Genomic DNA, 111,374 nt, shown 5'->3' with positions numbered 1-111,374 from the left:
GGTGCATGTATGCACTCCAAGCTGTGAATCTGTGGCTTAGAGTACACACATGGATACCCTCCCTTCTTCCCCAAAACGTTTAAAGAGATCCTTTAGATCAGGGGTCCCCAACCACTGGGCCATGGACTGGTACCAGGCCGTGGCCTGCTAGCAATCGGGCCATGGAGCGAGACAGAGCAGCCCCGGATTAAAGAGGTTGCAGGGCAGGCAGCCTTGGAGTGAGGCCACACTGCCTCGTTCAACCATCTGGGTCCTGGACCGGCAGAAGGGGCAGCACAGCTGTGACCTTAGCCTACCCCTCATTTATAGACTTCCACCTATCTACTGATTGGCAGCGGTCTTTAAATGGGAGGAGGCAGAAACAGCCCCAGTCTCCCTCCACTTAAAGACCCCCATGGGGGACAGGGATGTGGCGTGGATGGGGGGGCAGCCTGGGGTGGCAAAACCCCCAGTGTCGCCTCCCCCACCAGTCCGTGGAAAGATTGTCTTCCATAAAACCGGTCCCTGATGCCAAAAAGGTTTGGGGCTACTGCTTTAGATGCTTTGGGGAAGAAGTGAGGGGGCAGGCAGCGCGCACCTGCAATTCAAGCTGTGAATTAGTGGCTTGGAGCACAGGTGCCAGTCCCCAATGTGATGACATCACTTCTGAAATCATCACATTGGGGTGTCCCTGCCCCCTCCTGTAATGCCCCCCCCCCCCCAAGTCCCTGCTGGGGACTTGGAACAACCTGGCAGCCCTAGCACAAATCCACAGAGGACTAGAAACTGCCAAGAACTTGAGAACTTATTCAAACATACAATTATAATGTAGCAAATTCCCAAATAGAAACTTGTTCCTCTGTTTTGCAGGGCAGTTTGCTGCTAAACAGCTACTGCTTACACAGAGGATGTATTGAAAGTGCAAGAGCAAGAGCATGAATAATATGTTTCTGCATGGCAAAGATGTCTATTTTTCCTGATCCACAAGGAGACAGGCATACAGAATGGGGAGGGGGAATGGAATGAAGTCTGCTGACAACTCTAGCCAACTGATTTTTTAGTAAGAACCTTGATATTTTAAAAATGAGAAATGGCTATCATTTAAATAATGAAGTTTCTCTTCATCATTTCGGGAACAAATACTAAATAATAACAATGATAATAATAATGTTTCTGAAGCAGAGATTGTTGAGATATGGGGAATGTACTGCAGTCAGGTAGTTTCAGAATCCATTCAAAGGTAGCCTAATGCTGTTCTCAGAAAAACTGTAATATGCATCAGCCATGCAAATTAGTTCAGTTAATGCTTCTTCTGTTTGTATGCAGGAGGGGTAAGAAGCACTGAAGCTTTATTAGGGATATAGCCTCACTCCAGTTCAGGTCTTCAGTTTTCTAAACAGGTGCCCTGCCCTAACTTGGCTGGCCCAGGCTAACCTGATCTCATTATAAGAAAGCCAGAACTCCAGAAACCCTCCCACTGTTGCCACACCCCAAGCACCAAGAATACAGAGCATCACTGCCCCAGACAGAGAGTTCCCATCTGTACCTAATACCAACTGATCAACCTCTGCTTCATACGTTTATCCAATCCCCTCTTGAAGCTGTCCTGCAGCAGTGAATTCCATGTGTTAATTACTTTTTGGGTGAAGAAGTACTTCCTATTATCTGTTCTAAGCCTATTGTTCATTAATTTAGTTGAGCATCCATGAGCTCTTGTATTGTGAGAAAGAAAAGTACTTCTTTTTCTATCTTCTCTATCCCATCCATAATTTTTAAAATATCTGTCTTGTTATCCCTCAATAATCATTTCTCCAAGCTAAAGAGCCCTAACCTTTTTAACCTTTCTTCGTAGGAAAGGTGTTCCATCCCCTTAATTGTTTTAGTTGCCTTTTTTCTGCACCTTTTCCAAATCTTTTTTGACCTGCGTTGACTAGAACTGAACACAGTATTTCAAATAATCAGATCTTGGAAGCCTAAGCAGGGTCAGTCTTGGTTAGTATTTGGATGGAAGGCCACCAAGAAGGTCGAGGGTCGCTATGCAAGGGCAGGCAATGGCAAACCATCTCTGAATATCTCTTGCCTTACATCTCTTGGCACTTTCCACCTACTAAACAGATGCCCGGCTAAGGCATGCCAGATTATCTTCACAGCCAAATGGGCTATGGAAAGGCTCCTGTGAAACCACCAGTCATATCAGACTCTGGGGTGACGTTGCTTTCACAATGTTTTCGTGGCAGACTTTTTATAGGGTGGTTTGCCATTGCCTTCCCCAATCATCTACACTTTCCCCTCAGCAAGCTGGGTACTCATTTTACCGACCTCGGAAGGATGGAAGGCTGAGTCAACCTCGAGCTAGCTACCTGAAAACCCACCTTCCGCCGTGGATCGAACTCAGGTCGTGAGCAGAGCTTAGGACTGCAGAACTGCAGCTTTAACACTCTGCGCCATGGGGCTCTTTAAATGGTCTATACTCGTATTAAAAAACAAAAACATGAAAGCTGAGATCCTCAGGATGTTAATATCTGCATTAGTGTGAGGCAACAGTGCACTTGGGAAATTCAAAGAGCCTTGAATGCAGCGGATTCTTTCTGCTCCTTATACAGTAACTCTAATCACTACAAGCAGCATACACATTTAACACATTACAGTTTTTCTATGACTGGTTCCATACTAGTCCCATTGCCATAATTTGTTTACTCAGTTTTTATGGACTATCCAGTCAATCCCTTTGTTTTCCTGTACTTATTTTCTATATTCTCTTCCTGCCTCTTCAGATTGAATTGTGGTTTTAGAAACATAAAACATGCTTGCAACACTAGGGTGTCCTATATGAACAGTCAGGACAACTGAAACTTCCCAGAGCTATAGTGTTTTCAGATTTTCAGTCCTTCTTTCTACTTCTGCCTTGGTTTTTTTGTATTCATGAAGGAACTGTAAATTATCTGTTCTTGATCCCTTGCAGAGGAACTTGTGTACACTTTTGTAGTTTGTCACAGCCATGGCCCTGGGTCTTCTAAAATTTCATGAATTGCACATTTATAATAATTAACAATCAAATTTAAAAAGCATGAGCAGGGTCTTGCACTGGCTATAAAGAAACAGAGGCTATACTTAATTTCCCCATATTCGCAAGGGAAGGACACCTGATAATTAACCTTTGTTTCATGAGTGGTGGGAGAGGACTAGCAAGCCCAAGAAGTATGATTAATTAGCATGAAAACAAGGGAATAAAAGGGAAATTTCAAGGGGAAATGGGACTTTTGCTGAAGTACATTAAATAGCAACGTTTTTACTTATTAAAACATTTATATACCACCTTTCCTCACTGTTCAAGATGGCTTGTCTGAGGGAATGGATTTTAATTATATAATGCTTTATTGAGTGCTATGTGAAATCCTTGTTTCAATTCTGCTTGCATCTGAATGTAAAAAAGGAACATTGAAGAAGTGCAAAAAAGTTGGGAGTGTGGGACCACCTTAAAATAAGACACACTGCTGAAACAAAAAATTCAAGTAGCCTTCTCAACACCCACCCAGCCCCCAAATCCAGTCAATTTTCTTTCCACCATACCTGCCAAGGATACCAAAGACACAAGCTATCGTCTGTCAACCAAACACTGATGTGTGAAAGAAGTCGTAACCAGTCCCCCTAAACCATCCAGAGGGAAAAAATAAATCTGTTTCCTCCAAGTATTTTCCCAGACAGGAATGGTCAAACATCAGTCAAATTCGCCTCTACTGGCAGCAAAAGTACGTCAAGTTTAAAGAATTTTCCTGGCCTTGGCATCAGTCTAACTGACTGAAGGTAGCTTTCTGAAGACCCATCAGAACCCGAAGAAAATGTGAGATATTTAAAAATTCCATTTTAGGTGTAGGGGGAATTGATCCAGTTGTTGTTCAGTTACTGGGATTTTCAGAGGTTCTGTTTACTGGCATTCTCAGTAGCTGAGTCTATATTAGTTCAGAGGGAAGGTTGTTGTATCATGGTTGTATCCTGTTTCTATCATATAATATGAATAGCTCATAAAGGTTTATATCCTATACCTCCATCTTCCACAATGCTATTGCAGACCATCCAGAAGAGCTCTTTCCTGGACCGAATTACCTGTTTTCACGGAAATATCAAGATACTGTGATCCAGGCTAGGTGCACAACTTATGTTTGGGCTATAGCTGTCGAACCACCATTGTGGGAAGATTAGCAGTAGGGGTGAAGGCAGGCTTGAATGAATTGTAAGTCTCTAGACTCTTAAGTGAGCTTCTTTCAAAGCCACCAGGATATTGTAAACAAATCTCAAAAGAGCTTCCACTCTAAATGTAGTCACAGTAGGCAAAGAGATGTAGAAACTCCAGGTGCTTCCCTACTCTTCCAACAGCTCGAAGGAGGTTCTGTATCTTCTCTTCCTCAAGGCTTGTTGATTATACTGACTTAACCACAGATGGTGGACCTTTCCTTCAGTGTACAGCACATTCCTTGGCATTACCAGTTTCCTCTCCCATCACATCAGGATTTAAGCTCCTTTTCTGCTCTATTTCCACCTGATGAGAAAGAAAGAGTTAAACAACAAAAACTTACATAATTTTTGCTTCCTGGCATCCTCTGCCCACAGAAACTTGCTCTAAAGCAAGTATAGCCAACTTCTGAAGTCTTACAAGCTATATTATTTTCAGGCAGTCACTGATAAGTGGAAGTATATGTTGGGTCGTATCTCTCCAAAAAATGGAACACTATAGAAGGAACAGGGTTTTTTTATATATATATTGTTGTTGTGGTCCCCCCTCCCATCTTATGGAAAACAGAATGCTTGCTTCCTAAACTACCACGATCCTAAACCTTGGAAGCTGGCCCTTCCCTGAGAAGGTTCAGGATGGAGGACAGAGACTGGATTCTTCCCAGTCATGATAGTAGTGCCAGACTAAGAGTAAAATCAGTTTCAGCAGATGGAACTGCCTGTTCTTTAATTGCATGCATCAATAACCTGTGGGTCTCCCTGCAGATGAGATCTATTTTATTTATTTATTTATTTATTTATCTAAGATTTATATCCCGCCCTTCCCACCAGGTGGCTCAGGGCGGCTTACAACATATAAAACTAACATGGAATCTAAAATTAAACATTAAAATTAACATTTCATAATTTACAGTTAAAAATCTAAACAATTGTTATATACATACACATTAAACTCAGACGGTGGTCCTACAGCTACACTCATCGGTTACAAGTTCAGTATTTGATGTTCAGTCTTCGATATTCAGTACTCAGTGCTGATTAGTTGTGGGCCAGCCGGAAGAGGGATGTCTTACAGGCCCTGCGGAATTGAGTAAGATCCCGCAGGGCCCTTACCTCTTCCGGCAGCTGGTTCCACCAAGATGGAGCCATTCCGGAGAAGGCCCGGTCTCTTGTAACTTTCAAGCGGGCTTCCTTTGGCCCGGGGACAACCAGGAGGTTTTGGGTTCCAGATCTTAGTGCTCGCTGGGGAACGTATGGGAAGAGACGGTCCCTCAGGTAGGCAGGTCCTAGGCCATATAGGGCTTTAAAGGTAATGACCAGCACCTTGTATCGAACTCGGTAAGAAATTGGCAGCCAGTGCAGAGCCCGAAGTCCCGGCTGAATGTGCTCCCACCTAGAGCCTTATTTGGGCCACTCATCATTAAACTAGCTCTCCAGCATGAATCTGGAGAGGGCTAAGTTTACTTTACTTGCATGAACACTAAATTGAAATTATGTCGAAAAAAGGGGGGGCCTGCAAAGGGAAGGGGAAATCGATCTCATGCCCTGATTATAGATCTTCCCCAGTAGTCCCTTCCCTGACCCATGAAAGCTGATTCCCAGGGCCACATGGAGTAATAGCCATGTGGGTCAGTCTGCTGCAGTGAGAAAGGGGATGAATTTCCCCCCTCTTCCCTCAATGTAGTTCTGCAGTTGTGGAAGAGACAGGAAGGGCAATATGCCCCCTTCCTCATTATAGCCTGCTGACCCAAATAACTATTAATCAGTCGTGCAACCTGGGAATCAACTTTCCCATGGGGATGGGGCTGTTGAAAAAAAAGGGAAGTGGAAAAGATCCATGACTGTGGGTGACTACCATTCATAGTTGCTAGATCCAACCTATTTTCTAATTTCCTGCCATACCCCATGTTTTGTTGGGAGTATCTGGAGAAGAATATGTGCTTTCAGATCCATCACTCTATTGCCAGCCAGCTGATTGGGTGGCTTGGAGCAGAAAATGTGTATCATGTGCTTTCAGGTTCAAACTTCCATCCTTCAGTGCCATCCAGTTGAAGGGCAGGGTCCTAAAATAGTGAAGCTCCAGCTTCTGATAAGCCAGCAATAGGTGGAGGTGGGCTTAAGAGTTGAAAGTATATAATGTGGACTGTCTTCCTGGCTGGTCTTCCAAGCCTCCTTTCTAGCTGGTCAGCTAATGGAGAGGCTTGCAGCTCAGCTCTTTGCCCCTTCCATCAGCTGGCCAGTGATGTTACCTGGGGCTGCTTAGCAACCCAAAAGTGGTAGCTGAGATCTCAAGTTGCAGTGTTTCATTGCCCTGGCTGGCATTTTGGTCACTGTGACTTGCAATGTTTCTCCAGTTTTGGGGAGTTTGAATGTTCCCAATTTTTTACTTTATCAGTTTACTCTTTTTTTGCAGATCTTGTTCTAAAAATGTAATATTTCCATCCTGCTTAGCTTCTCAACCATACCTTGTAACTGTAGTGTGCTGAATAGTTGACCCACTTCCTGACATCAGTCTTGCCTTCCACAGAGATGGAACGAATGGCGGCCTTGGATGCTGAAGCAGTTGGCATGTCAAACTCCACATCCGCATAGCGTACAAAACTGGAAGGCACTTCCCGGTCAGAACCAAGCTCCAGGTGACAGAAGAAGCAGTGCGGATGACTAGAACCTGTGAACAACCAGAGCAAGACTATGGGAATCAAAACCTTGCTGATATTTAAAAATGAAATTGTTTAGAAACAATGTCTTAAATCAGAATGAAGCAAGACAAGGTCAGAAAGGCACGATATAAATTTTGTAGTTAGCAAAGACAATCCAGTTATCATAACTCAGAGTGCTGTTTCCAGTAGACACAGTCAGTTGTATGCAACATTCAGGATTGTAGTGACAGAACATATTGTTTGCATGACACATTCCATTGTTGACTTTTGGATTGACTTCTGTTGATGTAAACATGACATCTGAATGGCTTTTTTATTTTTTAGCCTTGTGGCCAATAAATTGCCCCAAACTGAACCTAAACTTTTAGACAATAAGGGAACATCTGGACAGAGGCTGTTTATGTTCATTGGCTTAATGAGTGCAAGGAGCTCAAGAAAAATATTTTTTTATAAGCAGGAAAATAAACAAAAACATGTATTGATGAAACTGTGGGCTGTAGCACGTGTGTGGTGGGGATGGGATTCAGCCTTCCATCCTGCAACTTTTCCCCACCCCAAACAGCGCCAGGTGCATTATTTGCCCCACTGGAGCTTTGCATATGAAACCCATTGTTGCCTATACAATGTCCCCTCCAAATTTCTAAACCGTGGCTACAGGGCTGTTGAAATTAATTCTCTCATGTTGTTCTTCTGAACCAAATCTGGCCCTTGCGGCATTTGGGAACTTACGGTAGTTCCCTGAACTGGGCAACTGACTGGCTGAGACAGCTTCTCCTGCAGTCCAGTTTAAACTGAGCTGCAGGAGCCAGACCCAGGATCTGCTTCCTCTGGGGAGATCACTCCCCAAGGCACACAGATCATGACTGGGACAGCTTCTCCTGCATCGTAGTTTAAATTGTACTGCAGAAGGAGTCAGATCCAGGATTTAATTTAATTTAATTTTTAGATTTATATCCCACCCTATCCCGCATGCGGGCTCAGGGTGGCTTACAACAATAAAACAACAGAGTTAAAATAATATCATAAAAACAGACATTACGAAACAGGAGCAACACAGCAAACAATCATACAGACATAGGTGGTAAACAGCATGAGGCTGACAGCTAACAGCATAACATAACACCATAATGGTGTTAATCATGTTAATATTGCTCCCCGAAGCACACAGATCCTGGCTGGGATGGTTTCTCTTGCAGAACTGCAAAAGTAGCCAGACCCAAGGTCTGCGTGCTATGGAAAGATCACTCCACGAAGCACGGAGATCCTGGCTGCGACAGCTTTTCCTACAGCCTGGTTTAAACTGGGCTGCATGAGAAGCCAGCCCCAAGCTGGGCTGGCAGGAACAGTCTGCCAGTCCTCATCCTCGGGCTATAACTTTAAAGGGACTGCAGTAGAAGCCCAACAAACCTCTGTTTTCAGATCTACCAGTAATCCCCAAATATACCTGGAATTTTTGGAGGGTTCCCTCCCCCTTGGTTTCCCAAAACCCGGATCTATTTGGGAAACTGAAATATAACTGAAAAATAACAATAAAGTGTTTTGGGGGTATATTTTTGGTTTGGGTATACCCAAACACACACTCCACTGCTCAAGATTGATGTATCTTAGAGCTTTTATTGGATAAAAGGAAAAGGGGGAAATGTAATGTCTACTTTGGTCCTAAGTCTGCTTTCTAGGAAATAGGCCCTGTTGAACTCAGCACAGTAGTTAGGAGAATTACTTTAATCTGAGAGGGCAGCAGATCAAATTCCATTTAGTGAGGCTCTTTCAGTCTCAGTCCCTGTCTGTAGATTTTTAAAATTTAAACTTGGTAAGTTTAAATAAAAACCTGGTCAGCAGCTTCAATAAGATATCTAAGGAGACCTGCTTCAAGATTTGTTAGAAGACCTGCTTCAAGATTTGTTAGAAGACTTGCTTGAAAACTGCACCATGTTTTAGATTCACAAAATCTTTGTAATGTGTTTATGAAAAAGGGGCATCCACTATTGGTAGGAGTTGATCAGATGCCAATTGCCCATGAGATTCAGCATCAAAGTGGTATTATAAATCCTATTACCCTTCAATCTGTGTTGGGTGTCTCAGAACAAAAAGTAGCAATGAACTGTGTTTGCTGATGTTTTCTTCACACTCTGTTTTGCTCGCCTACAAACAGATCCTCACATTGAAGCATCGAATGATGCCCAGTTGAGACTGAGACTCCTCACAACCTGTAAACAAGGCTCCTTTCATCAGCCAAAATCAACATGTTGCTTTTGAGTCAGCGGAACGCAATACAAGTTACCAAAATGTTCTTGGAACAGACACAGCAGTGCTTTTTTTGTGGACTCCAGTTTTGCTACGTTAATCTTACAGCTCCAAACTGGCCCAGCGCGGGATTTTTCACTACCAGTTTTGTGCCATCAGAAAACAGCTGCCCCTTGATGCAACAAAGGACAGCTGTACAATTCACACACTTGCCTTATGTTTTGCAAGGGGAACTGGTGCTTTCATGCATCACAAAAATCAATCCAGCAAGACCTGAGTTGGGCCAATTCCAGAATAAGCCCAAAGTACACATTAGTCAGGCTACATCAGTGGATTCAACACCTCCAAACTTTCTAAAGCATCTGCCCACATTTATGCATTCATCAGGGCTGCCAAGCTCCAGGTGGGGACTAGAGGTCTCTCAGAATTACAATGGATCTCCAGACTGCACAGATCAGTTCCTCTGAAGAAAAGGGCAGCTTTGGAGGGTGGACTCTAAGGCATTATACCCAGTTGAGGTCCCTCTCCTACTAACACCCCCGCTCCCCTGGGTCCACCCCAAAATCTCTAGGAATCTCTCAACCCAAAGTTGGCAACCCTAATAAGTAGTAACTTATGTAGATTTAGGCCTTATTCTCCTTGATATGGTAAATCTGGAATCTAGATGCCATTATTGAATGCTGCATTGTGCAAAATAAAATAAAAAATTCATGTTAAAAACTACAAGTGAAGGGGAAGGGTTCTAGCTTGCCCTTCCTCCTAACATCTAATTTTCCACACATGGCAATTTTCTTTTGTATGTAGATGCTTTAATCATCTGAGCCCCACCTGCAGTCTTAAATTCTGTTTTTATCACCTCAGTGTGGACTAAGCCTCTATGGTTCATGCCACTTGTTAAATAATTTTGAATATTTTTGATAAGGTCTGTCATTATGCCAGAGAAAAAAAGAAGGCAAATGTGGTTTATTTTGCAAATCTGCAAAAAGACAAGAAATCTATCTGCTCTACTTTTATCCTGCCCTTCTTCTAAGGAGTTAAAGGATGGTATACATGGTTTCCCATGCCCACTTATGCTTATAATACTTGGTGAATTAAATTAGGCTGAGAGAAAGTCACTGGCTAGACAGCATCCAGAAAGCCTCAAGGCAGAAGAGAGGTTCAAATTCACATTTCACCAGTTCTGACAATCCATACTGGGGAAGTTTGTGCAGGACAGTTCAGGCCTGTCTCCTAGTTTCTGAGACTGTAACTAAGCACTGCTTATGCCTGAGCTCAATTTGGGAAAGGGAGGAATAAAAATCCACAGAAATAAATACAAATAAATAAACATTTCATAGAAAAGCTCCACAAAGTGCATTTCTTCTGTGAAGATGTTCCTATAGTGCTGGTTGCCATTGTGTAGTACCCTAATCTCATTGTAGTATTGTAGTACCTTAGTCTCATCTTGCCAGCAGCTCCACTGGTATGTGACACCTACTCCATTCTCACTATTTATTTGCTTTTTGCCAACCTGTTGTCTTGATGTAAGCTGTAATGTATGGGCACTTCTACATAAAAAAATAATTTGTGCTTTTTTTCTTCTTTTCAACCTTATTGTTTGAAGCCATGCTGCAGTAGATTGCCCATTCAATGTTAACTTTTTCATAAGATGCACATGGACCTCAGAATTCTGAGAACTTTGATGTTTCCCTCATCTGCTAGAATCTAGGCAGGTCCTCTCTGCTATGACTTCAGAGCAGCTGGACCAATGACAGCCAGCAGTAAAGGGGCTATGACTTTTCTGTCAACAGAGGCCTACCTGTGATATCTGAGCAGACCAGACAATGGCTCAAGAGAAGCAGAGAGGACAGACGCAAGAGAGGAGGATCCTGTAAAAGCAGGATGGATGGCTTAAGCAGCAAGTTAGGGTATATCGTTCCAATATTAGGACTGTTGCAATTTTTGAAAGACATTCAGAAAATGTAGTTGCCTCAATTTGTGCAGCTGCACTTTTTGAACTTTCCAACTAAACATATTTTAACAACTTTTAATCTGCTGGCTAAATGTTATTCCAATGTTCCCCCCAGTACACTGTATGAAATACAACTTTCTGCACAATCCTCCGGTTCAAGCAGTATTACCCACCAGAGTTTTTGTCAGGCAGTCGATTTATCCTCCATACAATGGAATTAAAGGCATGCTCATATTTGGCAGTTCCTAGTGTTACTCTCATTACTGGCTCTGAGCCAGAAACACTGGTGGATCCAAAGCTGGCACATTTATTTACTTTTGCTTTCAAAGACTTCTCGCCAAGGACACTTTCTCTACGGAAATTTTTCACCCATTCCTGGGGCACTGGGTAGCGGATCATCACATTTTCACAGGGAACCTGAGTTAGAGAGTCTCGGTTGGAGGAGAATCCTGGAGACATCATCAGCCAACTCTGGAGTTCCACCTCAGCCCCATTGATACTGGCTGCAATCCTCAAGGTGAAAGGCAGTGTCTTCTCAGAAAATGTACTCCTAAAGCGCATTAGTTCAAACCGGCAGGCATCCAAGGGGTTAAACAGAATTACCCGGTTGCTGGTGAACATCTCCTCATCCACACAGGCGTGGAAGTGGCAGTCATACAACTTAATCCACTTGGTGGTGGTGGTAGGCATGATATCATGCCGTGAGACAATTTCATTTCCTTTGACTAGGATATCATTGAGGCCTAGCCGACATTCTGCCAAGCCAGAAAGGAATGTGAGAACTTGCACCCTCGTCAACACATTGTGCTGCAGAATCCTGTTGTCCCCTTTGGCCAAAATGCCATAGAACTCATCCTTAACATCCACAGTGATTTCCTCTTCTTGGTAGTTTAGTCCCACTGTGCTCAGGTCTGTTGATGAGGTGGGCAAATCCATTAGTGTATCCTGGATGGCCCTGATGAAGCTGAGGAAGTCTTCGTAACTAGTGGTACCAAGCTTTATAACCTGTTCCCTTTCTGCTGTGTGAGTGACAGCTGGCTTTGGTTGGTACCTCTTTTTCTCCTTATAGATGGTACGGTCTATCCTCACACTGTGAATCCTGCCATTCTCATCATAGTTCTGGAGCTTGGGCTCTGAAATCTCATGGTTGATGTCAAGCTTGAACTCCCTAAAGGGCTTCTCCAGCCCTTTCTCATAAAAAAGCTGCAAATACCCACTCTCAGTCAGCTTCACGTAAATTGGCCCCCAGTGTCTAGAGGACATGATGTTCTTCTTCTCTGGTATCCTCAGCATCATTGGCCAACCATCCTTCCTTCCAGGTGGCCCCAAGCTGAATAGAGTGCCATCCAGCTCAGATGGCAATGTGGGGTCATCATCAGGCAGAGGAGAACTGCTTTGCTCATCTGGATCCCCAATCTGGAGTTGCTTGAGTTGTTCAACAGCATCTCTATGCTTTACATGTTTACTTGACTCATTGAAACTGATGGTGTCAGGCTGCTGATGGAGGACAATGAGAGAATCTCTCTGATTTTTAGCGGGGGCACCAGGCATAGAGCTGGACTGGGAGCGCCTCTCTTGTTCCTCAAAGAAAGAGCTGAATGGGTTGATAGGGGAAGGTTGAACATCCCTCAGAGATTCATCGAGGAAAGGGTTAGTAGCACTCCAGGAGGGTGCACCACCAACCAAAGGTAACCTGGTTATAGAGGAAAGGTCAAGTTTCTGAACTTTGGAAAGGTCACCTAGTGTGCTCCTGGGACGTTCCCTCTTTTTAAAAGATGAGGAGAGGAGCTTGGAGTTTGCATCTGGGACCTCTGCTGCTGTTGTTGTTGCTGCTGTTGCAACTGGTGGAGTCATTATGGGTGGTATGTCTGCTTTCACAGGGGATAAAGTCTGTGGAGAAATACAGTTGACTTCATTGTCATCAAAAGTCACCCAGCTGGGGAAATGAGCTGGGGTCAGGTTTTCACTGTGGCCATTAAAGGACTGTGTGCCATTCAGCTGCCAGCTAGGAGCCTCCATTCCTAGCTCTTCATCTTCTGGAAGAGATGAGGAATTGTCTAAAGGAGAAGGATAAAAGAGAGCTGTTACTATAACATAAATTCTAAATATTGCAATATATATCTTTGTTGCTATACATGTACAGACTACAATGCAATCTATGTACGAAAGTGTGCTAGAATATTCTACAGTTGAGACATTGCTCCTGTAGAGCAGGGGTGGCCAATGGTAGCTCTCCAGATGTTTTTTGCCAACAACTCCCATCAGCCCCATCTGGAGAGCTACCGTTGGCCACCCCTGCTGTAGAGGAAAAGCATGATAACTGGAAATCTAATCTCCATTATAAAACTGCTGATGCAATCATGGCACGGTACATACTTCTGGGTCCACAAGATTCTCCTGAATAGACATTTTAAAAAAATACAACTGTGCTCCACTGAATTCTCTAGTAATTCTGTCAACCACACCAATTTGCCTGCAGTGAGTGCACACTCTTTGACAGTTTGTAAGATTCAGAAGCAAAAAACCAAAAAAGCATCAACTCACAAAACAGATTTGTGAAGGTTTAGCAGCTCTTTAAGGTCTCTTGTCCAGAGAAATACATCTCAAACAAAAATGATGCTGGGGGAAAAAAAATAACAGCTAGGAGGAAAAATGAAATTATGTATGCTGTTTTTTCCTTCTCATGGCTACCCACAGCTCTAGGAGTCATACCTCACATACCAAACAGATATTCCCTAAGAAAGGTGTGATTGATAGGTGGCTGTACTGCCCTTTCCCAAGTCATGTACTAATCCCTTGGTACCAAGGTTTGAGTGTTCAGAGCCACAGCAATATCCAATCAGGAAGGAGAGAATGTTGGAAAGCTGAGTGGGCTGGGAAAAATGGACAGTGAACTGATTTCAATAGTTGACAAAGAACATGACTGCTTACAGTATCAGTGGCTTTGGAAGACTGGCTCAGATAGAACAGACTGATTATTTGATTAAGGTTACTGAGGAAAAATTATCTTAATCAATAGTGAACCTTCTCAGGGTAGTAGACTCGGCATACCTATACTGATGGGACTGCAGGGTCTGGCTGATATGAAGAACTCCTGAAACTGGAGTTGGCCTATGTTGGTTGACTGAAACAGTTGTCAGTCATGGATGATAGTGCATTTAAGCTCTGAAAAGTTTTGGGTTATCTTGTACTTAAGCCCACATAATTTTTCCAGTAATTATTTGGAAAAGAAAAGATTGGCCTCAGCCAAAAACTACAAAGCTATTTTGCTGCGATAATGTTCAAACAGCAGCTGTTTTCAAACACAAGTGTCAAACCCTGCTAAGAAACTAAATACTTATTCTTTTGTAATCCTGCTTCCTGTGCCTCAGTAATGTTTACAAATAACTCATCATTTCTCACAATAGTGAACTCACATTACTACAGCCATCAAAATAAAAATTGGGCCAGGTTACCTTAAAAACCATCTAGGGGGATTTATGTCACAACCCCCCACCCCATGGTAAAGTGCAATGACAAAAGGTAATATTTCGTTTAGCTCTGTTTAGAGGACTGTTTCACAGCTGAGAATCTGTCATTATGATGAATGAGGGCATAGGGGAAGAGAGGTCTCCTGGGTATTGCTAGGGTTGCCATAGAGGGGGAGACAGAAGAAGAGTTCACAGATGTGTACTGCACTTCTTCATGGGGTCTTTTTGAGTAGTGGCTAGTGTGGCTCTTCCCAGGACCAGGGGTAGGTAGATGTGGTACCACTGCAGGTACATTTACAAGTACAATTTATTTTTCCTCAGGAGCAAATGGTCAGAGCAGTGTAGTTATTAGAGTGGCAGGCTTGGACCAGAAAGATATGGATTTAAATCCCTACCCAGGTATGAAATTCCTTCCACCTGGCCCACCTGATATGATTTTTATGAAGATAACATGAACACTGCTCTGGAGGAAGAATGAGATTAAGAAGTGCTTGGTACCTGGGACAAATAAAAGAATGTACCAGAGGAAACACCTGGGGTGGAGTCTTTACCTGGCTTTGTATTTATTTATTTGACTACTAGCTGACTACTTGGATAAAGAGGAAGTTATGCATGCCATGGGTCTAGGAGCTTCACTGATATCCCTCTCCCCAACAGCCTTGCAAATGGCAGATTTCAAATTTGCACCACTGTGAATCCAGTCTGTAATTTTTCAGGTCTATTTATTTATGTATTACACATAGCTGGGTGAAGTTTCCCATTTATGGTTTTAGTAGTATGTACTTTATGGATAAATTGAATCGCTAATTGAAATAGAAAGCCCCTTGTCTATTGAATTTTATCATGCCCTAAATTATTCGTACAAAAGTCAAAACACGCACTAGACACTTCATATGAATACTTCAGCTCCTACACGAGGCTCTCACATAGCCCCATCCTTGAAGGAAGTCAAATGGGTTTTTTTGTGAATCTCAATTCATCCACAAGCCAGTTTCAGCAAGATAAAGAACATAAGAACATAAGAGAAGCCATGTTGGATCAGGCCAACGGCCCATCAAGTCCAACACTCTGTGTCACACAGTGGCAAAAATTTTTACATACACACATACATTGTGGCTAATAGCCACTGATGGACCTTTGCTCCATATTTTTATCTAAACCCTTCTTGAAGGTGGCTATACTTGTGGCCGCCACCACCTCCTGTGGCAGTGAATTCCACATGTTAATCACCCTTTGGGTGAAGAAGTACTTCCTTTTATCCGTTTTAACCTGTCTGCTCAGCAATTTCATCGAATGCCCACGAGTTCTTGTATTGTGAGAAAGGGAGAAAAGTACTTCTTTCTCTACTTTCTCCATCCCATGCATTATCTTGTAAACCTCTATCATGTCACCCCGCAGTCGACGTTTCTCCAAGCTAAAGAGTCCCAAGCGTTTCAACCTTTCTTCATAGGGAAAGTGCTCCAGCCCTTTAATCATTCTAGTTGCCCTTCTCTGGACTTTCTCCAATGCTATAATATCCTTTTTGAGGTGCGGCGACCAGAACTGCACACAGTACTCCAAATGAGACCGCACCATCGATTTATACAGGGGCATTATGATACTGGCTGATTTGTTTTCAATTCCCTTCCTAATAATTCCCAGCATGGCGTTGGCCTTTTTTATTGCAAACGCACACTGTCTTAACATTTTCAGTGAGTTATTTACCACGACCCCAAGATCTCTCTCTTGGTCAGTCTCTGCCAGTTCACACCCCATCAACTTGTATTTGTAGCTGGGATTCTTGGCCCCAATGTGCATTACTTTGCACTTGGCCACATTGAACCGCATCTGCCACGTTGACGCCCACTCACCCAGCCTCAACAGATCCCTTTGGAGTTTCTCACAATCCTCTCTGGTTCTCACCACCCTGAACAATTTAGTGTCATCCGCAAACTTGGCCACTTCACTGCTCACTCCCAACTCTAAATCATTTATGAACAAGTTAAAGAGCATGGGACCCAGTACCGAGCCCTGCGGCACCCCACTGCTTACCGTCCTCCACTGCGAAGACTGCCCATTTATACTCACTCTCTGCTTCCTATTACTCAGCCAGTTTTTGATCCACAAGAGGACCTGTCCTTTTACTCCATGACTCTCAAGCTTTCTAAGGAGCCTTTGATGAGGAACTTTATCAAAAGCTTTCTGGAAGTCAAGGTAAACAACATCTATTGGGTCTCCTTTGTCCACATGTTTGTTCACCCCCTCAAAGAAATGTAACAGGTTAGTGAAGCAAGATCTTCCCTTGCAGAACCCATGCTGAGTCTTCCTCAATAACCTGTGTTCATCAATGTGCCTACTCATTCTGTCCTTGATAATGGTTTCTACCAACTTTCCCGGTATTGAAGTCAGACTGACTGGCCTGTAATTTCCCGGGTCTCCTCTGGAACCTTTTTTAAAGATGGGGGTGACATTTGCTACCTTCCAGTCCTCAGGAACGGAGGCAGATTTCAATGAAAGATTACAGATTTTTGTTAGAAGATCCACAAGTTCAACTTTGAGTTCTTTCAGAACTCTCGGATGCATGCCATCCGGACCCGGTGACTTATTAGTTTTTAATTTGTCTATCAGTTGTAGGACCTCCTCTTTTGTCACCTCAATCTGACTCAGGTCTTTCAATACCCCTTCCAAAATTAGTGGTTCTGGGGCCGGCAAAAAGTTCTCATCTTCCACAGTGAAGACGGAGGCAAAAAATTCATTTAGCTTCTCAGCCATTTCCCTATCCTCTTTCAGTAATCCTTTTACCCCATGGTCATCCAAGGGCCCCACTGCCTCCCTGGCTGGTTTCCTACTTCTAATATATTTGAAGAAAGTTTTATTGTTGGTCTTTATGTTTTTTGCAATATGCTCCTCATAGTCCCTTTCTGCCTGCCTGATCACAGTCTTGCATTTGATTTGCCACAGCCTGTGTTCCCTTTTACTAATCTCACTTGGACTGGTTTTCCACCGCTTAAAGGAGTCCTTCTTACCTTTTACAGCTTCCATTACTTTGTTTGTTAACCACGCAGGCCTTTTCTTATGCCTGTTTGTGCCTTTCCTAACTTGTGGTATGTATTTTATTTGAGCTTCTAGGATTATAGTTTTAAATAGCATCCAAGCTTCCCCAAGGGTTTTGACCGTATGTACCTTTCCTTTCAGTTTCCTCCTCACATGCCTCCTCATCTCAGTGTATTTACCCCTTTTAAAGTTAAACGTGGTTGTGGCGGTCTTTTTGGACAACTCCCTATTTATACAAACGGTGAAATCAATAACATTATGGTCACTGCTCCCAAGTGGCGCAATCACTTTTACATCTCTCACCAAGTCTTGGGCATTACTTAGGACCAAATCCAGGATCGCCCCACCCCTGGTAGGTTCTGAGACCATCTGCTCCATAGCACAGTCATTGAGAGCATCAAGAAACTCAATCTCTTTCTCTCGACCAGAACACATATTGACCCAATCAATCTGCGGGTAGTTAAAATCACCTATTACGACACAGTTTTTACGTTTAGCTGCTATCTTTAAGCCTTCCATCATATTATAATCGTCCTCTCTCTTTTGATTTGGTGGGCGATAACAAACTCCCATAGTTAAATTTCCTTTTGGGCCCTCTATTTCAACCCAAAGCATTTCTAAAAGTGAATCTAATTCTCTGATCTCAGTCTTACTGGACCGTATATCCTCTCTGACATACAGAGCCACCCCACCTCCAACCCTTCCCTCCCTATCCTTCCGATATAGCTTATATCCAGGAATCACCGTGTCCCACTGATTCTCCTCATTCCACCAAGTTTCTGAAATTCCCACAATGTCTATGTTTTCTCCCAACACTAAACATTCCAATTCACCAATTTTACTTTGAACACTTCTAGCATTTGCATACAAACAAGCATTTGCATACAAACATTTGCATAATTTCCCAGGCGAACTAGGCCCGCCACCTTCCTCCTGCTGCCTCGAGACTCTGGCAGACAGTCCATATTGTTTGTCACCTTCACAGTGGACAACTCTGGTCCGTTACCTGGTAGAAAAATAGCAGCTAACCCTTCATCTCTTTGAGATGAGTCCTCCCGAACCAGAGACATTTCATCTCCTGTCGGCTTTCCCCCAAGATTTAGTTTAAAAACTGCTCTGCCACCTTTTTGATTTTAAGTATTCCCTTTATAAAGGCTTTTGGATTAATACGAGCCCAGCTTCAGACAATTTCATTTGCATTCATTCAGTAGAGAGCTTTAAAAGTACTCACATTTCACCGTAAAATAAAAAAGCTTAGCCTAGAACTGAGGAAGGCTTCATATCATAAGCAAGAGATATATGGCCATCATTTTGCATTATGTTATAAAGATGTCTGACTTAGAGGTGTATTTAGACCAATTTCTTTAATTTTGAAGTCTCAGAGCCGCCTTTTATTGGTTGCCACATCAATGTGGACGCTGCTAAAGAAAACAGCTTTCATCCCATTCGTCAGTGATGCACAGTGCAATGATAGCATATACAAAAAGTTAATCATGTAGGTTTTCTAGGTAATGTTGTTAGTAGTCCCCACCCCACTATGAATGGAACAAGATGGAGAAGCGAGCTGGTGGAGATACAATGCAGGTCAGCCACATCATGTAGGGTTTCCAACCTCCAGAAGGTACCTGGAGATCTCCCATGATTATAACTGATCTCCAGGTGATGGAGGTCAGTTCACCTGGAGAACAAAGCTGCTTTAGAAGGTAGTTTCTATTGCATAGATCCCTCCTCTCCCCAAACCGCACCCTCCTCAGACTCCGTCTCCAAAATCACCAGGTATTTCCCAATCCAGAGCTGGCAACCCTAGCCATTGCATGAACATGTTACAGATGGAAGCTGAAATCACATGGAAGTGGCATCCATACTGGCAGGTGAGGTATGAATTAGGGCAGTTGCCTTCAATCATTCCAGCTCCTGATCCAAAAACTCATGGGTCAGATCTCATATAAAAGATACCCAGGTATGTGTGTGTGGGAAATTTTCTCTGATTCTTTTACCTGTCCCCGCACAAAGTGCTATAAGAAAAGTCAACTTCAAAAGGGGATTGGATAAATATAAGGAGCGGAGGTTGATCAGTGCTATTAGACACAAGGTATAGATGAAACACTATGTCTGGGACAGTGATGCTCTGTATTCTTGGTGTTTGGAGGGCAATAGTGGGAGGGCTTCTAGTGTCCTGGCCCCAGTGATGGACCTTCTGATGCCACCTGGGTTTTGGCCACTGTGTGACAGTGTGTTGGACTGGATGGGCCATTGGCCTGATCCAACATGGCTTCTCTTAGAAGCAGCACTTAGTGGGGCATTTCAAGTTGAAGTAGAAGGGAAGCAGAGAAGTAGCACTTCCATGCATGGGACCCATAGCTTTGTTATGTAATTTAATAATATGACCAGAAGGTGGAGCAATAAAGCCAGATTAAACTTCAGGCACTGCAGATTATTAATTTAATACAATGTAACATTTTATTTCCCAAAGTGGTAACACAGGGGGGGGGAGTTTCCCTCACTGCAGCATATGCAGTGAAATACTAAACACTGCCATCACTATCCAAAAAATGCACAGTTTGTAAATGCAATTCTAAGAACCTAACTTGTTAGATTTAGGTTCAGCTCATCCATAATATGAAACCATGATTTATTTCAACTATGGCTAGTTGGTGAAATCGTAATTTGGTTTGCACACAATTGTTCAAATCCTAGTTTGCCTTGGTAAATGCTGCACTGGCAAGGCATATCTATGGCCGGGAAGACTCTGGGAACAAGCCAAGATTACAACAGGGTGTCCATCCATTTTTATACATTACATGCCTAAAGGACTGCCTCCCCCTATGCCAGCTGCACTCCTTGTGCCAGCTTTTGCTGACCTTCCTAGTCTAGTTGAGTTTTTACTTATTTCTCCAGAACTGTGAAAAAGGCTTCCAGTGAAGGTTTGAGCAGCATCCTTTTTCCTTCACAGCCATAGCAAAACGGGTCTATTTGAGAGATTGATATTGGACAGTTGGCTTAAATTTAGGTAGATACAAATAGCTGAGGAAAGAAGGAAAGTGAAAGTCAAAGGTGAAAAGGAAAGATTCACCTAACTGAATGCAGATTTCCAGAGAACAGCAAGGAGAGATAAGGAGGCGTTCCTGAAGGAACAATGCAAAGCAATAGAGGAAAATAATAGAATGGGAAGGACAAGAGATCTATTCAAGAAAAATGAAGAAATCAAGGGAACGTCTCGTGCAAAGATGGCCATGATAAACGACAAAAATGGTAGGGACCTAACAGAAGCAGAAGAGATCAGGAAGAGGTGGCAAGAATACACAGAAGAATTATATAAGAAGGATCTCAATGTCCCGGACAACCATGACAGTGAAATCGATGATCTGTCCTGGGAGCTGTTTTGTTCAACATCTTTATCAATTATTTGGATGAAAGAATAGAGGGAATGCTTATTAAATTTGCAGATGATACTAAATTGGGAGGGGTTGCAAACACAGAAGAAGACAGAAACAGGATACAGGATGACCTTGACAGGATGAAAAACTGTGCTAAAACCAATAAAATGAATTTTAGCAGGGATAAATGTAAAGTTCTGCATTTAGGTATGAAATATCCAATGCATGGTTATAGAATGGGGGAGACTTGTCTTAGCAGTACTATGTGCAAAAAGGATCTAGGGGTCTTAGTGGATCATATGCTTAACATAAGGGTGACTTGTCTTAGCAGTAGTATGTGCGAAAAGGATCTAGGGGTCTTAGTGGATCATATGCTGAACATGAGTCAACAGCGTGATGCGGTGGCTAAAAAGGCAAATGCAATTTTGGGATGTATCAACAGAAGTATAGTGTCCAGATCACGTGATGTGATGGTATTGCTTTACTCTGCTCTGGTAAGACCTCATCTGGAGTACTGTGTTCAGTTTTGGGCACCACATTTTAAAAAGGATATAGACAAGCTGGAACGGATCCAGAGGAGGGCGACAAAGATGGTGAGGGGTCTGGAGAACAAGTCCTATGAGAAAAGGTTGAAGGAGCTGGGGATGTTTAGCCTGGAGAGGAGGTGGTGATATGGTCATCATCTTCAAGTACTTGAAGGGGTGTCATATAGAGGATGGCATGGAATTGTTTTCTATGGCCCCGGAAGGTAGGACCAGAACCAATAGGTTGAAATTAAATCCAAAGAGTTTCCGGCTCAACATTAGGAAGAACTTCCTGACCATTAGAGCGATTCCTCAGTGGAACAGGCTTTTTCAGGAGGTGGTGGACTCTCCTTCCATGGAGGTTTTTAAACAGAGGTTAGATGGCCAACTGACAGCAATGAAGATCCTGTGAATTTAAGGGAAGGTGTTTGTGAGTTTCCTGCATTGTGCAGGGGGCTGGACTAGATGACCCTAGAGGTTCCTTCCAACTCTATGATTCCATGACCCTGAGCCAGACATCCTGGAGAGTGAAGTCAAATGGGCTTTAGAAAGCATTACAAACAACAAAGCGAGCGGAGATGATGGTATCCCAGTTGAGCTAGTCAAAATCCTAAAAGATGATGCTGTTAAAGTGATGCACACATTATGTCAACAAATTTGGAAAACACAACAGTGGCCACAGGATTGAAAAAGATCAGTTTATATTCCAATCCCAAAGAAGGGTAATGCCAAGGAATGTTCAAACTATAACACTATTGCACTCATTTCACATGCCAGCAAGGTCATGTTAAAGATCCTACAAGCTAGACTTCAGCAGTATGTAGATCGGGAACTGCCAGAAGTTCAAGCTGGGTTTCAGAGAGGTAAAGGAACTAGAGATCAAATTGCCAACATTCGATGTATTATGGAGAAAGCACGGGAGTATTAGAAAAACGTCTATTTCTGCTTCATTGACTATGCTAAAGCCTTTGATTGTGTGGATCACAACAAACTGTGGCAAGTCCTTAAAGAGATGGGAGTACCAGACCACCTCACATGTCTTCTGAGAAACCTGTATAAGGATCAAGAAGCAACTGTCAAAACGGAATATGAAACAACTGATTGGTTTAGAATAGGAAAAGGAGTTCGACAAAGATGTATATTGTCATCCTGGTTATTTAATTTATATGCAGAGTACATCATGTGGAATGCTGGCCTGGATGAAGCACAGGCCGGAATTAAGATTGCTGGGAAAAACATCAACAACCTCAGATATGCAGATGACACTACTCTAATGGCAGAAAGTGAGGAGGACCTAAAGAACCTCTTGTTGAGGGTGAAAGAGGAGAGCACAAAAGTAGGCTTGAAACTCAAAATCAAAAAACCTAAGATCACGGCATCTGGCCCCATCACACCTCAGCAAATAGAAGGGGAAGACATGGAAGTAGTGACAGACTTCACATTTCTGGGATCCAAGATCACTGCAGATGGTGACTGTAGCCATGAAATTAAAAGATATTTGCTCCTTGGGAGGACAGCTATGGCGAACCTGGGCAGTCCAATAAAAAGTAGAGACATAACCCTGCCAACAAAAGTCCGTATAGTTAAAGCGATGGTATTTCCAGCAGTAATGTATGGCTGTGAGAGCTGGACCATAAGGAAGGCCGAGCGCAGAAGAATAGATGTGGTGCTGGAGAAGACTCTTGAGAGTCCCTTGGACTGCAAGAAGATCAAATCAGTCAGTCCTAAGGGAAATCAACCCAGACTGTTCCCTGGAAGGTCAGATGCTGAAGCTGAAGCTCAAATACTTTGGCCACCAAATGAGAAGGGAGCACTCCCTGGAGAAGATCCTGATGCTAGGAAAGACAGAAGGCAAAAGAAGAAGGGGACAGCAGAAGATGAGATGACTGGACAGTGCTACTGATGTAACAAATATGAATTTGAGCAGACTTTGGAGGATGGTGGAAGACAGGAGGGCCTGGCATGACTTTGTCGCAAAGAGTCGGACTCAACTGTGCAACTGAACAACAAAAGGGGTCATTTTGTAGGGGAAAAGGTGGCTGAGCTCATCCAGGGATTGTTATTCAGCTGCACCTACAATTCAATGGGCAAGATGGGAAGGAAGAGGTGGAACTGTCAGAAAGGTTCAGGAGCTGTGCTCCTGTGAGCTCCTGCTGAATCCAAGGCCTGGGTAGACATTTCATCTAGGTGACTTTTCTGCATTCTCTGTTTTGTAAGTTCATTTATACCTGGCCTTCCTCTCAATGTAAGAGCTATCTTGGTTTTGCTTGAAGATAGGGTTTTCTTGACCACAAAAGGCTATGCTAGTGATCATGAAACTGCGTGGACAAAAGCCATATGCAAAGGGTGTTGTCATAAAGAAGGTAATGTGGTGGTTTGATTGGGAGAAACTGGGTCAAAAAGCTGACAGGATTCAATTCAACATCTGAAAACAAAGGATCCTAACAGAGCTCAAATTAGCAAACCATCTGGTGCCTCTCCTCAAAACACCCATCAAGTTTCAAAAAGATTGGACTAGGGGGTCCAATTCTATGAGCCCCAAAAAGTGCCCCTATCCGTCATTATTTCCAAATGGAGAAAAGGCATTTAAGGAATCACATTTAAAGGGAGCGTGGTCCCTTTAAATGTGATGGCCAGAACTCCCTTTGGAGTTCAATCGTATTTGTCACACCCTTGCTCCTGACTCCACCCCCAAGGTCTCCATCCCCAGATATTTCTTGAGTCGGACCTGGTAACCCTATCTATTGGCTCAGTAAAGGAAGCCCCAGCCCCCAGTTTGCAAGACCTGAGCAAGGCTGTTAATGACAGGATGTTTTGGAGTCATTAATTCATAGGCTCATCTTAAGTCCAAAGCAACTTGATAGCACTTCATCACATACACAGAGACAATTTGATTGGGCAAAGTTGGAGTCCAATGGCACCTTTAAGATCAACAAAGTTTAATTTTGAGTATAAGCTTTCATGTGCAGGCACACTTCATAAGATTTGATGAATATTTGATTGTTTTCCCACTGTGGTGTCTGTTTTTCTAAATTCTATTGTATTGGGCAGATAACTTGCAATTTAACAACACTGGATAGAAAACACGGTAATTAATTTTTGTTAGTTAGCAGGGCACCTTACATCTAAGGCCTGCCAAAATCAAAATAATCAAGAAATACCAACAAAGCTGACATTCACAAGTTGAGTTTTTAAAAACACTGCACATTCAAAATGATCAGAAACCAGAACATCATTTATTCACTTGGATTCCGAAATGGTACACATTTTTCTTCTTCTCCATAACACTCCAGCTACAATATTCATCATAAATGGAATCTTGGTTAGTGGAGTCTCACTAACCCTTTTAGAGTTCTTTTTTAGAGTACTTTGAGGGGGTGAACAAGCATGTGAACAAGGGTGACCTAATAGATGTTTATCAAAAACTTTCTGGAAGTCTAGGTAAAGTTCCTCATCAAAAGCTCCTAAGTAAACTCAGCAGTCATGGGACAAGAGGCCAAGTCCTCTTGTGGGTTAAAAAATGGTTCATTAACAGGAAGCAAAAAGTGAGTATGGGGAGGTTTACACAGTGGAAGGTGGTAAGCAGTGGGTTACCACAGGGCTTGGTAATAGGTCCAGTGCTTTTTAACTTGTTCATTAATGATTTGGAGTTGAGAGTAAGGAGTGAAGTGGCTAAATTTGCAAATAACACTAAGTTGTACAGGGTGGTGAAAACCAAGGAGGACTGTGAAGTACTCCTGAGGGATCTGTCAAGGCTGGACAAGTGGGCATCAACATGGCAAATGAGGTTCAGTCTGGTCAAGTGCAAAGTAATGCACATTGGAACAAAAAAAATCTCAACTATAAATATGTTGATGGGATCCAAACTGGTAGTAACTGACCAGGACATAGATCTTGAAGCTAATTCACTGAAAATGTTGACTCAGTGTGCAACTGCAATAAAAAAGGGAAATGCAATGCTGGGGATTAGGAAGGGAACTGAAATAAATCAGCAAGTATCATAATGCCCCTGTATAAATCTATGGTGTGGCCTCTTTTGGAATACCATGTATAGTTCTGGTCACTGTACCTTAAAAGATATTATAGCACTGGAAAAGATGCAAAAAAAAAGGCAACTAAAATGATTAAGGGGATGGAACACTCTTCCTGTAAAGAAAGGTTAAAGAGATTAGGCTCTTTAGCTTGGAGGAATGACAACTGAGGGGTGACATGATAGAGGTTTACAAAATTATGCATGGGATAGAGAAGGCTGAAAAAGAAGCACTTTTCTCTCTTTCTAACAATACAAGAACTCATGCGCACTCAATGGAATTGAAGCGCAGTACATTTAGAACAGATAAAAGGAAGTACTTCTTCACTCAAAGAGCGATTAACATGTGAAATTCACTGTCAAAGGAAGTGGTGGCGGCTACAACCATAGACAGCTTCAAGAGGAGACTGGATAAACATATGAAACAGCAGTTCATCAGTGGCTATTAGCCACAAGCTATAGAAGGCACACTATGTTTGGGACAGTGATGTATTCTTGGCTTTCAGGGGCCAAGGTGGGAGAGCTTCTGGAGTTCTGGCCCCACTCGTGGACCTCCTGATGACACTTTGGTTTTTGGTCTCTGTGTGAGACAGAATGTTGGACTGGATTGGCCACTGGCCTGATCCAACATGGCTTTTCTTATGTTCTTATGAATTCTATAGCTCAACAGCATTTTTTTAAAAAATATGTCCATACAAGGCAGGCCCAGCAACAGTTGCTATGGCCTTGAATGCACCGTAGAAAAGGACAACACCCCTTGCTGGGAAAGAATCCAGCCTCTAGCCACGCAAGGACTTTAACAAATGCATGTTCTGCACCTTATCATAAAGCAGAAGTGACTTCATAGATATTGTAAACTGCGTGGGTAGGAAACTGTTTTCTTTGGGGGTGGGGATTTAACTCCAGCAGAATTCATAGGCAAATTAGGAAAGCAAATTAAAGACACTAGATATCATACCCTGTTTATCTACACTGACTAGCAAATGGATTTCTTTGGTGTTTGAATGATCTATTACTCTGTAGCCACAAAACTGGAGGGGGAATGAAACTTTCAGTCATTCAAATAAAAAAAAAGGACAAGAGGGAAACAGGGCTGCTGACAGATGCCCAAATGCTGTTAGATTACAGGGTTGCCAATACCTAGGTGGGGGCAGGGGATTCCCTGGATTAGAGGCTCTCCCCCCACTTCAGGGTCATCAGAAAGCGGGGGAGAGGAGGGAAATGTCTGCTGGGCACTCGATTATTCCCTATGGAGACTGATTCCCATAGGGTATAATGGAGAATTGATCTGTGGGTATATGGGGCTCTGAAGGGGGCTGTTTTTTGAGGTAGATACACCAATTTTTTCAGCATAGCATCCAGTGCCTCTCCCCAAAATACCCTCCAGTTTTAAAAGGATTGGACCAGGGGGTCGAATTCTATGAGCCCCAAACGAAGGTGCCCCTATCCTTCATTATTCCCAATGGAGAGAAGGCATTTAAAAGGTGTGCGGTCCCTTTAAATGTGATGGCCAGAACTCCTTTTGGAGTTCAATCATGCTTGTCACAACCTTGGTCCTGGCTCTCCCTCCCCCAAAGTCTCCTGGCTCCACCCCAAAGTACTCAGATATTTCTCGAATTGGACTTGGCAACCCTATCTTAGAAATAGTTCACATGTTGGTAAACTCACACAAGTGCCTGAGGCACAGGCATGGCCATTGCCTCCATGCGGGGCTGTCTATGAAGCCATCATTGTGATGCTTTTTGGAGTCAGTTGGTACCATCCTGGGGCATTTGCTTGGGGTTGCACAGAGGGCCACAAATGTTTGCACTGGTATCTTGGTAAAATGGCTTCTTCCTGTATTGTGGTATCAGTGTGTGAACATTAAATATTCCCCCAATTGGTTTTCCTGTTTATCAATGATTTTATTCCAAGTTTCTACATAGAATAACATAAAATTCACAAAACCAAACTTAAACAATATAACGTAAGAAAACAAAGATGAGGTAAGCAGTTCCTCCTTACACCCTTAAAATTTATACAACCTTAAATACGTTCTAATATGACTTTATATTCCTATCTCATTCTTTATTTACTGCAAAAGTATTGATATTGATTTTATTCTTTTTTTTAATTGGTTTTTCTGATAGATACTGGCCTCTTAGGGTTGCCAGCTCTGGGTTGGGAAATTCCTGGAGATTTGGGTGCAGAGCCTGGAGAGGTCAAGGATCTCATTGGGGCATAATACCATAGCATCATTATACCATTCTTTCTCCAAAGGAACTGATGTGTGGAGATCAGCTGTAATTCTAGGAAACCTCCATGCCCCACCTGAAGGCTGGCAACTCTACCTCCCTAGGAGCTCTTTGCCCCAAGGGAAAAACATACAACTGACCTTAGCTCCGTTTATAGTTCAGGACTGAAAAGAACTAAATACCAGGAAAATATTTTAATTGAAACTGTGAAACTTTGATCCTGAAACAAAAGAAAACCGTGGTATCTCTACCAGCCGGCCATCCAGTATTCTGGTTTCAAAGAAGGAACAGGCTTTGAAGGAGACTACAAAACATATTCAAAAGCCAAATTGGGAGTGATTCATTCATCCACATTATTTTGATATGCCCTCAGATAGTTTAGCCTTTCCCCGCTCCTTTCTACCCCTTTGGTCATTAATCTTGCCAGCAGAGTATTTCTGGAATCTTGGACTTGTGTTCTAATGTGGTACAGGTAAACTGTTTTATTATCGCATGTGTCCTGTCTGTCATCACTAGAAAGCCTTTTGTTTTCACATTCTCCCTACGTGGGAGGTAAATGAGGTGAAGAGATAGTGAAGTTGCACAAAGCCACCCAGGAAGCGTCACACAGCAGAGAAGGGTTTGAACTTAAGTCTCCCATGTTCAGGCCCAATGCCCTAGTCCTTAAGCCACACAGATGACTATCACATGATGATGCTAATTCCCAAAGGCTCAGTAAGACACTTTCCTGGGAATGAGCTTCACTGAATAAAATGAGACTTACGTTTGAGTATACTTGCTTGGGATTGCTCCCAAAAGAGCGCAGGAGAGAAGGAGCTATTGGATGCTGCCCTTGGAAGAACAAAAATGAGAATGGCTAGGTCCTATCCAAAAGTCTTATCTCATGCATGCCCTGGAGAGATACGCTGTCTGCCTGCTAGGACTTTGGACTTTATTCAGACCAGCAAATGGCTTAATATCCGCCTCCCCTCTGGCTTTGATCGCAGATTGATTCTTAGGTGTTTTCCTGCTGACAGACGGCTGTTATCAGGTTGTTAATATCAGACACCTGAGAAGGACAGAGATAGGGCAGGCCTGCCTCTCCAGGGAACACTGGATTCTTAAGGAGGAATAATTATTACTAATGCTACTTATTTCTCCAAGCTTATCCTTCCCAGTAGTAGGATGATGGCAAAGTTTCAAAGAAAGCCACATAGGGAAGAGCTCAACAATGCATTAAAGGATCAAAACAACAGCGTGTCTGGACAAGCTCACTTTTTTCTGTTTCTAACAGAGTAACTGATTTGCATAAAAATCTTGCCAAGAAAAATGCAATCAACCCAAAATGGAGGCTTAACCCCCCCCATCAGTATTTCAGATCTGTACCCAACACAGAGACTAATTTGTTACTTTGATATTCTAGTGGCTGATATAATGGAAAGAACTTCTGACAGTTCAAGTCTTAGCAAGACGGTTTCTGCAAGACTACTGCAGGAAGATCAGGGACTACATGCGTTTTTTTGGGAAGAGGGGGCTCCTACAGGTATGTTACTGGGAAAAAAAACATTACAAAGCAGCTTTCTACATCCTTGTTTCAGTTTTTTTGCTAGTAGTAAGGTTTGGTCTGGTAGAACTGCTAATATCTGTCTAAGAAACAGCTTTGCAGCAGAGTTTTGGGAGTTTGGTCATGAGCGATGAATGATGTTCAAAGCCAGGATTTATCCCTGTCTAAGAACACAGTTTGTGTGAATAGATTTATTGCCTGACTTCCAGAATTTCACATGGAGGAGAAGTTGGAATACGGCAGTCATTTCTATTTTTGAATGTGAAGCTTCCACAACACTGTCTTGGACTAGTTCTCATTGGAGTTCTTACTGGACTCAAAAATAGAAACATTGCCTTCCTGCTTCTTATGCTCAAGGTATTTCTCAAGGATCAAATGTTACTTTGGGCTGCAGTATATCCTCTGTCTTCTGAATATGATAAACAAGATGAGAAAGAGAAGGGTGGAAGGAGGGCCATACTGTGTCAGTTGTTGAATATCTGCTGCTTACAAATGGGTGTACAAGGACCGTAGTGTCATTAGCAGCATGGAACAATCATAAGGGGCTAATGTGGTATAGGGGTTAGAGTGTCTGATTAGGATCTGGAATTCTGGGTTCAAATCCCCACTCTGCCATAAAACTCACAGGATGAATTCGGGCCGCTCTCTCAACCCAACCTAGCTCACAGGATTTTATGTGAGGATAAAACGGAGGATGGGGAGAAGCATTTTATCTTGAGGAATGGCAAGATAAAAGTAATTATATATAATTAGGGCATCTGGCTAATAGGAACCTGTCCCATTACCAGTGGTAACATTGTCTTTAGACAGCCAGAGAAGTTTTAGAAAACACATGAACTGTTCTTTTCCCCCCAAGCCAACGAAGTGCCACAAATTATTAACATGGATATGTAAGAAGGCTAGTAAAAATCTTTATGAGTTATTAACTTTTGTGGATCTATTCACAAGGCTGTATTGAGAGATGTTTCCCTGGGCAAACTTCAGATCTTTAGAACTTTCCAGTGAATATGTTAGTATATTCTTTCTACAATACTGCCACTCAGTTTGAAGTTTTAAGAAGGACAGGGTTGTAAGGGAGAGGAGAGCTGCATTATCATCACTGAGGGAAAATATTTGTATCTGTTAGGTTTTCTCCAAAACCAATAAAAGCAGCTTGGGAATGCAATTTTCTGAGAATTCAGAAAGGGTTAAATAGCCTTTACTATCCTCATCAGATTCTCTTTTAGAACTGTAACTGCACTATAAAAACTTTTTTAAAAAACAAAAAGCATCATTGAAAAGCATCATAGAATTACATGTAAAATATATTTCTTTAAAAGGTTTCCCCCAATCCATTCGTTCATAAGTGTGGGACAGCTGTCACAGATGGTCCCTCCACCCATTTTATCCTTACAACAGGTCTATGAGATTTAGGTGGGTGGCAAGGTTAGCTGGTGAGCTCTGTGTCAACAAAGAAATTAAAACCTAACTCAAGTCTAACACGAACTATTGTGTCTCACTCAGTGACTCAATCTGATGCCTATGAGAAATCATGCCACACGAAGGTCCCCAACATACTCCTATCCACATTTATTGAAAGGTGCTTATTTACTTCCTTCCTTCATACCCCACCTTTCTCCCCAAGTAGCTTTCATCATTCTCCTTTCCTTCATTTATCTTCTCCACAACCTTGTTAGATTGAGAGAACATGAACAGTCCTGACTTGGCTGGCCCAGGCTAGGCTGATATCATCAGATCTCAGAAGCTAAGCAAGGTTGGTCCTGGTTATTACTTGGATGGGAGACTGTTAGGATTTCATTAGCAGAGTTATGCAGATTAAACCACAAAACAGCCAGGCACATGCATTTAGCTTTAACAAAGTAATCTTTACTTGTCTAGGAGTTCTACAAAACAAGAAAAGGATTTAACATCCTATCTGTCTTCTCTAACTACAAGTTGACTCTCTCAGGTCTGACGAGGAAGGCTAGAGATTTAGACAAAGGACCATAAACTGAAACCCAATGCTTTCTTCCTAGTCCATCTCCAATATATTGATAACCCAATTAGAGTTTACCAACACAAGTTAATATACATATTGACACCTAGCCGCTGTGGGAAGTGCGTGCAGACTAGCTCATTGGCCCTACCACTGACTAGCTAAGCATCAGCATGCATAAACAAACAATTAATTAAATCATGACTCCAGGAAGTGAAGTTGCCAAAACCCAACAGAGACCACCAAGGAAGTCCAGGATCTCTACGCAGAGGAAGGCAATGGCAAACCACCTCTGAAGTCTGCTGCCTCGAAAACCCTACTCAGGATCACTGTATGTCAGCTGTGACTAGATGGCACTTTCTACCCCCATATGACTGGCCCAGTTGTTGCCCAGCAAACTTCCATGGCAGAATGGGGACATTGGCTCTCATTGTTCCCTTAACATTCTCCCGAATAACTGTACACAGAACTGTAGCTATGTATTCCTAAATGCATTTACTCAGAAATATGTCAGAAAAGTAACAAAAGCTGCAATAGTTGTCATCTATTTGTAGGGGAATTAGCACTGCCATCCTAAGCAGAGGTACGGTATATCCATTTACTTAAAACCACTCAGAAAGGTTTAACCCTGTTTAGGACAGCATTGTGGGTGCCCTCTGCACATTCTAAGCTGATACTGTGTCAAGAGCAGAATATTACCTAATATAATACTTCATCAGTAAAATGATCATATCGTGCAAGCAGTACTTATATCACAATGTATTCTAACAATATAAATACCAGCAGATTGCTTTTAAAATCATAACTGACAGGGGCACCACAAAGCACATATACATACCGTCCCATTAAAAAGAAGAAAAAGTCTTTCAAGAAATCCACATACCGTGTTAGAAGTGCATCATCATTCTAGACAACATATCAAAATGTGCGTATTCAACACAGCTTTGTAAAACAAACAGTTTTGTTCACTACAGTTTGAGGCATTGTCACGAATTAAATGCGGTTTTAAAGTTGATATACTGTGTGGAATCAGAGTAGCTGCTCTCCCTCTCCACTTTTTATGACATAGACTACATATATATGGCTGTATTTTCTGCCTGGTAAACATCCCAGATCATCCAGTATATTTTTTTGCTAAATAATTTATTATTAGACTTCCCAGCTTTTTACTGCTTTGGATTGGGTTTCCTCCTATCAGATGATTGCATGGAAATTCTTATGCCTTCTAACAATCAACGTAGGAGTCAGTTCATTAGTGTTGGTGTTGGACTCAGCTGTATTTATATAGAAAATATATGTGCAGCCTCTCCAGAGATCTGCTCAAAGTAGCTCATAAGTAAAACAGTGCAACATACCTGGGTCTATGATTGCCAGCCCAATGAATGAAGACCTGTTTATTTCATCTGTCTTTTAAAATTTAAATTACATTGTTTACATTGGGCTCCATCTGGGGAGAAATACAGCACAGAAATGCTCTAAATAAAAAGCAAGACATTTCCTACAAAGTGAAAACTAATGTGTCAGCTGTCTCCCTGATATGCCAGCTTTCTATGAGCAAGGAACTGCTTAATTTTGAGCCTTAATCTGCAGTCTGAAGTACATATTAAGCCCACAATCAGGCTTGCTGGCTGAGTGATTCGAGACACCAAATCCAAATGTTAAAGAAGACATTAGTTTCCTAGATGACATTAACAGTTCATGGAAATAGTGGTTCATTTTTTTCTTTGATGAATATAGGACTGAAGACAGTTGAACACCTGCTCATGATAAGGCTTCAGTGTAAACAAAAACATTTATCCCTCATTTTCAAAAGCACCACGTACAGTCCTTGAAACATGCAGCCCATAAAAGCATGTGATGACTATGTAACTGAAAGGTGATAATTCCGTTTCAAGGAACTCTTGCCTTAGCCTCAAGAAACTATTTGGAGTTTGGTGGAAATTGCAGGTGGAAAGCCACAGCAATAATGTTACATACAACTGCATTGTACCCTCTAGTCTACCATGAATTGCCATTTCCCAGCCACCTTGTAGTGATGGATGTAAATAGAGATTGGGCCAGCCATACACTTTCATGGTCCAACATACGTTTATTGGCCATCCTGTCTTCGAAGGGGTCAAAGCACAAGCCAGCTTTCATGTTTATAAATCCAGGATTTTGGAACAGAGATAGGCCTGTAGCCTAAATATATTTTGTGTGGTACAAATAGACTCTGCCATGCAAATGACTGAAGAAGGAAAGCCAGCTCATCAAGGAAGTTAAGTCTCCTTCTGACTTCTCTGTGGAGGCTTCTCAGAAGTAGAAGAGCTGGTTTTATACCTAGGGTTGCCAGGTCCGACTCAGGAAATATCTGGGAACTCTGAGGGTGGAGCCAGGAGCCAGGTTGTGACAAGAATGATTGAAGAGAGTTCTGGCCATCATGCTTAAAGGGACCACACTCCTTTCAAATTCCTTCCTTCCACTGGAAATAATGGCGGATAGGGGCGCTTTCTTTTTGGAGTTCATAGAATTGGACCCCCTGGTCCAATCTTTTTGAAACTTGGGGGGTGGGGTTAAGGAGAGGCACCAGATGCTATGCTGAGAATTTGGTGCTTCTGCCTCAAAAAAGAGCCCCTCCAGGGAGCCCCAGATAACCACGGATCAATTTTCTATTATATCCTATGGAGACCAATTTCCATAGGGAATTACTGAGTGACCAGTGGACATTCCTTTTCCCCACCACACTTTTTGATAACCCTGAAGTGGGCAGGGCCTCTAAACTGGGGGATCCTCTGTCCCCAACTGGAGATTGGCAATCCTGTTTATAACCTGCCCTTCACTATCCAAAGGAGTCTTGGAGCAGCTTACAATCGCCTTCCCTTCCCCTGCCCACAACAGATATCCTTTGAGGCTGGTGGGGCTTGGAGAGGGCTGTGACAGACCCAAGGTCACTCAGCTGGCTTTATGTGGAGGGATGGAAAATCCAAACCTGGTTCTCCAGATTAGAGTCTGCTGCTCGTAGCTACTACACCACACTGGCTCTCGCCATGCCATGTAGATTTTCATTATAGCCACCAGTGCAATCTGTTGCTTATGACATTAATATAGATAACTGGAGGAAATATTTTTTTCATCATTTCTCACTCATCAAGTTACCGTTAGGGCCAGCAACAAGCCAAGCTGGGTACTGGTGACATAAATACAGGTGGTGTAAATATGAACAATAATTTCCAAATGACAGGCAGAAGAAGAGCCTGGAGAAGAGTTTATGGCTCAGCAGGCAGCTATAAACAGAAAAGCTATTACCATGGAAATCTGGGTCTGATAGAGAGATAATTTAGTTTGTTTTTGCATCGTCCATAAATTATGAGTCAGTTGAACAGAAGACTTTTCATTATAGCAAAACAGAGTCCGACAAACATAACAGATTGATTCCATAATGTTCAGAGGATAATTGGAACAGCGATGCCCCAAGCACAAACGGCAAGGATATTACTTTGGGTTTGATGGGATCTGGGAAGCAGAGTATGGTGCACAAGCCAAAGAAGAAAGAGCTGAGAAGTGCCACAAACAGTGCTGGGGATTAGTGATCTGAGACGTTTGATGTCTTGCATGAAGCTCTTATTTCTACGGCTCTCATATAATCTCCCAAGATATGTCATTTTCTGTTTGCCTTTTATTTACACTACCACATCTCTGTAGTAGCCTTACATCTAGAAGAGCACGTCATGTGACAGCATGATGAGAGCATGTCATATGATGCGCAGGTCTGCCAAAAAGAAAACAGAAAGAAAATAATGACTTCTGTGTACCAGTGGGAGCTGGTACACAGTTGGACTGGTGGCCAATGGTAGGCAGAGCCAATGAATTCTGGATTTTGTCCCCCTCTGCCTCCCTCACAACACTGTAGAAGATGACAACTGCACTTAGAAGAAATTCTGGAAGCATTTATCTAGTTGTACACAAATGTAACACTGAAGCTTATATGCACAGGCCAACGTAATGTAACCTCTCCTTTTGCAATTGTGTTTACAATAACAGTAGGGATACTCAATGCAGAACAGAAATGTTGTCACATGCTCCCCTTTCCTAATATATGCTGCTTATAGTAGCATTAAGCCAGTTACGCACTCTCAGCCTTATTCATTTCATAGGGTTGTTGTAAAGACAAAATGGAAGTAGAGTTTCTGACTTCAGTTTGAAAAATTCCCATAGATTTGGGAATTTGCAAGGCTTATCCTTGACAGAGGCAGAAGTGTCTCAGCTGCAGTAGGAGAAGGTGCTTGGATCTAGAACACAGCTGCTGGTAAAGTGAGTGAGACTTGATTTGCTTTTCTAAAACTGCTGGGGAGCATTACCTAGGGTTGCTGCGGGAGGTAACTGTGTGTGTGCTTGGTGCCTGTGGAGAGGGGTTTCTGATTGCTTTTGTGTGTCTTTTGTGTAGCTGTTGCTGAGTGAGGAGAGCTTATTTGCCTGGGGGTAATTGCTGGCCCCACCCTCTGCTGTTGTTCTGGCTGTTGAGTCAGAGGTGGGTGGGGGCCTGAGCCTTTTATTTGCAAGGCTCATCCTTGCCAGAGGCTTTGGCCTGTGGCTCTTAGCCTGGGGGTCTAGTTTGGGGGTTCTGTAGATAGGTGGGTAGTTACCCACAAGTAGTTTCAAGTGGCAGTTCGTAGTGGGATGTAAAGATAAGAGAAGATAAAGAAAATTTTGAAATGGATTGCAGCAGTATGGCTGGTGAGGGAGCAGAGGCAGTGACATGTAAAGACTGTGGGATGTTTGTATTTCTACCTGAGAGTAGCACGAATTACACTTGCAGCAAGTGTAAGTTAGTGGCCCTGCTGGAGGAGAAGTTACAGGGACTGGAGGCACGATTGCCCACACTGCAGTGTATAAAGGAAGGTGAGGATTTTCTTAACAAAACGCATGAGGCGCTCTTGAAAGGACAAAAGGAGGGAGAGGAAATGGTATCTCAGTAATTAGATGAGAACCCAACACAGGAGGAGGGTTCCTGGAAAAATGTAACCTGAAGAAGAAAGAAAATCAGGAGATGTTCTGAGCCCCTGCTGCTCAGCAATAGGTTCCAGGATCTCCCCACAGTAACTGATTTTGAACCATTGGAACAAGGCCTACTTCCCCAGCCTCCATGAAGCCTGAACAAAGTTTCTCAGAATCCTGTGGATAAGAAGCCTGGAGCTTCTACTCCCCAATATAGGAAGAAGGTGGTGGTGATTGGAGACTCCTTGCTCAGAGGGGTGGAGCCCAAAGTGTGCCAACTGGACTTGTCATCCCGAGAGGCCTGCTGTCTGCCGGGTGCACACATCCAGCATCTGACAGAAAGGATTGGAAGACTTATCAAGCCCACGGATTACTATCCTTTCGTGCTGATCCATGTGGGAACGAATGATACTGCCTGTCATAGCCCTGAACATATTAGAAAAGACTATGTGGCTCTGGGTCAGAAGGTGAAGGAGCTGGGTGTACTAATTGTGTTCTCATCAGTGCTTCCTGTTGAAGGCTGTGGCTTAGGACAAGAAAGAAGAATACTTCAAACAAACGACAGGCTACGTCGATGGTGTCATCAGAAAAGATTCGGATTTCTGGACCATGGCTTACGCTTTTGAGATGGTGGTCTTCTATCGGGAGATGGTTTGCACCTTACGGCAGTAGGGAAAAAGGTGTTTGGTAACAGTCTTGCTAACCTAATAAGGAGGGCTTTAAACTAAATTGTATGGGGGGAGCGAGACAATAATTCAAAGCCTTGTACGATACCAGAAACTGTGGATAAGGACATTAAAGATTTGCAGAGAGTGGTGCATACGCTACGTAATGTTAACTTGCAGGCTTGTACAGAAACCAAACCCTTGGGATGCATAAAATGTGGATTCCAATGTCTCTACACTAATGCACAGAGTATGGGAAACAAACAGGAGGAACTGGAAGTCCTAATAAAGGAAGCAGACTGACATAATAGGCCTTACTGAAACGTGATGGGATGACACTCACAACTGGAATATTAGGATTCAAGGGTACAACTTATTTAAAAGGGGCAGGCAAATGAGAAAGGGTGGAGGCGTAGCAGTATATGTGAAGGAGGTATATACTTGTGAGGAAATATGTGAATTGGAGCATGGCAGCTCAGTTGAGAGTCTCTGGGTAAAAATAAAAGGAGTAAGAAACAATGGTAATATTATTGTGGGGGTCTGCTATAGACCACCAAGTCTACAGCAGATTGCAAAATTCTCCAAGAGAAGGAATACAGTGATCATGGGAGATTTCAATTACCTGGACATCTGTTGGAAGTCCAACTCTGCTAAAAATGAAAAGTCAAATAGATTCCTGACTTGTCTTGCTGACAACTTCCTTTTCCAGAAAGTGAAGAAGGAAACAAGGGGATATGCTATCTTGGATTTGATTCTAACCAACAAGGAATAATTGATTGAAGAAGTGGAAATAGTGGGCACCCTGGGCAGTAGTGACCATGTGATTTTGGAATTCACAGTCTTAGGGAAGGGGAAAGCTATACATAGTCAGACTTATAGGTTGGACTTCAGAAAGGCAAACTTTGATAAACTTAGAACTATGCTGGGTAAAATCCCATGGTCAGAAATACTCAGGGGGGTCAGCAGGGAAGGGAGTTTCTTAAAAGCAAAATACTGAAAGCACAATCACAGATGATTCCTATGAGAAGAAAAAATGGAAAAAAGCCTAAAGAAGCTGAAGTGGCTCCATAAATGGTTCTCTAAAGACTTGAGAAATAAAAAAGACTCCTTTAGGAATTGGGCCTTATAACCAAGGATGAATATAAACAAATCACCAATGCTTGTAGAGAAAACATTAGGAAAGCTAAAGCTCAGTATGAGTTTAGGCTGGCCAAAGATGCTAAAACAACAAAAAAGGGTTCTTTTCTTATGTTGAGAGTAAGAAAAAGAGCAAGGACATGGTAGGCCCATTGCGAGGGCAAGAAAGTGAAATTGTAACAGGTAATGAAGAGAGGGCGGAACTACTTTCCCTCAGTCTTCTCTTCTGAGGGGAACGATGGTCAACATGGCAAAAACAGAACACATAAGGAGGGTATGAAGTTCCAAGCTAGGATCAGTGTAGGGGTAGCACATAAACACCTAGTTTCTTTAAATGAAACTAAGTCCTCAGGTCCAGATGAATTGCATCCAAGGGTTCTAAAAGAGCTTGCGGATGTAATTTCTGAGCCTCTGGCTATTATTTTTGAAAATTCTTGGAGAACAGGAGAGGTGCCGAAAGATTGGAGGCGGGGGAATGTTGTCCCCATCTTCAATAAGGGGAAAAAAGAGGATCCAGGTAGCTACTGACTCGTCAGCTTGACGTCCATACCTGGAAAAGTTTTAGAGTAAATCATCAAACAGTCGGTCCTGGAACATTTAGAAAGAATGGATGTGATTATTAAGAGCCAGCATGGTTTTCTCAAGAACAAGTCATGTCAGACTAACCAGATCTCTTTTTTTGAGAAAGTGATTACTTTGCTGGATCAGGGGAATGCTGTCGACATCGTTTATCTTGATTTCAATAAGGCTTTTGATAAGGCTTTCCACATACTATCCTTGTTGACAAGTTGGTAAAATGTGGTTTGGATCCTGTTACCATTAGGTGGATCTGTAACTGGTTGACAGATCGCACCCAAAGAGTGCTTGTGAATGGTTCCTCATCCTCTTGGAGAGGAGTGACAAGTGTAGTGCCTCAAGGATCTGTCCTGGGACCTGTTTTGTTCAACATCTTTATCAATGATTTGGATGAAGGGATAGAGGGAATGCTTATTAAATTTGCAGATGATACTAAATTGGGAGGGGTTGCAAACACAGAAGAAGACAGATACGGGATACAGGATGGCCTTGACAGGCTGGAAAACTGGGCTAAAACCAATAAAATGAATTTTAACAGGGATAAATGTAAAGTTCTGCATTTAGTTTTGAAAAATCCAATGCATGGTTATAGGATAAGGGAGACTTGTGTTAGCAGTAGTATGTGCGAAAAGGATCTAGGGGTCTTAGTGGATCATATGCTGAACATGAGTCAACAGTGATGCAGTGGCTAAAAAGGCAAATGCAATTTTGGGCTGTATCAACAGAAGTATAGTGTCCAGATCATGTGATGTGATGGTATCGCTTTACTCTGCTCTGGTAAGACCTCATCTGGAGTATTGTGTTCAGTTTTGGGCACCACATTTTAAGAAGGATATAGACAAGCTGAAACGGGTTCAGAGGAGGGCGACGAAGATGGTGAGGGGTCTGGAGACCAAGTCCTATGAGGAAAGGTTGAAGGAGCTGGGGATGTTTAGCCTGGAGAGGAGGCGACTGAGAGATGATATGATCACCATCTTCAAGTACTTGAAGGGGTGTCATATAGAGGATGATGTGGAATTATTTTCTGTGGCCCCGGAAGGTAGGACCAGAACCAATGGGTTGAAATTAAATCAAAAGAGTTTCCGGCTCAACATTAGGAAGCACTTCCTGACCATTAGAGCGATTCCTCAGTGGAATAGGCTTTCTTGGGAGGTGGTGGGCTCTCCTTCCTTGGAGGTTTTTAAACAGAGGCTAGATGGCCATCTGACAGCAATGCAGATCCTGTGAATTTAGGGGGAGGTGTTTGTGCAGGGGGTTGGACTAGATGACCCTAGAGGTCCCTTCCAACTCTATTATTCTATGATTAGATCCTGAGGGTGGGGTCTAGAAAGGGGATGGAATATAATTCCATACAGTCCACTCTCCAAAGCAGCTACTTTCTCCAGTCTGGAGATCAGTTATAATCTGGAGATCAGCTATAATTCCAAGAGATCGCCAGGCCCAGCCAGAAGGTTAGAAATCTTAAATGAGAAAAGGCAAATAATGTAAACTGCTTTATATCCCCATTGGGGAGTAAAATGGGGTATAAATGAAGTAAATGCATGTGCATGATGACAATTATGATAAACTATATGTATACAAAAGAAAATTTGATTCCAGTGGCACCTTTAAGACCAACAAAGTTTTATTCTGTGTATAAGCTTTCATGTGCAGACACACGGAAGCTTATATCCAGAAAATAAAACTTTGTTGGTCTTAAAGGTGCCACTGGACTCAAACTTTGTACTGCTGCCTCAGACCAGCACAGCTACCCACCTGAATCTATATGTTTACATAGAGAACTACAGGGGATAAACTGAGGATAACAAGAACACAATTAAAAGTATTTTTCTTGACAGCAGGAACAATAGCGTTAGGGACTGGGATTCTTCCAAATATTGTGGATCAATTCATCCTGTATGACAAAAGGTATAGTAATGCGTCTTAACAATTGTAGATATCTCCTCAGTGGGCCTTAAATGTCAGAAAATGGCTTCAACCAAGAGCCTATCAGGGTTTGGAAGAGGTGAGTCCTTCTCCTAGATGAAAGGAAGAGGCAGATAATTATACGTGCAGAAAGAAAACACTGTTTGTATTCTGGATGAGGCAGACACAAGCAGACAAGAGCTTCTGTGAGCTGGCTGAAGCACCTTGGAGGTGCATCTTTCCGGTGATGTTGTGACTGGCAGATCTGCTGCCCTACAGCAGCACCTCTGAGCCTCCAATTATGCTGTACCTGTGTATGTGTAAATAAAACAAAAACTTTATAAAGAGCCACAAGTCTCCACTGCTGTCTACTCATAAGGGAACCAATCTAAGTAAATGCTGGGCATGTAACATGGGATTGTTTCCTTAAAGAGAAACTGTTAGCCAGTGTAATTAAGTCACAGAATGAAATTTGAGATATTTGTGGAGTCAACATGGCAGAAAACTGAAGACTTAGTTGAGGCTGGGGAATTAATCTACTTCATTTCCCACCCCACTTAAATGACTGACAACCAAGAGGCTCATGCTCTGGCTTCGCTAGGTGATTCTGCAAAATAAAACCTCAGAAACAGACTTGTGGCAAGATCTAGATACAGTTTGGACCAGGGGCGGCCAGACTGCAGCTTGGGAGCCACATGTAGCTCTTTCACACATATTGTGTGGTTCTCGAAGCCCCCACTGCCCCGTTGGCTGGCTTGAAGAAGGCATTTAAAATGGAAGCTTTGGAGGATGGACTCTATAGCATTATGCTCCACTGAGGTCCCTGTCCTCCTCAGGCTCCATCCCGAAATCTCCAGGAGTTTCCCAGCCTGGACCTGCAGCCCTACCCCGCCCTGCATCCGCCACCAGTGGCCAGAGGGGATCTGGCAATCCTATTTACAGAAAGATGTCCAAATATATTTCTATGAAGAGTAGGCAGAATTTCCAGTCAAAATGTCTCTCTGCGGCTGCTCCTGAAATGGTTCCCAGGCCAGCTCAACTCTAGCCATAGTCCAAACCAGGGGTGGGCAAACTTGCTTAACATAAGAGGCACATAGAATAAACATCAGATGTTTGAGAGCTGCAAGACATGAATGTTAGATGATTGAGAGCAGGCAGGCAGGCAGGAAGGAAAGCAAATAGATGGGAGGGAAGAGAGGTGGAAAGAAAGCAACTTTAATTTTCTCCCAGGGAACTGATCCCAGTAGCAGTAGCATCCCAGAATCACCCCAGACATGGAATTTTACTCAGACACAGATTAAAAAGAAGAACAGCCCATCATGGAATATGTATGCTTTGGAGGTTAAGTATACATTTAGAATTAAGTGCTTTCCTAAACTCCCCTGCAGCTAGGAGGACTGGAGATTTGGGAGAAACAGAAATCAGTGGTTTTGCACAGAATTGTAATTGATAAGGAATTTTGTGTATTTATATTTGCAATGGAAAGCAAACTGTTGCTTGAATGTGCATAGTATATTGCAAAGCAATTGAAGAGATTGGGATGGTGCAGAATGAGGTTAAAAATCAATGGATAGTCAGTGTTTTGCTTACTGGTATGGAGATGCAAGTGGTACCAAGAGGAACTTTTTAGTCTGACCTTTGAAACGTCTATTTCTGTTTCATTGATTACGCTAAAGCTTTTGATTGTATGGATCACAACAAACTGTGGCAAGTCCTTAAAGAGATGGGACTACCAGACCACCTCACATGTCTCCTGAGAAACCTGTATAAGGGTCAAGAAGCAACGATCAGAACGGGATATGGAACAAATGATTGGTTTAGAATAGGAAAAGGAGTTCGACAAGGATGTATATTGTCACCCTGCTTATTTAATTTATATGCCGAGTACATAATTGGCGAGGAGGGCGGGATACAAATGGAATAAAATAAATAAATCATGCGGAATGCTGGCCTAGATGAAGCACAAACTGGAATTAAGATTGCCAGGAAAAACATCAACAACCTGAGATATGCAGATGACACTACTCTAATGGCAGAAAGTGAGGAGGACCTAAAGAACCTCTTGTTGAGGGTGAAAGAGGAGAGCACAAAAGGAGACTTGAAACTCAAAATCAAAAAACCTAAGATCATGGCACCTGGCCCCATCACACCTCAGCAAATAGAAGGGGAAGACATGGAGGTAGTGACAGACTTCACATTTCTGGGATCCAAGATCACTGCAGATGGTGACTGTAGCCATGAAATTAAAAGACGTCTGCTCCTTGGGAGGACAGCTATGATGAACCTGGGCAGTATAATAAAAAGTAGAGACATCCCCCTGCCAACAAAAGTCTGTATAGTCAAAGCGATGGTATTCCCAGTGGCAATGTATGGCTGTGAGAGCTGGACCATAAGGAAGGCCGAGCGCAGAAGAATAGATGCTTTTGAGTTGTGGTGCTGGAGAAGAATGTTGAGAGTCCCTTGGACTGCAAGAAGATCAAATCAGTCAGTCCTAAGAGAAATCAACCCAGACTGTTCCCTGGAAGGTCAGATGCTGAAGCTGAAGCTCAAATACTTTGGCCACCAAATGAGAAGGGAGCACTCCCTGGAGAAGATCCTGATGCTAGGAAAGACAGAAGGCAAAAGAAGAAGGGGACAGCAGAAGATGAGATGACTGGACAGTGCTACTGATGTAACAAATACAAATTTGAGCAGACTTTGGAGGATGGTGGAAGACAGGAGGGCCTGGCGTGACTTTGTCCATGGGGTTGCAAATAGTTGGACTCAACTGTGTGACTGAACAACAACAACTGAATGTGTCAAAAATTTACTATTAGAGTTTTTGCTAAATGTACAGACTTTTTTTAAAGCAAACTTTAAATGATTCTAATGTTGGGTAATGAATAGCAAGAAAGAAGCTGGAATCCTGGATCAATTACCTCCAAGAATGTGTCTTGAGGGTGGGACAATGTCTTTTTGTCAATGAATGATCTTTTTTTTAAATTTAAATTGCAAATGAGAATAATTCTAAGTCAGAGAGAATCATGAATGCTGGTGGGGAAACATCATGGCAATATGTGAATGGGTACTATGTAAAGAGACAGTGTGGTTTAGTAGTTAGAGTGTCAGTCTAAAATTTGGGAGGCCCAGGTTTGAAACCCCGCTCTGCCATGGAAGCTTCCTGCGTGACCTTGGGCCAGTCACTCACTCTCCACCTAGTCTACCTCACAGGATTGTTGTGAGGATAAAATGGATGAGAGGAGAACCATGTACACTGTTTTGGGTCCCCACTGGGGAGAAAGTCAGTATATAAATAAAGTAAATATAATGATCATATTTACTATTTGAATTGGTGATGTGAGCAGTTTCCTTAATGAGGCGTGTTTCTGTTTGATCCGGAGATCAGTAAAATTCCATGTCTAGGGTAATGGAGTGTGTTGTTATTACTTATTAACTTGTCAATTTTTTTTGCTTGGAAACAGTCTGCATAACTAGTCAAGAGGCTAGAGCACTGCTAGGTAGTGTTACAGACCTGGATTCTGATTACAATGGAAGAAGTGTACTATTCTGAAGAAGTGGGCATGCACACAAAAGCTTATGCCTTGAATAAAACCTTTTGGTCTTAAAGACCCCACTGGACTCAAACTTTGTTCTGCTGCTTCAGACTAACACTGCTACTCACCTGAATCTACTATTACAAAAGGAATGGTAATCTGTTTTAACAACTGCAGGTATCTCCTTGATGAACCTTAAGGGTCAGGAAATGCCTCTCTAGCCAAGGACCCATCAAGACTTGGAAAAGGCAAGCCTGCCCTCCTAGCTAAATGAAGCAGGAAAAAAAAGCAGCTCAGAATCTGGAAGAGAGAGAGAGAGAGAGAAAAACAGGCAGTCATTGGTGTGAGATGGTTCAATCAGATTGGGGGTGCATAAGAACATAAGAGAAGCCATGCTGGATCAGGCCAATGGCCCATCCAGTCCAACACTCTGTGTCACACAGTGGCCAAAAAACAAACAAACTCCAAGTGCCATCAGAAGGTTCACAAGTAGGTCTAGAAGCCCTTCCACCTTGCCTCCCCCCAAGCACTAAGAATACTGCCCCAGACAGTTCCAATAATATACTGTGGCTAATAGCCAGGATCTCTCTCTCTCTCTGGGTATGTGACATAGCAGATCTTCCACCCTATAGTTGTGGCCTTTTGCCTCACACTGTGCTCTACCTGTATATTTGTAAATAAAGCAAAAGCTAGAAAAATGCCTTAAGTTTCCATGTTAAAAGGGAACCAGTCTAAACAAACAATACAATGTAACTTAATGCTCACAGAACTGGCAGTACATACCCTCCCACACCTCATAACCCAGACTCATACCAGAAGATTTCAGCCAAGTACTTTTGATACATAACGATCTAATCCATTTGTTTTGACTAGCTAACTATACCTAGTTAGCACTGACCTGGACAGCTCAGCTAGACTGATTTCTTTAGATCTCGAAAACTAAGCAAGGTCAGTCTTGGGAGACCACAAAGAAGGTCCAGGGATGGCTATGCAGTAGCAGGTAATGGCAAACCACCTCTAAGTGTCTCTTGCCCTATTTATTTAATTGAATTTTTGACTGCTCTTCCCGGTAGCTGGGCTCAGGGCAGCTCACAAGAAGTTATGATTCCAGACAAGATAAAACCAAATTAAATAAACAGTAAAAACATTACCGTTCCCTAAAAGCAAGATGGCCTCAAGTCTCTGTTGGCGTCGCTATCTCACAGGGGGGAGTGGAAGTGGAAGGGGGAGTGCCAGATGAAAACCATAGCTGTCCTCAGCCAAATACCTGGCAGAACATCTCTGTCTTACAGGCCCTGCAGAATGGTAGTAATTCCTGCAGGGTCTGGATGGAATTTGGCAGCGAGTTCCACTAAGTTGGGGCCAGGGCAGAGAAGGCCCTGGCCCTGGTTGAGGACAGCTGGGGACCACCAGCACATATCGATCAGCAGAGCGCAAGGCTCTCTTGGGGATATATCAGGAGAGGCAATCCCAGAGGTACATCAGTCCTTGGCCATTAATGATCTTAAAAGGACCATGAAAACCCTATGGGTTGCCATAAGTCAGCTGTGACTTAACTGCATTTTCCACCATGACTATATTGGAGGGCAGGGGGTATAATATATTCCAGTCTGCTGGGTAAATGGCAGGGAAGAAGACATGTAAACCCTTGCCCTAACCTTCCATTTTCCTATTACAAATTGCCTCCAATCAAGAGCCCCCTCCCCAAATGAAGTGTTAGAGGCCATTATGAGCAGCAGGTACTGAAAGGGTTGTATGTCTTCCCCCCCTGCTGCTTCTGGACCCTTAGTCACACCCCTGCAAAGTGGCTGTTATTCTTTTAAAAAAAAATTTTCAGGGCTCCTATACATTCATACCATTTAGTCAGCCAGGGCTATGTGAAGATTTGATCCTCATCCAAACTTAGCTCTTTAGCCACTAAACCACATTAGTTATCAATGTGATTTAGTTCTATGTCATAGTTGCCTTTCTCTCCATTGGCCATGAAGATTTCCAGTAAGCTTTGTGTTATGTACTCTTTATTTACGAGGAGACAGATAAAAAAAGCAACCTCCACACAAAGCATACCTCCAGCAGTATTACTAGCAGCAGTGCAGCATAGACAACACTTTGGTACTCAAGGCTTAGAAGTATTTATTGTAGACAAAACAATGGAACAATCTGTTTCCCCCTCTGATATTTGTGTGTGTTGGTGTATTCTCATGATGCTGAGTCCCTGCTCAATTACTTCTGCTTGTTAGTTAAAACTAGGGTTGCCAATCCCCAGTTGCAGACAGGGGATGCCCCAGTTTGGAGACCCTCCCTCTGCTTCAGGATTATCAGAAAGTGGGGGGGGGGGGATGTCTGCTGGACACTCCGTTATACCCTATGGAAACAGACTCCCATAGGGTATAATGGAGAATTGATCTGTGGATATCTGGGGCTGGGGGCCCTTGTTTTTTTCAGCTAGAGGTACCAAAATTTCAGCATAGCATCTGGAACAGGTGTCCTGCATTTCCCCATGGCAGCATTCCAAGGGGCATTTGGGGCTGCAGCAGGAGTTGGGGAGAGGGGAAGTCACACTTCTGCAGACAGAAATCCTTCTGTATGCAGAAGTTTTAGGCAGAATCCAAACTATGGTCACAAAGGCCTATGGCTGAGACGACAGGAAACCTAACTGCATTGGCCACCCCCTGCCCTGCTCTGCTCCATCAACAGTAGTCTACTGGTATTAATTGAGATACTGACTTTTAAATTGTTTATTATGCCTTAACTGGTTTTATTGTGCTGTTTGTATGATGATGTAACCCGCCCTGAGCCTGCTTGCAGGGGAGGGTGGACTAGAAGCCTAATAAAATAAATAAAGCAAGCTGCCCTTATTTGTGGTCAACAGTTCTCCTTCTGGGGAGCTTTTAACACTTGGGATTCTGACAGCAGTGTATTTTACTGGCAGTTTCTATTCTCTTTTCATTTCAGACCTCAAGGCTCCAAGAGCAAGCCAGAAACATTTAGATTCACAGTGCATCACTCATAATAAAAAATGGCAATCACGCATTGAGTTTTCATCACTGGAGCAAAGGGGACATCCTTGCATTACACTGGGACCCTTCTATTACAGATATTCACATCAACCAGATATACAGATTTTCATCATAAGGCCTCAGCTGCTAACCCAACTGCTCACAATGACAGGAAATCAACAGAAGCCAATACTGGGCTGTTATCTTTTAGCTGTCTCTTGGATTTCATTTGGTATCCTAGGCTTGCAAAGAACACAGAGCCACTGAAGTACAGGAGGTTACCAGGGGTCACTTCACAGAAACTCACAAAACGGAATTAGCCAAGAGGTCAGTTTCCTCTACAACATTTCACACTCATCTTCTCCTATAGGGCAGTCAGTTGGAAGGAAGTGGGGTGGCTGGATGTTTACTGATTCTTTTTTTAAAAGAAAGGTAGGCACTAAGCCTACAGTTGCCAAACAAAAGCTGGCCTGGGAGAGAATCACCCGATCAACAATAAGCAATTTATGATGTGACAACATTTGATAATTTTCCTGGGACTGCATGGTGGGAAAAGGACAGGAAAATCATGCTTCCTTCCCTCTTTTACACCACAAACAACAAAGTGTCATTTCCTTTTCAGCATTGGAGGCAAGATGCTTCTTGAGTTGCAATCCTACCTTTAGGTTATAAACCCATGATGTTATTTTTCTAAAAAGACCTTAGCTATCATGTTTTTGTACAGTTTAGTTTCAAATGATTTCTGATTAGTTTTTAGCGGCAAGAATCTTCAGGCACTTAAGTTTTATTCTACCGTACTACTAATGGAACTGGAGTCCCTACAGTCCTAGCGCAACACACTAACCACTGAACTACCTCCACATTATAATGTATAACATAATCTCCAAAAAGAGTTGCACTGTTGTAGCTGAAACAGTTAGGACTCCATGGGATGCATGCTTTGGAACTGCCTGCTACAGGGGGCACAAATAAATTGGGCCTTAAAGGGGAAGTCTGCAATTGAGCCCCATACAGCTAAATAACCCAGCCAATTAAATCGTTATCATATTTTGTAATCTGTCTTCAGTGAGAAGAGTGGACTTAAAGGCATACATTAGGGAAGCTCTTCCATCCCCTTTTCTTGGAATCCCCCCTCCCTGTTCTCTTTCAAGCCTCTCTTTTGCATTAGCTCTTTTATCTGGAGGATGACAATGCATAATTGACCCCACGCACACACATACACTAAACTGCAGACAACAGAGCTGTCTGCAAAGCAGGCTCTTCTGAACAAATTGGGGTGGGGGGGTTCACCCTCAACCTGTTGCTATAGCAGCCGAGCAAAACTTGATTCCGTGGCAGAATGGCTGCATGTTCCGCAAACCCATCAATTCCGCAAACCCATTACTAGAGCCAGGCTCTAGTAATGAAGCAGCACCGAGCTGTTAGCACTTTCATGAACTGGAGGGGGAAAAGAACAGAGAAGCAAAGACACAGATATACAACACTAGGAAAAGATGATAAAATATCTGCTTGTGGGGTCCCCTGAAACACCACTAAAAATCCAGGAGGAACATGTCACGTTCAAAGGGTGCTCTTGTGGTCTTAGTGCCAGCCTGCTTCAGTGTAATTCTGACAAAAGGAAGCCAAGCTGTGGTTGCTGTCCTGCTTCAAGCTGTATTCCTCAACAACTGCCTGCCAGCCAACCAGATTCCCACAGGCGTCACCACTTTTTTCCCCCTCTCCTAGCTGGCTGCCACATAAATTTTTATTTTTCTTCCTGTCATGTGATGGAGGTAATAGAAGAGAGTCTGGGTTTTAACGCACAAAAATTTCGTTGTGCTGTGCCTGTGAAGCCTGTAGGACCTTTGCAGTTCTAGGCTTCCAGGCAATTTTAATATTTATTTTCAGCCCGAGTTCAAAAGCAGCTTCTCTAAACGCTGCAGCTGTCTTTGTCAAGGAGAAGCTGAAAAGGCAACCAGAAAGAGGGGGAGGGAGGGAGAAAGGGCTGAGCCCCTTGGCTGAATTAGTATTTTCTGTCGGCTCTACCCTTCGACCTCTTCATACTGTTCCTGAACACGGGGCTCCATCCTTTGACACCCCCCCCCCCCAAAACTGGCCCCACTATTTAACAGATTTGTGCCTTTCTGGGTGTTGGCAATCCTACCCACAACTCCTGAGAAGAAGTTGGTGTGAGGCTGTTGCACCTCCTCCTTTTTGCTTCTGGAGAATGCATGAAGTAGTAAGCCTGTCAGGTGCTGAAGCATCTCCTGCCTCGACAGCTGTTCGCACTGCAGATGGGACACACACACACACACCTCCAGTCGTTCCTGAGAATTCTGAACAAGGAGAGGAGGACATTAGTCTACTTAGCAAAAAGAGAATAAAATTCAGGTCTGAGACCTTGTCCGCACCTGTCACAACAATGAGTTAGCTGCGGGAGAACTGACTTTATCATTTCAGATTGCAACTGGAGAATCACATTTTTTCAATTCTCCAACATGGAAAAATCTCCCAGCAAGAACAAAACAACCACAGGATAGAATCTCTCCTTTGGTGTATTAGGGTGTGTTTTTTTAAAAAAAACATTTGCACAAAGCCTTTACATTCGATAGTATTCAAGAGTGGTATTTCTCTCCTACTCTGGTTCATTCTGCTCTATCACCTCAGGATTTGACCATCTCATTCTGCTGCAATGTGTACGTCAGGAAAAAAAAGACTCTTACGTGGATTTTGATTTTCCACATAGTCTCCACATTTTGATCCTGGTAAGGTTAAACAAAAACAACAAAATCTGAAACAAAATGAATTGGCAGCTATCTGCCATCACTAAATACACCTTAAATTTAAGACCTATATAGCACCTGATACTGTTTTATGTTTTTATATATTCTTGTATTTTTATATGTTATGTTTGCAGTTTATATCGACTACTGTTTTTTATGTAATTTTTTTAATGAAAATGTAAGCCACCCTGAGCCTGCTTCAGCGGGGAGGGGAGGGCAGAATATAAGCCGAATAAATAAATTTAAAAAACTGAATTAAGAGGGATTCTTGAGATAGAAGTGCACCCTTACAGCACACCCTTTTACCACATATAAGCCCCACCGTGGTTCAGTGGACTTGCAAATCAATGTACATGGGATTTTCGCCTTCGTTATGACTGTTTTTTGAAGGATTATGCCTGAGATGTTCTGTTTCTATTTTACTTCAGACTAAATCCAGTTTAAATGTTTGCAAAAGGGGCTACACAGCTGTAATATATGCATTATTTAAAAGGCATTCTGTACTGAAGCTTTTTGACTTCAGCTGACATTCTTGCAAGGGGGGCTACAGCTGTAATCTACACATTATTTAAAAGGCACTCTCTATGAAGCTTTTTGACTTCAGCTGACATTCTTGAGGCTAAACCAGGTAGCCGAAGGGATTTTACTTTCCCCATAATTAATGCTTAGAACACGTTCCAGTCTGGAATGTGTCATTTCTAAATGCTGTTACAGTATAATAGATCACAAATGTATTCTGCTTTGTATAATCCTTTTCATTCAGTTTGCAGATTCTGAAGTTTTGGAAGCCTGGACAAGCCTTTGTTGTAAAAGTTCCAACTTTTCAAGTCAAGACAGAAAAGTTGTTAGATCAGCATTCCTGAGAATATTTGAATCCTTGTGTGTCTGGCTACAACTGGACCCTTTAGGCAATGAAATGGCTGTAAAAGAGACATGGAAAGAGAGATGAAACAAACCTTTTTCTGCATCTGAAATCTCTTAACATTGTGTGGTGCTTGAGAAAGATGGGTTTCTTTCTGTTTTAAATCGTACTCCTTAGCAGGCTACCCCAATGAGGAAAAAATGCTAAGTTCTGAAAAGGTAGTCAACATAAGACCTGTTTTGCCTTCTAGAGATGTTCTGCTCTATGTGGATTTAAGGAATGCTTTGTGTATTTCCACATGGAAAAACAAAAGGGTGACAGTGTCACTTAATGAACTATATTGAATTATTCTGGAATGAAGAATAAGACCCATTGGGAAGAAAAATACAATGGTGTCCACCCACCCACCTCCACTCACCTCTTCCTCTCAACTACCCCCACATCCTTGGCACTCAACTACTCTCTCACCCATGACATTCACTCACTGCCATCCTTGCTTTCTTCACACCAACCCTTGGCCTTCACTTACCCCCCATGCTTGCTGTCTCCCCCCCCACCCCTTAGCATTCACTCACCCTTCCACCCTTGCTGTCTTCCTACTAACCCTTGGCCTTCACTCACCTCCCCCTCCCCCTCCTGCTGTCTTCTCACTCATTCCAACCCTTGACATCCACTCATCCTCCCACCCTTGCCATCTTTCCACCTAGCCCACAACTGAAACAGATGCTGGCCTCTCCCCACCCCCACATGTTTGTGTGTGTCCCCATTACTGTGGTGGCTCAAAGCCCTGAAAGAGGCTCAGAATGGCGATAAGGACAAATAATGGGGGGGGGGGGGCATGATGATGGTTACACAGACACTGAAGCTCAGCATTCCTTTTGTTTGCAGTGCATTGTTGCTGCCTTTTCCTGTCATATTCAGCCATGTGGCATTTAGTATCAGCGTGAGCTTGTGGGATGATCTGGGTTTTTTGGCCTGGCATGGTTTTGTAATGGTACACCATAGAGTATGTGCCTCAAGGCAGCCATTTTCTTTAGGGGAACTGACCTGACTTTACCTTTCCATCTCGTCCCCCCTCCCTGCAGCCTCTACCTAGGAAAAGTACAGTCTTTTTCTGCAGTGAGGACCAAAGCAGCTTACATAATTTGATCTGCATAACAACCCTGTGAGGTAGGTTAGGCTGAAAGTCTGTGATTGGTCCAAAATCACACAGTCAGCTTCCACAGCAAGTACCTGGATCTGGCAGACCCTGCTCTGAAGTGTTAACTGGCATGCCATGCTAGGTGTCATAGGGGGGCTGCTGCTGAACAGTAGCAAGCAGCTAGACCTAGCGTAGCCAACCTCCAGGTGGAGCCTGAAGATCTCCTGGGATCACAACTGAACTCCAGACAACAGATCTCTCTTTCCCTGGAGAAAATAACTGCTTTGGAGAGCGGACTCTATGGCATTATATTCAGCTGAGGTCTCTCCCTCCCCCAAACTCTGGCTTCCCGAGACTTCACCACAAAATCTCCAGCAATTTCCCATCAACCTGTAATTGGGAACCCTAGTGAGGATTGGCCCCAATGAGTTCTTCCTCAAAGGCCAAGTTAGGCTTGGAAAGGGCCTTCCCCCTGCCTTTTACTGATAGAACTAAGCTTGGTTGCCTAGCAACAGCCACTGTCTAGCAGCTTCCCTAGTGGTCCAATCCTCATCTGTCCTGGGACTGGTGGGTGGGGTTGCTCTTTGAGAAACACACAGCTCAGCAAAAGAGAGGGTAGATGACAAAGCAGCTTATATAATTTATCTATATATAGGATGACAAAAGGCATGTACACACTTTGTGGCTGTCTCACTGTGGCCCAGATTTCTTTCTATCATGGGGACCTCTTAAGAATTATCCTAGGAATCATGTCTCCATAAAGAACTCCATGCAGCTAGGGCAACAAATGGGTAGAGGCAGAGTGTTTAGTCCCTGCCCTAACTATATCGCCTGAAAAAAAAACCTGTCTTCCTCTTCCACAGACCATCTCCACAGACAGTTAATTTACTTAATCTGCAAAGGAGACAATGACAACAAAACAGTTCCCATGGGGCTAGCTGTTCTGAAACTCTCTGTAAGGTACTTGGGATGACTTTGGGAAGAATCACAGCATAAAAATGCCCTAATAAACTGAATCAGCTCCTTGAACTGGACCCAGAAGCATACAGGATCAGTGAAGCTGGTCCACAATGGAAGTAAAGTCCTGCCACTGGTGGGCTCTAACAGGTGACCCACCCAATTCTGCACCAACTGCAGCTTCTGAACAGTTTTCAAGGATAGTTCCACACAGAGCACAATATTCCCTAGTTTACTGTGGTATGAAACAGTATGGGAGCATTCCTGCAGGAAGACAGTGTGATTTCTGGATGTTGTTAATTAGGTCTTGTATCTAACCAAATGCCAGCCAGCTGAACTCTCAAAGCTACTTGCCCTGACAGGACCAAGTTGCCACTGCCACACCCTCAAGGAATCCTTTCCCCTAGAAAGAGCAACCAAAAAGTTCTTATTTGGTTAATTTTCATGATTCAGTGGGTACCTATCATGCTGTTTCATTCATTTGCACTTTTAGAGGTGGTGGAGGAGGAGGAGGTGGTGGAATAAGAAAGAAAAAAAAAGAAAGAATAAGAGGAGGAGATTGGATTTATATCCCACCCTTCACTGAAGAGTTTCAGAGTGGTTTACAATCTCCTTCCCTTCCTCTCCCCACAACAGAAACCCTGTGAGGTAGGTGGGGATGAGAGAGCTCTCAAAGAACTGCTCTTGAGAGAACAGCTTTACAAGAATTGTAGCTTGCCCAAGATCACCCAGCTACTGTATGTGGAAGAACAGGGAATCAAACCTGGTTCTCCCAGATTAGAGTCCATGTACAGAACCACTACACCAAACTGGCTCTCTTAAATCTCTTTAAAAACTCTTGATAAGCAATAAGATAACCAAAAAGGCCAGCAGAATCCAGATATTGGGATCTAAAATAAGGCTTGACATGAAAAAAAAAAATCCAGAGACAAGAGGGTTGGAGTAAGAGTATCATCTTCTTTGAAAACCACATGAACCAAGGCTTGCTTTCTCTTGAATGATAATGATGACAGAAAATGGAGTGGGGGGAGAGGCAGATAATATCCCAGAACACGGTCCACATCTCATGGCTGACATTCTGCCCAATCATTTATCTATGTGAAATAAAAACAGTATTCCCAGGTATTTTTATTAATCCCTCTAACTCTAAAACTTTAATCTAGAAATGGTCGGCCCTCTGTTCTTTATAGGAATGCTTCAGTGTTGTTTTAGGGGTGGAGAGCAGTGTAAAAGCTGGATTGTAGCAGCAGCATAATTAAGACTACTTATACATGTAAATCATGGAACTGTTACCCTATGTCACCCTATGACTGCAATCATAATATGACAATAGTTTATACATGTACCTACATACAATGTTAATATTTTTGTGCATCACCTCTTTAATAGAGACCTAGGCAGCGTGTACATACAAATAATCAAATATATGCGTATAAAGCAACATTAAGCTCTAAAATACAAGCTAACCAGGACTAATAAACCAATAAAATGAAACAGCAAAAAACCCCTAAAAACACATAGACAAAAACCAACCCTAATCCAAAGCAAAGTAATATTTTATAAATTAAAACAGCACCATAATTTAGAACTGGAAATAGACAGCCGCTACGGATTTTTAAGCACCAGATTTATAAGCCTCCTATAAATCCTAGCTAGCAGCCTTGTTGCTACATCCTGGACTAACTGACGTTTCCAAATTACTGTAATGCACAGAAAACACTACAGTATTCTGAAGATGATGACCAAAACAGGGTAGTCAGCCTCCAGGTGGAGCTGGCAATTTCCCAGAATTCTAGATATTGGGTTCCCCAGAGAAAAACATTTGCTTTGGAGGGTGAACACTGTGGCTTCATACTTCTCTGAGCTTTCTCCCCTTCCCAGACTCACCCTCCCCAGCCTCCAAACCCAAGTCTCCAGGGATTTCCCAGGCCTCAGATTCAGCAGGAGCTCACAGGAACACAGCTCCTGAACCTTTCTGAGGATTCCCTCTCTTCCTCCCCACCTACCTTGTCCATTGAATAGAAGGTGCAGCAGCATAAAAATCCCTGGATTAGGAGAGCAGGCAGCCACCAGGGGCTTTGCCACGCCCCCAGCAGCTCTCATCACCCCCTGGAAAAGCCCGCACCACCCTTTCTCCACTTCTTATGTAATTTTGGGTGGCTGGTGGTTTGCTGGGCTTTTGATGGGGGGCGGGGTGCCCCAAGAGAACCTCAGGCAAGCGAGGCCTGCTAGAGCTGGCTGAATCTCCAGCCAGCCCAAGCATGCCTCACTCGCTTGGGGGTGGGGGGTGGGGAGGTGTCTCCTTTCTTGCATCAGGTTTTTTTGGGGATGGGTGGGTGGCATATGCTAATGAGTTATGCTAATTAGCTCCACCGCCTATTTTTCTACAAAACAACCCCTGGGATTTCCCAACTTGTATCCGGCAATCTCATCACTGTAGCTAAATCCAATTTCTCAGATAAAAGTTGTAGCTATACACTATAACTTTTCTTAGTTTCTATGCTACTTTTCCAGAACATCATTCCCACCATATGCACATGTCTTATATACAAAGGCAGTAATTTAACTCTTCTACTCCCATTATCATTTCACATTGTGGAAGGAACTTGGGGGAGCAATTCTCCACAAAAAGCTTGCCTAGAAGCTATCTGTTGACATGGAAGCCCTGCCTCATAACTGGCCATGGATGGGTTATGCTTAAAGGTAAAAGGTAAAGGAAAGGTCCCCTGTGCAAGCACCAGTCGTTTCTGACTCTGGGGTGATGTTGATTTCACAACGTTTTCACGGCAGACTTTTTACGGGGTGGTTTGCCATTGCCTTCCCCAGTCATTTACACGTTACCCCCAGCAAGCTGGGTACTCATTTTACCGACCTTGGAAGGATTGGAGGCTGAGTCAACCATGAGCCGGCTACCTGAACCCAGCTCCGGCAGGGGTCAAACTCAGGTCATGAGCAGAGCTTGGACTGCAGTACTGCAACTTTACCACTCTGCGCCATGGGGTTCTTAAGGTGTTATGCTTACCTGATAACAAATGCAGTTTGCCCATGCTCTGAAGCAGGTTATAGTTTTACAAGTTTTTGGACAGAATGCCACTGTTGTTTTCTACAAGCTACTACACATAATAAGCACTTAAGGCAGATACAATACACCATATACATATCTTGATTTCTCTCTCTTGGGAGATAGGCATAATGCATACTTTCCAAGAATCCTAAAGCACCTTAGAGATTAAAAACAACTATTCACAAAACACTTATTGCAGCATTAGCTTTTGTAGGCAACAAACTGAATATATAACTGAATACATGCAAACAGAACAATTTATGAAAGCCCAATAAATGTATTAGTCTTTAAGGTGTGGCAGAACTTTTGTTTTTGCTACAATTGACTAAAGACCAAGTCCTATTCTGGTTTGAAATACTGAGATTTTTTTTTTTAAAAAAAACTGCTCCAAGCAATGAAAAGGAACCTCACAATTCATTTCAGTAAGGTTACATAATTTTTAAGTTAAGAATAATGATGGAGTTACAGATGGCATTATTAATCTGGCAACCGAGAAAACAGTCCAGAAGAGAGAAACGATAAGGAAACCAATGTGGAAAATAAGTTTAATGCCAGGCTTACACATACTTACTGCTGTTTCTGTATAAATTGCTCTGTTTAAAAAATGCAATCAAAACAGAATTTTCCAAAGAAGTAATGCCATTTTTATTTTTAAAAATTACAATATTAATTTCCTTAGGCTGTCTTGAAATACACTGCCAGAACTTCCATGTTTTTAATGGTAATCAGGTTGGTGTTCAAACCCTTGTTTAAAAATAACAAAACCCTACTTTTTAAAAACGAAGCCAGCAGCAAATTAACATCCTCTATCAATTCTCATGGACTTGCCTCCAATGGACCTGCTTAGCTCATGGAGGGCACAGCTTCCAAAGGTTTTCATTGAGGCAATGAGTTTTGAACAAACACAAAAAGTCAGATGTCACATCTTTTTACAATGCAGTCTCTGTATTAAACGGAATCCTTCGCTTGCCTACTTACAACTCCGGGTTTGAATATTACAGCAAAGCTTTTCGAGACAATTTTCAAAAGCAGTGATCCAAATCAGTTCCTTACACCTATAAAGTGAGCTTTCTGTCTGAATTACAGACATGAGAAAATGTCAAAAGAGATCTGAACACAATTTGGAAAACAGCACTAGATGTTTAATTCTCCTTTGGAGGGAACAAGGCATGCACACTCACTTGCAATCAGGTTCATTGATGTTTTGCATTTATTTATTTATATCCTACCTTCCCCTGAAAGTGGGTTCAGGGTGAGTCACAACATAAATATAATAAAACAATATTCTAAAACCACAGCTATACGAGTCCAGCTTGAAAAACAGACTGCCCAGTTTTTGCCTCCAGTCTTTCTCTTTTAAAAGGAGTGAACAAATCCTGCTCAACAGACATCCGAGCTCCATATTCCAGCCTCCCCTTCCTGCTAACACATATCCTAAGAGCATCAATGCTTCTCCATCAGGTGGTCCTGGGTAATCAAGCCACTGTCCCCTGAATTCATTCTGTATTCAAAAATCACTTGTCAAAAAGCTATACCAAAAAGTTTTGTTTGTCTTCCCAAGCAGCTCAAAGAGCAGCCTTGCCTCATCCTTGGAGGATCCTAGCTCAGTCTCTAGAAAAAAGCAGCCTTCCCTCCACACACCTCAGCGCTCTCGGATTACACTTAGGGCTTTGCAGCTTCAAGTGCCATCAGCAAGGCATTTCCCCACTCTGTTCCTTCCCCCAATGACTTCTGGTTTTCCCTCTCCTCCCACAGTACGCCTCAATCCTGCCAGTCTCCCTCTTCCGTTGAAATCAAAGCGAGCCAGTCAGCTTGGTGACACTCACCCCCGAGAGCAGGTACTTTGCGCCTGTCAGTTTAGCCAGTCCTTTCAGAATGACTGCTGAGCAAAGGCTCCCTTTTGAGTTGCCGAGTGTGTGTGCGAGGCTGCTTGTGGGAGTGGTGCGAGGAAGTATGTATTATGCATGCTTGAGCAGGACTCATGGCCATTTGCTTTGCTTGTCAGTAGGCCCTGCTTGTGTGGTGTGGGCAGAGCATAATAGAAGATGTAAATAAGGCAGGTGACTTTTTAAATCAAACAAGGAACACCCAAACAGATAAGAAGGAAACAAGGCAGCATAGGAATACCCTGGGGGTTTCAGAGTTAACTTTGTGTGTGTGTGTGTGTGTGTGTGTGGGTACTTCCTGAAGACAGTGGGTGGGAAGAGGCGGCAGTAGACTGGATAGCTTTTTATTTTTAAAAGACTACCTCAAAAGACTACCACATCTTTTAACAGGGAAAGGCTGTCTCTTAAAATCAGCCGTATCAGGACAGGATATGATTATCCTGTGAATAAACAAGAGCCTGCTGGCCCTTCAACAACTAACAACATTTATTCCAGCATAAGCTTTTGTGAGTCAGAGCTCACTTCAACAGATGCACAAGGACTATTTCCACACCGGGAAGTTAAGCCTGAGCAATGTACACCTCATGCAGCTGCTGAAGTCAGCTTTAATTCACAGAAGCTCATGCTGGAATAAAGATAAGTCTTTGAGATGCTACGGAACTCTTGTTTTCTTCTGCTGCAACACAGAAATACAGCTATCCATCCAGGAAAATACACTCTGCATAGGCTCAGAGGCTTTCTCAAGTTACACCCTTACCTTGCCATCAATAACTTTTAAAACCAAATTTTAAGAATTTGTCACTTTTTTTTAAGAAAGGTTTAAACCTCTTTTAAAATTTTTCCTCCTATGCCAGACAAACATGATGTTCCAACTTGCTTCCTGAGCACATGAACCAATTACAAATCCTGAGAATTCGATTAGCTGGCTCATGTTTTAGCAGCAGCAGGTGACCTTATGATAATGAGGCCAAGTGACAGACAGCAATTACCCTCTGCAAATATAACACAGGCCAGCCACTAATCATTTGGGGAGGAGGGGAATCTTAAAGCTGCTTTGTTTATAATGATGACATCATTGCCAGCTACCCCATTCCTCCAGGAGACAATTCCAATTAAAATTAAATTTACCCCTCCTTTTGTTTCTCACTAATGAATGAAGCTATTAGAGGAGACGTTGGCTAATTCAGTCCATCTGCAATGCAGTCTGGGACAACCACCTGTTGGTTCTCATCATTGACCCCAGAATGAACCCTTCTTGGCCTTGTGCTGCATTGTCCCCAATATAATAGCCACTAATGACACCCCATAGCCCCACCCCACAAGACTTCCAGACGCCTATTCTGAAAAACACTGCTAAGGCATACCCACAGTGCTGCTTTCTATTCTGTTTCCCGAATTAGAGGATTCCCCCCCTCAGAGTACAACTTTCTTTATCAAGAAGTGTAGTAGTTTTTTATGTCACAGAGGCAGTAATAATTTTACTGCTAGCCTTGAATTAGTCTGAGGCACATTTGGATCTGAGGGGAGAATATGTTGGTGAATGTCATTAGCATGTTAATTAACAGAGCTAACATTTAATGAATTAATTAATGGAAGCATTCCTGCTTTTCGCCTAAGACTCAAGGTGACTAACACAGATAACACCAAATTTATAAACTTATGAATTTATACTATTTTTTTTAAAAAAAACTGCACTATCACAGAGCTAAACCAACACACAGAGAGCAAGAGTTTGCTAGCAGAACCTGAGTACTGGCTGAGGTATGTTCTTGCAGATATTTAAACCTGGGCATAACCAAAGGCATTTCTGTAAGAGGACAAAGTTGGGAAGAGTTCATAAGCTTGTAAAAATAAGCTAAAAAGTGCTTAAGCCTGGACATAGCTAGAGACATTTCTACCAGGATAGGAAGTTGGCAAGAGTTTGGTAGCAGGAGCTAAGTACTGTCTGAGCTGACTATGATTCCACCACCTTACAGAAACTTAAGCCTGGGTGTGGCCAAAAATGCAGGCCCCTAAATATGACCTGAAGGGCAAGAGCTGTCAGGACGTCTAGGCCAGACTAAGACCTAGGAATGTTCTCCTCGTTTGAGGAAACCAGAATGAGCCAGGGACAGCCTTGGGGGGATATTGAAGGTTTCTGAAACAAACCTCTGAATTTGAGAGAATGTTCAGGTAGGATACTATGGAAGTCGGTGGTCTTTAAAGTATGCTGGTCCCAAGTTGTTTGGGGCTTGAAAAGTTAATACCAGCACCTTGAATTGGGCCTGGAAGCTAACTGAAAGCCAGTGTAGATGGAACAAGAATGGAGTAGTATGGCCCATACAAAAGGGGCACAGAAATGCCCAAACATGCAAATTTCAATCAACACAAATTCAGCCAAGCCTTCCCAATAATACCTTATCAACAGTTGTTTCATCCTCTCTGAAATAATATTTTTACATGCCTTCCTAAAATTAGGGTGTCAACATGCTCTTTTCATGCATTCTAGCAAGTCATTCTAAAGTCTCAGTCCTGCAACAGTATTTATTTATTTTTGTTGACTTATGTTCCGCCCTCCCCACTAGCGCTCTCAGGGCAGATTACATCACATAAAAATGCATAAGGAGTTAAAACATGCATCATGAGTTAAAACAGTTAAAATAATTAAAACAAACAGCTGACAGCTAGGAATACACGGAGTTTTCATGAAATATGTCCTAGTTCTTGCAGTCATTGAATGAACTAACCTAAGAGAGGCCACCAGAGTTTCTAACTGAATACTGTCACCCAGTGGGAGCCAGGGTCGTAACCAGGATTTTGTTTCTGAGGGTGCCAGGGGCAGGGCTTTTTTTGAACAGGAATGCAGTTCTGGCTGGCTTGGCACCAGGGGGTGTGGCCTAATATGCAAATGAGTTCCTGTTGGGCTTTTTCTATAAAAAAAGCCCTGGCCGGGGGGGGGGGGGGTTAATTAACTGAAACTCAAGAGTGGGAAGATCACTGCTGGGGTAGGGTCACTGCAAAATCAAAAGGGGACAGAGTCCCGGTCCCCTCCTCCTGCTATGGGCCTGGTGGGAACCTTTGCTGGGTGGAGAGTGTTGTGGTGTGACGCTGTCATCATTTTAAAGAGATTTAAATATTTTACAAGGACCGCATCACAGCAAATTTAAATCTATTTAAAATGGTAGTGACCATTCTAATTTGGTCCTAAAGGATAGCACGTCTGCATGTTCTTCAAAGGAGGATGTCACATGAGGCTGACTTTTACTGAGTCAGACCATTGGTCTATCAAGGTCAGTATTATCTGCTCTGAGCAGAAGGGGCTCTCCAGGGTTTGAGGTAGAGGTCTTTCACATCATCTACTACCTGATCTTTTTAACTATACAGCCTTTTAACTGAAGACCATCTGCATGCAAAGCTGATGCCTTACCATTGAGCCCCAGTCCCTTTCAATGCAGTGGGAAAAGACATGGTTTACACGCTTTCTCAGTTTCAATCAATGCTCCCTCTAAGCTGTGGAGTGTTGTGAGCAAAAATTCTGCTTTGTGAGCTACTGCATAAATTAGTTTGCTCTGGGGCCATTTTTCCTGAGCTAAGACAAAAATATGTGAGCCGGAGGCTTAAACACTGTGAGCTAGTTCACACTAACTCAGCTTAGAGGGAACACTGGTTTCAATCCATAACACCTCCAGTGAAAGGGATTTCTGAATTTGGAAAGACCAAGATCCTGGAAAGACACTGCTAGTTAGAGTAAAGCAATAGCGGGCTACATAGACAACAATCTGTCTTGGTAGAAAGCAGCTTCACATGTTGACTACAACATTAAGGCAAGATGACATGCTTGCAGGAACCATCTGTTCAACTTATTCCTTGGTACGACACAGTAAATTTCAGTGGAGTCACTTCAAGCATTCTGTGGATAGTCATTCTGACAGTGGATAGTCAACTGCTATCACTGATGAAGGCAGAGAAATTAGAGGGACACAAACCCTAGTATAACATGCAGAGGTGGTGGGCTCTCCTTCCTTGGAGGTTTTTAAACAGGCTAGATGGTCATCTGACAGCAATAAAGATTCTGTGAATTTAGGGGGAGGTATTTGTGAGTTTCCTGTATTATGCAGGGGGTTGGACTAGATGACCCTGGAGGTCCCTTCCAACTCTATGATTCTATAATTCTGAAACCATGACAAGACTTTGAGCCAAGCACGCAATATACTTCTATGACTGAAAAGCAAAAAGTTTGTTCCTGAAAGGGGGGGGGCATAGAATCACCAGGATCTTTCCCCACGGGTTCATGATTTACAGCTTTGCACTGGAATCAGACCAAGCTCCTTTGGAAACACTTAATAGCAGAATCTGAGAAGCTAATCTTTGTACTAATCCTGTAATTATTAAGGATAAAAATGGCAGCCTCAAAGAAGCTCCAGTGCATTTAATACATCTGACAGGCCCATTTAGTATTCATTTTGCCTTTCTACAACTCCGCACAGCCTATATCACGGGTGGCCAGCAGCAGCTCTCCAGATGTTTTTGCCTACAACTCCCATCAGCCCCAGCCAGCATGGCCAATGATTGGGGCTGATGGGAGTTGTAGGCAAAAAAACATCTGGAGAGCTACTGTTCGCCACCCTTGGCCTATATAAACCTCTTACCCAGGGCTTTTTGAGTGACAGTTTTCTCCTTGAGGTCTCTGGTGACAGAGACTGCAATGCAGGAGAAGTCAAGAGGTCACAACAGCCCATCTCAGCCTTGCTGCCTGGTTTCTGGATGCCAATTAGGGTCCATACATAATTCATTCACTGAGAGAAGTCACCAGCCAGGCACAATACCCTTAACTGAGGAATGTCTTTGCTAGAGGTTCCAGATAAATTGATTAAATTTCTTAACTTTACTCTCCCTTCTCACCTTGAAGAACAAAGGTAATGTTATACCTGCAGAATGCCAAGGGTACCACTTTACATGTGTGAGAAAAAGGAAAGAAAATCCAGTAACTACCTAAGTCCACCTGGTTCCCAGATGGCAACAGTTTCCATTTGCTCTTGTCAGTTTTTGTTTCGAGTGATCTGCATGTAGTGGCTTGTATGGAACTTGGGAGCTGCATATAGTGGCTGTATGGAACTTGGGAATTTGGGCTTACTTAATTCTGAACAAGACGACACAATTTTGCTTATGTGATTTGGATGGCAGAATGAGAAAGGGATTGGCTACTGAGACCTGCCTCTGTAGGGTGATAAGGGAGCCTTTCAAAATGAAAAGCAGAAGCATCATGAATTGGAATCCTCAAAACTTTGAAGCAAAGGTGAGCTTGGTATTTGGTAATACCATCCTGTGGCCACAAGAGGGTACTGTGATGCAAAGCACTTCTATCAGCTAGAAATGGGCACCACAAAAACAGGATGCAGTGCCCCCTACCTTGTATTTTCGCCCACTTGCAATATATTTCTGTCTGATTTACTACATTATTGAATCACCTTTGTTGGAGAATTAAACAGGCCTGACATATTATGTTTGCCGAAGACATAAATACTTGTTGATTCCTCAACATAATAATTAATTATTTAACACAGATATAGCGCTTGTAGATCAAGATACTTTCTGGAAGAAGTGAAATATGAACTGGGGAGGTTTCCAGGTCACAAGTTATGATCACAACGCAACACTAGTTTCCAGCAGGGTTATGATGATTAAAATGGAACCAAAGTGGTAACAACTAGCACTCATAAAAATGTACCATTCTTTTGAAAAGAGGATCGAAAATCACTTTGCCCTTTTTCCAACCAAAAGAGACACCCTTGCAATAGCACATCATACATGCTGGTCACCCTGAAGTCAGCACACCCTGCAAAAGAGCACATTTGCACTGGCGCAAAAGGCACATTTGATGGGGCTGGATTCAGGATGTGTGCTCCACCCAGGGCTTTTTTTTTTGAGCAGGAACACACAGGAACGCAGTTCTGGCTGGTTTGATGTCAGGGGGTGTGGCCTAATATGCAAATGAGTTCCTGCTGGACTTTTTCAACAAAAAAGCCCTGACTTTACCTATAACATAAAGATCTCTGTGCTCAAATTGGGGAATGAGAGGGAACATTACATGCTCCTAGTGTCTTTCAGGGATTTCAGTGAAAGAGCTAAGTCAGTCATGTGCTATTCAATCACTCAAATTAAATTTAATCTATATGACAGCTAGCCCACTCATTAAAAAGTGGAGGGGGGGGGATAGAGACCTTGGGTCCTCCCCTTCCAAGATACATGGTGCAGAAGTACTAATTGCTCTCAGCACCACAGAAGCCACACAAAGGGGTTTCAGAGTGCATACATTACTGTTGATTCATCGAGGTCACAGTCTGAAAGGAGGCTGGGGCCAAATAAATCCCCCATCACAGCAACACCAACAGCTTAATGAAGATGTGCTCAGTCACCCTTATTAAGGGAGATTATGAGGCAGAAGGACTGGTCGGTTGCTTTCCCAATGGCGCTTCAGTGGGTGATAATTTCAAAGCACTGTTTGTCAGGGCACTCTTCTAAAATTCATAACAGTGCCACAGAGTTCAACTGTCGGTGAAAAGAGAGAGTGACAAGGAAAAAACTCAGCATTTAATCATTTATTGTTTGTCAGAGTTACACACAGGAAATATATGATGATATAAAGTACAGAACCAAGTTGATACAACAGGTATGTGGACCAATTGGGAGATCCCCCTAAATACTAATCAGGGGTGTCGAACTCATTTGTTAAGAGGACCAATCTGACATAAATGAGACCTTGTGAACAGGGCCATGTTGGGCCAGGCATGTGTGTACTTTAAGGTTGCCAAGTTCCCCATGGCTCTATTGTACCATAGAGTTTCCCTCCCAAATTGCTACAGCGTCCGAGAAAACCATAGAGTTTTCCTGGAAACACCTAGAATGCTGTCGCGATGATGTCACTTCCTGGTGATGTCATTGTGCCAACGATGTTGGAGGAGGTTCCCTCTGCCAGCCCAATGTGGGATGGCAGGCTGGGAACCTCCAAGGTCCGGAGGCTTGGCAGCCTTAGTGCACCTAAAGTTTGTAAAGGACACAAACATGACTAAAGATTTTTTTAAAAAAACTTAAAATAAAACATGCTTAAAACATTAGCACTTTTTGGTCTTAAAGGTGCATTCTTTGCATTTCTCCCATGGGATTCAGGCAACTAGGAAGCTCTGGCACTTTCCCTCCCTCCCCAGGGGACCAGGAGGGGGAGGAGCCTCAACAAATAAAGAAAATCAAGGTTTTACTCTCTAGCTCATGTGTAATTGAGCAAGTTTTGCAAAGCAAGTTGAGATGCAGAAGGAAGCAAGGGAGAGGGAGAAGGAAGCAGACAAGAGCCAGTTGCTTGAGGGGAGACTGATAGAAGCCCCCGGGGGGTCTGATTTGGCCCTTGGGCCGCATGTTTGACACCCCAATCTAGATTTTCAATCCACTTAGTTGCAGCTAAGGTTGCAAGTCCAATTCAAGAAATATCTGGAGACTTTGGGGGTGGAGCCAAGAGACATGGGGATGAAGCCAGGAGCAAGGGTGTGACAAGCATAATTGAACTCCAAAGGGAGTTCTGGCCATCACATTTAAGGGCACCGCACTCCTTTTAAGATGCCTTCCTTCCATTGGAAATAATGGATAGGGGCACCTTCTTTTGGGGCTCATAGAATTGGACCCCCTGGTCCAATCTTTTTGAAACTTGGGGGGTATTTTGGGGAGAGGCACTGGATGCTATACTGAAAATTTGGTGCTTCTACCTAAAAAAACAGCCTCCCCAGAGCCCCAGATTCTCCATTATTTCCTATGGGAATAAGTCTCCACAGGGCAATAGAGTTCTCAACAGACATTTCCCTCTCCTCCCCCTGCTTTTTGATGACCCTGAAGTGGGGGAAGGGTCTACAAACCAGGGGATCGGCAACCCTAGTTGCAGCTGGGGAGAACCTTTTCCCACCTCAATAATTCTTTCTTCACCTGCAGTCCCTTATGGTAATGGGGATCTCTGTTGAGAGCATGATGGCATTTGCTTGGACTGCATGAACATCTATGGCCATACTTCATCTTTGCCATACAGAACAGGTTTTCCATGCATTTTAGGCAGAAGAGAAGCACCTCTCTTACAGCTTTTACAAATAAAATAACTGAGGCACAGTGATAAACTAGTCATGATGACAAAGATTAAATTCAGGGGGTTTTTTTTGAGCAGGAATGCACAGAAACACAATTCTGGCTGGCTTGGTGTCAGGGATGTGTGTCCTAATAAGCAAATGAGTTCCTGCTGGGCCTTTTCTACAAAAAAAAGCCCTGTTTAAATTACTACAATGCACTTTATGTAGGGCTTCCTTTGAAGTCACTTTGGAAGCTTCAGTTGTTATAGCAGCTATTATCTTATATTCATACTTTGATGTGCCAGCACATTGTTATGTATGTGAATCGTTATGTTAATTTACTGGACTCAATTGAAGCCTTGGGTGTTTCTGCCTGGCTCACTGGAGCCATACGGACTGAGCTTGGGGATTTGGGAACAATGGTCAGCAGGATCCAAATCTCTGCTGCCCTGGATCAATCACAAGTCCCTGCCGGTTTAAATGAACCAATAATGTGGGACCCAGAGACGTATATAAGTTTGGCCCCATTGGCCCAGTCCTCAGTCTTGTTAGTGCAGCCACCTATCATGCTGTACGCAATAAAGAGCTTGTTATCACTTCCACCTCGCCTCTTCAGTGCCTAAGAACCCACTATATTATACACATATAGATAATTTGGAGAAGCTTAATATTGTCAGGACCTTGAGTCAAGGAATAACACAGTCTAATAGTTCAGAAGTTTATTCCATAATCATCATAAGGCAGTACACCATCTTTGCTAAGACTGATGTCTTAGCCCAGGGACTCTCCTTTTAACCTCTCGCCCCAACTGTTACATTTTCAAGTGCAAGCGCTGCAAAGCAAAAGCAGGAACCAGGTTTTGGCGGGACCCCCTCCCACCCTCCTTGGGAGTCCGCCCCTTGTTTCACAGTCCAGGTGTCTAATCTATACTTCCCCAGTGTCTGACCTTAAAGTTGGTGGAAACAGCTTGACTAATAAGTTCCCAAGATAAGCATGCAGAGAGGATGAGCAAAGCAAGAATGCACCCAGGCAAATTGGTTATAGCACAAAACATGGCAAGAGGAATACAGAGGAGATGACTCTTGACAAATCTGATGTTACCTTCCTGCACACTCACTGACTGTTCAACTGCTGCTTCTCCCCAAGGCTAAAGCTTTATGTGAAGGCATTAAGACCACAAGAGGAGGCTCGGACAGTTATGGAGCTCCATAACACTGCATGCCTGCTTGTATAACACACTTGGCTACTTTCAGATATTTCAGAGATATGGGGGAGGGGGAGAGAAAAGGCCAAGGAACACCATCGGCAGAAGAAAATGGGCTTTTTTTTCCACTCGCAGAAGAGGCTGCAAACTGGGGCGGGGGGAGGAAAGGTTTACAGGGAATCTGGCAGATCTCCAAGGATACCCCATAGTTCACATTGATATTACGTTGCTGGAGGCAACCAAGCCTCTGCAAACAAATCAACCCGGGCAAGAAGGAGAAGAAATGAGTTCATGAACGCAAAGCCTCCAGAGTGCCCTGCACCCCTCCAGTTCTTTTGTGCAAACTTTCCCAACCACATCCTAATTCTGCACGGCCAGGACATCCAGCCACAAAGGAAGTGCTGAAAAGCACTCTGGGGGAATCCAACTGCCCCACTTTCAGAGCCAGGACTGTACTGTATGTCTCAGTTTTGCATTGCTAAGAAGCAGTGAAACTGGCAAATAACCTCTTCCTGCCCACAAAGATGCTTGCCCATCTCTTCCTGTAATGCATCCTCCTTAATCCTCACACAGGTGGTATTTGCCCTCTTGCTCATTCAGAGCTCTCTGTTGTTCCATCCTCCTGAAGAATACAGAGGCATGGCTATTGTCTAGTGAGAGCAAATATAAACCAAGTGCTTCCCTTTTGTTATTCTTGTAATGTTCTGCAGTATGAATACTCAGGGTTTACTAAAGTGTCCCTCTGGAATGCACAAAGGACTGGGCTTTCTGACTATAGAGGACTTTTAAATGGGCAAATGAAGACTTCAGCACATCATCGTGTTGGATCCAGTGGAAGGACATTGTGAAGTCCTTGCAAGGATCTCCATTTTTCCCAGTCTTGTTCATGAAAGAGGCCGAAGAGAGATTTTGCCCCTGAACCCTCCACATCACAGTTTCTAGATCAGGCAATTACTCCTGCAATCCCAAGAAATAAAGTATTCTGGGACCAAAAATGACTGTCAAAGTGAGAGCTGCAAAGACCCATAGCCATCAGTGCTTTCCACTGGTATCCATCAAACACATTTTCTCAAACGAAACCACCACCTGTACACTTTCTTCTATATTGTACTTCAGTATCTTTCAAATGTACAACATTTGGGGCATGTCAAAACTCACAGGCGAATTTCAGCAATCCCAAAGGGTTTGGGGAAGAATTTGTATTTCCTGGCATATTACTTCTTCCAACATTCACCAGCATATGTCTGGCAGTAATCTTATTTAGGTGACAAGAGATACACACCAATAAGTTTTGACTGCTGAATGATTGCCAACATTTGTCAATATGTGCATGACGGGAGAGGATGCCTAATAAATGCCACATAGATGGGACAGTCAACACTCACATATGAAAGCTGATATTCAGCAAATTTTAGACATTCACTATAACTTTATGAAACATCTTAATGTTCAAAGTATGATTTCATTTCCCTTCTCCTTTGGGCATAGAGGAGCCCCATGGCGCAGAGTGTTAAAGCTGCAGTACTGCAGTCCTAAGCCTCTGCTCATGACCTGAGTTCTATCCCTGGCAGAAGCTGGGTTTTCAGGTAGTCAGCTTGAGGTTGACTCAGCCTTCCATCCTTCCAAGGTCGGTAAAATGAGTACACAGCTTGCTGGAGGGAAGTATAGATGACTGGGGAAGGCAACGGCAAACCACCCCGTTAGAAGTCTGCCATGAAAACGTGAAAGCAACATCACCACAGAGTCGGAAATGACTGTTGCTTGCACAGGGGACCTTTCCTAGCCATAGCCCTATGAGGTAGATTGTTCCAGGTGTCACAATGATTCTGTGGTGAAGAAATATTTGGACTAGAGTTACCAAGTCCAATTCAAGAAATATCTGGGGACTTTAGGGGTGGAGTCAGGAGCAAAGTTGTGACAAGCATAACTGAACTTCAAAGGGAGTTCTGGGCCATCACATTTAAAGGGACCACACACCTTTTAAATTCCTTCATTGGAAATAATGAAGGATAGGGGCACCTTCTTTTGGGACTCAAAGAATTGGACCCCCTGGTCCAATCCTTTTGAAACTTGGAGGGTATTTTGGGGAGAGACACTGGATGTTATGCTGCAAATTTGGCACCGCTTCCTCAAATAACACCCCCCCCCCCAGAGCCCCTGATACCCGCAGATCAATTCTCCATTATACCCTATGGGAATCAGTCTCCATGGGGAATGATGGAGTGCCCAGCAGACATTTCCCTCTCCCCCACTTTCTGATTGGCAATCCTAATTTGTACTCAAACCTCCAACTATTTGTATAGTCTCCCACGTAACATATCTGATTTAGAATCAATTGAAAGAGATTTTAACTTAAAAAAAAATACATATACCTTTAAAAATCACTTTGCAACAGCTATTTAGGACAAAGAAATAAAAAAAATATGGAAAAGTTTACTGCTAAATAAAAAGAAGAAAAGAAGAGACTGGATTTATACCCCACCCCTCACTACCCAAAAGAGTCTTAGAGCCACTTACAATCTCCTTTCCTTTCTCCTTCCCACAACAGACACCCTGTGAGGTAGGTGGAGCTGAGAGAGCTCTCCCAGAAACTGCTCTTGAGAAACAGCTCTGTGAGAACTTGTAACTGACTCAAGATCACATCAGCAGGTGCATGTGAAGGAGTGGGGAATCAAACCCGGTTCTCCCAGATAAGAGTCCGTGCACTCAACCACTACACCAAACTGGCTCTTACTTTGAGAAATACTACAGCGTCTTCCAAATGCATTCTGCATCCACTTTGCTGGATTGACTTTGCTGGATAGACTCACAGCTCCTAAGATGTCTGCTGCCCTCTCTACACTTGTCATTCTCCAAACACCTCCTCCTCTTACCTGTTCATGCTATTTAAAGCCATGATGAAATGAACAGTTACCGGTAATTCTATTTAATACCCTCCATAACTGCTTAAACTCTTGCTTGGTTCTCACAATGTACAGTCTCAATGAATAGCAACACAATCCTTTCCAAATATTACATTCATGTGTGCTGGGATCCCAGCAGCCATATTTTCCTGGAGTCAGTGTGACCTATACTGCTCTCAGTCTGGATGGTCACCATGTTCTCTAAATAGGGGCAATGTGTGTATTTTGTGTATGTGTGAACCAGTGTTAAGTTTGCACTTACTGAAGATTTGAATGCATGCCAAACATATGAGTTGTGCCGGTCCAGACCATATTTATTGGGAGGAGATACATACTGTCAGGGGGCTCCCAGTACACCTGGATGTAATGTCTGAAATGAATGGTAATAAACCAGAGTGTGGCTTTCTTTTGTGGAGACGGAGCATCTTGTGGGTTAAAGCTGCAGTCCTAAACGCACCTTACATTCAGGGGTCTTGCTTATGAGTGTCTAGGGTTCTGGTAGTAGTTGGTTCTCTTCCTTATGTTCAAGGATTGGTTTCACTAGCCTTTTTCATTCTGAATCTTTGTACATCACCATTGAAGGTAGTCAGGAGTTAAATTCCCTGTCCTTATGGCATTCAAGCACATCCATTAAATTATATCTTTTCTCCAAAATCTGCTTCAGGGCATTTCAGGAAATTACACCAGTGCACTTTTTAATTTCCATCTCCACTTCTGAGCTCTGTGATAACTATCAGCAAACCTCAAGGCTGGAGCCAGTAGGTGTCTGGACAGGCGCCTACCTACTCATACGCTACCTGGAGCTCCAATTTCAACCCAAATGGTAACTTCAGCCAAGGAACTCTGACTCCCACCTTCTAAATACAATGCTTTGTTCTCCTCCTGAGTGCATGGCACGTGTTAAATCAGATATAAAAAGGTCCTGGAAATGCTTGCATTCTAGACAATCTATACAAGCAAAACAGTAACACAGTCTGGGACCTACCTGTGCCTACAAATTCTTTCTCAAGGGCATGCTAAAAATCTCCTTGAATTAAAGACAGTGAGAAAACTGATCAGAGTACTGTGAGCATGTCACTTAACAAAAGCAATGCTAGATTCTTAACCTATCAGGGAGGAGCAGAGGCACTGTGGTAGCACATCTGCTTTGCATGCAAAATGGTTCCAGGTTCAATCCTCAGCATATCAGCTTAAAGGACCAGGAAGTAGCCGATGTGAAAGACCTTGACCTGAGACTCTGGAGCAGCTGACAGAGTAGAGGATACTAACCTGAACAGACCAATCATCTGATTTAGTAGAAGGCATCATTATGTGAACACGTGCCTGTGCAACTTACTTCTGTAAAGTTTCATTGCCAGGTTAATGGAAATTTTGCCTTTCTGCCTCAGTTGCCCCATTCATATAGCTACTGAATACATAAAGGGGTCAAGACTGATTTTTTTTTGTTCCATTTGCTCCTGATCTTTTCTGCCAGGGTAGGCATGTGAGTGCTGTCTAAAAGATCAGCAGTCTCTGGCAAAGGAGACAGTAGGCAAGATTCCTCCCTCCTGCATTCATTGCTCTGGTAAACATGGTTACAGGAACTGCGGTACAGAGGCTGTGCCATCTGCATACATTGTAATTTCTCTGTTTTGAGATGTGCAAATACACAACCTCTCCTAAGTACTTTCCCTCATGGAAAAAATCAGCACTGATGGTCTGAAGTTGTTTGTGGTTCGAAGGGAAAATGGTAACCATGGTTTACTGGTTATAGCCATTTTTGGATGGTACATCCACGCATACCGGGAGCTTGGCAACTGTATACATTGGGAACATGTGCTACCTGCAGCCCTCCTGACGCATGTGATCACCCTGTTGTCTGAACAGGAATGGTGCATGCATTTTGCAGGTGCATACTAGATTTGGTATGTGTGGACCAGAACCCCAGCAAATCCAGCGGTCGGTACACATAAGCAAAATATGTTTGTATCCCGCCCTCCCCAAGATACGGTGACTGCAACTACTTGGAAGTTGCCCAGGGAGATGCTGGGCTCCCACTATGTGAGGATACAACATCTGAAAAGGGCTTTGAACAACACAGCAAGCTATGGTTAGCACTAACTAGGAAACTGTTAGCTAACACTAACCAGGAAAGTGAAACCACAGAAGCCAAGGGGGAGGGAGCGTACAGTAACACAGCTCATTTCAAGTTGGGAGGCTCATCTGGACTGGACCCCTGATCATTTTCGCAACAGAGTAATCAGGAAACACAGCTCAATCTTCAACCCCTCTATTATCATCCAGGAATGAAGCCACACACATGAGGGCAGCCAACTCTGTGGCGTACGTGCTCTTCTTCAGACTTCCTCGATCTCTTTTGACACGACATCTGCTTCTAATTAGCTCCCTGTGCTTAGGAGCAGAGAAGCCTAAAATTGATCCTGTCATCCTCTCATCACTGCCATACCACATTCTTCTGCTTTTTACCAGCGCCGATCATTTCATCCTTTCCCATGATTTAGATGCAAGTCTTTTAAGCTGCAAAAGAAACAGAGACTCCCAGTTTCAGACGGAGGATCCCTCTCCTCTTCCCCACTGGTTGTGTGGTCCTGCCAATCTTTGGGGATAGAGCAGGGTCACTGCTTGATTATGGCAAATGCCACCTTTTGTGCAGTTGGCAAAACATATATTCCAGTAGCCTGAGCATCTGAAACGAGTTACAAGGAATAGCAGTTAGCGCTACTGCTAAAACCTCACTTATTTGATCTCCTGCCACTTGGAATCCACATCAAGAGAATGAAAGCTTCTCAGCTTTGTGTTTAATTCACCCTGGGAAACCAGCTCATTATGGCACTGCAGACTTGAGCCTTGCATGGCATGCGGTGTACGTTTCCACCGTGACAGACCTTGAGCTTTGCAAAGTCCTAGCTTGCTTTCACTCACAATGGCAATCTATTGAGGACAAAAAAATAAAAAGCCCCTCCAAGAGGGGGGGCGGAACCCCCCAGACCACCTTTCGCTGCTTAGTGTTCATATTTCCCAAGTTCTCCTCTTGTTAATTAAAGGGCTCTTAAAGCTAGGCGCTTAAATGGATTTTGCAGGGTGCTTTATAGATCAGATCCAAACAATGTGGTGCCATTGCCCTGCTTCATCCCAGCAATCTGATCCACCCACCAGAAATAGAATAGAGGGATGGACTGTTGCTCAGCAGCAGAGAATTTGCTTTGCATGCAGAAGGTCCCAGGTTCAATAGCTGGCATCTCCAATTGAAATTATCAGGCACCAGGTGACATGAAAGACCTCTCCCCAAGACCCAGGAAAACAGCTTCCGGTCAGCGTTGACCCTGATGGACCAATAATCTGATTCCGTATGGAAGTTTCATGTGCTGGTACAGAAGAGCAAGAATTTCCAAAGAAGCCCAGTACATTCTATCCTTGTACAAAATCTCTTGTTTAACACCATCACAAAGGCATTTGGTTTTCCATACTGTATTACAGAGGGTCAAGAGCCAAAGTAAGCAAGCCAGGCCCCATTAAATCATTGCTTTGTGGATCTTCCCTAAGATATAAATACAGCTCTGATTGCTTAGTTTCTTCCGGGAAAGTTGAAAGTGACAATTCACGAAGAACCCTTAAATGTTGCCACATGCACCCTTCACCACCGCTGCTATGCATTAGCCACAGATTACTAACGTTGCCCAAACAGCAATTCAGTTCCTTGGCTCCAGGAATCTCACATTTAACCTGATTAAGGACAGCAAACAAGGGGCCAACATTTATACACTGTTAACATCACCTATGAAAAGATGCACTTCACCTCAAGGAACGAGTCCATCAAGCAATAGGATATCCACTTTTTTGTTAATCCTGTACGTCCTTCATTCTTTCTAGCCCTGTCCAGATCTTTTAAATATATGGATGATAAATGTATGCACACACTACTAGGGGACACTAGATCTTTTCTGCTCTCCCTGCTTCTAACCACCACATGTTGATCCACAAATCCACATGGACCATGGCTATAAAATAACTTCTAGTTCCCTGGTCAATGTCTGGTCTTTCTGAAGTGCACATCTTGACACTGCACTCAAATGCTGCTCCAAGATTCATTGTGAACAGAGATTTATCCAGTAGGGACCAAGAAGAGAGACCAAAGTTTCCCTTACCAGTTGAATCTGCTGCAGAGACTCCACCACTGGTCTGGTCCTCTGTATTTACGGACTGAAGATCTGTATAGGAAGGGGTCATACTTGGGCTGCTAGTATTCTCAGAAGTAGTTGTCCAACTACTGTCCGAGGTAACAGGTCGTTTCTCAGAAGATTCTGATGAGAGACATGTCCAGCAGGTTGTTTTTGGAGAAGGGCCTTAAAGAGAAAAACACAAAGAGAGAAAAAGGAATTCAGTCATCATGGCTAAAAGCAGTTGATCTGAATTTCATGAATTTGTCTATCCTTCTTTAAACTCATCTGAGTTTATACATCTCATTACAAGTTAATACATCTCATTACAAGGAATTCCATATAAGACAGTGATGCTTAATATATAGATGCTATGCTGTACAAAGCTCTTCCTCTGGTGAGTTGCTTCATGCAAACTCACCTGTGACTTCACTCGACTTTATTGTCACCCCCCTCCTTTTTTCATGACAACACTGGACCTTTAGATAGGAGAACACAAGACTATCTGAGGCAGCTTTCATACTCTGCACATTCAGTGACCATGCCACAAAATGACAAGAGTGTGACAGAAAGGTACAACAAATTAGTTACAATAAATTCCCACATCTAGCCATCTGGCAGCTATGGGGTGACAGAATGCACATGGCAAATAGTTTCAGAACACCAACTCTGGGATACTTCTTATGTTAAATGTCCATATACTTTGGTCTGCACTAATTCACAGCTACCAACAGGATCTTCTGGACCAAGATTGTTTTATTCAGGGGTCATGTCCTCTTGGGGAATGTGTACATTACCTAGAAATGCGTGGAATTTTTTTAGGGGGAAGGGAGTTACTTTGAGCTTTATTTTATCAATATATCTAATTCTTAATTTGTCTCCATCTCTGCATACTTAGACTGGGGCCACGGACAGACAAAACAGATTTTTCTATGAACCAGAGAAAAATTCCTGGTTTGTAGAAAAATCTGAATCTAAAAGAAAACAAACTTTTAAAAAGCAGGAGATTAAAACCCTTCAAAATGATAGAAGCAATTCTGCAGCTTTCAGAAAAGACTTACTTCAGTGGCAGATACTGGGCAATCACAACAGCGCTGTTAGCCTTCAAGCCTTGGTTTTTGACAGTAAAAGGCAAGGAGAGGGGGTGTGGCCCTTTCCAGGGTTGTTTTGGCTTTTGAGGGAGGAAACCACCAGCTGTAACCACCAGGTGATTCATTACCACACAATTTGCATGACTTGGCCAAGTCTGGCTCCTTGCTACTGTTCAAGAACAGCCACTTTACAAAAGTCAGTATAGTGGGTAGAGTTTCAGATTAAGATCTGGGAGACCTAGATCTGAATCCCAAGTCTGCCCTGGAGGCTCACTGGATGACTTTGTGCCAGTTGCACTCTCTCAGCCCAACCTAACACAAAGTGTTGTTGTGAGAATAAAATGGAGGAGAGGAGAATGATGTAAACTATTTTGTGTCACCATTGTGGAGAAAGTCAGGGAACAAATGAGGTAAACAAATAACATAGCTGAAGATTGGTGGGGGGCTGACAAAAGCTAATTTTGTTGAAGGGTAGGAAGGAGAAAGTTGAGGATATGGGGGCTGCCAGGAGGAGAGAACAGTTTGAGGATTGGAATGCAGGGGAAAGCAAGATGCTCCCCACAAGACTTTGAAGGTTCCCCACCATGTAAGTGTGACTGGCTTGGCCAGCAACACACAACTAGGCTTATTTCAGTAAGCACTGTACAGCTGGGCCAGGCCTTGCCTGGTCTTGTGACAGGAACCTGCAATTCAGCCAGACTTTTCCCAGGGACAGGTTGCCAGAGGGAGGGAAGGAGGGAAAACTGAGGATGGGGCAGTGAGAGACAGAAAAAGGTAGTTTTGGTGGTGGGTGGGAAGGAGAGAAGGAATTAGGAAAACAGGAGAGGGTATAGGGACATTCAAGGAAAGGAAAGAGGAAACAATGGGGACAAGAATATGAGATGTCTCCTCTGAAAGTCCCTTGTGGGTTCCCCACCTATATAGTATAAATTGTGATTTGTAAGCCACATTGAGCCACAAAGGTGGGATATAAACAAATACATTCCAAGTTGTTATAAAAAAAATCTGGGGCTACCACCCTATCTGCAGTCCTGTTCATGGAGGAGGTCGATTGCAATCTATGATATAGACAGTGGGTTGGGGGGGTTGTAGAAAAAGCTCAGCAGGAGCTCATCTACATATTGGGCCACACTGCCTGGCCTGGGAGCACGTGGTTGCCACATGGTGAGTTGGGTCAGCTGGAGCTCTGGGCAGCCCCGGCAGAGCTCCACTCCTGTAGGCTCCAGCAAAAAATACCCCCTGGATATAGGAATGTCTGCACAGGTTTAAATGCTTTCAGAAGTGGGTTTCTGCCCTTTCATCCATATTTGTGGATAAGGCTGAAAAGACAAACATGGGTATCACCATTTCTTTATTATATATGGTGTGTTTCTTCTTATGTGAATGCAGACTTTTGTGTATAAAGATCTAATGTGTGAAATGGCAAGACTTCAATTCACTTCTAGACTCTGAGATACAATCTTCTATCTATGCTTAAAAAGCTTTCACTCCCAATTCCACATAACTTCTTGCAATAGCTTTCATGCTTCATATGTTCTGTCTTATCAAAGACAAATGACAGCACTCCTACACACAAACACAAGATAGTTTTATACCTGAGAAAAATCAAATACATTTTAAAGTGCTACAAGAATTGCAAAAGTGGATGAACCAAGTATAAAAATGTTGTAGGTAAATAATATTCAGTCAGCGAACATGTTACACTCTTCCTTCCAAACTCTGGAATTTACTGTCTGTAGAAATATATTGTGAATTTGTTTTTTTTTAAACTTTGCTTTGCTACAGGCCATCATTCTAAAACATCTTTGTACAACCATGAGGACTAGGGTTATATTTAATCAGGTAGATATAGTGTATGGATAACAAACACGCTGTGAAGTAGTTGGAGCTAGAGAGCTCTTTCGAGAGCTGTTCAACTCAAGAGCAGTTCTTGGAGAGCTCTCTCAGCCTCGCTTACCTCACAGGGTGTCTGTTGTGGGGAGAGGAAGGGAAGGAGATGGTAAGCCACTCTGGGACTCCAAGTGAAGAGCGGGGTATAAATCCAATCTTTTCTTTTTCTTAGCTATATATAGTAAAACTGGCTCTCAAATAAAGTAAATAACCATGAGGGGAGAATAGATTCTCCTTTCTCTGGACCGGTCACCTCAGCAGGTTCAAGACTGATCTTTTATCTCACAGAGCGCCTTACCACAGAACCTATACACACCAGTTAGGAATAGGGTTGCCAAGTCCCCTGCGACGACTTGTACCATAAGAGTTTTCCCTCCCAAATTGCTAGAGCAGCTTGGAAATCCATAGAGTTTTCCCGGAAACGCCTAGAGCGGCCAGCACGCAGCATCCTTGGCATGATGACATCACTTCCAGGTGATGTCATTGCACTGGCGATGTCGGGGGAGGTTCCACCCACCAGCCCAATGTGGGTCCGCGGATTGGGAACCTCCAGGGTGGGAGAACCCCCACCCAGCCCGGGGCTTGGTAGCCCTAGTTAGGAATGGTCCTTTATAGGATGGTTATATGTCATACATAAGCTTTCTTCTCTAAGCCAACAGCCAAACCCAAACTAAAAAGTCAAATAAAAGCCTGGAAAAGCTGATGCTCCTTTCCAGAGCTACAAAATCCCTATACATAAGAAAAAAAAGTTTTTCTTCACCCTAAACTGGGGCTGGCTCACCTCCTTCCATCCAGTGGAGTCCCATGGACTCTGATTGGCTGGTGATCAGTTGGCCTTGCAAGAGGCCTAAATCACAGGGATTGGTTCAGAGCCCTGGAGGAGAAATGGGACTTTTAAGGATAATTGATACATCCTGCTACAAAGCTGGACCTGTCACAAAATGCCTATCATTCTCTCTCAACCTAACTTGCCTTGCAGGTAGGGTTAGCAGGTCTTGGTTGGGAAATCCCTGGAGATTTTGGGAGTGAGACCTGGTGAGGGTGGGGTTGGGGGGGGGGAAGGACCTCAGCGGGGATAATGCCATAGAGTCCATCCTCCAAAGCAGCCACTTTCTCCAGGGGAATAGATCTTGAATGTCTGGAGATCATTTAGAAATTATAATAGCAGGAGATCTCCAGGTGCCACAAGGAGATTGGCAACCCTACTTTCAGAGTTGCAATGAGGATATAATGAAGAACCCCATATGGTGCTTTTAATTCCCCCAAAGAAGGAAGGGATAAAAAATGTATTAAACAGATAACACTCTCTCAAATGAAAGCTAGGGTTTTTCAAGACTTTAACAAAATACTTGGGGCTGTAGCGAAATTGCCTATGGGGGAAACTAATCCACCTAATCCACACTTTACAGGCCAATTCATAGCAAACGTTTTATTGTCCAGACCACTGGAACATCTGTATAGGAAATCCACATAAGCACAGCAATGTGTATATGCTAGTGTAATAACCATGAATGTATTTAATGGAATCATGTTTATTTCACTTTGTAGAATAGACATGTGTTTTTCACATGCTGCAGTATATTTGTTGCATATCTATTACATGTCTATCCTGCCCTTCCTCAAAGAAACTCAGGCAGCCTACGTGGTTCTTCCTTCCTCCTTTTAATCCTTACCTAAGCTTGTGAAGTAGGTTAATCAGTGAGCAAGTGACCAGCCCATACTACTGAATTTTATGGCTAAGTAGTCTTTGACCTTGGATCTCTGGGGTTCCAGCCAGATGTACTAATCTGTGCTCCACACTGGCTCTCAAACCATTTTCCTTAATGGAAATAAAATCTGTAGGAAAACCATCTTGGTAAAATAAACCCAAGAATACATCCCAAGCAGGACATCAGCCATTGTGACAGTACTGGAAAAAAACAAAACAAAGGTATAATAGGATGGCTTAAGAAGGACAGGGAGATTGCAGCATTTTGGTCTTCACTGGAGATGCTGGGTAAGTAGCTGTATGACTTTCTCACTTTCTTCAGATTGGGCATTGGCAGAGCTAACAAATACCTAAAGGGTTGCCAACAGCTGAAGGAGGGCAAAGGTCCTGTCTTTTTAAAAGAGGATTAATGGGAAGTTATTTACTAGGTGATGTTACAGAACTCCATGACATGAAAAGCTTCAGCTACCAATTTCCATACATTAAGCCTGTGTTAAAGGGACAGGACATTTTCCTCCCCATTGTTGGCAACCCTAGCCTTGCTTTCCCTAAATGAAAACCGCATCTGTTGCTGGAATTAAATTCAAGCCTTTGAAGCCAACTCTACCAAGAAGTGGCTCGAGAATTCCTACCCCAAACCTGTTTAATTCATGCTGCTTCCTATATGCTAAACCATTAACTACAGCAACCTGCTCCTGCAGCAACAGGAAGCGATTCAGATTAATTTTGATTTTAGAATTACCCACAAACATCTTTTGCTTCCAGTTACTGCTTTTTCCTCCCCCTCCTCCCCCCAGATGCCATATTATTCCCATTTCAATACTTTCTGGGTTCAGAGGAAATACCACATTAAGCTTCATGCGAGACTCCTATTGTAAAAATGTTTCACCAAGGACAAGAGGTAAAGTCCAAATGACTCCAACTGTTTAGAATCCGACAAAGCCTTTGATTGGAGCGAAGGCTAGACATCGCTTGACCTTTTCTAGCTCTCATTTTCATGCCTCACCACATTCCAGGATGTTGCCCACGTCAACCATCTATTTGATTAGTACCTTATTCACTTGCCATTTCAGATAGTGCCTCGTATTGGATAAGAGACTTTAAGGTCCAGTTCTTGAATTAGCTTCCAGACTGCTATAATGCTTCTGTGGGAACCTGCCCCACATTCTACCAGTAACCAGGGATGATTCTCCACCCAAGCCACCCAAGAGACTGTTTGGAGAGGCACAATGAAGAAAGTGCTGACACATCATAGAAGCCAAGGCTCAAGGGTAGAGTATCTGCTTGGCATGTAGAAGGTTCCAGGTTCAATCCCTATATTTGGTAGTAAGTGATGTGAAAGACCTCAGCCTGAGACCCTGGAGAGCCCCTGCCAGTCTGAATGGACAATACTGACTATGATGAATCAGTGGGTCTACTCAGATTGCCAATGGCTTTCCAGTGTAATACTCACCTTTGGCTGTGGGTTCCCAGGTTAGAGTACTCACTAGGGACCAGTTCTTAGGTCCATTCAGCATAGACAAACTGTCTCAAAGCATTAACCCTTTCTTTGCAAAGACACAACTGCAGGAAGCAACAGCTTCAGCTGGCCATAGGAACGCTGGAAAGTGAAACTGAGCTCCTTGCCCTTGAAACACATTGCAACATAGACAAAGTTTCAAGGAAATTGTGGAATGGATTTCCATTAAAGTCTCTGTGCCCAGATAGATAGTCCAACTATCTATCTATCTGGGCATAGAGTCCTTAATGGAAAATCCACTCCACGTTTTCTTTGCAGCTTTGCAAACCCAGAAGGGCTTCCTGCTGGAGCTGGCAAAGACAAGGTAAAAGGAGCTGAGAATTTCTACAGCCTCAGAGTTTCAAAGGGTGAGGACAGGAAGGGAAGGAGGGGAGAGAAAAGAACCACGGACCTGATTAAAGCCCTGGGTGGACCGGTTCAGGCCTGGGGGCCAGACATTTGACACCCCTGCTGTAGAGGCTCAGCTTGAGCCCAGAGAGCTATGATTCAGGTGGAGACAACAGGTATACTTTGCTTGGGATGATTGTGGTAGAGGAGGGGAAAGCCATGGCTCAGTGGCATGTAGGAAACCCCACATTCAGTCCTTGGTATCTCTGACAAAGAAGATCAGGAGGCAATTTGAACAACCTCTGCCTGAGACCCTAGAGAGCCACTCCCAAGCAGAATGGACACTACTTACCTTGACAGACTGAGCATTTGTCTCAACATAAGGCAGTTTCATGTATTTGTGACAAAATACCTTGATGTTGCCCTGCAGGTAACATATGAAATCAGGGTGGCATATATGTTGTATGGCAGCTGTAGTTATTTCCTCTTGCATCATTTCCAAGGCTAGAGTTACACTATTATTTTAATAATAAATCACATTTCTGTGATGAGGGATATTTTTGCTGTTCCTCTCCCATGGCGTGAACTATTCTATGCCATTGGAGGAAATATGGATATTATTACCCTTCTGCTGGCTGCCAAGGTAACTGAATCTTAAACACACATTTACTGCAAAAGAAGAGTTCTGTTAATATAACTTGTTGCCACTCCTGCCTATGTTACTGTCAAAAGATCAGAACAAAGGAAGATATTCCTACCTGTATGCTCGGGTGAAGTGCTGGTCCAGGGGGCATCTTCAAACTGGACCCAGGTGCTGAAGGATGAAGAGAAATCAAGTTTTGGAGACTGATGGTTTTCAAGCAAACATTTTGATGCAAGGCCTGCAGGCACTTTGTCCATTGCATCTCCCAGCTCAGCTTGGGCAAGAGTCTGAAATTCTCCATCCAGATTTTGAACGCCTTCAGAGGATGTATCAGATGAGGAGAGAAACTGCTCAAGAGGTTCCACAGAATGACCTGAAACAAAAGACACAACATTCTTGGATAATACAGTATGGTAGCAACCTTTCTTTAAACTTTTTTGTCATTTGAAACTATTTGTAAAGTTTTAATGTCATATAACAGAACTACAGCTTTGTGCTTCTAAGGCAACCGCTACATTATTTTTTTTAAAAATGCAGGATTCTCCTGAAAATGGCAACCATAGAACAAGGTCTTCCATTCCTGATCTCTAACATCTATCTTGTTACAGGATCCTTATGTTAAACATTTTCTCAACCCTGCCAGGCTATGACATGCAGCTGCTATAGCAGAAAACAAACATTCTAATGACATGGGATAAGTTGCCAGCCAGTTCCTCAGCTGAACAAACGGCAGCTGGCCCATCAATTACTCTCCAGGCACCAGTTGACGATTAATCTCCTCCAAGCTCTCCTCCCATCTCAAGAGTTTGAAGAAGACTCCAGAAAGAACTTTCAGAGCAAAGACATGAGGCACGCCTATGCTTCAGGTCTCTCAGCCCTGAGTTCTAACAGAGTCACTGCCACCAGGGAGCAGGCTGATTGAGACTCTCATATAGCTCCCACCCAGGACCTGGTAACCTTGTGGAAGTAACAAGTTTATTCTCCGGCTTGCATCCATGCTCCTTCCTGATCCTGACCTGCTTGATTTCCTTGGTACCCTGACCTTTTGGCTTTTGGACATTGACTTCTGATTCCGGTTTGTGATTCTACATAGGTGACTTGGCTCCTGCTTGACTTCCTGGACTCTGACCTTTGACTGGCTTTGGACTCCTGCCTGCCTACACCTTGAGAACGTGACAGAACTCAACTTGAGCCCTGCTGTTTTTCATTGTCATCCCTGCATTTCTCATAAAATACAGCTCCCCCACAAAAATATAAAGCTGTAGAGCTGTAAGGAACAATAAAAATATATCTTATTCCACTGATCCTGACAATGTTGTCACATTCTCATGCTTCCCTTCTTCACCACATGTGGCATACTATTGACGTATATGCTGCCTTTCCCCAAGGGAACTCTGGGCAGCTTACATGGTGTTTTCTCCCTGATCATATCATTACAGCAATCCTGTGAAGCAAGTTAGGCTATGAGAGAGTGACTGGAAGGGTTGCCAGTGGAGGATCCTTCACTCATGGCTCCTATTTCTTGCAGAGAAAGATTTACAAAATGACCAGCAGACAAACAGTGTGAAGTCACTTAAGGGGAAAGCCCAGAAGTGACATCAATCCTCTCTAAGAATTGCTGGAAACCCCAGAAATGACATCACACCATTGCCACTGTCTTCATCCTGTACCTGCCCTCTTGGTCTCTTGCTGGTTTCCAGGGCATGACTGGCAACTCTAGTGACTAGTCCAAGACCAGAGAGCTTCATGGTTGAGCAGTTATTTGAATAAAACATGTAAACAAACTCCTATAGGGTATGTAGGACACACTGATGTCCAGCCAACTGACTTGACTTCCATCAACGAGAAATGGCTTTTTAGGTTTAAGGTGAGTGTTTGGATGCAGAATGTGGGGATAACCATAGAGACACAAATATAGTAATACACACCTCTTGATTTCTAGTCTGATTTGGGAAATCCATTGATCTCCACTTAAGTTGTCTGCTAGGTAGGGCTGACCCTGCTCCCAGTTACAGGAAATAAAGGATGTGTTAGACCACTGTGGTGGGCTGGGCTGGCCTTGATTCATGGTGCATGCAAACTTGCTATAGCAAGACCACAGCTGTTAACCCTAGGCAAAGGGATGCACCTCCAGTGAAATGATAAAGAGGGTCTGCACTTTGGGCATGCAGTGGCAGCCTACAGAGTTGCACTGCATAAAAACAAGTTACTGGTGGCACCAGTCAACTTCATCAGATAGATGCAACTTACCCTGGGAGGTAACTGGGAGGAGCAGCCCATCATTGAAGGAGACCCACTCAGACTGCTGGGAAACAATGGCGTTGGCCAGTGATGTCATGCTCGCCGCAGGTCACTTTTCATCTTCACACCCCAGCTGATAGTGCAGTCTGAATAAGAGTCCACAGAGAACAGATACTCTTTCTTGCTGTAAAAGTCTTTACTGCCTTTCAATTCCAGCAGCTGTAAAGAAGATCAGAATTACAGTTGATTCTGCACACATCAGTTTTGTGTACCAAATGTTAGCAATATCTGGGGACTTTGGAGGTGGAGCTGGGAAACTTTGAGAGGTGAGATTTTCCCGTCCCCTAAAATAAATAAAAATACAACAGTGCAGTTCCCCTGAATTTCCTTGTCCTCCAACAGCTACACTTCCACTGAATGAAAGTGAACACACACACACTTCACAAAGCAGCCAAAATAAACACAGTTTGCACTAGGGTTCCCAAGTCCAATTCCAGAAATATCTGGGGACTTTGGGGGTGGAGCCAGGAGACATTAAGGGTGGAGCCAAGATCAAGGCTGTGACAAGCATAATTGAACTCCAAAGGGAGTTCTGGCCATCACATTTAAAGGGACGGCACACCTTTTCAATTCCTTCCATAGGAAATAATGAAGGATAGGGGCACCTTCTTTTGGGGCTCATAGAATTGGACCCCCTAGTCCAAACTTTTTGAAACTTGGGGGGTATTTTGGGGAGAGGCACTAGATGCTATACCAAAAATTTGGTGCCTCTACCCCAAAGAACAGCCCCCCCCCAAGAGCCCCAGATACCCGCAGATCAATTCTCCATGATTTTCTATGGGAATAAATCTCCATAGGGAATAATAGAGTTCCCAGGAGACATTTCCCTCCCCTCCCCCCACTTTCTGACAACCCTGAAGTGGGGGGAAGGTCTCCAAACCGGGGGATCCCCTGCCCCCACCTGGGGATTGGCAACCCTAGTTTGCACGCAGACACTTTTGTGATCTCACTGGGGCAGTTTACTCCCAGGAGTTCCTGAATGTAACCAACTTCTTCAAACTAACAGGAAAATGAAAGAAGAACAGCCTAGGTCAGGAGGTGGAGTTTTCTTCATCCCATAATCAGGTTCTAGTTAACTCCATTTTACTATACACACAACTTCTGAAACCAATATAAAAAAGCAGAGGGACCATATGGGCATCTCTTCCTTTCTCACACAGTTCACACACTCACCGGGAACAGTCACATGGCTCTGCTTGCTCATCCCACCCATTCAGCTTCCTTCAGCTGAGATTTAAGGGCACACATACAGTGCTAAACACAAGCAGTTTGCAAGCTTCTTTTAAGCGTACCGAGTTTTAAGGGCACATTGTGGCTGTTGGGGTGGGGCTTCCCGCACCGGCCAACTGACTGGTGGTGGGGAGGAACTGGCAAAACTGGGTGATCCCCTGCCAGGACTTGAACATTAGTCTGATTTATTTAAAAGTTCTCTAGTAGAAAATCCTTGTATACACAGTTGAAAAGGTCTCAAGTTACCTCCTCTTGCTTAGCTAAATTCCCCAATCAAACAATCAATTAATTACTAGACCATTTTGGGTAACAGACAAGACTGCCTCTGCAGAGGCAGTGAACCTAGTGTCGACCATGGCAGCATTGGGACTCTTTCAAATTGTATCAGCTCTCACACATCAAGCAGGCCACACGCTGGATCTGATCTGTGGGATAGGGATAAATGTGGACCTAAACGCTATTGTGGTCTGGGACCAACATATCTGTAGGAGTCTCTCTCCTGATATATCCCCAAAAGAGCGTTACACTCCTCAGAACAACATCTCCTAGCAATTCCCAGCCAAAAAGACATCTGTTCAGCCTCAACCAGGGCCAGAGCTTTTTTGGCTCTGGCCCCAGCCTGGTGGAATGTGCTCCCAAGTGAGATCAGGACTCTGTGGGACTTATTACATTCCCCAGAGTCTGCAAAATGGAGTTGTTGTGCGAGGCCTTTGTTGAGGAAGCAGATGTCCAAATTACGTACATTGGTCTCCTATGCCTCACCCTGTTCCACCTTGCCCCACTTACTTCTTGGGGCTTACATTGATTTAACTGTGCTATCGATACTGGTTATGTATACTTGCCTGACATTCTGGCCCATCCTGGGTATATATGCAGGATTCATGTAGGAATTCCTGTTGAACTGCCATTTTGTGGATTATGCCATATGGGGGTTTATTGGTTTTAACTAGGTATACCGCGATGTTTTTAAACTGTTTTATTCTGTTGTAACCTGCCCTGGGCCTTATTGCAGGGGAGAGTAGAATAGAAATATGATTAAATAAATAAATAGCGTAGCAGTGCCGTGGTTGGACTACTTTGTTCTGAAGGCTTGTCTGGATATCCCAGACCCTCCTTGTGTAGGCGGCAAGCTGCTTTATGCTCACTGGTGCTGATGGATCCTTCTGGTTTCCAGAATTTTCTGTAGAACCCGATGTCCTCGGTGACTCCTCGTCTCAATGGCCTGAAGCTTTGGGCTGGGTTGTCACCAATACACTGATGACATCCAGCTGTATCTAATGATGGCTGGTGAGTTGGACACTTCTCCACTCTGGCCAGAGGTCTGGGGATGTCGTAGCTGCATGGCTAAAGCAAAGTCAACTGAAACTGAATCCAATGAAAACAGAGGTCCTGTACCTGGGTCACAGGGCAATGAGGTTGGTGATCCAGCTCCCAACCCTTGATGAAGTGCCACTAACACTTTTGGGTGCATGATCTTGGATGCCACACTTTCAGTGGAGGCCCAAGTCACAGCAGTTGCTAGAGCTGCATTTTTCCATCTGCGGCAGGTCAAGCAACTGGTCCCCTACTTCTCCCTCCGTGACTCAGCTACAGTGGGGCTGCCAAGCTCCCAGGTGGGGTGGGGGTCTCCCATTGCAGAGGTCTCCAACCTGCTGGCCTTGTGCACTTCTGACCAACATCTACTGGTAATCCCTGGCCCAAAAGATGTATGTTTAGCCTCAACCAGAGCCAGAGCCCTTTCAGCTCTGGTGCCTGCCTGGTGGAACATTCTTCCTAATGAGATCCAAGCCCTGCAAGATTTAATGCTGTTTCACCGGGCCTGTAAAATGGAGATGTTCCACCAGGAGGCACTATCTTGTTTACAGTGGCCTCCCCTGCCCTGCTTAAGCAACTTTGCTTTAGCCCATCATAGCTGCCCTCCTCACCCACTCACTGAACTTGTCCAGTTCCATCTGCAACTACACATAACCAGAGTCTTTTCAGCTCATTGAACTGTGCAATTGATGCCACTTAATGTTCTATGTATTAGTATTGTTTAGTAAGTGATAGATATTAAGATTGTATTATATTTTAACTTTTTGTACGTATCAACAATGTTGTAACCTGCCCTGAGCTTGCTGTGTGCAGAGGGTGGGCTAGAAATTGATTAAATTAAATTAAATACCGTCAGTCATGTAAATATTGGCAAATAGCAACGAAAATAATTTTGGTTGGTATAGAATTTTAGACCCTGAGCTCTATGGGAGATCACACAGAGGCAGGCAATGGCAATCCACTTCTGAATGTCTTACTTTGGAAACCATATGGAGTTTCCACAAGTTGGCTGTGACTTGACAATACTTTCCACTCCCATCCCCATAGAACATCAGAGTTCCATGAACACCAGAACTACATCTATTTAATTATGTAGCAAAGTTTACAAGAACTGTTACATCAGTCCAGTGGTTCATTTGTTTTATGCCTGTCCTTGGAAGAGAACATCTGTCTCGCATAGGAGGGAGCAATTGGAGCATTTTAAAGGTATGTCTCACATGATTAGATCAACAACATTACTACAACTGAAAAACTTCATAGAAGTCTGGAATCACATGCTGCGATGCACAGAAGATTACAGAATAAATTGAAATGGTTTTTCAGGTACTTAAAACTTGTATATTTAATAATTTAAAATCGAAGTTAAGTTCCTTCAGAATCAAGGGGTCAGAATTTAAGATCAGTTTTCCCAAATCAGGGGTGTACAGACCACCCTCCAACACCGCTCTGTCTGTGGAGATTTTTGCTCATTCTTTTGAAATAAATGCCTCAGAGCAAGATATTAAGTGTATGCAGGTTTCTCAAACATAGAAATATGTTGAAATTCTGTCATACAGCTTTTAATAGCACAGAACAGTATAGCTATGGTGCTGGGGGAAGGGAGTGGTCCTATCTAGAATCCTTTTAGTAGGGTTGCCAGCCTCCAGGTGGATCCTGGAGCTCTCCCGCTTTAACAACTGATCTTCAGCTGGCAGAGCTCAGCTCCCCTGGAGAAAATGGTTGTTTTGAAGGACTCTGTGGCATTGCACCATGCTGAGGCCCCTCCCCTCCCAAACCCCTCCCTCTCCCAGATCTACCCCTGAGGTCTCCAGGTATTTTCCAACACAGACCTCGCAACCCTAGGTTTATGGCACTACTCAAAACCTACAGGTTAAATGAATATTATCAGTTAAGTTAGCAGGGACTTGAAAATTTCTGGGTGTAAGGACCAAACTGCATGTAGTATTGAGAATCTGTATAAATGAAGTAAATTAATAATGGAACAAAAACAGGTTGGATGGACCTAGCATGAAAGACCACAGGTATCAATCAATCAATTAGGTTTATTACTGTCAAAGGACCAGCAAACCACAGATATCTACGCTGTGCTTGTTTGTTGTTGTTTTTTTGTCAGTAGGACTACAAATAGTTGTGTGGGGGGGGTCAATTATAACTGAGAAAACAGCACTGAAAGGGGGGGGGAGGTATAGAGTTGCCAAGTCCAGTTCAAGGAATATCGGGACTTTGGGGGTGGAGTAAGGAGCAAGGGTGTGACAAGCATAATTGAACTTCAAGGGAGTTCTGGCCATCACATTTAAAGGGACCACACATCTTTTAAATCCCTTCCCTCCATAGGAAATAATGGATAAGGGCACCTTCTTTTGGGGCTCATAGAATTGGACCCCCTGCTCCAATCTTTTTGAAACTTGGGGGGTATTTTGGGGAGAGGTACTGGATGCTATGCGACAAATCTGGTGCCTCTATCTCAAAAAACAGGCATCCCCCCGAGCCCCAGATACCCGTGGATCAATTCTCCATTATTTCCTATGAGAATAAGTCTCCACAGGGAATAAGAGAGTTCCCTTTTGAGCCAGTTTGGTGTAGTGGTTAAGTGTGCAGACTCTTATCTGGGAGAACCGGGTTTGATTCCCCACTCCTCCACTTGCACCTGCTAGCATGGCCTTGGGTCAGCCATAGCTCTGGCAGAGGTTGTCCTTGAAAGGGCAGCTGCTGTGAGAGCCCTCTCCAGCCCCACCCACCTCACAGGGTGTCTGTTGTGGGGGAGGAAGGTAAAGGAGATTGTTAGCCGCTCTGAGACTCTTCGGAGTGGAGGGCGGGATATAAATCTAATATCTTCTTCATCTTCTTCTCCCCCCGCTTTCTCTTTCTAACTCACACACACGCTTAACTGTCTCTGGTGCAAGTGGGCAGCCGTGTTGGTCTAAAGCAGTAGAACAAAGGAGGAGTCTCTGGTGCCTCCACAATGAAGTCTGGAAAGTACAGGGGCTACGCTGCTCTTTTACAAACACACACACTTGTCCGAAACGAAAGCAAAACAAACAGAGGTGCTGCACTCTGACGAGGTCTGCTATTGCTAACCCTTCCCTATGAAGTACTTCCTGCTCCAATTTAAAGGCACACACACATTTTAAAACTGGACCTGTTTGCAGGACCTGCCTGAGATCTAGAGGTACATGGTGGCTGTGAGGGAGGGGCTTCCCCCGCTGACCAGCTGGCTGGGGGCAGGGGAAGCTTGTAAAACCAGAGAATCCCCCGCTGGGACCTGGGGATTGGGAAGCCTAGGGAGGCAATGGAATGGTGTGGTTAGTGCCTAACTAGGCCCTGGGTTCAATCCCACTTACCCATGGTGATCTTGAGCTCAGTCATTCTCTCCCAAATTAACCTAATACATGGAATTGTGTGTGTGTGTGTGTGTGTGTGTGTGCGTGCAGTTCTGGTCGCCGCACCTCAAAAAGGATATTATAGCATTGGAGAAAGTTCAGAAAAGGGCAACTAAAATGATTAAAGGGCTGGAACACCTCCCCTATGAAGAAAGGTTGAAACGCTTAGGGCTCTTTAGCTTGGAGAAACGTCGACTGAGGGGTGACATGATAGAAGTTTACAAGATAATGCATGGGATGGAGAAAGTAGAGAAAGAAGTACTTTTCTCCCTTTCTCACAATACAAGAACTCGTGGGCATTCGATGAAATTGCTGAGCAGACAGGTTAAAACGGATAAAAGGAAGTACTTCTTCACCCAAAGGGTGATTAACATGTGGAATTCACTGCCACAGGAGGTGGTGGCGTCCACAAGCATAGCCACCTTCAAGAAGGGGTTAGATAAAAATATGGAGCAGAGGTCCATCAGTGGCTATTAGCCACAGTGTGTGTGTGTGTGTATATATATATATATATATATATATATATATATATATATATATATATATATATATTTGGCCGCTGTGTGACACAGAATGTTGGACTGGATGGGCCATTGGCCTGATCTAACATGGCTTCTCTTATGTTTTTATGTTCTTAATAAAAATGTGACAAAATGAAAACCAACAAAAAGGGCCTTTCTCACCATCACGGTCCCAATTCCTAACAAACCCTCCCCCTCCCAGCTCTAGCAGCTGTTTTGGGAGGGTAAGTTACACATCAGGGATCCAGTCCTGATTCCCTAACATCATGTGTAATTTGGCCTTTAGCCATGGCACTGAAGACAGATTTTGGGGCAGGGCTAAGATGAACTCTGGCTCAAATTAAGCCCTGTTGGTAATCTTCCACTCCCCTCTCCCCCCTCCACATTCTCATTCCTTGTACAGCTTCCTTGTTCCTGGCAGGAAAGTAAGTTGGCAGGATTTCTTCACAGTTATGAAGTTTTGAGTTGGTCACTTTCACCCTCTTTTCCTGTGCAGTGTAATTTTATTTTATTTGTGTGTGTGTGTAGAGATGGAAGGTTTCAGTCACACTCAGTGTTTGAAACAAGTCAGGACAGTGACCACAACCCAAAGACATTTAAGGTCACAGACATTTTCTGCTTTCTATTTGCCTTTGCCCTTGAGGCAGGGAGGGATAGACTGACCTCAATATTTTGTTGTTTTTCCCACCTGACCAAACAAACTGTTCACTTCTGGCATGCTTAAATATCTGTAACTTGAGTCATTTTTAAATAGCAGGACATTGACCTCTTCTCAGTCTCGCTAGGAAGGAACTGAAAGAGATCTGGAAAGGGGCAGTTAATAAAGAAGCAAAACATTTTATCTGGAGTTTAACACTCACCAAAATCAAGATAATGCTTTAAAAACAACAACAAAAAAGCTTTTGAAAAGCATCTGGAAGGAAAGAGGAAGACAGGCAGTTGCTGAGGTAAACTTGTTTTCCATTCAGCTGAACAACATTTACCTCACATCACCCCCAGTCTACTCCTGGCAGACATTCACACCATGTGCACACTCCTCCCATGAATTGATCAAGGCTCAGAGTTAAAAAGAAGATTATCTGCTGTGTAATTGGGCAGGCTGCTTTGGGTTGCTTTTTATTACCTATAGAATACAAATTACAGCTTGAAAAACATCCTCCCCAGTTTAACATTCAACTGGATAAAGAATTTCTGGAGACCTCAAAAGCTCACACATTGGGCTTGATTTTTTAAAAATGGTATTCAGTCAGTTTTGTTGATATCATTCCTGCTTGCTTTCAGACTGTAGTGAGTGGCTTCCCTGATGGCACAGATAGCATTTCAATTGTGCTCTTCATGTCATGTTAGAAAGCCTGAACAAGGAATGGATGTCTCATTGGTACTGTGAAAGCATCCCTTTGTGTTGGCTGGAATAGCACCCAACCACAAAAACCACCTCATAATACATGAGCAAGACCCTAATGACCCTATGAATCACTCTGGTGCAGCAACTTACAGGGTTGGATGACAGTCCCAGTGCTACTATTTAAAGACAACTCTTCCCCTTTTGCCAGCACCAGGATCCAGCCCAACTCTAAGATTTATCTAACAGCAGACATTAACACTAGTAGTATTAATTTGGGCACCTGAAATCCCACATGATGTCCTCTCCCCAAACGATATTATTATTCTTATGTATCACAATGGTGATGTGATCTGTTACATTTTAGGATGCGTATTTTGTTTACACTAAAGGGCAGTCAATTGTCAAGTTGATAATATTAGACCGGATCCATCAGTAGAATGGAACTTTCCTGCTTCCTCCCTGCTGTCCCCCCACAAAACAGTGGATTCCTACGTTGCTATGTGATACAGGGTTGCCAACTCTGAGTTGGGATTTTAGAAGAAGAAAGAAGAGATTGGATTTATACTCTGCCCATCACTATCTGAGACACCTTCAGAGTGGCTTACAATCTTTCCCTTCCCCTCCCCACCACAGACACCCTGGCTGTGAGGTAGGTAGAGCTGAGAAAGCTCTAACAGAAACTGCTCTTGAGAGGAACAGTCTGTGAGAACTTGTGACTGACTCAAGGTCACACCAGCAGATGCATGTGGAGAGAGTGGGGAATCCAATCTGGTTCTCCCAGATAAGAGTCTGCACACTTAACCACTATACCAAATTGGCTCTCATTTTAGGGATGGATTTGGGAAAGGCAGGATTTGGGGAAGGGAGGGACCTTCTGGTATATAATACTATAGAGTTCACCCTCCAAAGAAGCCATTTTCTCCAGGGGAACTGATCCTGATCATCTGGGCATCAACTGTAATAGCAGGAGACTGGCAACTCTAGGATACAGAACTCTGAGAAACAACATGGGGAGGAAATCAGCAACAGACACAGAGAATTGGTGAAAATTTCCAATTTAGTCCGGATCCAACTCATATTTCACTGCTGCTGTTGCCCAAAAGATGCGCTGGCTGTGCGACTGTAGTTCTACAAACCAGTATATGTAACTTGTCACTAAAATCAGCCACTGTACCAGAAGACTGGAGAGTAGAAAATGTTACACTGATTTTTAAAAATGTGTCCAGAGTGGAACTAGGAAATCATAGGCCACTTGGCCTAACATCTGTCTCAGGCAAATTAGTAGAAACTGTAATCAAAGATACAGTTGTTAGGCACCCAGAAGAACAAAGTCTGCTGAAGCAAAATCAGCATGGTTTCAACAAGGAGTCCAGCCTCACCAATCTTTTTGAGTTGTCTGAGGAAGTGAACAAGCATGTAGATAATGGTCACCTGGTAGACATTACATACTTGGACTTTCAAAAGGCTTCTGATGAAAGCCTCCTGAGTAAGCTTAGCTGTTGTGGGATAAGAGGATGGGTGAAGTGCCTTGCCATTTACGCTATGCATTTTATTGAAGGCTTACTGGTAGGTGTCTGTCCACTCACTCAATATGCTGGTGGCCCTCTGAACATATGTACAGCATACATCTATGAGTTTGTTTGTTCTAGTTTGCCATCATGTTTTAAGCCAGGGGTGTCAAACATGCAGTTTGGGGGCCAAATCAGGTCCCCAGATGGCTCCCATCAGGCCCCCGAGCAATTGACTGTCATCTGCTTCTTTCTCCCTCTCTCTTGCTTGCTTCTGCATAACAGATTGCTTGGCCTGGCTTGCACAATTGCACAGGAGCTACAGATCACAACCTCTATTTTCTCCATTGGCTGAGGCTCCTCCCTTGGGGAGGAAGGGGGGAGGGAGAGCTTGCTTTGCTAGGCTTTCTCAATCACACAGCAGAGCTACTGAGCCAAACCTCTCTTCCTTCTATTGACTGAGGCTTTCCACCCACGCCTGTCCCTGGGGAAGAAAGAGCCAGAGCTTCCTTTGCCCAGTTCCCTGGATCCCATGGGAGAAATACAAAGAAAGCACCTTTAAGTCCAATGAGTGCTAACATTTTAAGCATGTTTTAAGGGGTTTTTTTTAAATTGTGTTTGTCTGTTTTCTTTATAAAATTTATATCTCTGCTACCTAATCTTAAATAGGTACACACATGGCCCGGCCCGAAATGGCTCGGCCCAACCCGACATGGCCTGGCCCCTCAAGGTCTCATTTACGTCAGATCCGGCCTTCATAACAAATGAGTTCGACACCCCTGTTTTAAGCTATTGGATTTTACAGTTTTTATACTCTGTTATTATGTATAAATTTTATCTGCATATTCTTTTGTTGTGACCCACCCTGAGCCTGCTTGTGGGGCAGGGTGGGATATAAATCACATTAATAAATAAGCAAGAGGTAACATCTTCTGCCTCTCCCAAAACACTAGAATTTGAGGGCATACAATGAAGCTGATGGGGAGCAGATTCAGGATGGAACAAAGGAAATACTTCTTTACTCAACAAATGATGAAAATGTGGAATTTGCTGTCAGAGAATGTAGTGATGGCCACAGGCATTGATGGCTTTAAAAGTGGAATAGCGAGATTCTTGAAAAGTATGTCTATCAATGGCTGCTAGCCATTGTGACTAAAGGGAACCTCTATATTCAGAGGCACTAAAGCTCTGAGTACCCATGCCAGGTGGCAACATCAGGGAAGAACTCAGCCTCTATGTCCTGTTGTTGGCTGTCCAGAGTAACTAGTTGGCCACTGTATGAGACAAGATGCTGGACTAGAAAAACCATGGGTCTGATCCACCAGGCCTCTTCTTCTGTTCTTAAGGCTCACCTCATTTTGCTCAAATGAGGATAAGCTCCATTAGGGTTGCCATGTGTCCTTCCAGTGGCTGGAGAGACTCAAAGAAAGATATTTTAAAAATCACCATTGGTGATGGTGTGATGTCACTTTTGAGGAAACTCAGAAGTAACATTAGGCCTCTAAGTATCAGTGGAAACTCTATGGTTTTACCAGAGAAGTTCCTGCAATTTCCAGAGAGGTATGACATCACTTTCTGGTTCCCTTAGAAGTGACAACATGTTGTTGCTGACAGCTGCCCTTCATGTCCATGCTTCACCCAGTCTCCTGCTGGTTGCCAGGACCTGGTAACCCTACTCCAGACCCATGACATTCTGACAATTCTTTTGTTGTTTACTTTGACCAAGACCCAATAAAGTTGCTCAACAGATGTTTCTACAGAGCACATATGGTTGGCCTATGAGTGAGGAGGTTCAAATACCCTGCAGCCATAAAGCTTCCTGGGTGATTTTCAGTCAGTCAATCTCTCTGAAACCTAGCCAGCTTTTGTAGGATAGTTGTGAGGATAAATGGGGAGAAAAGAACCATGTACATTGCCTATAGCTCCTTAGAGGAAGTATGGGATAGAATGAGGGCTGATGGAAACAGTGGCTCTTTGGGTGTGACATAAACCACGGATGTGTTTGCAGAATTCAGCTGGGCAACTTTCTCATCCAAGTGCATACGAGTCAGTTTTAAATAGTAAACTGAGCAGAGCTGCATGACTTATACTGTACCCAAGTTAACACAGAATTAATGAAGTTTTCAGATCTCAGATGGCCACTTCATATGCCTATGTATAATACCCAGTGATGTGAAGCTAACTGCCTAAATGTGTAAACTGCCTACATTGAAAATATTGGCCTGTACCCAACCATACAATTAAGAAAGAGTACGTGCCTATAAATTTTTTTAAGAGGGGGGAGTAACCTCTTCTAATTCTCCCCTCCTGAAATCTTTTTTCTGGGGGGGGGGGGGGTCAGCAGTTCCACAGGAACAGAATATGTGTGGGGAAAGTATACTGTGGGAAAATAACACTTACTTGTCCTTAATGTGGTTGAATACAGGCCATCATGTTTAAGGTGATATGTGATATGCTTGCTCAGTTGCAAGATAAATGCAACTGCGATGATTAAACTAGAATGTGTAAACCACCTTAAGTCTTTGGGAAAGGGAGATATAAATATATTTAACAAATAAGAGATCACTTAAGATGGTAGTCATCAAAAGGTGGATATGTTTGTTGTGTGAATTCAAACTTGAAGACAGATTCCAAGGGAATATTTTGGGTAAAGGATGCTTTTTAACTGCTATGGCATAAACTCCTGTTTGTTTATCAACAACCCCAATTCATTGGAGGTTGTCAACCTTCTGTGGTGCATCTGCCAAATAAACACCAAGCCCTACTATTAAAAAGGAGGAGTTGGTTTTTATAGTCTGCTTTTCAGTACCCTAAAGAGTCTCAGAGCAGCTTACAATCTCCTTCCCTTCCTCTCACAACAAGCTGTGACATAGGTGGGGCCAACTTCCAAGAGAGGTTTGAGAGACTGTTAACAGGCCCAAGATCACCCAGAAGGCTTAATGTGGAAGAGTGGGGAATTAAACCCAGTTCTCCAGATTTGAGTCCACTGCTCTTAACCTCTAGGTACTAATTTAGTACAGGCTGCCAGCAACTAACACTCTGGCACTGTAATCCTAAACAGAATTACAACCTTCCATGACAATTGGTGTACTTATGTCTAGTATTAGGTGTAATTATGATAGTGAGGAAGTATGGATGTTGTATTATATGATGTGTACATAGTCTTGCACAAGGGTGTTGTATTGTATGGAGCACTTTTGTCTCTGTGGAAATTCCATTACAAACATTGTAGAATTTCAGTTTAGTCATCACGTAAGTAAAATAAAAATTTGCTAAACTCACAACTGTGCAAAAAAGCTATACAAGGGAGCTATACTACCAACCATTAGATAAACAATTGCTCTCTATTCAGAATATCTTGCCCCAGGATAAGAGTCCCTGGCTTCTATCTGTGAAGTGGGATGCTCAAGGACATGTCAGCTTACCAAGGCGAACTACTATGGATGGATTCACACAAGTATTTATTGTGGATGCATGCATGATCTCATGGGCTGTTTAATTCTATGGAGAGTGGACTGTTCATTGCCTGTGGCCAAACCAAATCATAATCCCTGATAGTGAGAATGTGGAAATCTTTAATTTACAGTGTGGCTAGAGTCTAAATAACCAGCTTTCCCTGGATGGAGCCGCTACAGGAAGATTCTGAGGAACACCATATGGTTAATATTTGTATCAGTCTATATTGTGGCTCAATGGTAGAGCATCCGCTTGGTAAGCAGAAGGTCCCAAGTTCAATCCCCGGCATCTCCAATTAAAAAGGGTCTAGGCAAGTAGGCGTGAAAAACCTCAGCTTGAGACTTTGGAGAGCCGCTGCCAGTCTGAGTAGACAATACTGACTTTGATGGACCAAGGGTCTGATTCAGTATAAGGCAGCTTCATATGTTCATATTATAATGAGGTTAGGGGCTTTGCAGTGGTGGCAAAGTATCTGATTGGCTGAGCTAATGTATCACGGAATATTCATAATCATTCTATCTGCTAAGGAAAATTGTCAGCAGCAGTATGTTTGCTAGAATATATCTCTAAGTTCATGTGAAAGATTCAGCTTCATTGAGGAAAAACTCACAGGGCTCTTGTTGCTGGAGCTGATATGGGAAAGCCAGAGGAAATAAGTGAGGAGTGGAAGTTAAGAGGCATAGTGGCCAAAGGCAGAGCTCTTGGAGGAAAGGGATACATTAGGCAGTGGCTCAAAGAACAGGCTCCTGAAGAACTGAAGAGAAGGGCAAAGCACACAGGGAAGTGAGAAAAGGGTGTGCTGTGGAAGAACACTGTCAGGGCTACCAGTCTTTTTAGCTGATGCGCACACTTTGAGTGTTACACTGGTGCTTCCTGCAGAAAGTGTAATCAGCTGCTGATTTTTATGTTCTCAGTTGGATGGCCGCAATCTTTTGTTTCCCCCCCCCCAGACAGCCAAAGCCCTCCCCACTCCTCTTTCATATATTCAAAGCTGGTGAGGCGACAGTAAGATGACAGCAGGGGTGCCAGATCCACCTCTGTTGAGAGAGGTGCACAACAGTATGCATGCAAGTCTGCAGCAGCAAGACCAAAGTTTTGTGCTATTGTGAAAGCAAAGAAATCTACTCATCCCTTTATTTAACTTTGATATTTATACTCTGGTTTCCTCCCCAATGGGGAACCAAAACAGTGTACAACCAGGGGCTTTTTTGTAGCAGGAACTTCTTTGCATATTAGGCCACACACCCCTGATATATCCAATCCTCCAAGAGCTTCAAGGCCTCTTCTTACAGGGCCTACTGTAAGCTCTTGGAGGATTGGCTACATCAGGGGTGTGTGGCCTAATACACAAAGGAGTTCCTGCTCCAAAAAAACCCCTAACATAATTGCCTCTCCTGTATTTTACCCTTGCAACAATGCTATGAGGTATGTTAGACTAAGAGAGCGTGGCTGGCCCAAAGTCACCCACTGAATTTATGTAGCAGACTGGAGATTCTAAATCTGGATCTCTCACATCCTACTAGTCTTAAACTCTAACCACAACATAGTGCTGGTATAGCAGCATAAGGTTTTCTGGGTCAGAGCTAACCATCAAATGCATGTGACATAGCTTATAGCATGATATCTTCCTTTAAGATGCTGTACAAGTCTGTTGTGAATCTATTTAGCCCAGCTGTGCACCAAGATAAGGTAACAAGTCACATAAGAGGGGATTTAACCAGGAATTGCAGTATGTTAAGTAGGATGAGAATCATACCACGTCATTCCACAAGTATTTTTTCTTGAAACAGCCTTGTCAGGGACCTGGCTGGTGCCATTTCAAAGGAAATTCAGTTCAATAGAGGCCCTACTTGAAACACACAATCTTTGCTGATGCCAGTGCTTCATTATTTATGAGCAGAGTATTTGCCCATTATGTAACTGCACAGCAAGAGACTTATATGATTTCTGTAGCTGCCTAACCTGTGAGGTTAGGCAGCACGTTTCCACAGGCTCAAACAAGGTTTCCTCTCTATAGCACACATCGCTGGGATCAGGAGGACTCTACTGACCGACATGCCAAACCTGACGTTTTCATCTGCTCTAAACCTGTGCAAAGCACCTGGGTGTGTAGGTCATCCCAGCTGCTGAACACAAGGGCTTGTTCACTCTCCCTCATGTATAACCTGAAATGAAAACCAAGTTCCTATTCTTCTGGCAGACGAAAGCCTTGTCACCTTTTGAGGAAGCTGGTCTCATTTTTGAGACCCCTGGTTGCTTGGTGAGATTAATGTTAGATACACCTCAGTTTTCTACCTTCGCTGCAGAAGTAACTATACCAATCATTAGGCTCTGACATCAGGTGTTAATACTAATATACGCAAGTAGTAAATCCAGAAGCTACGTTTAGCTTATGTACTGGTATTAAATATCTTGCAATGGTTAGGAAATCTGGGAGGGGAACACACATAAAAAAATGGATTCAAAATGTGTAGAAAGGGCACTATGGTCATTACAGAAATGGGTTCCTTCCAGTCTAATAATTTCACTTTCTAAAATGGCAAAGCTCCTGGTACTCTCCTAGTGACCAATTATTTTCTTTACAATTTAATTTACAATTCTAACCAAACTTGTCTTTTCATGCCAGGACCAAATGTTTCTTCTGCGAGAGAAAAGTCAGCTCCAACAGTAAACAAGGGAAAGAGCCCATTTCATCCCACGAGCAAGAGATTTTTCTTCAGTTTCATAAAACAAAACAAAAAAGAGAAAAGCATATAATCATCCTTTTATAAAATATAAATTTGCAGCACCATATTCTGTGAGATCTGGCTTAGCTGAAAGCTGCCTCACACTGTCTAGGGGAAGTCTTTAACTCAAGCAGTCTGTCAAATGACAAATCTAGCTCACAGTTACATAATAAATTGGCTTCAAAGAGGTCTTGATCTAAAATTCTGTTTTAGGAATGGAAAAATAAGCATAATAGCTTATATTTATAGCATTCAAATGAAAACTCTCAAAAGATGGATGATTAGAGGGCCATGTTACCATTTTACATTACATTACAGTGGACATTAGGGTTGCCAAGTGGTCAGGCGGGGGCTGGAGATTTTCCAGGATCACTACAGACAACAGTATCCCTGGAGAAAATGGCTCATTTGGAGAGTGGAATCTGTGGCATTATATACCCCACTGAAGTCCCTCCCGTTTCCAAACCCCATCCTCCCCAGGCTCCATGCCCAAGTTTCCAAGTATTTCCCAAGCAAAAGTTGGCCACCTTAGGTGAAATCTTCCTTACTACTTGGTAAGAGGATACAGATGAGTGAACTGTTCCACAGAAAGTGCTTTTCAGATACTCCGTGGGTGGGTGGGTGGGTGGATGGTGTTCACACAGTACTCAAAACTCTGTGTGTGCGCAGGGGCAGGGGGAAGCATTTCCTCAGCAACAAAACTACAGTCTTGAGAGATGGAGGGGAGGGGACCAACAACTTCCCTGCAAGAGGCCTGCTATCGTGAGGCAAATTGTCTGAGGTTCACACAACTGATAACTGTTGAATTATGGCAACCCAAGACCCCATGGCATCTTTCTATGTCCTATGTTGTGGTACTACGGTAACGGCTGGGAACTGAACAATAGCACTTTAAATGAGACACTATTGGGGTTTATAATTTCTTTTAATGCAACTGGTTTTATTGATTGAAATGTATGTATTTTATTCTTATATTGTACATTGCCCAGAGTCTGGCACTGGCCAGGGTGGGGTGATTCTAATAATAATAATAATTTTAAAAGTGATTTGGGGAGCATGTAAGAAGCAACAGGTTCAAGAATGTTGCTGGGGGGAGGTGTTGTGGTGCTTGTCTCCTCTGTAAACTGTACTCATTGGGGAGGTGGGTAAATAGTCTGTCCTAAGGCCACAAAGACCAGCAGGCAGGATGTCTTCAAAACCTTCTTTAATGTGCAGACAGCTAGGCAAGGAAGAACTCTTAGACTTACCAAGGGCTGGAGTTCTGACTGCCAACAACCCCGGCTGTCTCTTAAAGAGACAGGTTCCATGTTATTACATGTTCCTCTGCAGGGTTTTGTTTGTAGAAAAAGCCCAGCAGGAACTCATTTGCTTATTAGGCCACACCCCCTGACATCACCATTGTTTCACATAGGGCTTTTTGATAGGAAAAAACCAGCAGTAACTCATTTGCATATTAGGCCACACCACCTGACGCCAAGCCAGCTGGAACTCCATTCCTCTGCGTTCCTGCTAAAAACAAAAAAGCTCTGTGTCTCTGTAAACTGTTGCTTAGCAACATAAAAGGGTAGGCCTCACAGGCTCCTTTCTGGGGATGCAGGAAAAGGAATTGTGAGAATATAGTTTCTCCTCACCCCTCCACCCCCACCCCAACCCAAGTGATTGCCTTTCTTCCCAGCTGAAGTGTTCTTCTCTACCTGCAAGAGCTGGCAAGATGGCACCTGCCACAGAGTTGCCAACCTCAGTTGATGGCTAGAGATCCACTATTACAACTGATCTCCAGATGACTAAGATCAGTTCACCTGGAAAAAATGGATGCTTTAGAAGTTGGACTTTATGTTAGCATTAATCCTAGGTCTGTTGCTTACCCAGTGGAATTTTTTCCTAATTTTTTGAACATCATGGACTGCTTTCGCAGCAGCATTCAGTTTCAAAAGTGGTTTGTCAGGAGGATGGATGGTGGTGAAAAGTAAATATGCATATTGTTCAAAATTCACAAATCCAGCATGCACAAATACATGCAAGTTGAATGGACACTAAAACCTAGCCTATGTCAGAAGATGTTCTGAAGTGCATGAAAGGATAATTTCTTCAAGCAGCTAAACTCCTCTCTTTAGTAAAGCATCAGGCCTCCTTCCATAAAATTTATAAAGAGTTTTAAGCAAAAACAGAAAGGAATCAACAAATTTTGGTTTTAAAAATTCCTTGGCTGCTTCAAACAAAAGTTAATTTCAGTTTTATCTCACTTCTACTTCCAAGGTTCTTTCTGTATCAGCTTCTCACCTCCTCTGTCATTTTTTTCAAGCCCTGCTCACCTGCCTTTCACCTGAGTTTTTCATTTTCAGTTCATTAGCTACAATCTTCCATCAGCCAACCTATAAGGACCTGGGTTCCCTTCCTTTTACCTCCCAGCATGTCTTTTCAGACCTCATTTTGACTCATGAAGCCTTTGACAACATCATGAAGCTACTGTTGCTATAGTCTGTATAGGGCTTGAAACCCAGACACATTGTCAACATCACCTTCTTCCCAGGAAAACTGAATTTCAAACTTCAATTTTACTCCTTGAGCTTCAGCTCAGCTCATCCATCATCATGGGCTTTTCTTCTGCGAACAAAATGCAGTACCAGTTTTTTCTTTCTAAATCCCTATTCCCCCTGTTTTGATTACTAGAGAGTATTAAATAAAAGGAGTGATACATGGTCCAGCAAAACTTGTAAACTCTAGAGAAGGGCAGCAGCATTTTCTCTCAAAAACATATACGTGTCTTATCAAATTTTTCATTTATTTTCAGAAAGGACACAAATGGTCTGTCTCATAAGTACAAATAATGGCATTTCACAGGACAAGTAATGCAACAAATAACCCAAGACTCACTTGAGACCACTAACATAGAGGGCAGAGCCTACCAGGAATTCTTCTACACATGCTCCATTTAAGTGAATAAAAGTTTCACAAGAGAATGATGACTTGAGGGTAGATTATTGTTCTGAATTTTACTTGTTCAGCTGCCCTTACAGCCCCCTCCCAAAAAAACCATCTGTCTGATGCTAACTTGATATCAGCAACAGCAGTTTAACTAAACATACTGGAAGTCACATCAGAATTCACTAAACACATTCGGAGTCACATGCTGGATTTTATTTTCATTCTGTCCATTAATCACTTAATAGGCACAAACAGATCCATGACCTTAAGCTATAATCACCTTTTCTTGATTTTGGAATGCCACCCAGACATTTATGTATTTATTTTAAACATTTTAATGCTGCCTTTCCATCCAATCAGGGTCCACAAGACAGAGAATGTAAACATTAAAACCACAGTTAAAATTATAAAAGAATCCAATTAAAAACACACAAACAGAACTAGAAGGGAGGGCCAGTAGCCATTATTGGGGAAATGTCACATAAGACAAAAATGTCTTCCTGAGAATGTAGACTTGCTCTGGCAGGTTAAACATAGCAAGAAGGAATGTATTGGGGTGATTGGGCCTTCTAAACAGTATTGATTTGCCACACACACACCCCTTCCTATTTTACTAGCAGCTGGAAAGATAATGCATTCAGAAAAGGAAAAGAGAAAGAGACTGGGAGGTTTAACAGGGAGAGAAATAACCATTGTCCCTTTAAGCAAGTGCTTGAAAGGGTTGCCTGAAAATCCAAGAGTGACTGACTGTGAGCAACAGTGCAACTGATGTAGGAACACTGGGGCAGGTTATTGTTTGTGGGTGGGGTGGACATCTAACCACTAGGCTGTGAACCCTGTCTCATGGAGAGAACAGAACATAAGAAGTGTCTATCGGATCAGATCAGTAGTCCATTTAGTTCAGCATCCAGCTACCTACTTTGAACGACCAGTTGCCCTAAGGAGACAGGAAAACCTTCGCATCCAAGTCACAGCCTGTCTACAAAGCACTGTTCTCCCAGGACCACGAGGGGGTAGGAAATCAGTCATTTCCCCCCAAGATCTTTCTCTGATTTGGTTTTTAACAGGACTTAAACAAAAAAGGTTTTAATTTTAAAAAATCTCTATAAATCTAATGCTCTTCCTTTCACCTCCGCCCCGACTAGGGCACTCCAGTTACAAAGAGCTACTTTAGAATGCCAGCAGGCTAATATCTAGTCTTTGTTTAGATGGGAGGAGACCCTACGCTTGGCTCTGATTTGCCAAGAGCGAAGCATGGCCAGTGCTCTGGTCAGTTACACAGACCGGCTCTTGGAATACTTTCAGCCGAAAGCCACCGTTAACGCGGCAGTGCCCTCAAGGGGATTTCTACGTGTCTCTATTTACCCAGGAAAAGGTCATGTTGTCTTACCTACAGTTTCCTCAGGGCTACTGAAGAGATTGCAGGCAGACTTTCCTTATACCACTGTTCCCACCCACCACCCACCCCGCCGCCGCTTCTCCCTCGGGCACTTTCCACCTGCCTCGCTGGGTTTGCACGCGAAAAGCAGAAAGCTATAAACGTGGTGGAAGAGAGATCGGATTACCTGTGAAGCGCCATGTAGTTTCTCTCCAGCCACAGAAAAAGAAGGATGAAGAGATCGGGGAATTTAAACCCCGCAGGAAAGTTGAGCAGCAGACAGAGAATTAGAGTCCAAAGCAGCCATCCCCCCCACCCCAGGCGAGGGGACCACTCCGGCTCTCTCGTTGTCCTTCCCTTTGGAGGAAGGAACCAATGCAAGAGAGTATCTCTATTGGGCGGTATCTGGAGCCGAAGGAAAGCCAAGGAGCAAAGGGATTGGCTGAGGAGAAAGGAGGGCGTGGCAGGCCGTCAAAAGGGTGTTTTCTCGTTTCCCACCCAGGACACGCTCGGGGATGCTGGAGGGTTGACCCGATTCTGAGCTTCAGTTTCTCAAATATCAGTTTCCGAGGGGGTTCTTCGTCAAGTCCCAGACCTTTATTCAGGTTTTAAATGTTAAAACAAAGTTCGCTTCCCTGCCTTCACAATTGGACATTAGTTTCTAAATTCTCTTTCCTGTATCATTACAATTGCAAACTCTCTCACTTCTTACGAAGTATTCTATTAATCTGAAGAATATGTACATGGGAATTCCCCCCCCCCCCACACACACAGAGGAAGGTAAGAGAAAACAAAGCAACAAATATCAACACCCCTAATAATGGTTGCCAATCTCCAGGTGGTGACTGGAGATCTCCTGGAATTACAACTCTAGACAACATAAATCACTTATGTGTTTACTTTTAAAAACATTTATTTCACTTCTCCTGGAGAAAATGGCTGTTTTAGAATGTGGACTGCATGTCATTATACCCTACCAAGGTCCCTCTCCTCTTTAAACCCCAGTGTCCCAGGCACCACTCTCAGATTTTCAGATAATTCCAAACCTGGAGTTGGCAACCCTGCCCACAATACAGCAAACAAAGAGACATCTGGTCTAAGTAGGCAATCTAGGTCTGTCAATACAATCCTATGCAGAGTGCCTCCAGTTTAAACCCACTGAAATTGGTATACTGAGACAGGAATAACTCTATATAGCAGTCCACCTACCAACATTCAGTCTAATTGCGAGTTCTAGAGAACTGAAAGCCCATGCTGTGTCATCTTGGCAAAAGAGCAGAGGCCATGCAAGTGGGAGAGGTTGTGTGACTGCAGTTATATGGCATCTCTTATTTGCTTACATTTCTATCCCTTCTTTACCCTATCACAGAACTCAGACTAGAGGACATAGAATGGTCCTGTGTGGTCTCATCCGGACATGCAGTGCAGTACGTCGTCTTCAAATTACAGTGGAGAACTGGCCATGTTGAAAGGAAGGAAAAGGTACTTAAGCTTTTTATCACCCATGGCAACTCCTGCCACCTGTTTCCCACTCTGCTGGGCTCCAGGCCTAACTTTACCTTTGCACATAGGCATCTGGAATCCTGTAAGGAGGGGGAAGGGAACCAACTGGGGAGAGAGTTGTTGCAGAAAAATGGCAAGCAGGAAAACAGTTAAGTTCTCCCTCCTACAGTTTCTTCCTGAAAAATGACCCTTCCCACTGCTATTTTTCAGCAAAGAAACAAGCCATGTGTATTTGTGTGGAATGTATGGTTTGGCTTCAGTGTCCAAAATTAAATGCTAAGAGGGGTGTTTATTGGCTCTTTATTCTGTCCTAATCACAGCTGTAAGAGGCCTGGTTCAAGTTACTAAGTGGTGAAGAACAGATGTCCTTGGGGAGGGGTCCTGGTCTAGAGTAGAGGATCTCCTTGGCATCCAGATGGTCTCAGCATCTCCAATTAAAAGACCTCTGCCTGAGAACCTGGAGAGCTGCTGCTGGTCCAAGATGACAACACTGACCTTTGTAGAAAAGTCAATATAGGGTATATATATGAATGTATGTTTACTCTGTTCATGCACTGCAGCACTTTTTTCTGCTTATCTTCGCAAACTTGACCTTGTTGTTGAAGACCAAACACTAGAAATGATCAAGACTGATTCTGCCCTGTATTGTAGGAGCCAGAACTGTACCTGCAGCAGTATGGCATTGTACGTACCACGCTTACCTATAATTTTGTAACACCTCTAGCCTCTATTGGGCTAATATATTATACGCAAGGCTGTGTTTGATAGGCAGTTGAAGAAAAAAGTGAATAGCTGGGGGTACAAGCAGAAAATAGGAAGAGAAAAGGACAATCAGGAGTCAAGAGACAAATAGTACATATATTTTTACTGAGTGAAGGCAACAGCGTATGTAGGTGCATGTGTGCATTGTGGGGACAGGCGGAAATGTTCATTCTGCAGCCAGAACCTTGCATCTGCTCCTGTTCATGGGCTTGCCTGTATGAACCATGCTGTCTGTGTTGCTTCACATATAACAAACTAGACCTAGGCAGATCATGTGTCAAGTGTGAAAGCCTGTTCCCATGTTCCAACACCAATAGGAAAGCTTGTCATCATCTCTGAGAGGATGTCAAAGGTGGAGGCTGTTTGAAAGGAAAGTGAAATCTGTATAATCAAGGATTCCTTAACTTATATTTGTTCCATCTTGGGGTCAAGGATTTGCAGTTCATAGCAAACAAGCATTGTGCTGTGAGAGTTACAAGGAATAGAAGGTACAACTAAGAGCCTAATACACTCATCATTAAGAATCCACATAGGCAGACTGGAAACACAAAAACAGCCCCTGGAAAAAAGGCCCTGCCCCTTGGCCCAGCCCCAAAGTTAGGAGGAAGAATGGATCTCCTTGTCTGCATCAAAAGGTTGCCAATCCTCAGTTGGGGGCAGGGGATCCACTGGTTTGGAGGCCCTCCCCCTGCTTCAGGGTTATCAGAAAATGGGGGGGGGGGTATCCTCTTGGCACTCCATTATACCCAATGGAACCTGGTCCCTATAGGGTATAATGGAGAATCAATCTGTGGGTATCTGGGGCTCTGGGGAGGCTGTTTTTTGAGGTACCAAATTTTCAGCATAGCATCTAGTGCCATCCCTCAGCCCCCTGCCCCCTAAGTTTTGAAAAAATTGGACCATGGAGTCCAGTTCTATAAGTCCCAAAAGAAGGTGCCCCATCCTCCATTATTTCCAACGAAGGGGAGGCATTTAAAAGGAATGTGGTCCCTTTAAATGTGATGTCCAGAAGAACTCCCTTTGAAGTTCTATCATGCTTGTCACAATCTTGCTCTGAAAGTCCTGACTCCATCCCAATGTCTCCTGGCTCCATTCCCAAAAGTCCCCAGCTATTTCCTGAGTTGGACCTGGCAACCCTACAAATCAGCTACTCTACAACTCAGCTGGGTGTTGCCATCTATCCACTGCTCAGACAGGCTTCACCCTTTTTGCCATTGGGCTGGCCTGGCCTGGCCTGGCAAGGGGCAGATCATTAGCCCTTCAGGAAAATTTCTGGCATCCGTAATAGCCAATCTGCTCTGGGCATCTGTACTCAGATCTCCCATTTCAGTTGCAGAAACCATCTACAGAGGGACCACTGGTATTTCAAAACTGCTACTGGAGAAGAATTTTTAAGTCTTTCCCTTCTGCCAATCAACACTCCCCCTGCCCTAGGCTGTGTTTAAATCTTCTTTGGAGGAAAAAGAAGCCCTTTGCATGTTATTTGATCCTAGAACATAGGTCTGCAAATATAATTTATATACAATTTGTATAACTGGGCAAATATCTTTTCCCTCTGAACACCTAATAAAGGATATTTTCCCCATCAGAAGTGAATGGTTTAACACTATTAACTCATAGAACCCTTTGAATGCTACCTTGCAGAACATGCCCAGACATATTGGTTTCCCTAGGACGATCATCTGTTCTCTGCTATGCACAACATTTACTCAAAGGTTAACATAACTCAGTGTTGCTCATAACCTTTTGATTGTAATATTCTCTGGCTCATTCAATAAGTATTATGGGACAAACAGGATGATTTTTATTTATATTTCAGCAATATCAACACAGGCAAGACTCCCTTCTGTTCATTATCAGCAGCTGGTATTGGTATGAAAATGAAAAACATTAATTAGCAAGCACCATCTTAGAAGAAGATTTCTCCCCTCCCTTCCCTCTCAGAGGAATGAACAAATCTTAAAATGGTGCCTTCTAACACATATGTAGGCATAAAACAACCCCCCATAACCTAATGTCTTTTCTACTCAGAATTATTGTTTTATTCTTTTACACATCTAAGCATGCTTGTTCAATTATGGTCCACTTATATCAACTAAACAAAGCAGGAGTCAAGTGCCACCTTTAAGACCAACCAAGTTTTATTTAGAACGTAAGCTTTCGTGTGCTTTCTAAGCACACTTGATCAGATGAAGGGATCAGGTATTGATTGTCTGATGATGTGTGCTTAGAGAGCACACAAAAGCTTACGTCCTAAATAAAACTTGGTTGGTCTTCAAGGTGCAACTTGACTCCTGCTTGGCTCCTGCTTTGTTCAACTGCTTCAGACCAACACGGCTGCCCACCTGGTCAACTAAGATTTCTTTCATCAGATAACACCACCAGCAATTTTTATCCTGTTCATTGTAGTGTAGTTCCTTATTTTAGTTGAATGTGCAAAACACTGCTTGCCAAAAAGCCAGCAATGATACTATATATAATTTAAGATTCAGTGACAGAGCATCTGCTTTGCATGTAGACAATTAACAGCAGCTCCAGTTATATGGTCATCTAGTAGGTGATCTGAAAGACTTTTACCTGAGACCCAGGGTAGCTGGGACAAAGCTGAAGATCCTGGATCCACCCCCAAAGTCTTGAGGTATTTTCCAGAACAGACCTGGCAACCCTAAGGCCAGGCCTCATCTTGTGGGGGGTTTAGCAACTATAGACCCCCATGCAAAACTACAAAATCCAACCCAATTGTTTTAGGAAAATGAATAACACAACTTGCTTGCCTCCATGTGTGTCCCCCATCTGAATTTTGTCCAGGCTAGGCCTCCCCTTTCAGTAGGGTTGCCAGGTCTATATTGGAAAATACCTGGAGACTTTAGGGGTGGAGCTGGAGAGGGTGGGGTTTTAAGGGAGGAGAGGCCTCAGCATGGTACAATGTCATAGAGCCCACCCTTTAAAGCAGCCCTTTTCTCCAGGGGAGCGGATCTCTTCCAACTAGAGATCAGTTGTAAAAGTGGGATATCTCCAGGCCCCACATGGAGACTGGCTAAGCCTGGCAACCCTACCTTTCAGAGGCTCTATCTTTGTTAGGCAAGTCAGTGAAGAAAAGGAACCTGGGGTAGGATTTTTTGGGGGAAACCAGTGGATTACAAACCTGTATAACCTGTTGATTCATATTTGCTTTGATACAGTGAAACCATTTCACCATCAGCTCCCCATTTACCTGGAATGACTATACATTTCCATTACTAATCAAATCTTTGTTTGCATGCCAGGACAAGTGTTCTCAGTCCAATCTAAGGATTGGCTCAAATTGTATGTTGTTTCCAGTGGTTTTCAGGCAACCACAATTACAACATTAGCTCAGAGAGTCTGTTTGGGTGTGTTCATGCTTGAAGATGGAAGAAGCAGCCACAATTTGGGATTTGCCTCCTGTTTGTTTTTTAAAAATTCCACAAGATAATTACTACTACTAGGGAGTGTCTTCAGGTATTGGACCATCCAGAATACTGGGTGACATATAAATATGAACCTTGGTAAGGAGACTTTTTAAACAGAGGTGGGGGGGGGGGGGAAGAGCAGGCAGCTGTAGAATGAGATCATATGATGTCATTTTGTTCAGCATTCTTATTTTATTCTGCTCCCTTCTGTGGGATTCTTCCCAGGAATAATCAAACTCTGCTAATATCCAGGACTGTAAACAAAACAATGCACCATAATCTGTAGGTAAGCATTTCTTAGTCTTATGGATTCTGATTGGAAAGGGATTTAACAATGCACTTAATTCTCTTGAAATAAACGTGACTGCAAAATGATTACGCTTAAGACTTAAAAAAAAAAATCTAGCTAAATTTAGAGTACCAGATATGTCATAGGGCAATCTAATGGGTTTAGGACTGGAACAACTACAGGATTACACTCTCAGTTGACTTTTCAGAGTTCAGTCCCTATTAATTAATTCATTAGAAATATAATGTGGTGATACTGAACATTTCAACCAACATAATCAGTCCAGTTGTGCAGTAACCCAAGCCTGGACAAACAAGTTTATATAGTGTATTCTGAATGCAAAGCACAAATATAAACTTTGGAGGAAAAGAATTCCTGGTCTGAAAAATTAGCCTATAAAAATACAAATTCTATCGTTTCAATTAATCCCTTCAAAATGAGACAAGCAGGTCTTTGTTTAAGGCTTCTTACTACGAGCAAGCAGTGTTCCCTCTGAGTTAGTGTGAGCTAGCTCAGTTTTTTAACCTCCGGCTCACGCATTTTTGTCTTAGCTCAGGAAAATTGGCCCCAGAGCAAAATAATTTATGCAGTTGTGCAGTTTTAATGCCAGTAGCTCACAAAGTAGAATTTTTACTCACTCCACAGCTTAGAGGGAGTATTGCTAGCAAGGCATCAGTATCAAAAAGATTTGGGATACCATTCTGAATGTAGGTAACTCTTGTTGTCAGGGATGAAGGATGATATTTTGTAGATTTTAATTCTAGAGGGCCTTGTTACTCTTATTAGGAAAAAGGCTATATAAATTCGAGAATGCTGTCATAGTTTTATTCCAGCATTCCTCCAAAGAACATAAATGATTCTCTGTTTGAGCTTGGATATCCTAGTCTTGCACTGTAACCATTACACTAGATGACCAGAACATCCCAAAACAATGCTAAGTGCAGTGCTGGTTGAAGAGCTCAGTGAGAGAAAGTTAACACGGCATAGTGGTTGAGACTAGGAGCAGGAAGAGCCAGGTTAAAACTCCCTATTCTGCCATTTTAGTTCACTGGAGGATAAGGGTGCCAACCTCCAGGTGTGACCTGGAATTGCTCAGAATTACAGACAAAGATCTTTCCCCCTGGAGAAAATGGCTGCTTTGGAGGGTAGAATTATTGATGGCTGAGGACCTTCTCTTCCCCAAACCCTCCCCTCCCCTGAATCTCCCTGAAAATCTCCAGGATTTCCCCAAACTGGACCTTTGTCCCAGCACTATCAGCCTAATTTCCTTCACAGGGTTGCTGTGACATAAAACCAGGGGAAGCGATCATGTACACCACACTATGAGCTCCTTATAGTAAGAGTAAGATAAAAATCAAATAAATGTACAGTCTTGCCCTTGTGAAGTTGCACCATTCTCCACAAGCTAAGAGGGACTTATCTCTAGAAGGCCTTGAACAATGCTCCACGAAAGCACAAATCCTGCTGATATGCCTGTGCAGTTGCTACAAAGAAAAGTCAAAGTGTTTCATATGCGTTCTGTCATAGCCCTCTTCCTTCCAATATTGATGAAGCTGTCTTCTAACAGAGTCTGAACATTGGTCTAGCATGGCCAGTATCGTCTACTCTGATTGGCAGTACTCTCCTGGGTCTTGAATGGAGGTCTTTTGCCCTATGTGATTCTTTTTAGTTAGAGTTTGAACCTAGGGCCCCCTGCATGCCAAACAGATGCTCTACTAATGAGGTGTGGCCCATCCCCGTCAATTGTTGAATCTGAACAACTGTGAAGGCAGGCAGCATTTTTTCATATTATCAACTGGAGGTAGAGGGTGATGCAGCACTGGCCAAAAGGATCCCCAGCAAATTTGTAGCTGATTTGAAACTGGAATGAGACCCAGGTCAGAACTCACATTCTTCATGCTGACTCCAAACACTTTCTCTCACAATCCCGGTGGCTTCTCTTTTCTTTTCCTGAGCATTTGGCTATCTGGTAGGAGAGCTGCCAAGTATATATGACAGAACAGACCATTTCTCCAATTTAAAAACACACCTCAAAGCTATGTAGCAGAACTGTTTACTGGCAGTAGAGACT

At 43.2% G+C, this 111,374-nt stretch overlaps 1 protein-coding gene across 3 annotated transcripts; it reads right to left on the bottom strand.

Moving 5' to 3' along the window:
* Nucleotides 1-4,026: 4,026 nt before the first annotated feature.
* On the bottom strand, nt 4,027-103,685 carry STON2 (stonin 2). 3 transcript variants are annotated; one of them, XM_060262020.1, is made up of 7 exons: nt 103,506-103,685; nt 83,485-83,694; nt 81,350-81,607; nt 74,045-74,242; nt 11,238-13,121; nt 6,675-6,877; nt 4,027-4,516 (listed from the first exon to the last, which is right to left on the bottom strand). In XM_060262020.1, the coding sequence occupies exons 2-7, from the start codon at nt 83,570-83,572 to the stop codon at nt 4,433-4,435; spliced, it is 2,715 nt and encodes a 904-aa protein (XP_060118003.1). In that variant the 5' UTR covers nt 83,573-83,694; nt 103,506-103,685; the 3' UTR covers nt 4,027-4,432. The 3 variants fall into 3 exon arrangements, with proteins under 3 accessions (XP_060118003.1, XP_060118002.1, XP_060118004.1); XM_060262019.1 differs by having other exon boundaries at nt 103,331-103,666; XM_060262021.1 differs by lacking the exons at nt 81,350-81,607; nt 83,485-83,694; nt 103,506-103,685 and adding an exon at nt 49,183-49,354 and having other exon boundaries at nt 74,045-74,176.
* Between the last annotated feature and the right edge of the window lie 7,689 nt (nt 103,686-111,374).

This window comes from Heteronotia binoei, chromosome 21, assembly GCF_032191835.1.
Source record: "Heteronotia binoei isolate CCM8104 ecotype False Entrance Well chromosome 21, APGP_CSIRO_Hbin_v1, whole genome shotgun sequence".
In the NCBI taxonomy this organism is placed as follows: Eukaryota; Metazoa; Chordata; class Lepidosauria; order Squamata; family Gekkonidae; genus Heteronotia; species Heteronotia binoei.
Note: the sequence above shows the minus strand (reverse complement) of the source record. Positions and strands in the feature narration are given on the sequence as shown.

Excerpts from the sequence above, each read along its gene's own strand:
- STON2 (XM_060262020.1), bottom strand. The coding sequence starts at position 83,572 with ATGACATCACTGGCCAACGCCATTGTTTCCCAGCAGTCTGAGTGGGTC. Across the intron at positions 74,243-81,349 it reads CACTTCACCCGAGCATACAG|GCCCTTCTCCAAAAACAACC; the intron begins GTAGGAATATCT and ends TTTCTCTTTAAG. Across the intron at positions 13,122-74,044 it reads CTCTGCAGCAGATTCAACTG|ACAATTCCTCATCTCTTCCA; the intron begins GTAAGGGAAACT and ends CTTCTCCTTTAG.